This window comes from Misgurnus anguillicaudatus, chromosome 24 (genome assembly GCF_027580225.2).
Source record: "Misgurnus anguillicaudatus chromosome 24, ASM2758022v2, whole genome shotgun sequence".
Classification (NCBI taxonomy): Eukaryota; Metazoa; Chordata; class Actinopteri; order Cypriniformes; family Cobitidae; genus Misgurnus; species Misgurnus anguillicaudatus.
In genome coordinates, this window is record NC_073360.2 from 24,102,620 (window position 1) to 24,235,377 (window position 132,758).

General features: G+C 37.3%; 4 protein-coding genes across 10 annotated transcripts; 1 reads left to right on the forward strand and 3 right to left on the reverse strand.

Moving 5' to 3' along the window:
* Positions 1-7,135: 7,135 nt before the first annotated feature.
* On the reverse strand, positions 7,136-28,827 carry slc6a4a (solute carrier family 6 member 4a). 6 transcript variants are annotated; one of them, XM_055196714.2, is made up of 15 exons: positions 28,121-28,827; positions 27,822-27,886; positions 20,325-20,788; positions 19,638-19,772; positions 19,086-19,308; positions 16,701-16,839; positions 16,360-16,494; positions 16,075-16,178; positions 15,553-15,680; positions 15,359-15,471; positions 11,547-11,678; positions 11,228-11,327; positions 9,438-9,538; positions 9,087-9,254; positions 7,136-8,692 (listed from the first exon to the last, which is right to left on the reverse strand). In XM_055196714.2, the coding sequence occupies exons 3-15, from the start codon at positions 20,674-20,676 to the stop codon at positions 8,609-8,611; spliced, it is 1,914 nt and encodes a 637-aa protein (XP_055052689.1). In that variant the 5' UTR covers positions 20,677-20,788; positions 27,822-27,886; positions 28,121-28,827; the 3' UTR covers positions 7,136-8,608. The 6 variants fall into 6 exon arrangements, with proteins under 6 accessions (XP_055052689.1, XP_055052687.1, XP_073719381.1 ...); XM_055196712.2 differs by having other exon boundaries at positions 20,325-20,884; XM_073863280.1 differs by having other exon boundaries at positions 27,822-28,827.
* A 443-nt stretch (positions 28,828-29,270) lies between these two features.
* Positions 29,271-54,308, reverse strand: blmh (bleomycin hydrolase). Its single transcript, XM_073863281.1, has 12 exons — positions 54,128-54,308; positions 52,652-52,849; positions 50,620-50,729; positions 49,501-49,642; positions 46,273-46,361; positions 45,793-45,888; positions 37,557-37,709; positions 37,322-37,480; positions 35,934-36,001; positions 35,307-35,424; positions 33,932-34,001; positions 29,271-29,553 (listed from the first exon to the last, which is right to left on the reverse strand). The coding sequence occupies exons 1-12, from the start codon at positions 54,135-54,137 to the stop codon at positions 29,405-29,407; spliced, it is 1,362 nt and encodes a 453-aa protein (XP_073719382.1). The 5' UTR covers positions 54,138-54,308; the 3' UTR covers positions 29,271-29,404.
* A 4,111-nt stretch (positions 54,309-58,419) lies between these two features.
* Positions 58,420-110,064, forward strand: nova2 (NOVA alternative splicing regulator 2). 2 transcript variants are annotated; one of them, XM_055196716.2, is made up of 5 exons: positions 58,420-59,222; positions 63,015-63,077; positions 72,435-72,578; positions 95,601-95,767; positions 106,330-110,064. In XM_055196716.2, exons 1-5 carry the CDS (start codon positions 59,066-59,068, stop codon positions 107,350-107,352), a joined length of 1,554 nt encoding a protein of 517 aa, XP_055052691.1. In that variant the 5' UTR covers positions 58,420-59,065; the 3' UTR covers positions 107,353-110,064. The 2 variants fall into 2 exon arrangements, with proteins under 2 accessions (XP_055052691.1, XP_073719200.1); XM_073863099.1 differs by lacking the exon at positions 63,015-63,077 and having other exon boundaries at positions 58,423-59,222.
* Positions 110,065-128,208: 18,144 nt separating this feature from the next.
* On the reverse strand, positions 128,209-129,997 carry polr1g (RNA polymerase I subunit G). Its single transcript, XM_055196719.2, has 3 exons — positions 129,753-129,997; positions 129,525-129,651; positions 128,209-129,011 (listed from the first exon to the last, which is right to left on the reverse strand). The coding sequence occupies exons 1-3, from the start codon at positions 129,805-129,807 to the stop codon at positions 128,345-128,347; spliced, it is 849 nt and encodes a 282-aa protein (XP_055052694.2). The 5' UTR covers positions 129,808-129,997; the 3' UTR covers positions 128,209-128,344.
* Between the last annotated feature and the right edge of the window lie 2,761 nt (positions 129,998-132,758).

Genomic DNA, 132,758 nt, shown 5'->3' on the forward strand with positions numbered 1-132,758 from the left:
TAGCTTAGCATAATTCATTGAATCTGATTAGACCATTAGCATCGCGCTAAAAAAAAGAGTTTCGATATTTTTTCTATTTAAAACTTGACTCTTCTGTAGCAGGGGCGGAGCCAGACATTGTAGACATTGGGGGCTTAGCCCAAATCTAGGGGTTACAAAGCTTGGTCCCCTGTTGATATTTTTTCTCCATTTACGGCAGCTTTATAAACTATTTTTTAATCTAAGTGTTCTCTGTATTGTCCAGTGTTGGGTGTAACTAGTTACTAAGTAATTTGTTACTGTAATTTAATTACTTGAAAAAGTAATGTAAGGGATTACTCTTATTTTTCTTGTAATCGAATTACAGTTACTTCTGATGTAACTAAATACTGTCTATGGACTGTAGAAGAATTATGTATACTATAATAAATAGTGGATTTAACATGGTTTTAGTTTACAATTCTCACTATTAACTGGTTGATTATTAGCATTAATATTACTGAGATGTTGACTGTTTTTTAGTAGGCCTACTTAAATAGCACATATTAATGCCTGATTCTGCAAAACCTTATTCTAATCTACACCCTTAACCCTCCCCATTTCTACAAATACTTAAAATAAACAACTACTTTAGTATTAATAAGCAGTAGTTGGAGTATATTGAGGCAAAAGTAGTTAATAGTTAATTAATAGAGAGAAATGAACCCTAAAGTGGGACCAGAATAATTGATGTACTTTTATATATTGTTTCTTCGAGCCATTTCAAGCCTATCCTTGTATCATGTACTAAATAGGATTTAGAAAGTAATTAGTAATAATTAAATACTTTTTGGAGTAATTTGTAAAGTAATTTAATTACATGATTGAAGATGTAATTAGTGACTTTTAATTAATTACTTTTTTGAGTAACTTACCCAACACTGGTATTGTCATTTTGAAACTGCAACATAACAAATTTTGACAATGATACTTTAACTTCTCTTATCCAAAAATAGGCAAACATGTTTGCTGAAGGCTAATCCAGTAACTATAAAGCTACATAAGAATAAAAAATTTTGACTTAATTGACAGAACAATTTCTCACCTGCTTATGGAAGCGTTTCTCTCTCTTTCTCTCTTTCTGTCTATCTGTGATCTCTCTCCACCCTCCTATCTTCCTATTTGCACTGACAGTTATCACACATAAGGATATTTTAATGTAAGAGATTGGGGATTCACATTTTATAACTGTCTATCAATGTATTTCTGAGGTAAAATCATTGCGAATTTCAAATGCATATGGACAAAACATAAGCTACCTAACTAACTATATACTTTCTCACCTTATACTTCTGACGTCTTTAAAAATATAAATCGTATATCCATCTATAAAAAAGTATATATGCAACAATGAGCAAGTTTTTTCAAAGTTTTAATTCACTGTTATTAAATGTACTTTAAATACAACGTTACCAATGACCAATGAGGCAGACTAGACCAGAGCACCACAGTAAGTTAGACGTTAGCCATGCAGATAATATATCAGTTGACGCTATTTAACAGTATTTACATCACATAACTATAAATATACACTTACAGTAATAACGAAGGCACTGTAATAATAAAGACACTTTGAAAATGCGTTTACTGTGGGGAGATTCAGAATGTTATTTTGCATTCAACACGCATCTCTTATTCATTTTCAGTTGAGTGGGGGACCGGAGAGTTAAAGCTGAGTGCCGCCACCTAGCGTCCTGGATGAATTTATTTTACAGATCTGAAAAGATTTGGGGCTTTTGACAAAACATTCGGGGCTCAAGCCCCAAAAGCCACCCCCCCGCTCCGCCCCTGTTCTGTAGTTACATCGTGTACTAAGACCGACGGAAAATTAAAAGTTGCAATTTTCGAGGCAGATATGGCTAGGAACTATACTCTCATTCTGGTGTAATAATCAAGGACTTTGCTGCCGTAACATGGCTGCAGCAGGTGTAGTGATATTACGCACTGCCGCGAAAATAGCCCCCTTAGTATCTTTCAATAGCAGGGGATTATTTTCAGGAGATCGGCTGAATAGATTCCAAAACTGTAGAAATCAAATGTTTAACTCTAGGGGAGCTGGAAAATTAGCATATTTTCAAAAAAAGACTGTCCCTTTAAGGTGTACTGCCCCAGTGACAGCTAGGGACCATTTTTGAGAGTAATACACCTAATTTGTTGTTTAGTCATTACACCTTTATTGCCTCTTGAACACACGCTATAACTGCCTGCACCTTTTTTGAGTTATATAATCCAACGCACCTTCAGCTTTCATATTCTGCCAACCACCATAAGGGTCACTGAAACCCTAATCACATATGACAATTCTGCTTGTTTTGAATGCAACTTAAAATGAGTTCCTTAAGCTTCTTTTGATCTAACACTTGTGTACTGTCATTCCTCATTTCCAAGGTGGGTGTTTGCACTGGCGCTTCACTGAATTTCTAGTAAACAGATACAGAGTTTTGTCTTCTTGAGTACAACATGTAAGCCAGCAGCTGAGAACCACTGTTAAGACATGTTTAAATACTGTGTTTGACCCCCTTTCACCTTCAGAACTGCCTTAATTCTACATGGCATTGATTCAACATGGTGCTGCAAGCATTCTTTAGAAATGTTGGCCCATATTGATAGGATAGCATCTTGCAGTTGATGGAGATTTGTGGGATGCACATCCAGGGCACGAAGCTCCTGTTCCACCACATCCCAAAGATGCTCTATTGGGTTGAGATCTGGTGACTATGGGGGCCATTTTAGTACAGTGAACTTATTGTCACGTTCAAGAAACCAATTTTAAATGATTCGAGCTTTGTGACATGGTTCATAATCCTGCTGGAAGTAGCCATCAGAGGATGCGTACATGGTGGTCATAAAGGGATGGACACGGTCAGAAACAATGCTCAGGTCGGCCGTGGCATTTAACGATGCCCAATTGGCACTAAGGGGCCAAAAGTGTGCCAAGAAAACATTCCCCACATCATTATACCACCACCACCACCATAAGCCTGCACAGTGGTAACAAGGCATGATGGATCCGTGTTCTCATTCTGTTTACGCCAAATTCTGACTCTACCATCTGAATGTCTCAACAAGAATCAAGACTCATCAGACCAGGCAACATTTTTCCAGTCTTCAGCTGTCCAATTTTGGTGAGCTCGTAGCCTCTTTTTCCTATTTGTAGTGGAGAAGAGTGGTACCTGGTGGGGTCATCTGCTGTTCTTCTGTAGCCCATCCGCCTCAAGGTTGTGCGTGTTGTGGCTTCACAAATGCTTTGCTGCATACCTTGGTTGTAACGAGTGGTTATTTCAGTCAAAGTTGCTCTTCTATCAGCTTGAATCAGTCGCCCCATTTTCCTTTGACCTCTAGCATCAACGAGGCATTTTCGCCCACAGGACTGCCACATACTGGATGTTTTTCCCTTTTCACACCATTCTTTGTAAACCCTAGAAATGGTTGTGCGTGAAAATCCCAGTAACTGAGCAGATTATGAAATACTCAGACCGGCCCGACTGGCACCAACAATCATGCCACGCTCAAAATTGCTTAAATCACCTTTCTTTTCCATTCCGACATTCAGTTTGGAGTTCAGGAGATTGTCTTGACCAGGACCACACCCCTAAATGCATTGAAGCAACTGCCATGTGATTGGTTTGTTTAGATAATTGCATTAATGAGAAATTGAACAGGTGTTCCTAATAATCCTTTAGGTGAGTGTACATATACAAAAGAAATATGCCTATATCATCAGTGAACGGTTGGGTAAAATATGGATAAACCCAACTGTTGAGTTTAAATGAACCTATGCTATGGCTGGGTCAGATATGTACATTTTAGTTAACAGTATATCTTAGATGGACGGTGGTTGTAATATTCAAAGCTAATATCAGTATGAACGCGACAGTAAAATAAAGAAAAGAAGAGCCGAGTAAATGAGTGAGAACAGACGGGCAGATAAAGAGAGATGGTGTGATTGGTGCACAGAGAGACAAGGAGATGTGACAGTGTGTTTAATATAGATCCTTCAGTCTGATAAAACCGACAGGAGGTTCCCATCCCCACAGGAGCAGGGGCTTATAGGAAATTGCAAGAATGAAAAACAGAAAGCATTTATTTTTTCATTCTCTATAGAAGTATTCAAATATGGGTTATGTCCAAACAGGCTTTTGGTCAGGCTGTACAACTCAATCAGTGTAACATCCATTGCGGTTCACATTGTGTGAACACTGTAACTCAACACCGTGTGTATCTGAGTTCAGTTTGAGTGTTTGAACAGTCTCTAGATTCTGAGGCCCCGGGTTCACATACAATATATAGATTAGTCCCTGATGACAGAGACTCGACATCCCGCGGCTCTGTTTGCACGCACCAAAATATAAGAGACATGGTGAAAAGTGAGTTCTTGTCTAATATGATAAAGTGTTATCATTGCAGTTAATCCATCATTTACAAATGCTCGCAAAAGAAGAGATCCTTTCAGATCCTTCATAGTTAATAGGACAGTAATGATAACATTTGCAGTGAAGACAAAACATTTGAAAGATGAATATGAGGCAAAAGTACAGAACGTTCCATAATTATTTTTCAACACTTACATGCTTTACCAACAAAGAACAACAACCATTCATCCTGACTAAAACGTATTTATTATACAAATGTACTGAAAAACAAATGTGACATTCTGTACTTTTGTCTCACTTTCACCTTTTAAGTGCAGTTTTCCGGACAGGGTTTATCCTAATCCCAGACTAAAATGCATGTTTGAGCTGCCTTAATAAAAAAAAAAATCTTGTACTGACACATCTTAAAGGTGCAGTGTGTAAAGCTACGGTAGCCACCACCGGACAAACATGTCATTTTCAGAGACAACTTAGTAAAAAAGTTTGTCCATTAAGGGTTTCTGTAGAAACATAGTGGCACAAAATGGCGACTTCCATGTAAGGGGACCCTCGGTATGTAGATAAAAACGTCTCATTCTAAGGTAATAAAAACATAACGGTACATTATAAGAGGTCTTTATACACCCCTGATAATATAGACGGTTTCAGCAGTAACAACATAAACAAGCGGCTGTCGTGCATCCTCACGTAACTTCCGGTAAACTCAGCTAAGAATAAATAAAAACAAAGTTCTTTAAACGTAGTTTATTTATATAACAAGCACAAAAACAACACAGATTACCTAGGAAACCAAAACATTTGTTATTTTCGACAAGGCATTTTTTCAAGAGATAAGTTTAGCAACTAGTCAAAACAAAACCGGAAGTAAAGTTCGGATCCAGACGTGTATCGCGTCAGCGCACCTGCATCCGATGAAACCGTCCATAGTTTTGTATATTATTTTGCATTTCTGTCAAGAGATCCTTCTAAAAATTACACACTGCACCTTTAACATATATCAGACACTTCCGTAAAAAAAACGTTAAAGTGTCTTCTTTAAAACAAGATCAAAATTAGGCTTCTAGACCAAAAAAATGTCAGTTATATTAATTTGAAGGTGTACATCACCTTTTCACCACCCCCCACTCAAAAAGGGCTGCGCCAGTTAAAGGGTTAAGGAGGTCACTGTACCTTAAACCAGTCAGATATGCAACCTATACAATTTAAAGTATAATTTATTGTTAATAAAAGGCAAATGTCATTTACTTCACGTATAGGGAAGGATTATATTACTGTATATAAACTTTCGCCCCCGCTCTCCCTTAACCTAAAAAATGTTTGTATTTGATCCAAAATGCCTAGGTTAAATTACAACACAACGAGTTGGATTCATCCCTCCTGTCTAAGTTAATAAAACCCAGCATTTTTTGAGTGTATGCAATGCATATAAATCTACATAAAGTATCAAACCAGATCAATCATTATGGAGCATTTATGTATTTTTTAAGGTAGTTTCAGGTTTAACTGTGCATATTTCATTGGTGCATGATCAAAATACCTACCATTGTTTGTTATGTAATCTTTTAATGACTGTAATAACTTTCTCCACCTTGAAATCATTTTCCTTTTTATCATAAATGTTACAAAGCTCTCTCAGCTTCAACCATCTGGCTCCATTTTGATATGTATTTTTTTTTTTTACAAACTAATCAATTCCTGCTGGCCAAAAGTGAAGTGTCATGCTAATTTGTTTCTTGTAGTTTACTAGTCTCTTTAGGGAATAGTAAGAATGAACATGATTGACAGCACATGTTAATACAGTGAGGAGATTTTCTGTGATCCTCTAGAGCAGTGGTTCTCAATCTGGGGTCCGGGGCCCCCAGGGGGGCCGCGAGATGGTGCCAGGGAGGCCCCAGTTTTATGACATTTTATAAAATACATTAATTTATCATGAATTATGTTAAATTAAACCTAAAAAAAACAAGGCAGCACTAATTTGTATAATTTAATTTAATTTTAATTTTTGTTTAATTAAAATGTGAAGTTTTAGAACTGTTTTTGTTACATTTTCTTTGGGGGGCCGCAAAGTAATGCACCATACGCAAGGGGGGCCGCACGCTAAAAAAGTTTGAGAACCACTGCTCTAGAGAGCATCAGTGTCTCTAGTTCTCACATCTGTAAATAAGACCTTTATCTTTGGTCTGATAAGAGTCCTTTTGGGGGGAAATATTAAACAAATGAGATTTTTAAGGATGGGATAACATGAAAAAGCACAAATTAGCTTAGAAGACAGATAGAAATCAAATTGAATCAAATAATTTTTTTAAGGTTATTTGATTTTATGCAATGTCATAATTGTCATTTAGCTATTTACTAAATTATTTAAAAGGAATTTCAAAAATGTATGTAACCATGGTTAATACTGAAGTAAGTGGTCGCAATCAATTTATTTAAGCTACATTTAAACAAAAAAATTAGAAAAAAACTTGTTTAAATGTAGCTTAAATAAATAAAGTAAATTGAATGAATAATTTTTTCAGTGTATAGTACACATAAAAAATACCATATTTTTTACCATGCTAATGCTTTTTTTATGCTAATACCTTGGAGCACCATGTAAAAATCTTGGTATACAAGTTATTATATAATATAAAACTGGAGATACATTTGGCTTGGTGTAATGACTTAAGACATCAAATGTACCTGCAAATACATAATCACCCATATGAATATACGTACCAATGCCACATACCAGTAAAACACACTTTAATTATTAATACATATATGTTTATTTTATATCTCTAATAATTCATATATGACTTTGTACATATACATATTTTTTCCTAACAGTCTTAGAGACATACATCATAGTTAGACTTTATAAAGTACAATAGATTTTCAATACTTTGTTAGACAGAATCATACATTCTGTTAAGAAGTGAAAGTTTAGCACTGGACTGAAGCACTCACACACACAAACATACACACACACACACACGCACAATATAGACTGATGTCTACTGCATGCACGCGCACACACACGCACGGACGCACACACACACACAGAACTGACCATCGATGTACAACTCATACACGTCAGTTCAACGGAGAAACCAACGTTCTTACAACGTTCAACAAGTACAGAACGCCGGACCACATGAATAGCAAGACTCACAAACTACACATGCACATACCTAGATGTCCAGTCACACTTTTTCATCTCATGAAAAAACGTCTTGCGGGCTAAAGCATTTGTAGTATGCACACAATTATTTGGTTTCTGCTACGTTGTGTATAACCCACAAAAGAAATATGTAGAAATAAATGTTCATGATAGTCAAGGGGGCACACAGTTTTCAAATTTTCAGTGGTCAGTAAATTTGTATTTTTCAATTAGCAATTTTGGTTACATCCTTGTAAATGTTACATGTGGATAAAAAGGTCCATGTGTAAATAATAGTGATCTTCAAATAAATATAGTAGGCTAAAATGCTTGGCAAAGGGGGCTTAGTGGTCACAGACACTCACCAATGGACAACCAAAATTCAACTGATTTGGGCCCTTAAAAATATTTCTTTTTTTGCATTCCTCCTCCCTATTTCCACATCTGAACCATACAATGAACCAATTCTGTAAAACACATTCTTTTAAATGACACAAAAAGTGATGGATTCGGTTTGGAAACCACAAACAGCTTATTTAAGTCATACAAACTCCAGAGATTACAACACATGATTTTTGGCTTTAGAAGAGTGTGTACATGTAAAATACTGTATACCTGAAATTGGTCACTGATATAAAACAATAATATAACAATCTTTCAAGACAAAATGATCTATATAAAGTTTATAAACCAAACCATTTCTGTATGTATTCCCATTCTTAACCCGAGCTTCATGAAACAGATATACACACAGTCATGAATTCTTGCCATCATCATCTATATATTGGCTATATGGTGATCTAAAACTGACACAGAACGAACAAAACCACAAACTGGGTCATGTTTACGGCAAAGCCACTGCAGTCAGTAACTTATATAAGCAATATGACAGTGGTCACACGAAACAAATGGCATAAAAACAAAACAATTGCTGTATTCGGAGGCCTGGCCTCACCATAACGCAGTACTCAGACTCTCAGTCTGGGGTGAGGTGTGAAGTGAGGTCAGACGGGGCCCTTTATGAGGCCACGGGGGTTAATGCTACATGTCCAGCAGAGGGCGAAATGTCTTAGCGTCACACGGCGTTGGTAAAGACGATTGTGTCTGTGGGCGGGCCGCTGGTTCCTGAGGGTATAGGAGTGATGCTTTTTAGCAGACGCTGTAGGAAGAAAGAGAGTGTGGAAAGGTGAATATGCCTATTAATTAAAACTTCGATACAGTGCAGATGTTTTGCATTTACATCAAACAGCTCTCTAAAACTTGGCAATGGCATACTGGCTGTTGAATCAACATAATCAGGAAATATTAACCTTGCTCTGCCGTATCTTTCTTCAGCTGGCAAACAGAGCCGACACAGGCAGTGAAGCCACTTTATTGACTGACAGCCGTGTGGTCTGGCGACCTTTGATGTCCATCATCACGTCTCGATCAGGACGTGACCAGGCTCATGTATCGCAGAGTGTAATTTTGTTTGCGCTGGTATAACGCGTGTCATTAATACGCCTGTCTTGCTTATTAACCCTGCAGATTTTGTTTTTTTTGTTAAAGCTCACCTGTTTGAAGGTCCCTTTGGTGGTGAGCAGATAGTAGACCATGTAAGAAGGCACACAGATGAAGGAAGAACACCCGATACAGTAGCCCAGCACCGTGGTCCAGAAAGGGTACAGGTAGTCAAACAGTCTCACCTCTGGTGGGAATGCCAGGAAACTTCCGATAATGAACTATGTGTATGAAAACAACGGCAATTGAATTAATAAACCAGACTTGGGGGGGCTGGACAAAAGTGGCTCCGCAATAACCATTTTGTTTCTAAATTTGTGTTCATGCTTTTTAACCGTTTGGCTAAAGTAGAAGTTGGATCGAAATAGGTGTATAATGTACGTGAATGCATTTGCTAGACTGACCAACAGGAAGCAAGGACAGATGGCAACCCAGCAGACCCTCCAAAACAAGCCAGGAGAAAAACCAATCATCAGCTGCACATCATTGCAGAAGCGAGTCGTTCCTGCATGAATAAACAAAGCATTGCTTGAAGCATCGTGTCACATTTAAATAGGTCTAAGTTGGAGACTGTTGCGTTAAATATTCAAATACATAATAAAATGAACATTTGGATGCACCAGTGATATTTGGTCCATCATCGTTCCTAAACTTTACAGGTGGTGAGTCTCAAATTTTATATAGATATAAAATATGTATCCCAGGAGTCACTGGGGCAGCACCCTTAAAAATGTCCATTAGATACAGTAATAGATATGCTTACACTTGGTACCAATTAGAAATAAAACAGTAGGAAACTTTTATATCACGTTCATAGTAACCAAAATTATCAAAGCTAATAATATTTTTCATATTTTTTTAAACAATTAAAAAAGTAACAAAAAGTACTGATGCAAACCAAAATTTTAATTGATTTTAAGTGCACTTATAATTCACATAATCATCAAATAAATTAAATTCATTATGGCACATTTGGGGTCGTGAGATAAATATTTATCTAGTTCAGATAAAACACAAGTGAGTAATGTTGCATATGTTGTGAGAAATCGAGTGTACTTTCGGACCCATGAGTAGGCCTAAGCTGCGCAACACCTGCGCTCACGGCAATCGCGAAAGAAACCAAGTAAAAATTAACTTTAAACTTTTCAGATCACATCATGTCTTGGAAAATGTATAGAAAAGATAGGTCTGTCTAAATAAATATTAAAGGCGGGGTGCATGATTTTTGAAAAACACTTTGGAAAATGGAGTCGGGCCGACTACCAAAACACACTTGTAGCCGGCGTGTCTACTAATCGACATCGTTGCCTGGGTTGCGTATGTGTGGGGCGGGTCTATCAAAAGAAGATCCAGATTCTATTGGGGTAGGGGTGTGTTTGTTTAGGTGATTTCAAATGTCAATATTGGCTTTCTGAGATCATGCACCCCACCTTTAAGTAAACGTGTCAGTACAACTAGATCTTCCTAAATGTGAATTTTTTTGTATTTAAATTCAGTCAATGACACACTGTCATCATAAACACATGGGAGCATATGTAAATGAATGCGTTCGTCTCACACTATTGGTTGATGCTGGACAAGGGTTTTCGTGCCGTGACACTGGTATGTTAAAGAGTAATTAAAAAATGACGCTGTAATACTTTTTATCGCAGTTAATCATTAAACCGGTAATTTTTACATCTCTAGTACCAATATATACCTTTGAGGTTGTAATATTAACTCTTTAGGTCCAAAGGTGTACTTTATAAAAAGGGTACCGCTCCGGTGACAGCTGGTGTACATATATTTGACCATTTATTTTATCACTAATAAAATACATTATTACTCAATATTGCTAAACTGACATTTTGTTCATGCATAAGGGTTCACATTCCAGATGTAAGCAATATAAATGCTATATGCCAGAAGGTTCACTGCTAATGCAGAAGATGTTTCTGGAATTTTGAGAGACTTAAAAGGGACATTTGCAGTACACGAATACATATCAAAGCTCGTGGAGTAATAGTCTCGGGAAGTATTCCAAATCTTCTGGTTCCTGCCCAAATACCTTCAAGGGATGACCTTATTGTTTGTATACTTTGTTTTAGAAAAACATCCTTAAACCAACATGGATTTAGACTAACCGCATACTGATTTTGTCAAGCACGTGTAATTAAAGTTGTTTTGTATGATTAAGCAATAATTAAATACATACCATAGAACCAGGAAACAGCAATGACCTCGAGGAAGACTACAGTGATAACAGCGGGACCCGTGGCATACTCCTCAAAAAGTTTAACCACAAACGCCCCTCCCTAGAAACACATGACCTCACTGTTACAAGAAGTACATAGTCTATACACTACAAACCACAACATTTTTGAATGTTTTTCAAAATAAATGTATTTCACTGTTCCAGGTTTGATCTCTAAACAGAAAATCGCTCTTCTTAATCGGTATTCTTAACTTAGGACTAATGGAAAATGCTTCGAAATAAAACACAGACTTATTTTTAGAGGTACCGATACACTTACATATGTGAGAGTGGATAGAGCACCCAAATAACAGACACACACCAGGCCGAGCACAAACCATTCTCTCCTCTTGACCAACAGGTGGGGAAACTCATCCAACATGGCGGTAATAACACCTTCTAGACCTGCAAACTACAGTTCACAAAACATACAAAAGAGGCTGAGGATAACAGTAAAAGTGTGTAAAGGACCCATTAAACCCACGCAAGCATTATTCCTAATAATGGTGTGCTTATAGTAAATATAGCGTAGTGGCTTTTGACAGTAACAACAGAAATAAGCCACATATAGAGTGCTTGTTGTCTTTTGCCGAATGTAATAAGCCATGCCTTCTTATTGTGGGATCACTATAAGATCATATGTGATTGTTCTGAACAAAGACTATACTTTCATAGGTAAGGCAACTGAGGGGTTAACTATGAACAGACACTAAAGATATGAAGCACTAATGATGACATCATGTTATATTCAGAGCTGATAAGTTGAGTAAAAAAGGCCAAAACAACAAAAACAAGAATTTATTAAGAAAAAAGAAAGAAAGAAGGAAAGAAAAAAAAAGGAAAGAGTCACGTTGTCAACACCCGTCCTTTTGCTACCTCCTCTTTAAATTTGTCTGCATTCTCTTGTACCTCTTTCTCTTATTTTGCTGTTCATGACTCTCAGTCACTGTGCAATATGGTTTCAAAACTGAAAGTCTCAACTTCCAGAGTTGACCCAATACTATCTTGTCTTTTTGAATCATGTTTTGATTACCTCTCTCCTGTTGTTTTTGACAATCATCAATGATTCACTGTGCACTGGTGTTATGCCAGCAGCATTTAAAATTGCTGCTGTCACCCCTGTACCAAAGACTTATAACATGAACTTTGATAATCCAAATAATTTTCGTCCCATTTCTAATCTTCCATTCCTCGCCAAAATTTTAGAACAAACAGTGGCTTCCCAACTGCCAACTCATCTTTCCACTAGCAATCTTTTTGAGCCACTTCAGTCTGGATTCCACAATACAGAAACAGCGTTAGTTAAGGTCACTAATGACTTGTTAATGGCTTCTGATTCTGGCTGTTTATCTATTCTGATTCTACTCGATCTTAGTGCCGCTTTTGACACTATAGATCATTCTATTTTAATCACCCGGTTAGAGACTATATTTTGGCGTATATAAGTCCTACCTCTCTGATCGTAAGTAGTTTGTTGTGATGGGTGACTGCAAGTCTGAGGTCGGTATGGTGTAATCGGGTGTTCCTCAAGGATCAGTCTTGGGCCCATTGCTTTTTAGTATTTACATTTTTCCACTTGGCTAGCTTTTAAGATCACTTGGTCTCACCTATCACTTTTATGCCGATGATACTCAGATCTATATACATTCAAAACCAGATACCACTATGTCTGTGTCTTTTCTTTCTCAGTGTCTTATTGAGATTAAGAAATGGATGTCTGACAATTTTCTTTGTCTAAATAGTGATTGAAGTGATGCTTGTTGGTTCACCTCATCAGTTGCGCAAAGCAGAGTACATAACATTGTGTGGATGGCTCTGCTTTACAATTCCAAACTTAATAAAAAATTTGGGGGTGATTTTTAACACCAATTTAACGTTTGATTATCATGTTCGTAATACTGTCAAACATAGTTTTATCATCTCAGAAACATTGCCAAACTGCGTCCTATGCTGACTTACTCTGTGGCTGAAAAGTTAATCAACACTTTTGTTTTTTCACGTATTGATTATTGTAATGCCTTGCTGGCTGGAGTTCCTTAAGCTTCACTAAACAAACTAAAATACAAAATTCTGCTGCTAGAATTCTGACTAGGACCATTACAACATTACACCTATCCTGGAAAAATTGCACTGGCGTCCTGTCAGTTTTCGTATTGATTTAAAAATCCTTTTGCTCACTTATAAGGCCTTAAACAATTTGGCCCCTTAATATTTGTTTGAGCTTTTAACCCCCTACACTCCTACACGTGCTCTACTACATTTTATTGTAGCTTTTATGTGATTACTTTGTTTGTTGTTTATTGGCTTTTACCTTTGTATGTTTAGTTTTAATGCCTGTAATGTTATGTGCTCTTTTAATTTCCTCTTTTTATGTGAAGTGCTTTGAGATGCTGCTTTTAAAGGCGCTATACAAAATATTATTAAATATATTTTTATTATTATTATTATTATTAAAAAGGAAAGAAAGAATGAATGAAGGAAAGAAAGAAAGAAGGGAAAAAGAAAGAAAGAAAGAAGAAATAAAGAAAAAGCAAAGAAAGAAAGACAGAATGAAAGAAAGAAGGAAAGAAAGAAAAACAGAATGAAAGAAAGAAGGAAAGAAAGAAAGAAAGAAAAAAATGAAGGAAAGAAAGAAAGAAAGAAAGAAAGAAAGAAAGAAAGAAAGAAAGAAGGGAAAAAAGAAAAAAGAAGGGAAAAAAGAAAAAAGAATGAAAGAAGAAAGAAAGAAAAAAGAAAGACAGAATGAATGAAAAAAAGAAAAAAGGAAAGAAAGAATGAAAGAAGAAAGAATGAAAGAAAAAAGGAAAGAAAGAAAAAAGGAAAAAGAAAAAAGAAGGAAAGAAGAAAGAAAGAAAAAAGTAAAGAAAGAAAGAAAATAAATGAAGGAAAGAAAGAAAGAAAGAAAGAAAGAAAGAAGTGAAAAAAGAAGAAAGAAAAAATAAGGAAAGAAAGAAAGACAGAATGAAAAAGAAAAGGAAAGAAAGAATGAAAGAAGAAAGAATGAAAGAAAAAAGGAAAGTAAGAAAGAAAGAAAAGAAAGAAAAAACAAAAGAAAAAAATAAAGGAAAGAAAGAAAATAAAAAGAAAGAAAAAAATGAATGAAAGAAGGGAAAAAGAAAGAAAGAAGTAAAGAAGAAAGAAAGAAAAAGGAAAGAAAGAAAGAAGGAAGGAAAGAAAGAAAGAAAGAAAAAAGAAGGAAAGAAAGAAAGGAAGAAAAGGAAGGAAGGAAAGAAAGAAAAAGAAAGGAAAGGAAGAAAGAAGAAAGAAAGAAAGAAAAAATAAGGAAAGAAAGAATGAAAAAAAAAGAAAAAAGGAAAGAAAGAAGGAAGGAAAGAAATAAGTAAAGAAAGAAAGGAAAAAGAAAAAAAGAAAGAAAAAATAAGGAAAGAAAGAAAGAACGACAGAATGAAAAAAAGGAAAGAAAGAATGAAAGAAGAAAGAAAAGAAAAAAAAATAAAGGAAAGAAAGAAAATAAAAAGAAAGAAAAAAATTTATGAAAGAAGGGAAAAAAGAAAGAAGAAAAAAATGAAGGAAAGAAGGGAAAAAAGAAAGAAGAAAGAAAGAAAAAAGGAAAGAAAGAAAGAAGTAAAGAAGAAAGAAAGAAAAAGGAAAGAAGGAAGGAAAGAAGTAAAGAAAAAAGGAAAGAAAGAAAGAAAGAAGTAAAGAAGAAAGAAAGAAAAAGGAAAGAAAGAAGGAAAGAAGGAAAGAAAAAAGGAAAGAAAGAAAGAAAGACAGAATGAAAGAAAGAAGGAAGGAAGGAAAGAAAGAATTAAAGAAGGAAAGACAGAAAGAAAGAAGGAAATAAGGAAAGAAAGAAAGGAAAGAAAAAAGAAAGAAACCAAAAAAGAAGGAAGAAAAAAAGAAAGAATGAAGGGAAAAAGAAAACAAGAAAGAAAAAAGGGAAAAGAAGGAAAGAATGAAGGAAAGAAGAAAAGAAAGAAAGAAAGAAAGAAGGAAGGAAAGAAAGGAGGAAAGAAAGAAAAAATGAAGGGAAGAAGTAAATGAAAGAAAGAATGAAAGAAAGAAAAAGACAGAAGGAAAGACAGAAAAAAGAAAGGGAAGACGTAAAAGAAAGAAAGAAAGAAAACTGACCGTGCTGTCCAGCCCAAGCATAATTATCATGAGGAAGAATATGATGGCGAAGAAGGTGGCAGCCGGCATATTGGCGATAGCCTCAGCATAGATGATGAACAGCAGACTGGGCCCTTAAAACAAATGCATACAATCAGTACATGTCAATCAAATGACATCTCAATCTAAACACTACATAGAACTGTGCTACTCACCAGCATCCTTAGCTACAGTCTCCACACCCTGTTGACGCATCTCAGCCATGTAACCCAGAACTGTGAAGATCACAAAGCCTGACAAGAAACTGGTCAAACAGTTTACAGAGCTTGTGATCAATGCATCTCTGCAACATAAGGAGAGATAGAAAGAGATATATATATTTAAATGTACATATTAAGACCTAGTACAGTACCACAGTTACAGCAAGGGACCATTTTTAACCATTTTTTTCTGACAGTGTAAAGTGATTCCTAGGGGGTTGCTAAGTGGTTGCTAGGGTGTTCTTAAAGTGCCCAGTCTACTCACCCCTAAATCTTAGTAAAACCTTAGGAAGCACCACAAATAATGAAATGCTTCTGCTTGTTTTATTTATACATATACATGAAATGCATAGAAATGCATGCAAAAGATGAAAAGTTACGCAGTTTTGTAGGTCATATTTGAAGTTAAAGCCAGCGATTACAGAACATTACAGCAGTTTATAAATTCTAGGAGTTACAAATGTAATCCAGGTGTACTTGTAGCAGTTGTTATGAAAGGGATTGTAGCTGGCAAAGGCCAGGAGAACACCGAAGCCTGGACCCAGAGAGAAGAAGATCTGTGCAGCTGCATCAAGCCAAACCTGAAAAAACACAGATGGAGTGATAGTCGATATGAAGGATTTCATTGAACCTTATCATCATACAGTGCCGGGCAGAGTTCATTCATGCAATGAAGCCTGACAGATGCTGGGAAATCTTGAAAAATACCAAATCATTGTGCAATATCGGAGTATTGTGTTGGATATGTTGTTTTCAACTCACTGTAGTACTGAGAAGTTTATTCCAGTCAGGTTTCAGGTAGAAGACCACTCCTCTCCAGGCTCCTGGTAGGGTGGCTCCTCTTATTAACAGGACAAACAACACCAGGTAAGGAAAGGTAGCTGTTACCCAAACTACCTAAAGGAGACAGCAAGGATAAAATACGGTTATCTAGGACCCCAAACTCTCATCTACACACACATTTTTTTTTTGGAATAATATAATATTTTAAATTCCACACATTCAAACACTGTTTGACTATCAGTTTTACATTTGCCTTATTTTGGTGTTTTTAATTTGACTGGGGTAATCTTTTCTCCTATAAGGTTTGCTGTATATCTGACCTTGCCTGAAGTCTTGACCCCCTTCCAGATGCTGAAATATACGATGGTGAAGATAAAGAGCAGACAGAGGGCCAGCTGCCAGCTCACCCAGCCCAGCTGATGAAGACCAGGGGACCGATGTACCTGTAACACCTGCCGTATATAGAAGAGAGAGATAGAGAGAGAATGAAAGAAAGAGGTGGGGAAAAGAGATGTGAGGATTTTACAGATTTAAAGATTATAAATCTCATATACACCTTATGAAAAATATTTATGTGCATATTTAGGACTATGAAATTAAAGTTCCAAATACAACCAAACTCAGAAAAACGATACAAGAAAGTAAATAAGTTGTCACTGGGGCGATACCTTTTCAAAAACTTGCATAAAAGGTGCATATTGGTACCTCAAAGGCGGTGGCAGCCACCACTGCTCAAAGGAATATACAGTATATGTACCAAAATGGTACATATTAGGACCTTTTTAAAAGGTACTGTATCAGTTAAAACTTTTGTACCATTTTTCTAAGTGTACAGACAACTATTTTTATGTATTTCACAATAATAGCATGTATTCTGTATGTTTTTTAAGCTTCTTTATTTTATTCTTGTTATCCATGACAATGAGTACCAAATTATTTTTCAGCTTTTTTGAATAGTTATATTTTTTAATTATTTTAATAATAGCTTTGGACACCAAATGTACCCGCAATAACATACTCACCTATACGTCTATACTGCCCTTATTAATATTTATTAATGTTTTAATAATTATTTTATCAATAAGTAATATATATAGATACTATTATATTTATATATTATAATATATTTAAGCAATAAGGTAGGAGAGGTTGTGCTGTATCGTGAATAAGTAACAGCTGAAGGGCGTTGTTAGGCACGACGCGAAGCTTATTGCCTTATTGCTTTTATAAAACGGTTGCCACACAATATTAAAGTAAAAAAATATTAGTGCAACTTTCATGAAGTTAAATCAATAAAAGCATTCCTTCCGCTAGAAAAAATAGTCCCTGAATGCAAACAACAACATGGAAGCTCAAATAAAAACAACAAACTGCTCTCAGACTTTGTCTCATTATATGTTTATGTGTTGCTAAGGGCGCAGTGATATTAAATAGAACCGTTGGGTGAAGCGGTCATAGCAGTGCTTTATTGTGAATAAAGCACACCTATTGACCAATCAGAATCAAGGATTGGAACTAACCGTTTTATAATAATATTTATTATATATTTATTTATTACTTATTGATAAATTAATTATTAAAACATTAGTAAATATTAATAAAAAATACAATTATAAATTAATTATTAAAACATTAGTAAATATTAATAAAAATACAATTATAAATGTATTATTAAAACATTAGTAAATATTAATAAAAAATACAATTATAAACTTATTATTAAAACATTAGTAAATAATAATAAATAAAATTAATTGTACACTTAATATCTTGAATACTAAACTACATATTTAATATATTTTCTGTTTTTTTTGTATTTACCTTTTTTCCACATAAAGCTGCTTTGAAACAATGCAATGCAAAAAAAAAAATGCTATTTAAATAAATTACACTTGAAATGAATTTGAAGGTATCTACTTTAGAGCTGGTTTGCTACGATGCGATACTGCAAAAAGTGCTATACATATTAACTGCAATGTAAGAATAGAACAAGGACCCAACTGACAACCTAAACAAGCTGTTATTGGAAGAAAAAATACTAGTTTGAAAAGTAGTACAATGCAACAGGATGTTTTTATATTAACATTATATTGGTGAAATAGGAATGATGATAATCACATATAAGCAGAGGCGGACACTACTTGAGTACTTTGAGTAAATTTTCCAAGCATCTGTGCTTTAACAGAGTGTTTGTCTTGGGAAAAAATGTACTTTACTAAAAAATTTTCACTACATTCTAAAGCATAGAATCATACTGTGTATTCCTTCTATATTGCATATTAAAATTGATTTAATACCTAATTACATAAAAATGGTGTACTTTTACTTTTCTTGAGTACATAAAAATACTAGATGTTTAATGTACTTAAATATTAAATATAAACCAAAAACTTGAAATTATAAAATGTAGTGGAATAAAAATTAATTTTATATGCTTTTGAATGTATGTTAAAAAAGAATACTTAATGTACCTAAAGAAAGAGTTCATATTAGTACCTCAAAGGTACACATTGTTACCAAATGTATACATATCTGTACCTAGTAATGATACTGCCCGCCTGTGACAGCTTGGGTACATATTTTGTCCATTTGTTCTAAAAGTACAATCAGAAACAGATCCAATCCCTTCGCCATCTCTTAAGAGAAACCTTCACATACTTTCTAATTCAGCATGGATTTCATTACACACACTTACATGCACTTACATATAGAACTCCTCAGCAGGAGATATGGAGCTCTCGGTCCAGGAGACGTTTAAGTCCGTGGACAAGTATCGGGTACAGTTAGGAGTATTCCACCAATTGTTGCAGGTGGTCCAGGGTAACGTGGCACGAAAAGAGGACAGGAGGTAGTAGAGGGCCCAGGCCATTATGGTGTTATAGTAGAAGGCAATGTACAATGCGATGATGCAGATGGCAAAGCCAATACCTACACAAAAAGATAAACAGTCAACTCGTCTTGCGAATGTCTTGGTCTGCTTCAATTATCTAGTGGATGACATTTAGGACTAAGTTCCATTTACATACAATCGAGTTTCTTAAGCACTTGACATTTTAGGAACTAAATGTGACAATTTCCATAACAGAGTCCTGTTTGTACCGGCTATCTGCAAACAGATTGATACTGAGAGACGGACTGGTATGAAATTTAGACCGGGGTCAAAGGTGATCGTATGCTATCTGCTCAGCACAGGTCGGATTGCGCGACTATCCATCCCTTAACCCAAATCCTCAGAAGTCTAAGCAGACCAATCTTACCTTTGAAGATGGGGCAGATGTGTTTCCAAATGGAGATACACCCACTGCGGTGAAACTGGCCCAACGCCAGCTCCATGTAAAACAGCGGCACGCCACCGAACATGGCCATCAACATGTATGGCAGAAGAAAAGCGCCTGAATCAAACAAATTGAGATGAGAAAGTTGAACTTTACGCATGGTTTTCAGGCCATACATGAAGCTTTTGTAGCTATAAAAAATGCCAACGTACACAAAAAAGCTCCTGTTCAGACAAGCCCCGTCCTTGATTAAAGCTTTATATGTGAGCGTTTGACGTGAAAACTAAGATAACTGTTGATTGAGCCGAGATTATTAAACAATATGAGAAAGATTGAAGTCCCACCCATCAGAACCACAATTAATGGTGTTGGTTGCGGTGTGCATCTCTCTTCTATCTCTCATGCACTCCCCTTGCTTGGCGAAACAGGAAATTGCAAAGATTTTATTACTTTGAATTCAAAAGCCTGTTTGTACCGACAAAGCGAGCTGTATCGCACAATACGCGCCGACGGCAGCAGAATTCTCCTTTGTCTATTTGCTCTTTTTAAGCAAACAGTACATAGTTGATCTTGTCTCAAATCTTCCTATTACTGCATGGGACTCAACATAATATTTGTTTAACTCCCATATGCCATGTGTTTTAATGTTGCATAGTGCTTCATCCTTACCCCCTCCGTTTTGGTAGCAGATGTATGGAAAGCGCCACACGTTGCCCAGGTCCACTGCATACCCGATGACAGACAGTAGGAAGTCCACTTTTTTGCTCCAGGTCTCCCTTGGGGGATCCAAACTGGTCTGCTGGACCACCAGAGTCTTGAACGTTCCCCCCTCCGTCCCGGCACCAGCATCCTCCCTTGGGCTTTGTGGAGATGTGCTGGGGTAACCGTTGACCGACTTCTGCTCCTTCTCGGGAACACTGTCCGCAACCAGCCGGCCGTTCTCTTGCGACTCCTGCGAGTCTTGTTTCTCCTGCTTTTCTTCATACTCTCGGTTCATCGTCACGGGCTGTTTCATTTCCATGGCGAGGACTGCTGTTAGGGTTGAGACGGTGGTCCTCTTACAGTGGCTGATATGGCGCCCATGAGGGGATTGAGAGCCTGGAGAAGAGGGGTCCGGCGTGGAACGGAGCAGGCTGGGATGGAGAAAACAATAAGTGTGTAACCGTTCCTTAACCGGTATGTTTAGATAAGCTCTACCTGAAAACCAAAGAGAAACTGCTCAGGCCCAGCTGCAAAATAAAGAGACAGGGATTTACAAAGAGCTGGGGGCGATTTCACATGGGTTTAAGACCCATTCATTTATCATTCCTCCTAAAAAAAAATGACACATCCTCCTTGCTGGAAAAACACAAGCTGCATTGAAAGATATCTGTTGATGTCTATTAAATACGGGGTGAATGTGAGGTTAAAGTTTTTAAAAAGCAACTTAGTACATGCCACACCAACATTAAGCCTCAGGGAGCTGCCAAGACACACTTATTTTGATTTGCTTTGACGGCTGTTAGGGAATTTACAGGATTGACACAGATTTATTTGAATACAGTAAAGCTAGAATTTACACTTAAATAGGAAGAGATAAGATTATAAGTTACATAAAAGAAGAATAAATGCATTTTGAAATGTTTCACAATTTCATGTTAATGGAAACAAATCATTTTAATAAAAACTATTTAAATTTTATTTCAACGGCACACTATAAAGCGTGATACTAGTTTAGTACTGGTCAAATAGTGACCACAAAAAGTTATTCTGATTAACATTTAAACAAAATTAAACATTTTATTGTACAAAGCGTTTATCCAAAAATGACATCACATTCGGCTTTTCTTTCGTTAAAATCTGTTTTCCATTAATAGTTGGAGATGATTCCCTATCACAACATAATAATCTTAATTATGGAAGCAATAATGAAAAACTAATGCGACATTTTCCTTCCTTTTCATCTAATTATAAACAGCTAACACATTTTATTTCCTTTTCATCAGGGAAACTTTTTCTTCCAAAATGTTTGTTATTTATTCAAAGTGAATGATTTGTACCTATTAAACACATTTGGTGAAAAATTACAATATGCTTTTGTTACAGCCACGATAAGGTGGAAAATATTAAAAAAAAGACAAAAAGTTTAATCTTGATATGTTTAAGCCTATCCAGCATGTCAATTAAATTGCATGTAGATGCATTGTCAAATTTAAGTCTACACTGTAAAAAATGTGCTGTAGTTATGCGGCTGTTTGCAAGTAACTTAGTGTAGTTTTAAATTTAAACAGTTTGTTTAAAGTTAAATGAACATTTAGCATTAACAAGTCTTTGGTTTTACAGAATAAAACTATAAAATGACAGAGCCTCGTGCAAGCATTCTGGGAAGCAGAAATCCTCATCAACCTTTATCTGTTTTTCCTTCAGATTTTGGTTCCCAGAATGCTTTGTATGAGGCTGTTATTTTAGTTTTATTCTGTAAAGACAAACACTTGTTAATGTTTATTTAACTTTCAACAAACAGCTGCCAGTAATAGTGTAATTTCTAGACAAAAATTTTACAGTGTATGAAGAGGAAAATTATCCTAAACCTTTTTAATGTAGAACAAACGTCTCTGTTACTTAAAAGAATAGTGATAAGCTTTACACTATTATAATCATTATGTTTTAGAGCCATAAGCACAGATCTTTCTCATCTAAGCATGACAAAAAAAGAAAAGAGTAATATCACATAGGTTTAACTAGGATGGTTTACAGGTAATTATCTGTGTAAAGATAGTCTGATTGGTAAACTGTCTAAATGAGCTTATTAGATACTCACTTACACACGCACGCACAAGAAAACCGCAAATGATTTTCGCTTAAACACACATTATATTAAATTAAGTTCCTTGGCTCAATTTTGTATAGACAGATTTGTATAGATAACAGTGAGGTCAAGATTAACAACTTTGTTATGAAAGAAGTTTGACTAAGAGGTTCACCAAGGTCTGTGTCTAAAATAATCCCATCTTACACATGATTTATTATTACAGATAATGTGCACATAAATGTTAAGTGCAATATAATGACTATAGGCAGATATGAACAGTGCTTATACGGAGATAAAACACTTTTTTGCATTTCAAGAAGTTGCCGCAAAGTTGAACTCGTGCATCAGAACTAACAAATACAAACAAATATGAACTTTAAAAGTCTATTAAAGTACATCCTAAAGATCTGAGACAAGTTATTAGCACTATATTAAGCACAATTAATAAATCAATTGTTGACTTAGAATAAAGAATCAATGGCACATGAAACATTAAAAATGCCTCCTGTTACACATGCAGACACAAGCAATGACTTGCCAATTAAAAGCGTCCCATTAACACATCACACACAAAGCCACAAAAATCATGCGCGGTGCAACCCTACCGTGCTGCAGTTGAGCAGTTCTGTGGGGGTCTGTGTTAGGGTGGAGACCAACACCGTCCCTGAGAGCCTAGCGTTCAAGACACACCTCCTTCACACTTGCTCTCCCTCGCTTTCTCTCTCACTCACTCACTCACTCTCTCTATCTTTCTCTCCTTTTGGTCTACTTTACCCAACAAAAACTCTTTAAAAAAAAACTGACACTGTTTTCTTTACCAAGCAGACGTTTGATTGTTTAACATGTGAATAAAAACAGGTTTGACTGATCCGCTTCATTTCCTCTCTGGCCCCACTGATGCTCATAGAAGCTACACGTTTCCAGTTTGTAAAGTATCATAATAATTAATCTGTAATCTAATTGGTTAAATTGCTTTATGAGGGCAATTTCGAAAGTAGGTGACGCCCAAAGGCACTTCTGTATGCAACGCTCACCAATATCATTATTACGCCTACCACACACCTGTTCATGCAAACACAAGACATGGATGGAGAATTACACTACTTCATGCATCCGACTGTATCCGTGTCACTCGACATGCTCAAAATTATCAAGTTATTCTAGCAAAGCATCTTAAGGTTTAAGGACGACAATAGTTAGATAGAATTGTAATATACAATCTTAAAAATAAAGGTGTTTTATAATGCCTTGAGGGACCAAAAGATCTGTTGTAGTGTGAAATGTTTCTTTTTTTGATTATATAAATGTAAGAAAGAAATCGTTCTTCAAAAGGCTCAACTTTTTGAGTTTTAATAATTTTGTATTTTATAATAATGTGTGTTTGATGTACAAAATTATCCACAATCTAGCTCCACCTCCTCTTTAGGGATGCGTTGCCTATAACGGAGGTGTCGGTAGGACTAGAGCATCTGTTAGGGGAAATTTGGTAACGCAGTATAGAAAAACAGCCTTTGGTCGAAAAGCTTTTTCGGTTAGAGTAGTGGGGATGTGGAATTCCTTACCTATAAACATCCGAAGCCTTCATAGCTTTTCAAGTTTTAAAAATAAGCTTAAGTACTGGCTATTATCAGAACAAATTTGCAATCATGCTGTAAATTATGTGTTTTATCTACTGATTTTTACATTCCTGGACATAAGTATGTGATGTTTTATGTGGTGTATATGTATATGTTGTGTGTTATTTTATTTTATTTACCTGCCCAGGGACAGCAGATGTAAATTAGCTTTTAGCTAACTCTGGTGCAATTACATTTAATTGCACATTGTCCCTGTAAAAATAAACAATAAAATGAAAATGAAAATAACCTTTGACTGAATGGTTCTTTGTGGAACCAAACACTGCTGTGAGGAACCTTTTAAGTACCTTTATTTTTAAGCATGAACTAAATACACAGTGCCACTCATGTAGATATTTTAAGTAATGTTGCAGAATATTAAGAATAAAGAAAAACTAATAATAATTTAATAGATAAATCAATTTAATAATAAACACTCATATTGTATATCATATTATTATTAAATATTATTGTATGTTATCAAACTAATAATTGTTTTGTGAAAAATCAAGCAAAACATATACAATTAGGTGTAAACAATTATTTGACTGGGTAGCTCACTGCTCAAAAATATACAGAACGATTAAACTATTAAAAAGATATAATTGAAAAAAGGCCTTACATATTTGCAAAGACATCCAATTTCAAAAGCAAAAGTATACACACACAGCTGGAAGTCTTCTCGCAATACATATTATTTAGAAATACATTTAAACCATCCTTCTCGTTTTCGCTTGCACTGTAATCCCAAATAAGTAAGCAGAAGTCTTAAAATTTGAGGTAACTTGTTGTCATGAACTAAAAAAAAACCCTATTTCTATGGTTAAATATTGTTAGTACACTGTAAAAACCGACAATTTCAGATTACTAAAAACTTTTAAGTAAACCAACTTAAGTAATGTGTATAAATTATAATTAATCCCGGCCTTAACTTTATATTTCATTGTTTTTAATATTTAAATACATTATACTTAAAACTACTGCTTTACCTTAAGTAGTATTTACCATTTCATTTTGGTTCACAAGTCCACACAGTTATCGTTTTCATGATAACGCAACACACACTGTAAGCCCGGATAAGTTGAGTTTACTTAAAAAAGAACAATGAACTCGTTGCATTAAAAAATGTAAGTAATGATTACTTAAAAAATGTAAGTGAAGTTTACATAAACATATAAGTTGTTCTAACAATAATTTTAAGTTGAATAGACTTAATGTTTTAATTTCTTCCAATATTCCTGCACTCTTAACCCGGATTAGTTGACATTACTAGAAATTTGTGAGGAAACCCGTTGCATATAACTTATTTAGTTTTTATCACTTTATATTACTTTTGATGTTATAAATGGTATTATAACACAAAATTAATGACTGACTTTAAGACAATCATTGAATAAACGTTGAAAATGTGTTTTTGACATACATTGTCAGTACTGTGGAGAGAAATACAATAAAATGTTCTGAACAGGGTTCATGTACTGTTTACCTGAACGGTGACTTCACAAAATGATAATTTACAACAAAACAACTTTAATAATATAAGAGCTTAAACCTGTATGACATTTTATTAACAAATATTTGATAAGTAAAAGTTCTTATCAGTTTTTATTCTGTGAAAAAGCAGAAAATAATCAAAATATTCAGGCGCAAAGGATTATGGGTATTCCTCACAACATGAACTAATAATTTTAAGTTCATTGTACTTAAATGTTTTAGTTTAATGGATTTTGTAAGCTTAAAAGTTAAATCAACTAAACTTTTTAAGCTCTGGCTTCAAAACCGAAAATATTAAGTGATGTTTACTTGATTGTTTAAGTAAAGACAATATCTGGGTTAACAGTGCATATCTGACCTACAGCCTAAGCACAGGCACTACACTTCTGAACAACGGTAACCACAAAACTAAAAAAAACAGTAACTTTTCTAAATCTCCAACATAAATGAATGTTTAACACTATTGAGTCTTAACTAAAAAGCACAGAAAATATCACTTAATTTCATTTAAATTATTTGCAGTGTTTGTTAAAATAAGGCTGTTGCATTAAAATGACTCTGTTAGGAAGTTATAAAAAATATTTGAGTTCTTATTTTATTTGAGTTTGTGGAACTTATTGTGGTGAAATCGTCGAACAAACAGAAAACTTTTAAGTTGAATAAACATTTTCCCTGTTTGAGTACAGTTCACTCATTTAAAATGAGTACTGTTTGGGTTTACGTGTGGACATTAGACTGACATATTTAAATCTGAAGTGAATGACTAACTCAACCAGAAAATATTAATCTGTGAGATAATCCAAAACTAAGGTTAACGATCCCTACCTGTTAAATGAATGCCAAGTCTATTACAATGTCAATAACCCCACATCAAAGATTCATTGAAATTTGTTTACTTAAGTATAAGCCAACACCTCAAGGCTTTCCCATTGAAACACACACTAATGTTAGCTGATTTGCATTTCGGGACAGAGCAAGGTAGCAGGTTACAGGAAACTGGATGCAGTATGTAAAAACATACAGCTCACACTTCAAAGGAAAATGAAAAGCAGATGCTGATATTACTAATTAATACAATTATCCAATTTATATTAGAAAACAATGTTATGAGTGTGCCCGTTTCAGTGTCTATGCGTGTGCTGGGAAACTCAAAATTTCAGATGTAGCAACAAATGCAATGTGTGAAATTGTGATATTGTGAAATAAATAAATTGTGAAATAAACTTACATGTTATTTTGATAGTCCACTTTAGACATGCTACTAACTTTGCAACATGTCAACTAACTTTCAATAATTTGCAACCATACATCAACTAACTGTCATTAGAGTATTAGTAGACTGTAAGGGTTAGGGAAGAGGTTTGGGTTAGTGGAATAAGTTGACATGCACCTGCAAAGATACTTAGAAAGTTAAATGTCTGTTGAGATATCATCGCAATAAAGTGTTAGTAGATATTAAGCAGAAAGTTTATTAATTAAGATTGGTAGTTGCAAAGTTACTTATAATTAGTACAATTCTAAAGTGGACTATTGAAATAAAGTGTTACCAAATTTTAAATGAGAGCAAGGTTATATCGTGTTACCTTTTAAGATACATCGTTACAGTTCCCTTTCGAGGGAACTCACGCTGCGTCACTGCGGTGACACTTTGGGGACGCCTCCAGGGTTAAGTGCGTCTGAATGTGTATATCAAATTCAACCAATGATGAGGCTTAACCACAAAGACAGGGTGACGTGGGAGCCAGGAAGTATATCGCTATATGAAATTTTACCAAAGGATAAGATGGCAAGAGAGACGCAGCGTCTCGTTCCCTTCTCAGGGAACAACAGTTACATACGTAACCCGAGACGTTTTCATGTGCCAAACACAACTATGCAAAAAAGCATTTTGGTATGAATCAACATTCGCATACAGAAGATATAAGCATTTAAAGCGAACAGTTTAGCAAGTCTAGAATTTTATGATATTATCCTACACTCCACATGAAACAATGTGGATTTTTTTCCCCTGAAAACTTTTTGTACAAAATATATTCAAGCACTTTCAATGACCTGTATCTATGTATGTATATTTTCAAAAACTCCCCAGTGCCATGAATTTTAGAATACATATTATCCAGCATGTATTTAATCATCTTACCCCTTAAATCAATCACTATAATATTTTTCTATTTAAAATTGACCACAATGTTTCTATAACTACAAAGTATTAGAGTAGCACATTGTCCTGCTTCAAAAGAAAAGTTGAAGAAAGATGTGACGTACCTTACAGATGTCCACACGAGTACTGTAATTCATCTTTAACCAGTTAACGTTTTTCCAGCATCCCTCTATGGTGAGAGAGGACAATACAAAGTAAGTATGTCTTCCACTTTTCAAACTGCAGACACAAATACAGTTCAAGGTACCAACATTTTCAAAAGCAAGATCAGTGGTCGCTTTTCTCATCACAATCTGAAATTCTGATCAAATGTTTTCTCAGATACGTCTACAAGAGGCCGTCCGCTATTTTTATCCTAAACGTCTGCGTGTATTTAGAGTTAGACGTAATAGATGCTACAAACCTGTTTTGAATCCCCAAAGACAAACACATAATGGTAGATGAGACATCGCTGTTGTCGATTCCCCTGCACATGGACGCTCACAATAGTTGTTCTTGCCCTCACAATACTTTTGACTGTTCACACTTTTCTGCCAGACATACAGACACACGTACAGTATGGAGTGCCACACGTCTTTCCAATCTGTCTGAGCTAGTAGGTTAATCCGCAACAAGTCTAATGAACAGAGAGGGAGGGTTGAGAGGTCTAGACTAGGTGAAACAGGAAAAAATAAGCAACCACACTTTCATTTAACTTCTAATAAGTGGCATAACTGGATGATAAGAAAAGGCAAAAACATTAAAATTAAACTTTTTAGTAAACATGCCGACACCATACAGCAGAAGTTATGGGAATTACATTTTTAAACGAAGAGTCGGAGGCCTAATTATTTGATGGAACGGCCAACAAAAAGGTACCGGTCTTTCAAATCCTTATCCAAATGCTTTAATCTTGTGTAATGCCCTGGTATTTCCTTCCTTCGAGTTTCATCAGTTTAATGGGACAGTATTTGTCTCCGAGGCTATGGAAATCTAGAGTTGAATCCATGCAAAATAATCTGGTATAATTTTATAACAAGCTGGAGGTTGCTCGGTGTCTTAAAGGGATAGTTATACATACTAATAAATACATGTTTGAAATGAATGAAGACGCTTTGGATCTGCCAAATGCTATAAATGTAATGTAAAAAAAGGTCTAAATAATATAGCTGCTAGGTGATGTAATCTAGCGAAAGCCGAAAAACTAGTTTTTAGACCTTCACACTGTTTAATAATGAACAGATGTCTCCATTTTGGCTATGCTGGAAAACATGTGTTTGTGTGTCTATAAAATGTCTATGTTTCCAAACGTAATATCCTCTTTCCTTGATAACCACTAATATGTGGATGTAATTAAAGGGAATTACATTTTGTTAATTAGATTTAACACAGCAGGTTAAGTCAGCTCAATTTAACTTATCTTTGTTCAATAATAAATAGATTTTTTTAGTCACTTAAACCTGCCTGCTCCTACACTCACATTTAATTTGTAAGATGGCTTTAGGTCATTGTCAATTCTTATTCTAGGTAAACCCTTATTAAACACCGCTTTGAAATGACTTAACACTTAAGAGTCCAGTTATAATAAAACAGAAAAAAATCTTTATTTTTTATCTAAAACAAGATTTGGTGGGGAATGATGGGAGGGTTAAAATCAGTCAAGGTAGAGTCAATGAATAAGAGGCTGAGATCGAATTGGCTTCCATGGCTATGCGAGGGCTCCCATGGGGTCCCAGGCCGGGAGAACAATGGGGTCCTGATGCATGACCTCCAGCACTTCAGGAGCGATGAAACTCTTATCCACAACCACCTCGTACACGTACTCGGAGAACCACTCATCTGTCATGATCAGATATCCTGCAGGAAGAGAGAAAGAGAGAGGCAGAGATGAGCCTCGGACAAGATAAACGGCTGAAATGAGAGACGGAGAGATATTGGAATGGAGGGAGTTTCATTTGCTACGCGGGAAGCTCTTTTGAGACCTTGTCTATTCATTATCTACACCAAATGCATTCACTGATGCTGATCTTAGGGCACTTACGGCAGCCTCATGTATTCGGGACACTATAAACTGGAAGATACCTTGCGGTTGTGTGGTTTAGGCATGAAAATAATTTTCATTCATCCAGGATGTCACACTTTGTATTTAAGAATAAATAACGAATGATAATTTGACTAGGTTTTGTAACATCTGTTAGTATCAAAGTCTAGCCGTAAGAGATGTCCGATTTAGTGCCCGACTTATGACGGGATTTTCGTCACACGCTGAAAGCCGATTAGGCTCGTGAGTAAAACTTTAAACAGTGAACAGTGTTAAGAGCTGCCAAATCTGATGTTAAACTAGGCTGTGCTATAAACAATCCCGTTCCTCTCCTTCCAATAGCACTGAATGTTGTCCATTGTTCCCAAGGGAGGGAACAAGCTTCTCCCAGTCTAGGCCGCATATCTGTTCTCACCTCTTTACCTCAACATCTCATAACTAAACAAATTGTACTTATGAAAATACACTGTGCCATGTAACATTATTTTTTATTTAGGGTGCGTCCGGACATTGTGCCAAACTCTACATCCTGACACTCTCCTAATCGCTTCCAAAGGCCTTACATCAGGAGAGTTCACCCTAAAAGCGGGAAGTAGATGATGATAAGATGTACCAGAAGCATACCAATCATATCAAAACTCTTACCAAAAATCTTCCACCTCCTTACTAGAATGGCACTTCAAAGATGGACATTCAACTCGTGTGTTGTATCAGGATTTAGAACAATTGATTGTGCATCAATGAATGCCCACATTTTAACCTATAGGAGGTTCATACACGTTGCCATGGTTACATGCCTGTCCCAAAGCCAAAGGAAAAAAACCACAGTTTTTCAATACTTTACTATGTTCCCACATCAACCCAGACGAATCAACACATACCTACCTTTATTCAATGCGTGCACTTTTAATCCCTGTACAGCGCTTAAATGTGTCAGCATTTAGCATAGCCCCATTCATTCCTATGGCTCCAAACAAAAGTTTAATTTTGTGCCACCATACTTACTCGTGTAACTACTCATGTAACAGTCTTTAAATGGGGAAAACATGGAAGCATTTGGTGGCTACTAAATTCATCCCTGTTTGGAGCCATAGGAATGAATGGGGCTAGGCTAAATGCTAACACATTCACAAGGCGCTGTACAAAGATTAAGTGTACGCATTGAAAAAATATAGGTATGTATTAATTCGTCCAAGATGAGGTAAGAACATAGTAAAATATTGAAAAACGGTGGCGTTTTCCCTTAACTTCCAGTCTGGGTATGTTTATCGGTCTAGCCAGTGACCAAACTGACCTCTGGAACAAATATATTGTCGAAAATAAAAAGGCACGTCCCTCGGATTAGAAGTGGGAAAATTAGTGGCGGGAGTGCAGCGTTGACCTATCAGCCAGGTCAATGAACCAAAAACCCTCTACTGTGAAACAAAGCAGAACACATTTACATAAATAAAGCCGTATATGGTTGCCATGTTGGATATTTGGTTTTCCTCATCTGTACCTCAGTTTAATGCTTTTCTTATCAAAGTGTAGTATTTCAAAATGTACTACCCTCCTTAAACAATCCATTTAATGATGCAAACCCTAGAAACAAACTATTCTGATCTGAATAACACTGAGCTCTGCTCTAAAACATCACAAATATTTACACGAGTCCTAAAAGAAGACTTTAAATGAGTTTGTACTGAAATTCAGTCATTCCTTAGGGACAAGAAACGGCTGTATTTCTATTCATTTTCACAGTCCTAAAATTTACAAGCTACAATGGACACCACTTTACCATTTACAGCGTTATAAATATTTTGTCAGTTACACAATTCCCCCCAGTCTCTTATTTGTGACACAACATTAAAGTAGACAAAATTATCCAGGACTGAGGTAATAATAATTAATCTTAGAGGTCTAAAACATGTCTTTTCCAAGAAACCTTAACCTACCATATCTCATTACGGTCTAATCTCCAGGGGAAATGACTGTTATGAGAGCCATTAACCCGACCGACCTTAATAACACATTTTTTACTCTGTGATACACTGATAAATCTGCTCTATCCCCTCTTATAGCCGTCACACCAGTGTTGCTCCCAAACCGCAAAAGCACAGATTTATATGCAAGCTGTCATTTGTTTTGAACTGAAATTCAGCTGTGATTGGATGTGATAAGTTATTTCAATATAGAAAGAACATGATGAACTACCACAGCGCACGTTTCTCTTTTTTGCGCCATGTCTAACATGCACTACGAGATTCAGGAATAGTTTCAACCCAAATGCCACAAGACTGCTCATGTACATTAACGTGCATTACAAAACGGTCAGTTTGTAGCTGTTGTAACACCTAAATTAACCACACTTCTCATCACATTACATTAGTATACTACAACAGTATTATATAACGGACAATAATCTGTATCAGTCGATAAAATCAATTTTCACACTATACTTTAGCGTTGGCCGATATATCCTGCCAATCAAAAGAGAACAGGAAAATGCAATGAATTTGAGCTCTTAGTATAGACGGTTTCAGCAGTAACAACATAAACAAGCGGCTTTCGTGGTCATCACGTAACTTCCGGTAAACTCAGCTTAGAATAAATAACAACAAAGTCCTTTTAAAGTAGTTTATTTATATAACAAGCAAAATAAACACATAGGAACCCAAAACATTTGTTATTTTCGACAAGGTATTTGTTTATGAGTTCAGTTTCAGCAACTAGTCAGACCATTAAACAAACAGAAACCAGAAGTAAAGTTCGGACCAGATTTTTATTCGCTTAAACACATCGCCACGTTTTATTTTGTGCCACCATACTTACTTGTGTAACTACTCATGTAACAGTCTTTAAATGGGGAAAACCTAGAAGTGTTTGGTGGCTTCTAAATTCATCTCTGTTTGGATCCTAAGGAATGAATGGGGCTAGGCTAAATGCTAACACATTCACAACGTGCTGTACAAAGAACAAGTGCACGCATTGATAAAAGATAGGTATGTATTAATTTGTCTAAGTTGAGGTATCGGCAGATAACTGTCTGAATAATCGGCTATCAGTATCAGTGGAAAAATATTATATCGCTGCAAATAAAAAAAACCCCGCCCAATTGCTCAGAAAAGTAATAGCCCAATATAGCCCCAGTATAGCCCCAAATTTCCGTGAAATAGTCACGCATTACTTTGCTCAGTTTTGCGTGACATTGTCACGTATTTCCACCATTTTATGTGGCCCTGCCATGACTTTCTTTTCCGTGACAGTTTCACGTATTGGTTACTTAACTGTTTTTCCTACTTTTAAACAATTGTCGCTTCGGTTTGGGGTTAGATTTGCTGTTTGCGTTACGATGTCGCTTAAAGTATTGGTTTACACAATTTTTTCGTATGCTTTTTAAACCATTGTCGCCTGACATTAGGGTTCGAGTTGGGTTTGGGTAAGGATGTCATTTTACGATGTAACAGAAAGTTGTTTAAACACCAAAAGAAAATAGGAAAAACAGTTGAGTAACCAATATGTGAAACTATCATGGAAAAGAAAGTCGTGGCAGGGGCACGCAAAATGGTGGAAACTCGTGACAATATCACACAAAACTGAGCAAAATAATGCGTGACTATTTCACGTATTTTGTGAGATCAGGCTGAGTCTGTGTTAAATAAAAGATAAGTAAGTGTTTAACACACTACACCTTTAAAGCAAATCCTGAACTTTTCAATACAATGAGAAGGCAATCTGAAAGGAAACAGTTTCTGTGAAAGGCAAAATACATTTAATCTGCCAAGGAATGCAGCTCTAAGGAAGCAGAATGGCAAAAATGTGTGTATGTGTATATATACTGTATACTTACTATATATACACACACACTTTCTCTCCAGGCAGCCAAAGGTAATGAAATAACCCCTCAATGTAACGTCTGTTTTAAATAAGACACTGGACCAGCTGTGAACAGATCTACAGATGTGTCCGTATGACTAGAAAATACATCATGCCTGCTTTAAAACCTCAGAATCTGTAGGGGCTCAGCTCAGACCCCGTGCTAAATCAAATATCTGACTCTTGTTTTCTCAGACAAAAGTTAATTAAGTCACTGGAGAGTGGAGTCAGGAGGCCTCAGAGGTAATACTGCTACACACTGAATAATTCAATGTGAAAAGCCAAATATCTGTATACTATAAAGCGCGTGTGAGAGGCGGACCCGTTGAGATCTCTCACCTTTATTCCCACGATCGTCACCCCACGAGTTCTCCACACGCCACTTCTCATATCGGCCCTCCTTTCCATCCTAAACCAAAGAGACGGAGGTAAAGACAAAGGGAGAAAAATTAGTAAATCATTTATTAATTTAGACAATTATGTAATGCACTTAACTTGAAACAAATGTTGGACATTACTGGGCAGTTTCTCAAACACGATTTAGATTAATCCAGGACTGGGCCTTAGTTATTTGAGGATATTTGAGTAGTTTTTACAAGCATACCATCCAAAAAACATTACTGATGTGCATTATGAGACAAAACAATTCATTTATATTTATATATATATATATATATATATGTTAAGATATGTCAGTGCAAGATGTTTTTAAATTAAAGCATCTCAAACATGCATTTAAAACCATATGAAAAGCCACTGTTTTTCGAAAAGAATATCCTTATGTGTTGGTCAAGTGAGTCCCTTCAGAGTAACTCTATAAGAGTTTTAGACATTTAAAATGGAGAATATTAAAATGGGAGTAAAAGGAAACTGAACAGGGATGTGGTCACATGCGGAAATGGACAGTAATCTCTAAAGCTGCTGGTAATTAAACGGATGTCCGCAGAAAGAGAAAGAGATAAAAAACTCTAACCCGGTCAAAGTAACTGTGAGTGTCGTTAATGATCATATAGGGTCATGATTTATGAGTTCACAGCAGATTTGTAATGTACATACTGCAATACACTGACCGTCTAATCTGTTGCATATGGCACAACCTACTGTATCATCCAAACAGGATGGATGTCCGCAGAAAAAGAGAGAGAGATCAAAAAACTCTGACCCGGTCAAAGTATCTGTGAGTGTCATTAATGAGCTCATAGGGTCATGATTTAGGAGTTAACAGCAGATTTCTAATGTACATACTGCAACACAATGACCGTATAATCTGTACCGTATTTTCCTGACTATAAGCCGCGTTTTTTTTATAATTTGTCTACTGCTGCGTCTTATATTCAGGTGTGCCTTGTAAGTCAGTATGAATTAATTTTACATTTATGAGGCAAGAGACAACATAACTGTTTCCAGCCGAGAGAGTCCGCCATATTCCAATTGTGTATTTATGTAATTCAATGAATTCAGTGATATGGAATGACGAGCCTGCGAACTTCATGCTTGTTGACTTGTTTGGTTAATTTAGCCTATTCAGCCTCCCAGGTATGTTCTGTATGCTATTGTTTATTGTGTAAATAACGGATAATATTACTTTAACATACAGACATCTATTCAGCCTGCTGTTCTGTGTCTCTTAATGATGCACTGTTGAATGATGGGACTTATACTCCAGAGCGACTTCGGTATCACCTACTGTATTATCCAACCATGCTTACTGTACCTTGTCAGTGACGGCGGTGAGGATCATGGCGTGTGTCATCAGTGAGTCTCCATAAATCAATCTTTCAGCTTTAGATAAGTTTTTCACAGAGACGCCAAACACCAGCTCATGGTTAAACCTACATAAACATGCAAAGCTCTCTTAGTATCAGAAACACAACAGACGTCTTTAAAACAGCGTCTTTTAAAGGGGACATTTCACAAGACTTTTTAAAGGTGTCTCCAGCATACGCATGTTAAGTTCTAGCTCAAAATACCATATAGATGTTATTTTAGCATGTTAAAATTGCCACTTTGTAGGTGTGAGCAAAAATTTGCCATTTTGGGTGTGCTTTAAAATGCAAATGAGCTGATCTCTGCAATTAATGTCAGTGTCGTGGTTGGATAGTGCAGATTAAGGGGCGGTATAATCCCCCTCTGACATCATAAGGGGAGCCAAATTTCAATTACCCTTTTTTTTTCCACATTGTTGCCGAGAATGGTTTATCAAAACTAAGTTACTGGGTTGATCTTTTTCACATTTTCTAGGTTGAAAGAAGCACTGGGGACCAAATTATAGCACTTAAACATGGCAAAAGTCTGATTTTCATGATATGTCCCCTTTAAAAGTGTGAATGGCAGTACTCACACATTCATGTCGTTGATGCCCAGTTTGCCATGGAAATGCTTGCCTACGTCACAGCCGAACCACACAGCCTGATAATAGAACAACACAAATTAATATAATGTACTAAAACTATCATAACATTTATTATAGCAGCAATATCATAAATTAAATGATAAGTCCATTTTCAAAAAAAATGTAATCCAGATAATTTACTCACCAAGCCATCCAAAATGTTGATGTCTTTCTTTGTTCAGTCGAGAAGAAATTTTGTTTTTTTGAGGATAACATTCCAGGATTTTTCTCATTATATAGACTTTAATGGACCCCAACACTTAACAGTTTTAATGCAGTTTAACGAGGCATAAGGGTCTTATCTAGTGAAACATTGTCATTTTTGACAAGAAAAATAAAAAATATGCACTTTTAAACCACAACTTCTCATCTTCCTCCGGTCGTGTGATGCGCCAGCGCGACCTCACGCAATACGTCATCACGTCAAGAGGTCCTGGATGACGTATGCAAAACTCCGCCCCAGTGTTTACAAGTGTGGAGAAAGAGGACCGTTCCGACGTTGTTGTATGTCAAATGATAATAATCAATGTCTTTGTGTCAGTTTATTGTTTAAAATGGTCCGCAAATGTGCGTTTCATATATGTAACACGTGACCTTTACACAATTACGTGAGGTCGCGCTGGCACGTCACAGGACAGGAGATAGACGAGAAGTTGTGGTTTAAAAGTGCATATTTTTTGTTTTTCTTGTCAAGGGTGACAGTCGTTTCGCTGGATGGGACCCTTGTGCCTAGTTTGGGATCGTTTAGAGTCCTTTGAAACTGCAATTTTAAGCTACATCAAAACTGTTAAGCGCTGGGGCCCATCGAAGCCCATTAAAATGAGAAAAATCCTGGAATGTTTTCCTCAAAAAACATAATTTCTTCTCAACTGAACAAAGAAAGACATCAACATTTTAGATGACATGGTGGTGAGTAAATTATCTGGATTTAATCATTTCTGTATAGTGATGACCTCTCTGAACTTGAAAATCTCAATTTAAATGCACTATGCTTTACTCCAAGCAAATTTTTTTGTGTAGCACCCATACGTTGTTTTTTTGGGGCATACTGCCGATATATTGGCTGGATATAGGGCTGCACGATTATAACAAAAAACCATAACTGCCGATTATTCACCTTGATATTGTTATTGCGTTTATTACTGTAGATTAATAAATTTTACATTGAAGTTATAAAATGTTTTATAACTTTCTGTAAAGCAACTGCATGGTTAATTCTAAACATCCAAAACTAAATAATATAATGTAATTGTTTCAGTCGTAATTGCAATCCCGATTAGTTTTTCGATTAATTGTGCAGCCCTAGGTAGATACGACCCTAATCACATGGATATTACCTCTCCACTTTTGATAGAATCTGCAGCAGCTTTCTTCAGCAGCTCGATGGGCTGGTTGTTGTACAGTGTCTTACGGCCAGCCACCATGTTACTCAGGAACTCAACGCTGTACAGCTTCCCATATGAGTTCTGGGGGCGAGGGTCATTAACCAGACAAACCTGCATAGGACAGTTGTGAATAAGTGCTGGCACTGTGAGAAGACACTGATGAAAAAGTAATTAATGCTGCTCGTACCTTGTCCTTAAGATTGTAAAGGGGCTTGACGTGCTTTGTGTAAAACTCCAGAGGAGTCAGAGGGCCCAAGCGGTGGAAGTTCTTTTCTTTATCCCGGTATTCCCAACAGATGGTGTCTGGAGGACTTCCAAGACATACGCTAACCACTCGAAACACCATTGAATGAATAAAACAAAATACATGTATCCATCAAGGCAGATTTTCACAACATACATGCATTTTAGGATAAGCTCAGGCCGGGAAACCGACCGAGTATACATTTTAACCACTTGAATTCACCATTGAATGAATAAAACAAAATACATGTATCCATCAAGGCAGATTTGAATAAATCACCAATGCCTTAAACATAACGGGCATCCAAAATTCAAGCACGGTCCATTGAAAGCTTGCGGTTTGAACTCTGTGAAGCCAGATGACATATGGATGGTGATATCTCACATAAAAGCATGGACGACTAACCGCATTAGAGAAAGCGCTGGCTTTGACAGGGTGTAGCTGAGATGAGTGGTAGGAACACAAACACTGCGTCCAGGCTTTCCATGTTCGACCGGGATCTGGCGGTCTCTGTTACACCATTCAAACTGTTTTTAGTTCTCAGAACTTTGCCTTTGTAAGTCCAAAAGAGCAATCTCAGGCATTTCCTGCGCTCTCCTGACCGTGGCCTCAGCTTTAAATATTAGAACGCGGATTTCTGGCAGCCAAGATTAACTTGACCTTGATGATGCACGCTGGTCGATCCCAAACACGCACAGACGGGATGGCCAAAAAACTGAACAGATAAGATGCTTTGGTCCTTTTTTGGTTAGGCATGAACTGAGATAAAAGAAAAAAACTGAATATTTATGATTGATTACATTTTATTTTTATACTATCAGAAGATTTGGATGAATAACATCATACCATGTGAATACAGAAACAAATGACTAGATTATTCTCTGGTTTATTTAGCGTAGTTAAAGGGACATTCCACTTTTTTTGAAAATAGGACCATTTTCCAGCTCCCCTAGAGTTAAACATTTGATTCTTACTGTTTTGGAATCTATTCAGCTGATCTCCAGGTCTGGCGGCACCACTTTTAGCATAGCTAAGCATAATCCATTGAATCTGATTAGACCATTTAGCATTGTGCTCAAAAATGACCAAAGAGACTCGATATTTTCGTATTTAAAACTTGACTCTTCTGTAGTTACATCGTGTACTAAGACCGACAGAAAATTAAAAGTTGCGATTTTCTAGACAGATATGGCTAGGAACTATACTCTCATTCCGGTGTAATAATCAAGGACTTTGCTGCCGTACCATGGCTGCAAGCAGGCGCAATGATATTACGTAGTGTCCGAAAATAGTCCCCTTGGTAACCTTCAATACCAGGGGACTATTTTCGGGCACTGCGTAATATCTTGTGCCTGCTGCAGCCATGGTACGGCAAAATATTGAAACTCTTTGGTCATTTTTGAGCGCGATGCTAATGGTATAATCAGATTCAATGGATTATGCTAAGCTATGCTAAAAGTGGTACCGCCAGACCCGGAGATTGGCTGAATGGATTCCAAAATGGTAAAAATCAAATGTTTAACTGTAGGGGAGTTGGAAAAGTAGGCTATTTTCAAAAAAAGTGAAGTGTCTCTTTAAAATTATGTCATCACTGGAAGACCTTCAGCAAACAGTGGAGCCAATTCTGCTCTATTCATCCTAAGGCTTGTAATACCATGTACAAGCCACATCAATTACTTTTATGCTGCATTTGTGGTCTTATTTGGTACAAATTCAACTTTGGAAAAAAAAGAAAAGCTCAAACATTTGGCAAACATCTTTATGTAGAAAGTTTTGTAATGACAAGCAATGCACTGACCCTTCGTGACCATTTACAAATTTCACTTTATTCTCTCTGTCTTTATTCCAGGCTCATACCGGAAAGAGGACCATTCTGTGTTTCAGTTTGTTTTCTCTATTCAATCTCCCCAGAGGGAGAGTAAATACCAGCATCGCCCGGTCCGATTTCTTCCCCGCTGACCCAGAGTTGGACACGTATGCTGTACCCTCACAAACGGCCTCTGCATCGCACGCTCTCTCATCCTTGCAAGCCAGGTTAGGTAAACGCGCAGGACCGTGCATCTTTGCCCGCTGAAAAGTGCCACTCGGGCAAAACAATGGGCGAGACTCGGTGACGTCAGCGCGGAGCCAAAGAGTCAATATTGGAGCACCTGTCAGTGGCTGGGTGGCCGCAGGGAAACAGGAAGAGCCGAGAGGTTCAGCGCCACAGGAAGATGAACACACCACAGTGCAATGTAAATCCTTCACTTTAGTAAAACAATTGTGTCCTCCAAAAAACCCTAAATCTCAGCTCCTCCGGCTGTTCTGTCACGCCTTGACCCTGGATCGCACAGGATCGGTGACTTGCGTACGCAGCTCACTTAATAAGACCAAGGTGACTGTTGTTTGTTTCTGTGTAGCCCAGAGCTGAAGGCTTATTGTACAAATGAAACAACTGATGTTAGTAGAATTGCTTGACCGTGAACTGCACAATAGGCACTAGATCAGAAAAATTATTAATAAGCTCAAACAGACTACAATGAGGGTTTGTGAGCAGTTATAGTACATTTACATAACATTGATGCATTTTGCAGATGCTTTTATCTGAAACCACCTACAGTGCATTCAAGCTATACAATTTATCAGTATGCTTGTCCCCTGAAGATCAAACCCATGACCTTTATGATGTGCCCTATCATTGAGCTACAAAAAAAACGGGGCACAACTTAGCTTATGCACCAAGTGTGCCACCTCTTGTGGGGTCCTAAACAACTGCCTCTGGTTACTTTGTCTTCATGTGGACACAGTGTCCTGCAGATGCAAGTGTCGCGTACAGTAGATAATCGATAACAGTGCTATTCATACCCAAATAAAAAAGAAACACGAGCATGGGCAAACACCCATGAAGCTGGCTGGACATATGAAGCCACGGCACTAGTTCAGTGGTTTGTGTGAGGGTATGCAGGTGGCGACATACTCTTAAAGGAATAGTCCATTTTCTTAAAAAAATCCAGATAATTTACCCATCCCCATGTCATCCAAAATTTTGATGTCTTTCTTTGTTCAGTCGAGAAGAAATCATGTTTTTTGAGGAAAACATTCCAGGATTTTTCTCATTTTAATGGACTTTAATGGACCCCAACACTTAACACTTAAATCAACACTTAACAGTTTAGTGAAATGATTGTCATTTTTGGCAAGAAAAAAAAAAACTTTTAAACCCCAACTTCTCGTCTATCTCCGGTCCTGTGATGCGCCAGCGCGACCTCACGTAATACGTCATCACGTCAAGAGGTCACGGATGACGTATGCAAAACTACGCCCCAGTGTTTACAAGTGTTGAGAAAGAGGACCGTTCCGACGTTGTTGTATGTCGAATAATACTAATTAATGTCTTTGTGTCAGTTTATTGTTTAAAATGGTCCGCAAATGTGCGTTTCATATATGTAACACGTGACCTTTCTACATCACTACGCAATTACGTGCGGTCGTATTTTTGATTTTTCTTGTCAAAAATGACAATCGTTTCATTAGATAAGACCCTTATGCGTCATTTGAAATCATTTAGAGTCCTTTGAAACTCAGTTGAAAAAAAACTGTTAAGTGTTAAGTGTTGGGGTCCATTAAAGTCCATTAATATGAGAAAAATCCTGGAATGTTTTCCTCAAAAAACTAAATTTCTTCTTGAATGAACAAAGAAAGACATCAACATTTTGGATGACATGGTGGTGAGTAAATATCTGGATTGTTTTTAAGAAAATTGACTAATCCTTTAACCATAACAAACAGCAGTTACCGAGACCACAGCGTCTGATTCTAACATTTTTGTTTGTTTGCATCAGTTTCCCCAAACACAGCTTTACAAGGAAGGAAACAAAATAACAAAGTTGAACAGCAGACGTCATGTCAGTAACTTGCCAGACCGTTTGCCTTGCTGTTTTATGTGGGTGATAAAACACAAAGCCAAAATCAAATTTATATTATGATCACATAGCTTCAAGGGGGTTATGTACAGCTGACAAATGCATTTGATTAACTTCTGTAAATACTAAACACACGCACCCCTTATAGACAAATCTAATTTTTGCATAGCATTTTTATGTGAATTGGATAAAAAAACATTTACTGACAACTTAAGCTGCACAAACCCACTTTGTGATGTTGCAACAAGGTTTACAACAACACTTGGGCTGTTTTGTGTTCGATAAATGAAATCAGACACGTAAATTTGAGGTGAGAGGTTGGTTCTCCAGCCTTCATCTGTGCAGCATGAACCCATCACAGGAAGTTGATGTGTGTTTGCATTGCTTTCATGCATGCTCTTCAGCACACAGCCCTGTCAGATACAGTTCAGAGTGAAACTCTCCAGTCCAGGGCTGAATCAGGACAGCCATCCCAAAAACCAGCCCTGTTAAATAACGTCTTTGATCTTCCTGTGATTCTGAGAAAATGCACATACGCATGCAGACATATAGAGTGCGCATTACATATCACCCGTGTAACAAAAGACGGAAAGGCAAATGTTTATTGTGTATGAAACGAAAGCCTGATGCACAGGGTGATGAACCCATGCCTTATATTTGAGCACCACTTATGCTAGCATTGTGTAATTATTACATGAATAACTGAAACCAAAAGTCTGTAAATATGATTTTTGATACGATCAAAGGCAATGAGTGCTCCACGCCCCCCATAAATACACAAACACGCAAGCGTACACACACTCTGAACAACTCCTCTACTAGTGAAGTGTTGCAGAAAACAAACCAACCCCAGGTGGGCAAACAAACATCACATAAAAAAGGAGAACGTCAAGCATAAGCGAGTAAGAGAATACGTTTCATAACCAGATAAACGAGGAAGCAGAACGCGGTCTGTGTTTATCCTGGGAGAGCAACGGTGAGCGCAGGCTCCGAGCGATATTAACTTAGATGCGTGGACCCGAGTCCCTCTGCAGATGGTGGAGGTATAGTAATATTGCCAGTGAGATTGCCTTTGCCACTCAATGACAGACACGGGGAGATAATGATCATGTTTGTGGAACATTCTGTCATCAACTTCTGGAGGCGCTTGCTCTCCCTTACACACATATATACACAATACCTGGCGAATATATAAAAGATGTTTTCAAATATACACACATACATATTTTGAAAACCAGGGTACTTCTTATAAATACGCAGTTTGGTTCACAGGTGGTGGACAATGATGCTGTTCAGCTGGTCGATAAGTGCCTGTTTTATTATTAATGTGCGTGTTTCAACACAACAAGCAGTAATTATATATACAACATGTCAGAACATAGTAAAATATAATAAAAACTGTGAACACTACTGATCCGTGTTGATCTAGCATGCATAAGGATGTCTCAAAAAGCATCTTGAGTGCTTTAATGGACACAATGAATTTGACCTTACGTACAAAGCAGTTATCATGGCTTAGGGCTGCACGGTTTTGATTTAAAACTGTGATGTTTGATAACTTGCTATATAAAATGCGGTAATTTATGTGTGATATAATAATGCTTAGGTTTGCAAAACCAAAAAAAGTATTGTTTTATATATATATATGAAGAGTTTGGTTCCAAAACGGGATAAACTGCATTTTTGAAAAAAATGAGTTACTGCCAAAATCAGTATTATATCAGGTCAGTAGTTAAAAGTAAATTCTTAATTTTACGCAAAATCCAATATCCGCCGTGTTATTCTGTCATCTTTTCTCCCTTTTTTCCCAAAATGCGATAAACGCCACTCCCCCTTTTTTACAGAACGCAATAAATCCTACAGCGCACCATTCACGCAATGTAAACAAACAATGGCGGCGTGCTGAGTACATGGAGTCCTAGTTTTCCTCATCTACTTTGTACTTTGTGAGCAACAAACAAAACAAAATAATACTTTAATTGCATTGATAAACCTGTGATGGTTTTCTGTGATGGGAAAGAAACGTAAGCCATCAACATCTAATAATTTCCCTGAGAGGCACTCGGGAGATGGGTGCTTGTTCTCCCGACAACATCAAGCTTCTCATGCTAACACATTGACCCCAGAGGATCTTATGAAAAACTTTCCATAATTTTACTCAGTCAACAAAAATCGAGCAGGACCAAAAACATTTTACAGCTGATCGCTGTAAAAGACGTTAAGCGACGACGTCAAGTATAACCGCAATGACAGGGTTCTTAATATGACAACGTAAGTGTTTTAATTAATGACATTAATGTTTATATTTTTAATTAGTGTGTACAACTAGTCAACTAAATGAATATAACATGGCAAAGATGAATACACATTTATATAGGCTATTGATTCAATAGATTTATAGCATTTTGAATAAAAACTTGTCATGGATTTATTGCATTTTGTGGAAAAAATAATCCGTTTTTATAATAAATCTTTGAAAATCAACTTATGGATTTGAATGTTTTATGTTTTTATAACCTAAAGATGCTATGTGAAAGTTTATAACAGAAAATAGTTGTTTTCATCTTGTCACTTTCTTGGTATAGAAAACACGTTTTTACTGAAATTTGTCAAAATGGATTTATTGCGTTTTGGAACCAAACTCTTCACATATACATATATATATATATATATATATATATAAAACACTCACTTCTTCTTTATTTATATATTGTTCCACATAACAGAATAATAATAAACTCGTCCAAACTATGGCATAACACAAATGCAACTGTGGGAATTATGTTGGTGACTAAAAGCATCCAAAATAAATCAAAACTCTGTTATATTTTATCATCTGAAGTGCAGTCACCCTTTGCCTAAAAATTGCAAAAACATACTCATGTCATTTTATCAAGAAAAATTTTATTCAAGACTGAATTTTAAAGAATATTGAAGGACTTCACACTTAATCTGGGCTATTGTTGACAGCTTTTTCAGTAATATTCAGTGCAAGTCATCTATTTCAAAATAATATTTTAAAATCAAATTTTACTTTTCTAATAACAGAAATTAATCTGTTTGGCACAGGTAGAGTTTTTTCTACAAACGTAATTTCATGCATATAACCATACACCTTCAGATTAAAAATTTTTAAAATCATAGTTAACATTTTAGTCAAGTGTGTCCAAACTTTTGGCCCGTACTGTATATATATATATAATTTTTTTAGGGAAAAAGAAAGCATCACTTTTTTTGTCTTGCCAGTCTCTCTGCTATCTTCATCCACCTAAAACGTTGTCTATGTTTAACTTTTTATTTTAGTATTAAAATTATTCAGTTATTGCAAACCATTTCTGTATACATATTGTGATTTGCACGCTAGCAATATTTTTATAATTACAATTTATATTGTAGCCCTATCTTGGTTAATATTACAAATCTGATTCTATGTGATTCTAATTCTTTGATTTTATTTGTAATTTTACTAAATTGTACAACTTTAAGTTTATGGAGTGGTATCCCAGACAAGGATGATCTTAAAACAGGACTAAGCCTTAGTTTAATTAGGAAATATAACTAGTTTTAGAAAACATGCCTTACTAAAAACATTACCTGTGTGCATTTTGAGGCAAAACAAAGGGCACTGATGTATTTTAAGATATGTCAGTGCAAGTTGTTTTCAGTTTGGACAGCTCTTACATTTATTTTAGTCTAGAACTTGTCTAATCCCTGTCCGGGAAACCGCCCCTAAATTAGATTATGATTTCCAGATTATAAATGTGGTCTTAGACTTTTGGAAATGTATTTTATGCATGGTTTCATTTCCACTTTCTCACATCTACTCATAAACCTTTTTATGTGTTAAATCTATTTGAATAAAAAAAAATGAATTTGGCATTTATTTTATGAATTAAAATTGAAGGTGGCGATTGTGTTGTTGTGGTCTGTTTGTTGATTATGGAAACATTGTGAAAAGCTTTTATGCATCTCTCAAAGCTGATACGATGGGCATGATTTTTCAAAGCTGGCAATTGCTGATAAGGAACAGACAGTTGCAAATCCCATCATTATCAAAAGTGATGCTGGTGAAGTAAGCCTGAGCGTTTTACCTGATTATCATTTTCTCTGATTTTATGAAATTTGCAACCATACTGAAGTTGTAGAAAGGTTGTTACAGATAAGCTCAATATTTCCCTTTACTTGTGGTCTCAACAACAGTAATATACTGCCCCCATCTGGCTCAGGTGAGAACCGACAGAATATATGTTGGGTCACATTGGTCTAAAAACAAACCTCACCTCCTCAATCATGGTGTCTATAGCATCAGACAGCTCAGTTTTCGTGGACTCACTGGCCACCATGTTTCTTAGCCTTAGACAATACTCTCTTAACTGAAACACAAACAAAACACATGCAAATAAATTCAAGTGTGTTATGTAATAAAAAGGTAAAAAGGTAAATGACATATATCTCTATGAAATGTGTTGCATAATAACAAATCAATGTAAATGCAAACATGGCACTTTTTACTGGCCATAATATGAATGCGTCATATTCATTTTAGTTACTATTAAAGGTCAAGTGCACATGCTGAAACTGTTGTTAAGCTCAATTGAGACAAGGAAAGTCTTAATCATTTCATTTTCTGTTTGTTCACCCTGTGACTAAATTTACCACACTCATAGACAGCCAGTAAATCTGAAGTCGGTAAATGTCAACATAAAAGGTGAAAGGGATATATAGTGCCATGGCCTGACAGCAGCTTTCAAACCAACCTTGTGATTAAGGATATCGTTCATTCTACGGGACGCCTCCGAGCTGTGTGATTCAGGGAAACACTTCTTTGGAACGACACCGTATTTTTCTGGAAAAACAAGCTTGTCTTTTAAAAATATAAATGGATAGCTAAATTATGTGTTAATAGTTTACTGTGTTAAAAGCACTGTCGCAAAGGTAATTATGCCAAACAAGGTTTGATGTATATCCTTTGGATTGCTAAACAAACAAATGATGTGTCAAAAAATCAGTAAGCAGTTTATTAGACTTCTGTAAGCTATGATCCTAAAGCAATATCATCCATGTAATCCAATTTAAAGGATTATTTCACTAACATAAAAATTCTGATAATTTACTCACCCCCATGTCATCATCCAAGATGTTTATGTTTTTCTTTGTTCAGTCGAGAAGTAATTACGTTTTTGAGAAAAAACATTTTAAGATTTTCTGCATATAGTGGACCAGTTTACAGTTTCAATGCAGTTTCAAAGGACTCTAAACGATCCCAACCAAGGCATAAAGGTCTTATCTAGCAAAACAATGTCATTAGTAGTGATCGACCGATATATCGGCCGGCCGATACATCGGGCCGATTTTAGCAGGTTTTAGGTGTATCGGCATCGGCCGATTCGCGGCTTGCGTTCGCCGATAGCTTTTCCCCGGCCTTAATTACAGACAGGCGCCCACAGGCAGCTCTGTGTTCCTGGAGGCTGCCTGCAGCTCGTGCATTGCCCCTCCCCCCACGAGCAGAGCGGAGCGCTCCATGCCTGCTCTGGTAAGTTTTAAACTTCAAAGCATCTTTTAACTGTTTGACTGAAATATTGCCATATACTTTGAAAGTGTAAGCACGTTGCTCTATATGTGCGTGCAATCATAGCTAAGAAAGTTTGGTGGTCATAATGGAAAACGCGAATGCCTATAAAACTGCTTGCTATTGTATTAAGGGAGCTTCAAATAGTCTTTAGGCTAACCGTATGCATACGGCAGCTGTTACGAACACTTGTCATAGGATTAAATAATGCTGACGTTGTTCCGTGATTTCGTGGTATTTATAGGAGTTTTATTCAGCGACCACCAGTCTGACGTTTGGACGCGACGCGTGCTCATAATGCCGCAAGCGAACGCAGGTCATCAGCCGAACAGCTGATCATAGCTGGACATGCTGGGTTTTTAATTTTCATCTCCATAAATATATGTAGTAGTAAAAGGCTAAAAATTAATATCCATTGCTGATAGTTTCTCGTCATTGTGGAGAGCGCAGTTCATGGTTGCATACGTTTATGGTTGTTAACGCGGAGTTTCGCAGAATTTTCGTCAGTGAAAAAAAAAATAAGAAATTCGACCCAAAGCACTTCGTTCCAAACAGTTCCCACATTACTTTTATGTGACCGGAGAAGTGTTTTTTTGTAAGTTTTGTCAACATTTCTGTTCACTGGGAGCGCAAAGATACATGCACTCTCTCATCCATGTCTCACTGCACCTCTCCCACGTGCACGCGCTCTACTATCTGACCGAAGTCCGTACACAAATCCTCATGTATTTTTTCAGTTTTATGCGTTTTAAGCGAGCTGAGGGAAACTAACTATCCCTCGCATTTATTATAGGGCAAGAGGGTGTGTGAGGTACAGAAGTGGGGCAATTGGCATGTTATTCAGAATTCTTTTTAAGTTGTTTTTTGATCAGTATTGCTGTTTACATTTTCCTTGTCTTATTAAAGACATTTGCTCTACAAGAGATTAAGTTAAGTGCACTAAAACTTAGACCTAAGCATTAAATGGTTTGTAAATAGTTGGTTACTTTCATGGATAAAGTAAATTGTTATGCTGCTTGGTTGCTGCTACTGTGTGCAATGGTGTAATTATTATTTTATTTATGTATTTTAAGCAGCACTAAATTTTCTTACTTGTTCTACCTCACCTGTTTTTACTATTTGTTAAATATAGTTCAATAAATGTTCCTTTTTTAAATTAAGAGCTGTAACATTTGGTTTTATCGTTGTGTCATTTTTATGATATAAACTGAATGAGAAAAAGCAGTATCGGCTCCAAATATCGGCTAAAGAAAATCGGCAGCCTGTATCGGTCATCGGCTAAAGCTGATGGAAAAAGATCGGTATCGGCATCGGCACAAAAAAATCCATATCGGTCGATCCCTAGTCATTAGCATTAAAAAAAAAACGTTTAAACCACAACTTCTCGCCTTCATTAGACTTGTGATGTGCCAGCATAATCTCGTTCAGAGCCCTCTGAAGCTGCATTGAAACTGCAATTTTAAACTGCATTTAAACTGTTGAGGTCCATTATATGGAGACAAATCCTAGAATGTTTTCCTGAAAAAAATCTAATTTCTTCTTGACTGAACAAAGAAAGACATCAACATCTTGAAGTCATTGAAATTCATGGGGATGAGTAAATTATTGGGAATTTTTTAATGAAAGTGGAATATTCCTTTTAAATGGATAGTTCACCCAAAAATGAAAATAATGTCATTAATGACTCACCCTCATGTCGTCCCAAACTCGTAAGACCTCCGTTCATCTTCGGAACACAGTTTAAAATGTTTTATATTTAGTCAGAGAGCTTGTTGACCCTTCATTGAAAATCTATGCACGGTATACTTTCCATTTCCAGAAAGGTAATAAAAACATCATCAAAGTAGTCCATGTGACATCAGTGGGTCAGTTAGAATGTGTTGAAGCATCAAAAATAGATGCTAAAGACTAAACGACAAGATTAAAGTCATGTGATTGCAGATGACGTGTTATCCTCAGACATGTTTGCAAAGTTTATTTGTCTCCCTCAAAAAAAAAGCTCGGGTGCACAAAAAAAAAAAAAAAAAACTGGGGCGCACCAGATAACACATCAGCCACGCCTCACAACAAACGTGGAAGAGAACACAATGCTGAATAGGGTCGTAATTTTTGTTATTATTGAACTAAAATTTATTTTTGATGCTTCGACACGTACCTGGCTGGCCCACTGATGTCACATGGACTATTTTGATGATGTTTTTGTTGCCTTTCTGGACATGTACAGTCTACCGTACATAGATTTTCAATGAAGGGTCAACAAGCTCTCAGACTAAATCTAAAATATCTTAAACTGTGTTTCGAAGATGAACGGAGGTCTTACGAGTTTGGAACGACATGAGTCATTAATGACATTATTTTCATTTTTAGATGAACTATCCCTTTAAAGTATGGAGATTTAAAAGGGCTATATACTTACCAATAAGGTTAACCAACATATCCCACTGTCCACCATCATTGGTAGGATTTGATAGCAAAAACTGAACAAGTCTGCCATCTACTGGCTCCTTTCGCTGAGCTGTCTCGACACAGGCTTGCAAAAAGTAATAGCACCTCTCCACCTGAGGAGAACAATGTAGAGAAAAAGAGTGAATGAAAGAGAAAACAGTGGGGGAAGTGGGGGTGATGGTAGTGTCACAAAAGTGGGCCACAAACACAATACATCACAAACAAAAGAGGCTTTACTGCACATTTACTACTAAAACAATGACAGTGCCTAACAAGCTGCAAAACCAGCACACAGTGGAATGTATTATACAACACTGGAGCCTGTTGCAAAAACATTATGGTAACACTTTACATAAGGTTCATTAGTTAACATTAGTTAATGTATTAACTAACATGATCAAACCATGAGCAATACACTTTATTAATCTTGGTTAAAGGAATAGTCTACCCTTTTGCCATATTAAACTATGTTATTACCTCAACCTAGACGAATTAATACATACCTATCTTTTTTTAATGCGTGCACTGCACAGCGCGCCGTGAATGCGCCAGCACTTAGCATTCCTATGGTACCAAAAAAAAGTTTTATTTTGTGGCACCATACTTACTGGTATAACTCCTCATGTAACAGTCTTTAAATAGGGAAAACACGGAAGTGTTTGGTGGCTTCCCTGTTTGGTACCATAGGAATGAATGGGGCTAGGGCTAAATGCTAACACATTCACAATGCGCTGTACAGTTCACGCATTGAAAAAAGATAGATATGTATTAATTCGTCTAAGTTGAGGTAATAACATAGTTTAATATGGCAAAAGGGTAGACTATTCCTTTAATGTTAGTTAATAGAAATAAAGCTTTTAATTTTTTGTTCATGTTAGTTCACAGTGTATTAACTAACGTTAACAAGATTTTAATAAAGTATTATAAATTGTTGAAATTAACATTAACAAATATTAATAAATGCTGTATAAGTGCAGTTCATTATTAGTTCATGTTAACGAATGTTAACTAATGAACCTTATTGTAAAGTGTTACCAAGATTATAAAGCATTTGTGAAAACGCTAAAGGGGAGTGGCAATCCGGACTTACCTTATCCCAGAAAAAAAGATAAGACTGACTGAATTCAAACTCTTCAATGTTAAACTTCTTCATAAATGGAAGGCGCATGACATTGAGGCATGAGAATATCCAACATCTCCCTGACAGAAACAAAAAGAGCACAAACAGTTATACTGAAGAATTTTAATTGTGATATTTATAAAGGTTTCTTAATAAAGCAACAACAACAAGTCTTTTGTTTGTTTCTCTGCATAACGTATGTTTCTCTGCCTACTTGAATAGATCATGTTCCTGGCCATATCATCTATAATACAGACAACAATTGGCATAAACGCATGTATCAGTTTATCTTGTTTGTTACTAGTTACTCTATCGATTTAGAATATGCCTTCCCTAAACATGTGATAAAAACCAAGTAGCAATTACATGCAAATGTCACCTAAAGTTTTTAACTGTACTGATCTCTCATGTCAATTTTTTTGGCCTAAATACAAGGTCTATGTTTGAGTTTTTTTTTGTAATTTTTTCAATCATTTTCCATAGTTACGTAAAGTGCAGCTTTCAGCTTTTTTCACATCCAGAACTCATCTATATTTTCCTTATCTAAAATAGAAAACATGACTATACACTGATATAAATAGCGCTTTTCCATTGCATAGTACCCCACGGGTCAGGTAGTGTCAGCTCACCTTACTTTGGCTTAGTTAGCTTTCCTTTGAAATTAGTACCACTTCACAGTGGGAGGGATTATAGGCATGTCATTATGTTTGCGCTGCCTACTGCTGTGAGAGCGAGCATCGTTGGAATACAGTGTTTCCCATACATTCATTTATTTCAGTCCCCCACAAAATCAAAATTGACCACCACAAATAGATGTTTGCACATCGCGTTTATCACTACCTCTCTCTCACATGAAAGTTTCTGTACACCCGTGGCGTCAGTCGACACTCTCCGCTAAGTTGCAAAAATGCCGTCGCCACAAACTGCAAGGAAAACACTGGTATGGTGATCCTCAGCCTGTGGATGTTTTTCACCACAAAAAGGGAGTTTGGGGACTTTCAACAAAGCACAAATGACAAGAGGTTCGAGACAGTGCAAGCACGAAGGTAAAGCTAATAACGAAGATTTAGCGATGATGCGGGTAGAGACGATTCTCTTAGACCAATCAATGATCTACAGTGTTTTCACTTCACCTTTTAGTATCAGCTTGGAACCCCAACCGAGGTGGTACTAAAAAAAGCATCAGGACCTACATACTGCACCAAGTGGAAAAGCCCCCCAAAATAAGCTGACCCGACCCAAACTGCGGGGGAATATGCAATGAATAAACGCCATTAAACCGATGTCATTAGGGGTTAAGGAAAGAAGGAAATATGAGATATCATATTTTAATTTTTGAATAAAAAAATATCACATCCATAACGCTGGAATTGCTCAAGTCTGGTTGGGTCAGATGAACTTAAACCAGTCTAACTGTACAGGGCTTCTTTAATTTAGACTGGTTTAAATTAAGCAGACTGACAGACTAGATTAAATTTAAAAAAACATTTAAAGATTTAATCAATTCAAAACATATTTGTCAAAAGTACTAGTGATTGTATTATATATAAAACTGTGGAAATTACATTGTGCTTCTTTAAAGGTGCACTGTGTAGATTTTTAGCGGCATCTAGGGGTGAGGTTGTGAATTGCAACTAACAGCTCAGTCCAAAGCTTACCCCTCCTTTCAAAGCTCATAGTGAAGCTACACAGGACAAAGATGTCGTCGTCTGAGACAACATAGTAACAAAACGCGCTCTGTAGAGCAATTTGTAAAAACATGGCGCGAAAAAAAAACATGGCGACTTCCATGTAAGGGGACCCGTGGTGTATGTAGATAAAAACGGTCATTCAAAAGTAATAAAAACATAATGGTTTGTTATGTAAAACATAGTTATGTATATAATATTGCATTTCTGTCAATAGATCCTTCCGACCTAAAATGTACACATTGCACCTTTAAATTAAATACGTTGAAGTAAAATTATAGGGTCTTGACAGTGTTGTCCAGCAGGGTGGGTACCTGTGTTTTTCTGGTTGGTGACAGGCTTGCCTTCTGTTGGGATGCTGTGCTGGAAAACGTGCACTGTGTCCTGGACTGTCTGCCGGTGCAGGCACACCTCTAACGGGTCGATACAGGTCGAGACATTTTGGGCCAGCAAATATCGAGGTTCTGAGCGAAAACGCTTCATAAAACTAGATGTTTTTTCATGACTCAGGCCTGTCCAGCAAAGAAAGACACAAAACAAAGAGGATGAAATGTTGACATACTCTGTGTTATTGTTGATTTACATTCATTCACTTGCAAAGGTTTTTATACAAAGTGGTGAACGAAGCCATTCATACAAAGCAAATAATGACTTTCTTCCTTAGTATTTTTGTCTGGTTTTTAGTAAAAATATCTGGAAATTCTTAAATCAAAATGTATTTTCTTGATGAGCAAAATAAGTCTAGTTTTTAGACAAAAAAAATATACACAAATTAAGTGAATTTGTTCTTAAAACAAGCAAACAAATCTGCCAATGGGGTGAGAATTTTTTAAGAAATTAAGTGTTTAAGAAAAAAGTAAACTTATTTCAAGATGTTTTTTCTTAACCCACTGGCAGATATTTTTTGCTTGTTTTATGCACAATTTTTAATTAAATTGTATATTTTCTTGCTCATCTGGGAAATACATCTTAGTTTTTAGATATTTGTACTGAAAACAAGACAAAAATACTGAGTAATTTTTGCAGTGTATGGGGGTACATTGCTTTGTCATGTATATAGAGAAAATAGCTAGTTAAAGAATGGTTAAATCTGGGCTGTCTGAATACATCACACAACAAAAGTCACCTGACTACAAAGGGAATTTTTTAGCCACACACCCTAGCAGTTCCGTGCCAAAACATTACACAACATAATTTACATAACTTAAATAAAACAGTACTATAAAGTTTAGCAAAACATGCTTTTATTGTCTTAAATTCACTTTGAGGTTAAACATATACAGATGTCTGACGTAATAACAGTGAACACAAGTGAATCGTTGTGTTCAGAATCTCCGGTTCAAAGTCCTTAGCAAAAGATAATTGTACAATTATAGTCAATATCCTGATTTGGCAGCTTCGAAATGTCATTGATGGTTTTAATAAAATATTATTTATCACAAATGTGTGATTGACAATCACTGTGACATCAGCGTGAACCCATTCATTATTTTGGAGTTTGCCGACTTCGAGCCGGTGTTTAGCTATTTTTTTACTTTCCAAACATTTGTTTTTCAAACTATTACAGAAAACCCTCAGTTTTGACATACGCAAGTGTCACTCTGTGGATTTAACTCAAATGTCAGCGATCAAGTCGATCTCATACCTTTGCTTAGTCACTTTCAATACCGGTAAACAGCTCTAGCTAGTTTGCTAACGTACACATGCTAGTAGATTTAAATCAACCTCACCAAAGAAGTGAATTGTCAAGCCCCAATGATAAATGACCAACAATATTTACATATACAGACCTGTGTCCATGTTTCTAGGTAATGATGGAGGTGTTGAAGTCTGATTTGTAGGTCTTTGTTAATTTCATTCGCCGACAGCCAGTCAGTCCGTGCGGAATTCCGGAAACAGGAAATCCTCTAAAATCGCGTGTCTTTCACTCGAGGTTGCCATATCTGAGGTAAACTCCCCATTTCTGGGACCCTGCACCAAAGAGTATAGAAGCCCTCTTTGCCTGCACCTTGAAAAGAGTAAGATGGATGTCACCCATATCGTTTGTTTTTGTGTTTTAATGAGCTTTTTATCACAGTAAGTGATATAGTCCTTAAGCTATGGTACTTACCCAAACAAACATGACATTACGTAAAATATAACCAAATTATTGGTTAGAGCCAAAATATTCATCTTTAGTAATGATGACATGTTAAAATCAGTATACGGCAATGTGAAAATATCCTATTAACCCCCTCTTTGGACTTACATGCGTACAGACACACTATCTACATTTTGTGCAATATTATATACAGTATATTACAAATGTATTAAAATCATGCAACACATTAACTTACCAAATAACCTTAATTTCACAAATAATGAGGGAGTGTCTTTACATCACAAGTCTGAATACTTTAGGCAAGTCACAATTCAAGCCATTTGTAGAAATTTAAATCACATCCGTTCACTTACCGATCTTTGCATTTCAATTCAACACGTGTCTGTGGTGGTCGAGCTGGATTATGGGATTGATAAAGACGCTGAGAACGCGTGGGCGGATTTTTCCGCAGTAATGTAAAGGTAAGATTTTAGAAATTGCAATTTTTACATTTATAAACCCGTCCTTGACTTGGCCAATAGCTGTGTTTTATGTTTGATAACGTGAATATAACCGTCGCACCCAGCGATTCTGTGCATTGCTGCACGTGGGTGACGTCGTGCTGCGCGTTCTGATGCTGTGAACAGTCGGGCAAGGGACTATTTTTTCCAGCGAAAGGAAGGCTTTTACATATTTTTCGTCATAAAGTTGCTTTATTTTTTTCGAATATTTATATTGTGAGGGAACTGTTTTATAAAAACAATAGGGTACACGAGGCTACTGCAGTATATTTTATCATGACACGCGCCGTGCATAAAACGCGGTTCAACCGGGACACAGCACGGGCATAGTTTTATTGGTTGAGCACTTTAATATTATACAGTAATTTAAACTATTTAAATTAATTATATAGGTATTTCATGTCTACAAATGTAGACATTTAAGCCTTGTAATAAGCAGTATAATGCACAAGGGTCATTGATGCACAAGTATCAATGAGTATAACGCACAAGGGTCAATCTCGACATGGTGAACAGGACCCTTTTATTATAGGCCACATTATCTGTTACTTTTGTAACCAAAGGTAAAAACAAAGAGTAAGGTTAAAGTCCATAGTATAGCATTTACAACCAATAAGTTCTTAAATCATTAAACCAAGCTGTTTTAAAAATGACCAAAGTTATTTCAACTGACGTACGCTGCATAGTGCCCTAAATCCATAATTAGCAGAATAACAAGTAAAAAAACACAAGTAATGACTGGTTTTAAATTTCAGTATTGCAACCTAAAGTATTGAGAAAGAAGGAAATCAGCAATGAAAACTTCATTCATTACAGTTTATTGAATGTTAAACTGCTGCCCTCTGGTGGCATGTATTTTTATTGTCACTTAAAATGAAATGAAAATAAAATGCGACTTTAACATTTGCCACAAGAGGACAGTAACGTTGCAACCTCCACGGCTGCACTGCTTCAAATAATGAAAAATAAATGGTAAGCACACTTAACACGTTTATTAATCAAATATATTCATGATATTTTACTGATATGGAACAGTTAGTTTATTAGACTAATAATGTTTTTGTTTATATAGGTGATGCTTATCATAATGAGTTTTTTCCTAAAAAAAAGAGCTTTAAATAATGTAATGTAAAAATAAATAGGTAACCTGTAATTTGGATTGGAAACAAACTAAAATAAACTATAGCTTTTCTATAGTCTCTGCAATAAGCCTTTTATACAGGCTTTTAATTTTTGACAGTTTTAGAAACACTTTTAACCCTTTGACTGTTTCCACAATTCATCCACAAGATGGAGACTCTTGTTTATTTGTCTTTTGCATCTTGACTTTTGATTGTGTTGTTCTGATATTTTTAACACACACAAAAAGAAAGACATCCAAAAATTCACGCCAATGCATGTAAATAAAAATGAAAACAATTTGTGCAGCATTAACACTAGGGCATTTATTTATTAAATATCAATGATACCTTTAGAGAAATTCCCTATAAGAAGATAAAGAAATTACATATATATTATTGTAGTTAAGGCAAATGTAAAGAATATTTGGGGAAGCGTTGTCATTGTGTTCAATGCGTTTGTTACAACAACTTGATAATTATTCCAAACAAAGACCGAAATGAATCATCAAATACCTTAGGCTGCTTTTAAACTTGCACACTTCCATGTTGTTGCTCATAACTAAATGTGGAATTTAATGCCAGATGTTGCCTAGTCCTGCTAGTTCTTAAGGTTTTTCTCTGCGTGTTGCAGAAACAATAGTGCGGGTGCTCATATATAGAAAGGGGCAGATGGGGTCCCCTCTTCAAACAATGTGTGTATCGTGGGGGAGGGTGATCTGCATTGAAAGTCATCCACGACGAGATATCACCCTTTCATCAGTGTGACAGAGGGGGAAAAACTGCACGGGTTTATGTGAAAGCTCATAAACCCATATTGCAGTAATGGAGAGCTTTAGCTACAGCCATCTGTCCAAAATTTACATTCGGGGAGAATGCATCACCAGTAAACAGAATATATATTTGTGCTGTCTCTAAGCTTTTTTGTATATAAATGTGGGAAACTTACTTAGACTTTATTAACAACAAAAAGTAGTAATACTGCCAGGTGGACTTTTTCCTAAATGTGGGATTCAGAGGAAAATAAGCAAATTGTACTTGCTTTTACATGCAGTTCATGCTGCTCAAAATACCTTTTTAAAGTTTTTTTCTCCATGGCAACTACCTGCAGCTGGTTAAATGAGAGACAAATGAACCATAGAAACCATTCCCCTTTATAAATCTGCAGATTTCAGAAAATTGTTAACATGCTGGTAAATACTAGTCTGTTTATACCAATCTTCACAACCACAATCAGACATGCTAGACTGTGGACCAATCAAATGTGTGACCTGCCCCAACCAAAGACCACAACCTGGAATTTTTGATATAATAACAAAGTAACACTGATTTTGGCTGTTTTATATTGAACGCATTTCATGAATGGCTAGACTTAAATGAGCTGTTTTACGGTAACTCTTTTAGCTTTTTTCTCTCAGTAAATAAAAGCCAAATGTCTCAGTGCTGGTTTGGCAGATTGCACTGAGCAAGAGTCTATGTATTTCAGATGACACTGACTGACTGCTGAGGTTCTCCATAGAAATCTGAAATTGTGTGAGGTAGCTCTTTGTGTGCCGGATGTAAAAGGCAAAGCATCACCTTGATGCGAAACTGGAATAAAAATAAGAGAACCGCTTCCCTCTGGCGTTGTGTTGGCACAGTGTGTGTCAGTGTGTAGGTGACAGGTGGGGGGTTACTAAGAGCATTGGAGGAATATGACAGGATTCTGAATAGGTGATAGAACATTTTGTGACTATGTGGTTCTTGCAGCCCACATGAAAAAAATACTGTAGTATACTTTAGTTTTTACTGTAGTAAACTGTAATAAAAGTGTTTTAAAACCTTGCAATATTTAATAGGCTATTAAAGTACAAATAGCCTATATTTTACAGTTTATCAAATCATATGCTAGAATAGGCTATAGGCTACACAAAGTGACGTAATTAATACATATACATATAAACTATACAACAGTTTATTATAGTAAATACTAAGCATACTACAGTATTTTTCATGTAGGTGATGTCTTATACAAAGAAATAATTTTTGTTACAGTTGCATAAACTATATTATGCGATTATCATTGTGTCAATTTTCATGTTTTAACAAAAAAAAACATCAATATGCTAAAATATGATTTACCCTGATTAAATGCATTGTACATTTTACGAGATGCGCATTTTCACACTTTTATTTATGCATGCCTGCGCTTATTTTACGATGATGCTCTCGCATTTGTATCACAACCACCCCTTCTCCTGTATTGTCATGTGACACACAGGATTTATACTTCGCTTCGCCAGGAGAAAATCAAATGTCGTCCAATCACAGCTTGAGATGGGCGTGTCCGCCTTTTACATTTGACAGCCGTAGATTGGGCTCGGCATGACGTCACCCACCGCTCTGCGCTCCGGCAGTAACGCGCAAAGATGCTCTGAAAGCAAGACTGCAACATCACCGAGTCACAAAAAACATCGCATCTCCTTAAAGCGCTCGTCCAGTCATCTCTTCTCTGGACTCTATTCAACACCATTTACACTTTAAAACTGCAGGCTTTACCCACCACCTGTATGAAGGATCTGAGGATCACATTGAACGCTGTTTTTCGCCTCTTTATTATTTATTATTCGCGTAAGTTACACATGTTTAGTTCCGAGTCGTTTTAGTTTTGCTGGCCACTGAGGTCATATATTGTTTTCACGAGGAGCTAGCGCCATCAAAGAGCGCTGCTTGAAATTAAAAGGGAATTAAATCGTTTGAGCCACGAGTGAGGACGCGCGCCCACATCACTTGTTATTAATACAGGCTACGCGCATCCTAAATATAATCGAGCCACTGGATATCGATGTGTCTTTAATTTCCCATCTGCGAAACTGCGAAGACTTGGTGTGGTCTTACGGTGTTTTGACGGAGGATCGCAACCACATCGACGCACCTCAGACATATCATCTTGGTTTCATCTAGAAACGTCGTATCTGATCCGTATCGCGTATAGGAAAACGTGATAGCACTTAAAGCTTCTTCATAAAAATGATGGCCGGTGGGGCAGTGCAGCAAAACGGGATTTTCTCCAATCCACATCATCACAATCAACAGCCGCACATGGAGTCTGATCCCCCCGATTCCCGCAAAAGACCTCTGGAGACCCCGACGGAGGCCAGCAGCACCAAACGTACAAACACAGGAGGTAAGGCTGTCTTGAGCATCATCAAACGCAAATGCTACCTCAAATAGGCTACTATAAATAGGGAGCACACACGATAAATAAGGATGCGACTCTTCCCGAAGACAATTTTAAGGTTATAAAACAGTTAATGGTAAAACATAACGGCTGACTGCATGTGGTAGGTTCATTTTGCCTAACGCAGCATCTCATAACATTACCATGTTGATCTACGGGGTTAAATCGAAAGTGGCCTTGCTTTAGGCTACCATTAATGCGAATCTGAAAGATTGTTAAAATAAAAATAAAATATTATTTTTAACCAAAGTGGACCTATAATCATTATCTGCGACTGCGTTTATTGTTAGTACCACAGATAAAAAATAGTTACGTTTACTGAAATATAATGCTTTAGGATGCGATAAATGCGTCGTATTTTCCTAAATAATATAATACCGCCACAGACATCAGAAAACATGGCTCGTGCGTCGCATCCTTGTCATCACCGCCAATGACCTTGCGTTTGCCTCTTTTATTTTTAAATTCGACATTGGACATAAAGCTTAGAATAAAATACGCATATATATTTAATTTGACCAATATCTATAGTATTTAGGATTATTACAACACTTCCGTTATAATATTATATATAGGCTACTTAAGAATTGTTAAGCAGTATGGCCTAGACTGTTTTGTACACATTTGCATGCCTACTCCACAAATCACCTGTGTGTACACTATCAGCATCACACATTTTAGTGCACTGAATTAGTGAATATTTTAGTGTTTGTGTTGCTTGTTTACCACATTCCTTTAGATTCAATAAACATTTGCCTACTACTAAACTAGTTTTATTTACTAATTTGTTTTCTAAACATTTGTTTACTATTTAGCTGGATAACCAATAAAAATAAAACTTGCATCAATTCTTCCTATAAAAAGGCCCATGAATGAAGTAAAGCAGCGGATGTTTACATGTAAAAGAATCGATGCATAAAGCGTGCGTTATGAATTGTCAGAAGAAGGATGATGGACCCGTGGGAGCCATACCCTTCACATCATCCATTTGCTTAAATGAAAAGACATTGATTATAAAGATACTGTACTATCTAGCCTTCAATGGAATTTATTTGCCAAGATTCAAACATTACATTATTATTAAAAAAGGAGTGAAATGGGATATTTCTCATAAGTTCGTATAAATCACAGTTTAACTTTATTTTTATAAATATGAATATGGCGGTATAGCTATTTCAGTTCATATTTTTAAACAAAACCAAAAATTATAAATTATAATAGAGGGTTGTGAGAGTATTAATTGGGTCATTATATTACTTAAGCTTACGTCTATCAGTCAGATAGTTACACACGGGGTGAACGGTTTAAATAAGTAACTTACACTACTAAGTGTTTGTGCCATATATTTTGACAAATGCATTGGTTATAGGTTAATATGAATCTTAAACAATTTTCTTAGTACATACAGAACAAGACTAACACACCTAATCTTAAACAGAATGCAATATTTGTCTGATTGAAATGATTAATTTTGATTTGGTGTTTACACATTTGCAAGTTTAGTATGTTTATGCCACCTGCCCCCATTTGATGAAAGTCAGGATGTGAATGACAAATAGTGCATGCAAGTTTTGGAGATTTTGATGAAAGCCAGTTGGGTCAAAAACAAGAAACGTTTTCCTGCTAGTCGATCGTTAAGGCTGTACCCTATTTTAAGTTTTATGAAAGAGCCTTTCCACTTAGCTGTCTCATAAGATGTAATGTTTTAATTTTGTAAATGCATGGACTGGCACAGTACCACTCATCTATTTAAAGATTTTTTTTAGGGTTTTAGGAGATACAGATGTCTTAGCTGGATGGAGTGAAGAGGCTGTTACCATCCTAAGGCCATAAAAACTGTTGAAGGGTGCATGTGTAGTGAATTTTTGTACTATACAAAGAGATTTTTCGATGCATATAAGCTCTTACTATGAGAGAATAGGCTCAGGATCTGTCTTAGAAAGGGATGTTACATAAACATTATCTGCCAGCTGTGTTTGAAGATTCACCTCCATCCATCTTCTCAGACAGCAAATGGGGGACAAAATAACCGTTTCAAAGCTGTCACCCACCACCATCAGTTGCGTCCCACAATGCACCTCTCCCACCAGCTTTCATATTGAGCACACGGATTTTAGTAAAGCTGTTTTTGATAGGCTTATCGTATACATTCACAGCACTCTGCATTTTATTCAATCACCTCCCCCTCCCATTATTTGTTGTTTGTGCTTATAATCGTAGCTTTGGGTCGGGTGATCGTTTCTGCTCAACCCCCATTTCTGTTATCTATCATCAATAAAGGAAAGTCATTGATTATCCATTCATCTCATGTCTGCCTGCCGATTTCTGTCCGATCAGTTCAATACTGAGTTTAAAGCGCTGCGTCAAAGAAAAAAATCCCAGGCAGAATGGCGGGGATTTGGGAGGGCGTTGTGAAAGACAGCCCCACATTGGATAATTTGCTTGCCCGTCTCGTCTGCCATGGAATGGAGGATGGGACCTTCGATGAATATGGATGAGAGGAGTGAAAAAAAGCCTGAATAAGAAAAATCAAACCTCCTCATCAAGCCTTCACGCTTATTAGAACAAAGCACGCAGCGCAATGCTCACATGCAGCAGAAATCGCAAACTGAATCCAAGTACAATGTTTATATCGGAAGCCATTTTGGTCAGGCAGTTGCTTGGACAGCCGAGCGGAGAAAGTGGTCCTTTCATCACTTCACTAAAATTAGATGCTTGTTTGTTATGCCAAAGCACAAATGCTCTCTAAACAAATGATGAGTCTCAAATCAAATGCAGTACAAATCTGTTGTGCAAAGTTATTACGAGAGTGTAGATCAATAAAAATGAAACAAAAGACTTTTTCCTCACACACTCTTATCCGGCTTAAGAGTGCTATATTTGCCTTTATTGCTTTTTGGCTATAGTCTGGTGGCTTGTTCGTCTATAACACCCCCAACAAAAGCTCTCAGGATTTGAGCCTTCAATCCTCAGGCTGATGCTGCTTTTTCTGGACCTCTGCTCTCATGGGAGCCTCTAGCAACCAATTTATGTTTACACCCACTGGTTTATTATGAGTAATACCCATTTGGGCTTTTTTATTAATTTTTTTCTGATTTACCATGCACACGTATAATACATACATACTCGTATACGCCAGACAAGGCTTAAGCGGTCGGTTTAATGTCTTGGAAATACAACATGTTCTTGTTTTGTTCCCTGTATAGCTCAATGGGAGTGGTAGGTTGGGCTCATTTCCCTTTAAAGGCACTGTTACGGATACACATGTAGTGTTATTCAAAGATTTTCTCAGCCAGGGCTTTGTGTTGACAGTGACAGGAAAAGACTCGACCCAACTTGGGCTTTAGATATGTAGCGCTTATTTGCTTATTTCTCCTTAAACTATCTGGATTCATTTTTGGCTTACTATTGAACAAACAGTACACTAGTAAGTCCCTTAAATGTGTAACACTATCAACAGGCCATGTTAAAATAAAAATAATAGTGGAAAAAAAGTGTTGTTACTAGAAAGTTTATTAAAAGTAGCCTTTATTATTTCACTACAGCTTTGGTTCAACCAAATATATGATGTCAAACAAAGCTGGTCAGCATTTACAAATATGTTCTTCATTAAAGCAGGAAGTTGAATGGTGGACTCTGTAATTGTTCTGTTGCAGGCGTGAGCTGTACTTCACTTTGTTTTGTTTATATTCCTGACTTTTTCCACAAGGATTAATTTTGTCATTCACATTCTTTTAGAGAGATGCAACCAAGCGGCCATCCATGATCCACCATTTTCATCAGATTTTGTCGGATTTCACGGTAATTTGTTTCATTCTATGCCAAATCACATAAAGATTATCACCAAACAAGAGTCTACCTTTAACTCTTGATCTTTCATTCTTTCTTTTTTTTGAAAGTTGTTTTGACTCATGAAACAGCCATACTGCATAACACCTCTGTGTAACACAAAAAGATTTGTAATTTCACACAATGGTTTGTTTCTGTAGCTCCACTGGTAGAGGATTGCATCAGGTTCTGGTTTTATTCACAACATACAGTATACTGATAAAATGTATACCTTAATATGTATTGTACTATATTGCAATGACAAATTCATACATAAACAGTACATGTAAAGCGCAACTGTGCTGCTCATAATTAACTATTTAAAATGTGTAACCTAAATAGGTGGATGAAAATGTGATGCTTGACAAAATATGTCATTGGCGCAATTAGCATTATTTTCTAAATGTTGCCAAAAGACTATTGCAGAATGACGCCGTTTTCATTAATCAATGATATGACACTGAAACATAGTTTTTCCTCTCGCGATAAGTCATTCCATACATCACATCGACTGATGTTGGTAGGTTTACTAATATCACATCCACTGCACTAGGCATTCGTTTAAACCGAAGGAGAGTATTATCCAAACATTAATGCCAAGGAAAGCCCCTTATACTCAAGAGCCGCAACGTATAGGTGTTTCTTTGAGATGATAGTACATTATTTTCAATCAAAAGAGATGTGGGAATGTTATCCAAAAATAATTAGCAAGGAAAGCCTCTTATGCTACGTTCACACCAACCGCGGTAGAGGCGTCAAGCGCAAGTGATTTTAATGTTAAGTCAATGTAAAGCTGCGTTGACACGAGTCTGAAGGGTTCGCGACGCGAATGAGGTATTTAGTGCGGCGCGGTAGAGTAGACGCGATTCCGCCTGACGCGCGAATGGCGTGAATTGAACGTTGCCGCGGCAAACGCGTGAGTTGAAAAATGTAAACTTTGGCGGAAAAACGCGCTGCGTTAACCAATCAGAACCTTGCTCTTGTAGTGACGTGATTACAGAAAGCGAGCGGAGTCGCAGAAGCCCCACCCATGACGCGAATTTCCGCGTGAATGTCTCGATGACTAGAATTTCATGCACGGCTTTCACACGCGAATGAAGCGAGTAAATTCAAACTGTTCAAGCAACAAACTAGGTGCGGTAGATGCGACTTTGATGCCTCAAACGCGGCTGGTGTGAACCCACGGTTATGTTGCGTTCACACCAGCCGCAGTAGAGGCGTCAAGTGCAAGTGATTTCAATGTTAAGTCAATGTAAAGATGCGTTGAAGCGCGTCTGGAGGTCTCGCAGAGCGAATGAGGCGTGTAGGTGCATCTAGTTCTCACGAATGACGCGAATTGAGCGTTGCCGCGGGAAATGTGCAAGGTGAAAAATCGAAACTTTGGTGGAAAGATGCGCCGTGTTAACCAATCAGGAGCTTGCTCTAGTAGTGACGTGATTACAGGAAGTGAGCGGAGTCGCAGAAGCCCCTTCCATGACGCGGATTTCAGCGTGAATATCTAGATGACTTTCACGCACAAATGAAGCGAGTACACTCAAAATGTTCAAGCGTCTAACTACGCACGGTAGACGCGAATTTGACGCCTCAAACATGTCTGGTGTGAACACACAGTTATACTTAGGAGCAGACATGTATTGAGGTGTTTCTGGGAAGTTTTAGTACATATCGCGTCATCTTATAAAAAATAAATATTATAAGACTTACTTTCATCAGGTGTCCTGAAAATGCGAATAAACTGTTACCATTATAGTTTTGCGAAATACCTTTTCCGAATTGCCTGAAAAACCACCTAATGCAAGCTTAAAAACTTTTCAGCGATATATGGGAGTTTTTACAAAATTGACTTGTTTCCATTGGCCGTATTTTCAATTCGCAATGTCAATTTAAAGGGTAATGGAAACGCAGCTACTGTGCAAGTACAAAAATCTTGTGTTGTGTCATCCCCTCATCCAATTTACGTCCAATTTTTGTTAGATGCTTTTGAAGAGAGAATACTTAGATATGCATGATACACATTATTTATGAACATGCTCCATATTAATCAAGGTTAAAATTAGACTCATCCGAATCAAAAGCAGGACAGTCTTAGCTACGAGAGAAATCTGGGTCATTGCAGAAAGGCATGTATCTGTAGTATAAACTATATGTATAATAAAATATAAACTGTTTATAATGTGTGAAAACAATAGCGGTTATTAGCATGTGTGTGAAATCATCAGGATCCGTCATTTAGGTGAATCCAAATTCGGAATCCTTTTATTTATATCACAATCGTTTCATTCTAGTCTCTCGTGTGTGAATTGCATAAACCGGGTGACATCTAATCAAACTGGCATGCCTGGAAATGATCTGCTTCGCTACACTTCCAGATCAACTGCCCTGCAATTCTAATGAGATTACCACAAGAAGATTGGCTAGTTAAACCCTGTTAAACTCATCCCAAAGCCAACTGTTAACCGGTAATTAATCTGCAGTATTGATACTCGGCGAGCAGCATGCATTATAATTGGGGGAGATATTTTCCCCAATTTCTAAGGGTCACCCTTCAACACACCTTTTATTATAACAACTTCAAGCAAGTCAGATGCAAAGCCAATTAAAGTGTAACTACAATAATCCTACCATGCCAAGTGCCTACAGTAGTACTAAGAATTTAGTCATGCCCATTTGTTTGAACTATAACCTAATCACCTAATTAATATTCATGAGTCAAACCAATCATTTTCCTACATCATTTTATTACTTACTCTCTCCTTGATTTCTCTGCGATGGCCATCTTGTTAACATTACACTGACACTATTCTTACTTTGGCTCACATGTAACAATATACATGTCATTACTTTGTCAATGATACAGTTAAGCCGAGCCTTCAACCAAATCATGCCATACCTCCTCGCTGTCATTGCCGTTGTTGGCTCTGTGTTGTTTTTTCAGCTGCTCTCTATAATTAATACTCCATGCTGCATTGCTTTCATTTCATCGTATCTCTTTTTACAGTACCGTCGGTATTAGACTGCAGCCGCATGTAGCTTAGCCTGACAAGATAAACTGCTCCTCCAGAATAACAATCTAATCTAAAGCGCCCATCTTCTGGGAACCGACACAGATTAATTGTGCTGGAATATTACCGCGTACCCAAGCGGCACAGGGAGAGGGATACAATGTCATGTTAAAGTCGTGGTGCAGGGGCCGTGAGCACTGTGCTTCTGTTGACCTGGATATGCACCAGCCAGGTACAGCCCGACTACAGATAAAGCATTTACTGCCCCACTGCTGCTCCACTTTTAGGAAAACCTTTGTTGACCTTCCTCAGGAGGGACATTAAATCAGTCGTGTACTATATATATATATAATATATGCACAGTTATATATCTGTATATTAAAATAACCAATTCACTACATTACATTAAAATGGTGTTTTATAATATGTCTTTTCAACATTCTGGAACTTGCACTATACTTTGATTGACATCTTTAAGAAAATGTACCCTCCTCCTTGACCTTTTCCTGCTTGCATAACTAACAATTTTCTGTTCTCACTTACATACGCTATAGTTTTTGTATTGCCCTTGATTGTTCTCAGCTCTATTTAACTTCAGTTGTAATGCTGTTCTTGTGGTTCAGCATTAATTATTACTTGGTAAATGAATTGATCTTATTTAAGTGAAATTGTGGTTCTTTGCTGTTGTGTCTTTAGGCACTTGTGCTCTAGCACTGGCCTGTATTTATAGCTGCCTTTACTGATTGCCAATTACTTAAGATAGTATATGTGCACTTACAGTATATGTGTTTTTGGCAATACAGTGGCTACCACATTATATACATCCATGAGATCTTGACGTGAGTTAATAATGAAGCCTTTGCCTTTATTGCCTCCAAACTGAGAATTGTAGGATATTTTTTATTAAAATCTCAAGTAGTTCTGCTAAGAGTTATTTAGACTGATAATGTACACATGGAATATATAAATACACAGAAAAATGCTATAGGTTATTTTCAGACCAACATTGAGGCTGTTTACACTTGGCATTAACATGTGTTTTCGTCGATCGGATCACAAGTGGACGACGTTAATGCCAGGTGTAAACGGTGTTCAAAACGTTTTGAGCTCGTCCACTTTCGACCACTTTCAACCACATCCAGAGGTGGTTGAAACCACTTTCGATCAGATCGCTTTGAAGTTGCGGAACGCACATGTGGTTGAATGCGTTCGAACAGCCACACGCGACCGCCTTCTCTTCGCCCATTTATCTAATCTCATCTAATCTGAGGTATTAAACACAAGTTTTACGTCTTTTTTGACTTCTGGCGTGAACATTCGCTGAACAGCGCTATTTTTAGCCTTTCATTGATAAAACTAAGCGGCTGATCTCCGTAGTTTCGTTTTGAAAGCGTGTGAAAGTTGCGCGATCCTATAGGGCTTGGGCGCCGCGTTGCATTCTGGGACGTCGCGGCCATGTTGGTGGCCTCGCGAATGTAAACATACAGCAAGTTGAACGAGGAGAAGTGGCGGAGTTGGGAGAATTAAAAGAAAGAAAAAAGATGTTAAAATCCGGAAAAGGATGTGGAATTTACTGGGATACGTTAAACAGGGAAGCAGGGACCGGTATGTGGACAAAATTGGAACTATTAACGGTTAGGATCCATATGAAAAAAGAGTAAATAAAGAGCCTTTTAAGATAACAGCGTGGTTGTTGTGAGAGCACGATTTCACGCCAATCTGTAAGCAAAGTCACGTATGACCTAGCTTCACAAGTAGCTTAGTTAATGCAGCAGTTTTTGCTGTTAGCAGAGGAATAGCAACAGAAATATGAATGTTGAAATGTTCCCGTATTTTGGGCGAGTAAACCGGGACAGTTCCCTTATGTTCAATGTTGACTTAAGCTATATAAATTAATATTCAGATGTTATACTTCACTGTCGTATATATAAATGTCATTTATATGTCATGTATACACATTACTGAGGGGTTGAGGTTAATGTTTGGTTTCCAATATTGAATAAAACATAATGAAGTTTTCTGTAATCTGTCATTTTTAATGTAAATTACTTTTAATGTGTTACTTTATTATTAATACAGCAACGATTTACCATGGTTGAAAAAATAACGACAGATTAATTAAATTAAGACACACAATTGAGAGAAAGTATGTCTATAAACAGAGCGCAGCATGGAGCGCAGCAGTAAAGGAGGCAACCAACATGGCCGCCACGACAAGTAATGACGTCACGACGCCCAAGCCCTATTTCATGAATTGCGCTGAAAATTCAAAGAAAGCTCTTACATACTCATGTACAAAACACTGTGCAGCATGTTTACTTGCTAAACAAGCAGTGCACTCCGACATAATATTAGTTTGCATCCATATAAACTCATAATTACTCCCGCTCGGGTTTGAATGACAGCAGAGAGACTCGCCCACCGTCTCACAGACCACCCCCTCATAGTATTCAGCACAGAAGCGGTCGAAAGTGGACAAAAGAGACGGATTTAAATACCAGGTGTAAACGTAATGTGTCTCTCTCGTCCACTTGTGATCCGATCGATGAAAACACATCTTAATACCAAGTGTAAACAGCCTCATTGGGTCAAAAAGGGACAAACCCAACCCGATGGGTTAAAGGATTACTACATTTTCTTAAAAAAAAAAATCCCAATAATTTACTCACCCCCATGTCATCCATAATGTTGATGTCATTCTTTGTTCAGTCAAAAATAAATATATATTTTTAACAAAAATATTTCTGTTTAAATCCAGTTTAAAATTGCAGTTTTAAGGCAGATACAAAGGGCTCTAAACGACCCCAAACGAGGTATAAGGGTCTTGTATAGCAAAACAATTGTCATTTTCTGCACGAAAAATAAAAATATGCACTTTTAATCAACAACTTCTCATCTTGCACCAGCTGTGTGATGCGCATGCCGTTAGGGGTGTGCGATATGACGATATTTGATCGTAACGATTAAAATGTCTCCACGATCCACTTTTTTGGAAACGTTGTTGTATCGTGATTCGTGCCTACAAGTACGCGACAAGGTGTGCGCTACATGAAGGTGAGGTAAGGGCCGGGTATATTTTTTTCCACGTCCGCATTCTACTCGCGCGCACACGTCCGCGGAGCTTTCAAAGCATACCCATCACAGCTACGCGCGGACGGCCGTGTTCAACACATACGCAATACAACTGATTTCTTATTCAAATTATTCCTCTACCAGGCCGTCAGAGCAGCACTGATTAGCAACATTTACGTAAGCAATAAGGTACGAGAGGCTGTGCTGTATCGTGAATGTATCGCTTCGCGTCGTGCCTAACAACGCCCTTCAGCCGTTACTTATTCACGATACAGCACTTGCCACGGTTACCACACAATATTAAAGTAAAAAAAATATTAGTGCAACTTTCATGAAGTTAAATCAATAAAAGCATTCCTTCCGCTAGAAAAAATAGTCCCTGACTGCGAACAACAACATGAAAGCTCAAATAAAAACAACAAACTGTTCTCAGACTTGTCTAATTATATGTTTATGTGTTGCTAAGGGTGTTGCTAAGGGCGCAGTGATATTAAATAGAACCGTTGGGTGAAGCGGTCATAGCAGTGTTTTATCGTGAATAAAGCACACCTATTGACCAATCAGAATCAAAGATTGGAACTAACCGTTTTATAAAGTACATTAAAACATTTAGGATAAGTACAGAAAAGTAGCCATTGCAAACGAAGTTTAGAACAAACATCAAGAAAATTAAAAACATGAATCAAACATTATGGTCATGAAAATGCTCCACAACTTTCTGTTCTCGAAAGAAGTTAAAATAAAAGAAAACGATAGTGTGTGCAGATGCTGTTTATTTTCTTTGTGTAATTGTTTGTAGTAAAGTGTCCTGTCTCAATATTTTCTCATGCATGCGCTGTTGAACGCGTACTGTCCGTGCACTTTCCACACATATATTTGTTACCTTGTAGGACCGCATTTTTAAATGGGGGCATTAGTATGGCTTTATTAATGCTCAGTAAGGGCAAAATAGTCTTTAAAAAGGAAAAACAGAAAAAAGTATCGTGATAAAATTGTGATATCGTGATTTTGCCTAAACCAACCGTGATATGATATTTTCTCCATATCGCCCACCCCTACATGACGTATGCGAAACTACTGCCCCAGTGTTTACAAATGTGGCGAACGGGGACCGTTCCGACGTTGTTGTATGTGGAACAGTGGCGGCTGGTGACTTCTTTTTTTGAAGCGCACGATGCGAAGTTCGTCACAACATGTATGTAGCTTGTCATGTATGTGGTTCGTCATTTCAAAATATGCGTTCTGCGCTTTGAGAGATTGTGTGTGCATCACGTGTCATGCCAAAATAAGTGTCTGCTGCCTTGAACTTGAAAGGAGACGCTCGCGTGTGCCAGATATTCGCACAATCTCATGCATAATCAGAGTTTACTGTTAAGGGAGTGTCTTGCGTGTATTTAGGGAACGTGAGCGTCTCTTTTATAATAAATGGTTTTGACGTGTCTCCTGCAGGAACTTATTTTGACAAAACACGTGATGCACACAGGATCTCTCCACACGCATGACACATATTTTGGAAAAGGGAACCACACACGTGAAAATCCGAACACTTATTTTAAATTAGCGCATCCTCGGAAGAGCAGTCACGAGCCGCCACTGATGTGGAATAATACTAATTAATGTCTTTGTGTCAGTTTATTGTTAAAAATGGTCCGCAAATGTGCATTTTACATATGCAACGCGTGACCTTTCAACGTGCTTACACAATTATGTGAAGTTGCGCTGGCGCGTCACACGGCTGGTGCAAGACGAGAAGTTGTGGTTTAAGTGCATATTTTTTATTTTTCTTGCCAAAAATGACAATCGTTTTGCTATATTCTAGGGCTGGGTATTGTTAGGAATTTCACAATTCGATTCGATTTCGATTCTTGATGCTTTGGTTCAATTCGATTCGCTTCGATATTGATTTACTTGCTTCGGTATCGATTCAATAATAAGTAAATACACAAGCATTTAAGTACCTGAGTATATTTTTAAATAATGTTTGTAGTATTACTAATGTTTGATCACGTTGATGGTGCAGGCTTGAAAGAAGTGGTGCTGTTTGCCATCTTTGATCTTTCTGTTTTGATAAAGCGCGTCTTTAACAACGCTGAACGCTCTCACTAGAGTGTTGCCCACAGCGCCGCCACTGGCCGGGGGGCTGAATCGATTCATAGGATTTGATGAATCGATATTGAATTGAGAAACAAAAAATTGCAATGCATTGATGAAGCGATATTGTTACCCAGCCCTACTATATTCTTATGCCTTTTTTAGAGCCCTTTAAAGTTGCGCTAAAATAGCAATTTTAAACTGTAAACTGTTGGGGTCTATTAAATTGAGAAAAATCCTGGAATGTTTTCCTCAAAAAAACTAATTTCTTCCTGACTGAACAAAGAAAGACATCAACAATTTGGATGACATGGGGTGAGTAAACTATCGGGATTTGACCCAACAATGGGTTAAAACAACCCAGCCTAGGCTAAATTTCAACCCAAAGGGCTTGGGTTTGCCCCTTTTTGACTCAATGCTTAGTTTTAAATAACCCAGCATATTTAGAGTCTGAACCTATACTCCTTTAAAAGTCAAAGATGCTCATTCTTTATTATCTCTTCTGCTTTACAGAATAATGTTAATATTTAGAATAATGTTCTGCATTAAAGATTTTTGATAGTAAAAAAAACTTAAAGCTGTAAGATATGGAAAGAAGTATGGAAAGTTTGACTTACATTTTAGATTGTTTAGAGTTGCCTGGATTACAGCTCAGCACACACTGGGCATTCTATCAACAAGCTCCCAAGGTGCCACCTTGAATGTTTTCTTGAAGGAGTTCCCATGTTTGCTGGACACTTATTGGTTGTTTTGCCTTGACTCTCTGGCCTACTTATTTATAAAAAGTTAAATGTTTTTTGTAAAGAAAATAATTTGTTTCCAAAACCATTCAGGATCAAGCATTCGTTTGAAAGGTTAAGGTCAGAAAACATTGTTTCAGTCATGTGTCCAGACCTTTGTCTGCCAGTCTGTATGTATTATATAAGATTTAAAGATTAATTTAATTTGGACTATTATTATTAAATTTCCGAGTCACAAAATTGATTGTATAAATGTACTGTTTACTTATTTTTATTTTTTTTCTGTACACGCTTGTATGTATTAATACCCTGCTCACCTATGCAAGATGACAGGTGACTGCTAAAAGTAAATCAATCACCAGATATAATGCTGTAAATCCTGTTTAAGTTGGTTTTGTTTAAAAATCCCTTTTTTCTATCTCCAGAGGAAGGCGAATATTTCTTAAAGGTGCTGATCCCAAGCTACGCCGCGGGCTCCATTATTGGCAAAGGTGGTCAGACCATTGTCCAGCTACAGAAAGAAACAGGGGCCACTATCAAGCTGTCCAAATCCAAAGACTTCTACCCAGGTAAGTCTCCTCTAATTCCAGCAGCCTTACATGGGAACCCTCATCAACCTCTTCTTGTTTATTGCAAAGCTCTACCATCTACAGTCCTTGAGGTCACAGTCAAACAGCACACAATGAAAAGCACATGGGTAACTTTGTTACATGATTCAACTCTGTATTTGGTCCTCATTAATACATTAGCAAATGTACCGCTTTTCCCAAAGTCACTGTGATGTGTTTTTAATTAGAATCATATGGGAAGCTGTCACCTTTGGGCCGGCGGCCACACCATATGGGCTTTATCAGAGCTCAGGTTGCACGGCGTGGCAGATCAACAGAGTAAAATTGGAGCAGAGACGCGAGCATGTAGCTCAAAGAGCATGGCAATTGCAATGTCAAAGTCACGTTTCTCAGTTCATGCAAAAACGATGATGACATTTATACCTTTAATGTAATGTAAATCACTCCGGACAGAAGCGTCTGAGTTCAGAGCCGACGATATTGATATAATCTTAGTTAGATGCTTAAAAACACCCTTTTAGTTTAGCCTTTGTGGGACATGGAGATAAATTCTGTGTGCTGTGTGTTGGAATTCATTCAAATGATTTTAGGGACGGGGTAAGAGGGAGGAAGCGAGCATGGGACTTCTGGGCTCTTACTTAAAAGGGCTTTGTGCGATTTGCTCATCCTCCTATGGTTGGCACGTCCAACAAGGCACCTCGTCCCTTTCCGCCCGGGACACGGAGCATAGAGCGATGAACAGCCATTGCAGATGCCAAATGCAAGACACCTCCTACCCACCCCCTTTCATTGGTTTCATTGGGAACTTTGTGTGTCTAGAGCCCGCTTGAGAAAGCTACTAAATTAAGGGGAACAGTGAGAGTGAGAGCTTACACACAGGAGGATTTTGGGGGAAGGCAATAGTTGCCGGTGGTTTAGTAGGTTGTATGGGCGCTTAATAGGGGGTTCTTCCTCTTCAGTCAAGGGGGCATCTGTATGGAAATTAGCTTGGGCTTTTTATAGGGTGCAAGTCAAAAGATCCACCTGCCGTGCTTCTCACAGTATGGAATAGGGGAGTTTTTAAGTGTCTGGTATGTCTAAACGTCCATATCATGACTGTCCCTGTTTTATATGAGATATAAACCATACTGGCTTTTAATTCTGGACAAAGCAGAAGTGGTCCGAAACAGACCAGCATCCATTATTTCAGCAGAAAGGATTTATTGGTTGTCTTTGCTCCAGAAATAGCTCCTGCAGCATTTATTGGGAAGCAGCCATATATACGACCTTGAATCTGTGGAGTACATTGCTTCATCTTAAAGACACCAAAAAGTGTTAAGCGCATAGGTATGGAGTTGTAAGAGTATAAGTGTAGAAATGAGATTCGGTAGGGGTTTGCTGATACAATGCTCTATTAATATTTGGGTCAGCGTGCAATAATACTGTAGGCTTGGTGTGTTAGTTAATGATGTCTTGTGTTATTTTTGTTTGTCTGTTAGCAGTTACTGTAAATTTTAGCTTGTTTCAGATTTTGGTCAAATCAAAATAATTTAAGTATAGTTTTGTTGACCAAATTCTACAATTAGCCTTTTAACAAATTTGTTGTGAATGTTGAGAACTTTCTTTTGCCATAAATATACATGTGAATATATAAACTGAAAAAAATGAATTCTTTATTTATGCAAAACATTAGTATAATTAAAATATTATTAATATTATAGTAAATTATTAGTCTTCTGTTGCTATATTCAGGGTGATAATCTGTATTAGTAACATTAGTATTTTGTAATGTCCACGGTTTCATTCACATACACCAAGGAGCAATTCATCATCTCTAATTCACCTAATCACTTTCATTTTATTTCAGACTTCTGATCCAAAAAGTGATTTGCAAGTTCTAACAGCGCCAGTCACTTTAAATGCATTTTTCCAAAATCTGAGTGATTTTCATAAATCCTAATTTTTCTTTGTAAATTAGCCAGCACTCTTTCTTTCAGGTTCCCTGTACTTTCTGACATTTCCCTGTCCAAGTCACTGATCCTCATCCAACCTCCTTGTTACTGTGAGCAGAATGTAGCACAATATGAAAGCTTTTTTTAATCCTGCACCATGATTGCAGTTTTTTAGTGTTTAATACCCAGAGAGACATGCCTACCCCCCCCCCCCACACACACACACACACACACATTATCAACATTAGTGATTTCTCTGCTGTGTAATCTGCTTATGGCTTAAGCTTTTCTGGCCCCAAGATGAAAAGTCACAATATTACATATCTAACCGAGGGGTAAAATGGTTTCCTGTGAGTTTTTTTTGTCTCATATTGCATTTGCGCTCTCATTTAGGTTCACATAATTTTTTTATTATTGGCGATAAAAATATTAACATTGCTTGTGTTGTTTAGCTGAATTCACATTATCAGCTACTTGTTGGCTAAGCTTCACCGTTAGCTTCATAATTAAATTAAATTAAAATTGTAAATATCTAACAACTTTATTTTCTGACAGAAACATGCATTTTATATAAAGCAGCTTTGAAAGAATACTGTATACATTGTGAAAAGCGTCATACAAATACATACATTTGACTATTATTGTGATGTATTGTTAAGTGTATGTGTGTTAATGTGATAGCACCTGTGCAAACCAAATTTCTCAAGGGATAACTAAACTGAACTGATGTTTTGGTAGGAACACTTTATTGACGTAACTAACAACTACCACCATTGTATTATTGTGTTTTTTGGACATGATACCATGTTCACTTGGATAAGTAGTGAAAAAATAGGATTTTAAAGAGAACGTTTCACAAGACTTTTTTAAGATGTCAAATAAAACTTTGGTGTCCCCAGACTACATATGTGAAGTTTTAGCTCAAAATACCCCACAGATTATTTATTATAGCATGTTGAAATTGCCACTTTGTAGGTGTGAGCAAAAATGTGCTGTTTATGCATGTGTCCTTTTAAATGCAAATGAGCTGATATCTGCAATAAATGACAGTGCTGTGGTTGGTTATTGCAGATTAAGGCGCTGTATTATCCCCTTCTGACATCACAAGGGGCGCTAAATTTCAATTAGCTATTTTTCACATGCTTGCAGAGAATGGTTTACCAAAACTAAGTTACTGGGTTGCTCTTTTTCACATTTTTTATGATTATAGACTATACACTGGGGACCCAATTATAGTACTTAAACATAGAAAAAGTCAGATTTTCATGATATGTCCCCTTTAAAACAATTGAAATATTTTAACCAACAATACTGTGTTGATATTCTGTTTTTTTAAGGAAATTAATTCTTTTTTTTTAGAGAAAAGGATTTACCACCATTCAAAGCAAGTCTGTAGGAAGGCAAAAATAATGCCCCCAAATTTAAAATGAGCTATAATACTGTGTCTATCTAATACATTAATGGCAATCCCATGGGATTCTTTAAACCAGGTAAATTTCATCTTACATGAATATTACCATTTGATATCATCGTCGTACTATGGTACCACCCCGTTACTTTATAAGTAAGAAAACTTCAGGATGTCAACAATTCTAGGGATTTTGAATTTTATTACATTTAGAAATGATACATTTAATCTATTTCCCATAATGTGTTTGTCACTTGGCTTGTGAGAGTGTTTAAAGAGCGCACAAAAGATTCACACTAAAGAAGTGTTATGTACAGAAAGTGAAGGTTGTTGATTTTCCAATGACGATTGAAATAGTCTGCTAGAGCGTTCAAATTAATGATGTTGCACACATTTCACTTCTTGTTAATAGATTTGTCTGTGAACTCCATTAATAAAGCGCTATGCATAGCATGCATGCTAACTCCTCTAGTATGTAAAAGCTCCATTGTCACGGTCTGCATCTGGGTGGTGGATAAGCGACTGGCGATGGGGTCGCTGGAGAAGAGACGAGGTACCCTTAATCCCCATGGCTTTGTTTTTTTTTTCAGGCATGTGACATCATCCTCCGTGGCTGATGACGCTCAGTGCCAGCCAGTGCTGGACTGTCACACAAACATGTCATACAAAAGAACCTTGCTTTCCACAACGACTTTGACCCGAGTTGCATCATAGACAGCGTTATAGAGAGAATCACTTGTGTGAGGGGGATGATGGGGCGGTGATCTCGAAAATGATGAAGATGATGCTAGTACATTTGTGATATAATTAGCATGTTGCCCACTTGGACTGCTGACGCAGACGCTTCCGTTTATACGTGACTGAACCTTTCTACTAATCATCTTTAAAACCTTCATTGTATCTTTATCTGGGCTTTCTCTTTGTCGCTGTCTCCTATTAACTCCCCCCTCGTTCTTCCTGCCTCTCGGGTGTTGTACTTTCGCTGCCATAATGCGTGGCTTTTTCGTTAGCTGTAATGAAAAGCCTCAGAGGGACCAACCATTAATAGAACACTGCCAATTTATTCCAGGGATCAATTTTGGACCATAGGAGTGGTGCTTCGTCCTTTACACCCCCCCTCGGCCGACCACCATCTCAAATAGATCCTACAAGGCTTCAGAGCAAACACTATTGATCAGTCATGCCACTGCACAGAGAGCTCGCTTCTTTAATCGAACACTGGATAAAATGCAGCACGATTGCAGACGGCACATAAATGAGCCAGAAAGACCAAAATAGCCGGCGGACTCTTTCACCCCCTTGTGTTTAGCATAGGACGAGCGCTGAAATATTTCTTATCATGCAATATGTTTGGATTGTTTTTATTAGTTTCTAATAGAAACCTTGAAAACAATTCAACTGATGTAAGCTTTTAGAATTGTAGCCAGTTATGAGAATATTCCCTAACGGTAAACAGTTTGGTAGATGTGCGAGCCTTTAATCCCGCATTCCTGTAGAGCAGCTCTATCTGTCTGTCATCCGTAAGACTTTGCATTATTACATCAGGCACCAAGTGGGCGAGTGCTTATGGGCAAAGGGCTTAGGACCTCAATAACCATGCTATGTTTGACTGATGGGTGCATAGAGGATTTAGATAAGGATGGTCTTGGATTTGAGAGCTAAAAATATCCTATTTCACCCATCTGGGTCCTTTCTCAGGTTTATATAAACACCTCCGCAGAACCTAGAGTCTACCAACTCATACCACTTTCATCACCCATATTACACTGTGAATTGTGGGTGTTTATCTTTGTCTATTACCCTATTCGCACAGCACTTTGGTCCCAGAAAATATCTCAATGTAAAATTGGCAGAGAGTTTTTTGTGTGAACACAAACACGTTCCGTAAATGTTTTGGGATCGCTCCAATAAAGAGGACCTTGTAACATTGTTGTAACATTTACAGAACACATCCTGTGTGAACAAGACGCAGAAACAATGCGGTAAGGGGTGTGCCATCGCAACAAAAAGTTATGGTTTAGCTTTTTGACAGGGATTTAAAGGGACACTCCACTTTTTTTGAAAATATGCTCATTTTCCAGCTCCCCTAGAGCTTAGCATAATCCATTGAATCTGATTAGACCATTCGCATCGCGCTCAAAAATAACCAAAGAGTTTCAATATTTTCCTATTTAAAACGTGACTCTTCTGTAGTTACATCGTGTATTATGACCGACAGAAAATTAAAAGTTGTGATTTTCTAGGCAGATATGGCTAGGAACTATACTCTCATTCTGGCGTAATAATCAAGGACTGTAACATGGCTGCAGCAGGCGTAGTGATTATACACACTGCGCGAAAATAGTCCCCTGCCATTGAAAGTTACTAAGGGGGCTATTTTCGGCTTTTGCGTAATATCATTGCGTCTCCTGCAGCCATGTTACAGCAGCAAAGTCCTTGATTATTAAGCCAGAATGAGAGTATAGTTCCTAGCCATATCTGACCAGAAAATCACAACTTTTAATTTTCTGTCGGTCTGTACACGATGTATGTAAGTACAAAAGAGTCAAATTTTTAAATAGGAAAAATATCTAAACTCTTTAGTTATTTTTTAGCGCGATGCTAATGGTCTAATCAGATTCAATGGATTATGCTAAACTATGCTAAAAGTAGTAGCGCCAGACCCGGAGATCAGCTGAATGGTTTCCAAAACTGTAAAAATCAAATGTTTAAAACTAGGGGAGTAGTTTTCAAAAAAGTGGAATGTCCCTTTAAACGCAGATCAAAATTCACAACGAGAAATATCGGTAAACTGGACTGAAGCACAGATGCAGGGAGCTTTTCACTGTCCGCGCTATGATCTTTTCATAAACAAAAATGCACGCGTGTGGTTTCTCAAAAGAGAAATCATAGATAATTAGCAAACTTCAGATGCTGTAAAAATCGTACCAAGTCCAGGACTTTAAGTCTTGTATCTTTAAGGGATCTTTACGGCATGTTTGTGAATACATGCACAGATTCCGGAAAATAATTGGCGGAAATGAACCAAAAATCTAACGATCCGACACATCTGACACTTTTTCTGTGTATTTGCAGTAATTTCTGTGTGAAAATGGCTTATGTATATCAGTGCAGTTATGGCTGTTTCCTCTCTTACAACTCCACACTGGTTTGTATTGGTTTACAGTTGGTCTAGCTGATGCATAGCTTTGCTATGTTGTTCACCCGCATGGACGTTTTGATCAAACCACCAGCATGCTGATGACCAGTATCTTAAACACAATATATACAAGTGACCAGTACATTCACAAGCATTTGAACAATAACATGTAGAAAGAGAGGTTAGTAGGACGAAGAGGGGGAATCGTTGAGTATATGGGGGAGGAGTGATTACATGTCCAGTTGTTTGAATGGCCAATGATAGGTCTCAACTGTCTGGGACAATGAAAAGTGGTGGGCCACTCTTAATGACAATAGAAGCTTTTGACATTGTTGATGGCACAGCTTCTCAAGAGTGGGGGGAGGTTCAGACAGGCTGCTCTCCCATCTGCCTAAGGAGGTGTTGTGCGTGTGTGTGTGTGTGTGTGTGTGTGTGTGTGTGGAAGAGGACAAAAAACAAGAGTGAAAGATAATGGAGAGTAGTGAAAGTAAGAGTGCACCTTGTAAATCCAAATTGGTTTCACATTACAGTATGTACCCATGTGATAATTTTGGGGTTTGATATCAAACGGCGCACAATGTATTTAACTACGACCGAAGTGAGCTGTTCCAATAGGTGATTAGTTAAAGTGATAGTTTACCCCAAAAATTAAAATTCTGTCATCATTTTCTCATCCTCATGTTGTTATAAACCTGTATAAATTTCTTTGTTCTGTTGAACACAAAAGAAGATATTTTGATAAATGATAAGCACACACTTTGTAACCATTGACTTCCATAGTAGGAAAAACAAATATGATGGAATTCACCATCATTTATCAAAATATCTTCTTCTCCATTTATCACAATACTTTCATAATATTTGTTTTTCTACTATGGAAGTCAATGGTTACAATTAGGGATGCATAACAATTAATCACAAATAATCTTGCAGAATAAAGGTTTTTGTTTACATCATGTATTTGTGTGAACTGTGTATAATAATTATGTATATATAAATATGCACACATGTATAATTTTAATAAAAATATATATTTGTATATTACGTATTTATATTTATATATAATATAAATTATACATAAATATACAAATGTATATACACATGTAAACATTTCTTAAATATATACATGCATGCATGTGTGTGCATTTATATACACAAAGTTATTAAACACAGTTCACACACACACATATATGATGTAAACAAAAACTTTTATTCTGCTATAGATTAATTGCGATTAATCGTTATGCATCCCTTGTTACAATCAACTGCGTGCTTACCATCCTTTATCCATATATCTTATTTTGTGTTCATCAGAAAAAGAAATTCATACAGAACAACACGAGGATGAGAAAATGATGACAGAATATTTCATTTTTGGGTGAACTATCCTTTTAATCCACACAGTAATATTTTTTGTTAAAAGATACATGAACAATTTCTGCATGTGGCAACATTAATTTCAACTGGTTGTATTAAAGTAAAGATTATTGTATATTAAAGTAAGTAGTTAAAAGAAAAGTAACATTTTGTTTTTCCTTGAATAAAATGTTAATTTACACTATTTGTCAAAAGTTAAAGGGTCGTTTACTAATTTTTCTTATAGAAGGACTGAGAGTGGTAGACAGAGGCGGACAGTACTTAACTCTTTTTACTTTCTACATAAAAGTAAATTTTATTCATATTTTATCTGGGTTTTTTTGGGGGAAAACATACATTCCAAAGCATATTATCATAATTTTCACTCCACTAAATGTCACAATTTCAAGTTTCTGGTTTATATTTAATATTTAAGTACATTAAACATCTAGTATTTTTTTTACTTTTTTCCCAAGACAAACACTCCTCTGGTGGTAGAGCACTGTGTTAGCAAAAGGTCATGGGTTTGAACCTAGGGAACACACATACTGATAAAATGTGTACCTTGTAAAGTCGTTTTGGATAAAATTTAGGCATACACTTCAGTATGTTCAAGTGTTTTTGAGATCATAAAAAACATTTTAGTCAAATGACTCTAAACCTTTGTGTTGTATATGTGTCTGTACATACTGTATCCTATTATATCAGGACATAGACATGCATCTCTCTACACAGCGCCATCACCTCTGAGTGAATCTCTAGTGCTAAAGCTATAAAATTAGAATTATAGTGCTTTTCATATAAAGGTGTCCGGGACACAGAGGGGGAGAGAGTGTTGATATGTTACATAAGCGAGCTTGTCTCTGAGCCTTTGTCTGTGTCTGTCAGTGGGGTAGAGATGATGAATGTGTCAGTGGGAGACAGCCATTCTCATCTCTTACTGCGTTCACTGTCATCTGCTGCACATCTTATGATGAGCTCATCAATAACAACCCCCCCCCCCCTCACTTTTTGGTATAAGCTCAGCAATTCAGGGAGCTTGACAGATTTTATTTATTGTATAGATGTTGATGAAGTTAAAGCAGGAGAACTGATCTAAAATGAGTCGCATTTTGCTCAATAAATAATGTGCGTATTTTGTGTGGTCCCAGTTATATTCACCTTCTTCAAGAGTTAAATTCTGTTATATTTGCCAACCAATTGATTTTATTGTCCTATTGCTCTACGTTTTCGTAGTCGCAAGGTGAGCAGGATCCGTCCTACAAAGGTGGAGCCTCTCCTGGGGTTTGGCGCAAAGCTGATGGGGCGACACCCCCACCACCCGCTTTCTCCCAGACACGCCCTCCTGTCTATGCTTTCTCACTCCCCCCTTTGAGACAAAGCATGCTTTGTTAGTCTCTACACTCGGTTGCCCCAGAGATGGGAATTAAAGTGACGGCTCCAGAGGCAAGAGGTTTCCCCTTCACCACCATCATCATCATAACAGTGGTCTTTTTTCTACGGATTCACTAGACAGGTAGACAGGCGACAAAGATGTCTCTCGCCTCCGTGTTGATGTCTGCCGCTGTTTTTTGAGCGAGACAGACGCTTGGTTTAAGAGGTAGAGTTAGCCGCAGTGAGGATGTATACTCTTGTAGTCCAGTCACGTAGAGGAGCCACAGCCAATCGCAAAGCAGCAGCTCTGCCTCCATTTTGAAGTTCCCGCGGAGGGGAAAAAGCAGCACCAAATGTCCTGCTCCTGATGTTGTCGCTTTATTAAGGAGCGCAAATGTAAACAGTAGCTAGAAAATAATCATATAAACAATGAACAAGTACTAGTTTGCTGTAGGAATACGATTTTTATAAATCAACGATTTATTGTTGTTGTTTAATATTTATTAGCAACACAAAAGGGATTCCCACATGTTTAAATGATTAGATCTATAGCTTTAATGCACTGTAAGTGGCTTAAATGTAAATGTAATAAAATTTCTGCAAAAAATTGAATATTAATAACAATATAATATTAGAAAATATTTTTTGTAATGTAAATTAATTATGCAATAGCCATCTTTAATAGATCAAATATCATCATTTGTTTGATAACCATTTTCAAGCACAACCACAGGACATAAAGGCCTCAATCACATTTCAGTGATCGTTGAATTATCATAATAATGACACCTGGGCGGTTTGCACTGGCGATCCCTCCCATTGCATAAAGAGGTTATAAGTGCAAAATCATTTAATGTCCTGAATTGGGGCAATTTAGCATTTGCATTAGACATTTGGGGCTTAAATTTGAAAAGCTCCTTGCATAAGATTGGACAATGGAGAGCTGCATTGTGTGGGCACCTTTCCTCTAAGACGGAAGGTAGTTAGAGATGACAAAGAAGAATATTCAGATGGCGGTGGGTTTCCTTTTGGAGAGGATCCAGCCTCCTTGCAGAAGGGACAAAGCTCCCCCTCTGAGCCTCAGTGGAGCCTCTAAAGGCACCGAGTTCCACAGCTGCCTCCAGCTCCACCCATTTGCCTTCCATAATCCTTACTGAATGACCCCCGAACCCCTATTTCACTCTCCGTCCCACTCACGGTACACCACCTTGAGCCCACCAGGCTCTCGTGATTCATTTCGCTTTAAGTCTACAAAGCCGTCAGCTGTCAAAACGTCCCCTTCAACACACCGGCTGTAGGCTCATATTAATTGCAACAGATCGGCTACGGCTAATTATCTGTGACCTCTTTAGCCATGTAGGAGTAGGATGTCAATGTGCGGGCTCTGGGTTTTGAAAGAACATACATTTGGGAATATACGTGCAGAAATATCCAGAAACAAGATGGATATTTGATACTTGTACAGTAGATGTGTAAAAAATTATTATAGTGTGTCTTTGCTAATCTCTCCTTGGAACTAGGAGTGGTGGAGCTATGTGTAGATTAGCATTAGAGCCGGGCCAAACAGTTGCCCTCAAGTCTACATTGGGGACCTCCAGATTTGGTCATGTGACCGTGGCCTTCTAGAATTATGTAGGATAATGATGGGGGGATGGCTGGGCATGGTCCAATGACCTTTACCAATTGTCTCTTTGGTACTCATTGTTCTTGAAGATACAGCAGTACTGTACAGCTGTTTTATATAAATCATGTAACGTCATACAGTAGCAGCAGGCAAAATATTAAGTGCCAGAGAGAATGTTTAATAAACAGCGTTCCCACACCTTAGTTAACTTCAAATTCAAGGACCTTTCAAGGACTTTCCAGGTCAAATACCCTCAAATTCATGGAATAAAAGTGGGGACACATTTCAAGTGAGAGCAAAGTTACATCGTGTTACTTTTAAGATACATTGTTACAGTTCCTTTTCGAGGGAACTCGTGCTGCGTCACTGTGGTGACACTTTGGGGGACGCCTCCAGGGGTGCATCTGAATGTGTATATCAAATTCAACCAATGGTGAGGCTTAACGACAAGACAGGGTGACGCGGGAGCCAGAAGGTATATCCCTATATGAAATATTGCCAAAAAAACGGCGTTACAGGGACGCAGGAAGTATGGCAAGGGAGACATAGCGTCTCGTTCCCTTCTCAGGGAACAACAGTTATATACGTAACCCGAGACGTTTTCATGTGTCAAACACAACTATGCAAAAAAGCATTTTGGTATGAATCAACATTCGCATACAGTAGATATGAGCATTTAAAGCGAATAGTTTAGCATGTGTGCTTAAAAAAGTCTAGAATTTTTATGATATTTTTCTACACTACACAGGGAATTATATGGATTTTTATCCAGAAAACTTCATGCATGTAATAGATTCAAGCTCTTTCAATGACCTGTATCTATGTGTGTATATTTCCTTTCCCCCCAGATTCACAAACTTTCATGGATTTCAAGGACCCGTGGGAACCCTGAATAAATTCATCCTTTACGTACCATGAAAGATTTAAAATATGATAATCATCTAGTGCAACATTACATTTACACAATTTTGTTTGGAAGACACTTCCTCAGTATGTGTATTTCCTGGTATCAAATCCATGACCTTTGTATTGGTAATGCAATGCTCTACCCATTAAGCGACACAAACGCATATGATCACTATGGTACTGCCACAATTCTTCTTTGTAAGGATTAACATTTAGCACTTTTAAGAACATCTTTGTGGGAGTTTTAAGTCTTTTTTTGTTGTAGCCAGACTGTATGATGTTGCCCTTTCAGTCACATGAAACCTTCAACCGCCGACACAAAGAAGATTGCTAATTGCTATTTTGCTGATTACTAATTGCTGTTTGCTTTTCAGCTATCGCCAAGGCCAAATGTTCCCAAAAACGTTTAGCTGATACACAATTTGGGCAAAAGAAAGAGGACGTTTGTGTGGAACCAAAAGAAAAACCTTAAAGAGACTGATCTTCCTGCCATTACTGCCTCTTATAATTACTAACCCCTCAGTCTTCATGCTAAATTTTGAAGCGGAAGGGGTGAAATAAGCAGGCCGCACGTGCGCTAAAGACTTCACAATCACTGCTTTCAACATTCGTTCCCACCTCGGCCCACGCAGGGCAGGTGCAGTCAGAACGGGCAGAGTTTCAGGAGCTTCTTTGTAGTAGAACGTTAGCACTTTACTGCACACGGGCTGGCTGGCGAGCAATGTGAGCCTAATGCGGGATTTTAGGAAAACGTACATTACATTTCATTAGATTTATGCATTGGTAGTACAAAAGCCAAGTCGATTGTGAAAACCCCCACACCCATGAACTGCAGCAGTCTTCTGTATTCCCAGTGGCGTTGGGTAACTCCTTCAGCAGACCTGGATAATGTCTACAGTTGTATGCATTTTGGCAGCTGATGCAGACTGAGAGATGCTGCTGATTGTGTCTTTTCAGACATCAGATGTGTGTTTACTTAAGGCTGCCAAAAGGGACTTGGAGCTGGACCCTATTAGTAAAACTAGTCTCTGATGTGTCTGTATATGCATGTATGATTCCTGTAGTTATTGTTCATGTGCAGTATCTCTACCACAACCCAAGTGACTGATGTAGTTAAAACAAGAGTGCAGTCGTAGAACAGCCAGTACTCCGTTACACACAAACGCAATGTGTCTGCGGACTCCAAACATCTGCATGGAGTGCACGCGCAAAACACGCTCACATGTGGGTAATTGTATACAATACATGTTCCTTTCAAACACTCTGTATTTCTTTGAGCTTGACAGTATGTTCTCCTGGTGTTGAGAGCCTTAAAAGGGGGGTGTCTCATTTTCAGGTTGAGTTCTTCGGCCTTGCTTGGCTCCTCAGCCCCATTGCCTCATTCAAATTCCAGCTGTACGAAATGGGGAACAGATTGTGTGCATGATGTAAAACGGCAGGCATTCTCCCGTTGCCATGGATAAGGTCATCTGTTGAGTAAACTCCGAGCAGATTAATACACATTATGAAAACTAGAAATCTGAAAAAATAACAGCACCCGCAAGGGAGAAGTGATAAAAACATGTTTTGCCTAAAAAAGAAACTTTTCCGGTGGTCCCCGCCTGCCATAGAAGAAGAGTGGAAAAATGAAAGCGATAAGGAGTGGGCTGGATATTGCAACTTGGCTCTGCAATACGAGGATCTGGAAGGTTGTGATAAAGAACCAGAGCAAATAGCTGGCCCTGAATCCACAGGCCTGGACACCTCGGCCAACTCAGTTTAGATGACTCACTGGCCAGCGGAGGAGGCCCAGTCTGGAGAGGACTCTTAGCAATTAGCAGTGCCTGGAAATGATGGAGCGTTTAGGAAAGTGGCAGCAAGTTCGGATGGTCTTGTGGGGCGTGTGGGGTAGGGTTTAGGGCAGCTGTGCCAGCTGACTCAATCTCCCTACGTTTCAAACCGGCAATGTTTAGACGTCTTTGACGGACAGCAGGCTAACAGAGACAGGTGTGTGTTGGACTCCGAGCACTTGTGGGGAACTCAATACCTCCAGAGGGAGATGCTCTCAACGAGTTGAGGACAGGCAATATGTGAATGGGGAAAAGTATTTAGATGGGAGAGAAATGTTTTAAGGTCGTAGCTGTTACGTGAGCTTTGTGCTACTGAAACAATTACTTAGCGTTTCTTCATGTGCTTCCAATCACAGTACTTAATGCTTTTAAATATACTTAATGTACCTTCAAATGATTTTTATAGCACCTGAGCTAAAGTTGAAATGTGAGACTCAGAAGCTAAGCTAATGTTTTACTTTACATAACAACTCCTTCCTCTATTTGTGTTTCTATCGCTACTTCATTAATAATACTAATAAATGACTAAAGGAAATGGATGGTGGAGGAGGATCTCTATTTGGTCATCCTACCAATAGACGCATGGTGTTATGTGGACCAGTGGGATATTCCCCTATTCTCCATAGCCTAATGTAGATGACCATCATTCACTGTTAGAATCGTTTGTGCTGGCAAGGAATTCACACCAGCTCCGATTACCAACACAAGGCTTTGGAGATTGCAATCACACTATGAGGGGTACACAAAAAGTGTGTGCATGTGTGTGTTCAAGTGTGATAGAAGTTCTGCCCTTGTGGCATAATGCAAGCATGTTTAAAAGTGAATTGATACATGGGGAATTAAAAAGGACTAAGTCTCTGTGTTGGTGTGCAAATAGCACATGCTTCACGTTGGCGCATGTATATGTAGAAACATTGTGTTGAGTAAGGGTGCATTTTGTGTTATTCAAGTGTCCAAAAGCTCAGTCTGAAACACTTTCGGCAATAAATTCATCAGCTATAAAGCAGGGTCATCTCTAACAAGGAGTCAATGCTAAAGCATCTATGGATTTTACACCTTCTCTCCTAAGGCAATGGCAACTGTATTTAAACGATAGCAGTCGTACATCATGGACCGTAACTCCTTCAAATAAAGATTAGCTGAAAATACCTTTTGATGTTTTTATTACAAGAGATAACTCACACAGCTAGCGCACAGAGGTACAAACGCCAAAGTCAAAAGCGTTATGTGAAGTGCTAGTCAGGCTAACATGTTGTCTCTCGATTTGTGGATTCGCTTTGTCAATGTGAATTAATTCTCCAGGAATATCATCACATCTTTGCTCGACTTACAAGTTTGTATGTAGCAGATTTAGGACCGTAAATAACAGAATGGCTGGTTGTGATCTTCGGTGCTTATGAAATGTGAATTTAAGAACTGAGTCACATGGGATTACAGACTCAGATGTGTCTTTGTAGCATCTCATATTGGCAGCAAGTCTTGCTTTCTTTGTTTCTATCTCTTGAGATTCGCAAATGCAGTTCTCTCTTCTGAAATCTGCACTGCACACCCGTTGAGTTGGACCCAGCTGACTTATGAGTCATTTCCTCATCAAAGTCAATCCGTGTTCAAGCTCTTGGACCCCATCTTTTATGCCGTTCATGCTGATGTGAAAATTACTAAATATAATGACATCATTTTGGTTCAAGAGATAGCAAAATGTAAGAAATAATTTTAATCAAAAAATAAAAATTTATCACTATTACCCTTTTATGTTATATTGAAAGAAAAGTCTGGATTCGGAGTAAACGATGACAGAAGTTAAATTTTTTTGTAAACTATTCCTTTAAGGCAAAGTGGGGAAAATGTTTCTGCAAACACAGCTCCCATGAGCCCTTAAAACTGTGTTATGCACCTGGCAGGCAAGTTTAGATCCCCTCCCTCCCTCCTCCAATTCATCATCTTTCTTTTGAAGAGTTTAGTTTCTCTGTGAGTAATGTCAAACCCTCCTTTCTCCTTCTACTGCTGGTTTGGCTATTTGAAATAAAGAATCTATTTTCTCACTCTCTCTCTCTTTCTCGCTTACTGCCTGTTTGTGTCTCTCGCCCTCTTTTTGTCCCTCTGTGAGGTCTTCGAGGGGCGCACAGGAAGGTCTTGAGAGGGTGAGAGAGAACATGAAGGAGAAGTTGTGGACAGATTCCCGGTCCAGGCATCCCTTCAGCTGTTTGCACGCCATGAGCACCGTAACCATGGCAGTGTCACTATAGATGTGGGGGGATGAGGGCGGCTTAGGTCGAACTGAGGAAAAGGGGTGGTCAAACTTTCAATAGGAGTGACATCACTCAAGAGGAATTCACTCTTTCTTCCAGATCCTTTTGTTATTCTTTGGAGACTCTTCTATTCCTTTACACGGTTGTTTTCAAAAGCTTGCACTGCGGAGGCAAAGCTGAGATTGTTACCCCCTTCCAAAAGTTACTAGAAATGCTTTTTTTATGACATCTACCCTTGTGACTGCTTACAGGGGTTAGATCGGGTCTTTGGAGGAGCATCTGGATTTAGAGTTTCCAGTCAGTCAGATGTACTTGATCAGTATTTCCAACCTTTCCTTCAGTCCTAGCCCCCTCCAGTCCCATCAGTAAGGCCCAAATAATCATTCATTAATGTCAAACCAGACATGTGTTTCTTTTTACTCATCGATTATCACTTATATTATTAATGTCACTTGAAACATTGAATAAGGTTGGTGCAAACATACTCTGCTATGAGTGTTTAGACACAAAATCACAAGATTAATTATTAATCATGTTATTTTATTCTACTTTATTTCTGTTTTATACGTTTACCAAAGCAAATCTTTCCAAGTTCACTTTGGATATACACACAAATCATTGGAAATCATTGTTCTAGGCTATAAAATACAGAAACTGTCTCCAAATTTCTATCCCAGTCGCTCCCCTTTCACTTCACTGTTAATCGTTACATAAGCACTCACAACACCCCGCCATTTCCTTTTTGTTTTAAAATAAAAACACATGACATCATCATCAACTGCCCCAAAATATTTGCAGTGTCCGTCAGTTGCTGTGGCAATGTCTTATGTCATGTGCCTGAAGTGGCCCCCTTCCAAACATTCACGTACGCTAGAAATAATATCACTGATGGACACCAGCAGGACCCAGGTGTTCCCTGCTTTAAATTTGCCTTCCCCACAGTCCACACTTGATCTCATAGTGGGTGCTCCATGTTGAAAGAATGACCCATGTGGGACTCAAAAGTAATCAAAAGTCCTTTGATGGGCGGACAGGAAAATACGAGTCAGTGGAAGGAAGAGTCCTGATTTTTATTCCACCCCCCAAAATCATTCTCTCTCTCTTTCTCTATCTTCCTCCTATAGGTCTCCCGCCCTATTTTCACTTTCTCCCAACACTAAAGCCAGGAAACATCTGTAACCTCGTCTACATGGCCTGTACATTTCAGAAAATCTTTTGGACTCTGTGGATAAACACAATCAGGAAACTCAGATTTTTAGATTAGGATACACTGTCGGATAACTTTTTTGGAGAAGCCTGTGTGGATTGTCTTTTAAAAGACTGTCCACGTGTCCAAAAGAAACACTGGTTTTTCTGTTATGCAGTGTGCAGCTGTGTAATGGGTTATTGAGTTTGCTGTGGTCATTTCTATAGTTTAAGAACCCTGTCAATCAATAGGTCAATCCATCTCTCTACTCTGGTCTGATGGGACTTGTGATCAGCATTTGTGATATACATGACACTGCAGTAGTCTACCCCCACAGGGAAAGCAACAGGCATCCGGTAACAAGAAAGCATGTTTGTGTTTTATTTTCACTTGATTGTGATGCACACTTGTAGGATGGACAATAATTACATTGCTACACTAGAAAATACACTTAACTGCCTACTTTGCCTTTTTAATGAGCCAACATTACGTTAAATCCTAATGTTTCAGCCATGCTTGTGCCCTAAACCCCTCTGATACTGTTACACCCATCAGATTCCAGAGCTTTTATAAAAAAAGATTGGCATAGTCAAATTATTTAAAATATTCAAAAAGATGCAATACCCTTGTAATAAAAATTGTCTTCTTAGTATAGCTAAATCACTAAAGAGACGCACGATAGAGCAACAAGCAGAACATGACTCATCTACTTTATAACTGTACAAAAACTATTTAGTACAACAGAGCCAAGGTGGCATTCTCTTGCCAACTATATAAAACACCTCCGCACTCCCTTTTTTGTTTTAGCATGGACACACTTGTATTGCTTAAAGCATATGCTGATATCTGAAGTCTATAGAATAATCTGTAACACTGTGTATTTGTTAACATTTGTTTATCCTAACATGAACTAACAATCTACCCAGTCTTACAAAATTATCTACCTATAGTCACATAATTTTCTGATTCTTTTTCGTGATACTGTCACGAATTTTCACGTTTTTTCGTGATCGTATCACGATTTCTGTGTCATTGTCACGTATTGGTTACTCAACTGCTTTTTCCTATTTTCGGCTTGGGGTTAGATTTGGTGTTTGCATTAGGATGTCACTTTAAGTATTGGTTTATACTATCTTTCCGGATAATTTTTTAAAATATTTTCTAAATTTTAAAACATGTAATTTTATGTAAATCTAATCCTAAACCAAAGTGAAAATGGTTAGAAAATAGGAAAAAACAGTTCAGTAACCAATATGTGACAATGACACATACACAGATTTTTTTTTTTTTGATGAACACAAAATAAGATATTTTGATAAATGATGGTAAGTACGCAGCAGATAGAGACCACTGATTTCCATAGTAGGAAAAACTAATATTATGGAAGTATTGTGATAAATGATGAAGAAGATATTTTGATATGATGGTAAGCACACGCACAGTTGACGGTACCCATTAAATTCCATTGTATTTGTTTTTCCTACTATGGAAATCAATGGTTACAATCAACTGTGTGCTTTCCATCATTTATCAGAATATCTTCTTGTGTTCTTTAGAAAAAAATCACAAAGGATTAGAAAAACATGAGGATGAGAATTTTAATTTTGGGTGAACTATCCCTTTAATCTTGGTTCATGATAATGTTTTAGGACATACACTGTAAAAAAGTGCAGCATTTTTGTCAAATGAACATATATTTTTTAATGTTACTTTAGCTTAAAAAAAATCAACTTGTTTTTTTAAGTTATGTCAACTTATCACAAGTTAAAATAGTAGCTTGAATTGGCTCGCAAAAATTATTTTTTTTACTTCATGCTGCATTTTTTTACAATGTAGCATTTACTAATACATTATTAAAATCAAAAATTGTAACTCTTAACATTAGTATATGCACAATTAACTAGCATTAACACTTGTATTAACTAGGGGTAGGCAATAAGACCAGAATGTAATTTCACGATCGGATTCATTTTATATCATGATAACGATATGCATCACGGTAGAGTTTTTTATCTTTCAATAAGGTTTTTATGTTATTAAAATATTTAATGCCATAGAATTTTCATAATTCTCACAAAACTTATACATGCAAGAAGATAAAAACAAACAAAATTCAAGCTCACTAAAATATAAACAGTCAGTGATGATGTACATTATATATCATATTAAAGGTAGAAAAGTATTTCAGCTGTTTACTTTCCCTAATTTGTTGTGTTTATGAGGATACTTGCAAAGACGGGAATTTTGACGCATATAAGACAAATAAAGCATCAAAAATGCTCACAAGCTTAATATGCAGTGGATGCACATGCGCGACTTGCGTGCTCCTCTCTGCGTGCATATAGCACTGTTGTTTGTGTTTCAATGGCTTAAAATCACTTGATTAAAACTGCGGTGCTTAAATACATGTACAAACGTGACCACGCGCACTGCAACGTGACGTGGGCGCGTAACCTCGATAGAGACGATAGTCCAAAATCTGGTTGACAAATTTCTACCGGTTTATCATATCTGCCGGTTTATCGCCCACACCTAGTATTAACTAACATTAACAAAGATTAATAAATGCTCAATAAATATTATATATTATATTATATATATTGCTCATTGTTAGTTCATTTTAGCTAAGGCATTTTTTACCAAATGCAATGTTTACAAATACAACCTTATTGTGAAGTGTTACCATGATATTTAGTGCTTTGTAATTTGTATCAGACCAATATAACGACATAAAAAAGACATTTTAAAGTTTGTACAAAGCACAGGGATGTTGTAAATGAATTGGTGAATCAGTGCTTTGAAAATAAATAAATGCATTGAAATTAATCAATCTCTATCTGCATTTTTGCCTCAAGTTGGAGATAAAATATTTTTATCTTAACACTGTTACAATCACAGCAAAAGATAGGGTACAAAAAAGGATTCTGCCACAGTCTTTAGGAAACACAATGGCCAACTACAAAGCATATTAAATCTATTGTGATGTTCACAATGTTGCATACTTCACAAGGCAACTGAGCTGGATTTCCCTTCCTCCTGTGTGTGTGCCGAGGGTGTTTATGTATTTCGATGGGTGGTACAGCAAACTGCCCATCTCAATAAGCTTTATGAGCAGAAACTTAAACATGTGTCTGCATGTTTTTCTGGTAGCTCAGTTGGTAAAGCATAGCAGTGCAAAAGGTCATGGGTTTTTATACCTAGGAGACAGTCAAACTAATAAATAGCTTGAATGCACTGTAAATCACTTTGGATAAAAGCGTCTGCCAAATGCGTAAAAGTAATATAATGTACGACACACACAATTGACAGTTGTAAGGCTGGTGTTTCTGCCGCCACCCCATCTCCATTCCAAAACAATGGTGATCTCTGCTCAACTAATCTACCACCCGGATTGGTCCGTCACAGATTACTGTTGGGCCGCCAGCTGTTGGGAGCTTAGCAAAGCTTTGCTATTTTGTAAGAGACTATCCATGATGTTCTTCAATTTGACTGTATTAACAGACCGTCGTGTAACTGTCTGGGACTGAAGCCAATTATTTTCATGCTAGTAAACAATAGAAGGTTAGAGGAAACCGGAAAACCCTACTGCTCCATGGCGATAAGGCACGATTTGCTTCCCAACCTCTCGGGAGACAAGAGATCATGGCTTTGGATCAGTTCGGTTGTGTTTTTCTCTTCCCCATCTAGGTTAAGCTTTTACGGATTTCGTTGATGTATTTCTGAATACAAAAGCCTACGCTTGACTGCCACACTGTGGTGTGCTGTTATTTATTTTTGGGGGCTTCTGTCACAGAAGTCTCCTTTCATGTTATAGTGTAGAAAGATTTATTAACCAATCAGAGCACAGAAGTCAGTTCATTCCTTTTGAGCTTGCACTAAACACAATAGCAATTGTGAGCGTGGCCTATTCATATACTGCAGGAGCGACAGTAAAATTTAAGCCGAAACATCAATATCGCATCAAAATTAATTGAAAGTAGAGACTTCTTGGCGTCTTATGAAAAGCTTGCTGTGAATAGACTGACAAAAATAGTAGCATTGCCAGGCGACTGTTATTGCAGCTGCTCCCATAACTTTAGCCTGCATATACACAGATCATGGTATTTACATGGGCAGATGCTCTAATGCCAGTCTTCCAACACAATATCTGTAGCCTTTGGTGTAATGTGATTGATAGCCAAATGATTGATGGATTTACTCATTGTTAACACATGCGATAGTATCATCTTTTTTATGTGCTGTCATACAAACAATGCGCTGTAGTATTGTTTGACTCAGTTGAGTAAAAACAGATAATAGGCCTTTGATATCAGCGATTTGTACTGTTGTCAGCTGATGATATTTTATGTTGCTTGCATGTAAGACAAAAGCATTCCTACACCTGTTTTAGTTTCAAACACCATCAATCGTAAGACTGCGTACAGTACCCATAGCAGTAGTAAAACACAGCATTAGGTTTAATGCTGGTTCATGTGAAATATAGAAATGTTGTTATTATTAGCATTTAGATGACAAATATAATGAAGTGAGAAGTTGTAATGTCCCTACTGAAAAGAGAAGCATATGTTTTGTTTTGGATAGGGATGCTCCGATCAATCGTCTGCAGATTGCTATTGGTCGAACATCAAATCAAACAGTACCCGATATCACAAACCAATATTTTTATTTACCATATATATATATATATATATATATATATATATATATATATTGCAGACATATTGCAAAAGTTTTATTATTTGCATACATTTTCAATTGTATTCATTATAATTATTACTTTTATTAACATTTGCTATGCCCATACGGGCACATTTACAGTTGAGACAAAATGAATAGGGGCTTAAGGCCCCCTCGCTCCCCCTGGCAAAGCCACTTTACATAATTTATTTCAAATAATATAACAAACAATGTTGGCCGGTAACTTGTTTTTTCAGTGTGCTTGATGTGAATTTCATCACATCATGTATGTAGCCCGTCATGTGTGTGCTTCGTAATTTCAAAGTATGTTTTCTGCGCATCAAGTGATGCTATGTGCATAAATAAGTGCCTGCTGCAGATGCGTCTAAAGGGTTTATGATTAAAGAGACCCTTGTGTTTGCCAGATACACGCATAATCTCATGCGTAATCAGAGTTTACTGTTAAGTGAGTGTCTTGCGTGTATTTTGTGAACGTGAGCATTTCTTTAACTTAAACGGTTTTGACGCATGTGCAGCAGGCACCTATTTTGACAAAACACGTGATGCACATAGCATCACTCGGCACGCAGAACATATATTTTGAAAACACAAGCAACACACATGACACTCCGAACACTTATTTTGAATTTGCGCACCTCGGATGAGCAGTCACGAGCCGCCACAGATAACAAAGGCAACATATGTGGTGTTACTTTATCTGAAATAAATGTTAACAGTAACAGCTACCAAAAAGCTTTCATCACAGCTTGAAGATTCGGAATCTGTATTGGTATTGGCTGATCATGATGACAAGAAATCGGTACTCCATATGGATACCTAGTTGGATACCAGACTTTTTAACTAGCTTAACCAGCAAGTCTTTCTTATTTGACTAGTTTTATTAGAAAGGATATGATGGTTTCCCAAACTAGGATTGCTGTCTTAAATGTTTTGTTTAATCAACTCAGATTTACAAGTCATTTCAACTTACTATGATTTATCTTGACTAGAGATGAGTTGTTATAACTTATAAAATATAGTTGAATATGTCAGCAAAGATTTTTTTACAGTATAGCTATGCTGGTCTTTTAGCAAAATTTGCACAAACCAGCCTAGACCAGTGTGGCAGCTGATGCTGTTCCAACCAACAGTGTTTGTCAGGTTTGTCAGAATTCACTTTATCAGAAGGGATATTTTCTTGGAAACTTTTTTTATTATATTATCCTAAAAATTTCACCCAGCTGCTCTTTACAATTCTGTGTTTGTCAGCATGCTTGGGACAACATCTACAGTATGATTGTTACAGATGTTAAACCGTGGTTTTCTTTGTGTCATTCCTTTAGGAACAACAGAGCGGGTATGCTTGATTCAGGGCACCGTAGAGGCGCTCAACAGCGTCCACGACTTCATCGCGGAGAAGGTACGAGAGATGCCACAGAGCGCTCAAAAAACAGAGCCGGTCAGCATACTTCAACCACAGACCACCGTCAACCCTGACCGTGTCAAACAGGTGAGACCCCATTTCCCCTGTCCTGCCTTATTTCCTGATTCTTTCCTTTCCTGTTTCCATCATTGCAGAGTTAGAACACATGAAAGAAAATGTAAATAGTTTTCATTTACGCAAAGCATTTACAGATTAAATAAAACATCTACGCTGAGTAGGACTGTCACCGTTATAAAAGTTGTCTGACGGTTAATTATTTAATAAATTTGACATTTAATTCTCATAAATTTTTTGTTTATGAAATAATTTTCACAGATTGTTGTGATTATTTAAATGAAATCTTTTGCAAGGTTTATCTGTCAGTAAATATTTATACACATAACACATTTTCCAAAGTAATCTGATACTGTCTAGTTTATACAGGCGCTGCAGCTCCCCCTTGTGTTTTTTAGAGAGATGTGCAATCATCGCGGTGATCTGAAATGAGGTCAAACAATTATAATGAGACGATTATTTAATCATTGTGACAGCCCTAATGCTGAGCATAAACTTTGGTATCAATACTGCCTCATTTTCATCCGTGGATGTAGCGCAATTAAAGGTGAAAAATGCCCAAAACATTAAAATAAAAAAATACTGCCTCATTTTCAGTTATTTTCTATCTAATACTCATCGAATAAGTTGCCATAAGCAGCTCCAGCTCGAGTACTCGAGTTTAAAGCCACAGGACGAAATAAACTGTTGGGAGAGATATTTTGATGGTATCATCCTTTGTTAACTCAAAGACTGCATGATTTGGCATTTGCGTTAGGAGCAAACAAACTACAATTTCGAGTGTGTTCGATTAGACAAGCCATTGATTGCCTACTGGCTATCTGTTTAAGAGATAATCGCCACCGGTCACTCCATTACTATGGTCCATTGATCCGCCAGGTCCCTGCAATGTTGTCATCCACAGCACTGATTCTTCTCCTCTATTTATTCCTTACTTAATTCAATCACCTTTAGGAGAAAGAAGAGAGTAGGCTTGTATTCATTAATAATTTACAACATGCAGCCTTTATCTGTTCTTTAATTTTTAGTTAAGCTTGTCCATTAAGAAAGCATCCTTTTTGTGCTTATTGAGCGGTCTCTGTGAAGAAGGGGCCATAACCTGAATTTCTGGGACATAAGTCCGCGGCATTGACCCCTGCAGAGATGCTGACCTAATTATTTATGCATGTAATTATAGGGCTTATCAGCACAACAACACTACTTCAGTCTACACTATTGTTTCGGCTGAAACAACGGCACTGCAAGCCCTTTCTGCATTCTGCTGCAGTGTGAGATTTGACAATCAATACGGCGTGCAGTGATGCTGAAAGACTGGAATATGAAAGAAAATATTGAATTATTTTAAATGAGCCAACACTAACTTTTTTAAAATAAAGTGCAATCCATACAGATAAAGATTAGACTGTGCTTCACCAAGATGTAAGGTGATTTTTCATTCATTTTGAATCGGTCCAAAGTGATGATGATTGTAGTCATGTGATCTTGGCTTGCCTTAGCCATACTTTGCAATTGTCAACACAAGTGCAGCTGTTATGGCATGTATCTCAATGCATTACACATCTGAGAACAGACAGAGCGCAAGATATATAGTGGAAGATTTTGAGTAATATTATGCAGCAGCTGCTGATCTTGGGTACGACAACCGCTAAGCCCGCAACCAAATGGTCAATCCAAAATCTACCCACCCAGAAGACAGGAAAGCTGATCATCTGTATGGTTCATTGTTATGGATATCTCATTGTTTAAGGCAGTGTTTAACTGAACTGATTTTTTTAAGTGCCAGCCTGCAGTGGCTTCCTTTAGTCAGCAAAGGTTTCCTCTGATCTTTTCCTCTGAGCATTACTGCCTGCTTCCCATATCCTGTTTTTTCCCTATTGACACAGGAAACTGTCTATTAATGCACAGGAAGGCAAGAGTGCTAATTTTGTCTATAGGTGGATTACCATCGTGAGTTTTGGAAGTTTAGCTAAAGGAATAGCAGATGTATGTGCACAATCAAAGCACTTTGGAATATAACCATACAAATCAATTTCAATTTAATTTATTCAACTGAAAATCAATCGTACGGCCCATGGCAATTACAATAGCGAAAAGAAAGTGCCTCAGCTTGAAACAATTTATGATGCAAGTTTTTTAATAGGATAATCGTATATTCACGATTATATGATTATGTGGATTGATCACAGAAACAACGCTTCGATTATGTCTGTAAAAAGTGAAACATTTTCCTGTTATCTTTATTCTTCAACATTATAAAGAAGAGATTGATTTTCTCTATGCATCACTGGTCTTTCCTGTAATAACCAACAGCTTTACTTCTAATAAATTGATGAGTTGGATTGCCTTAAGTGGCCGTGCTGTTTCAAACCAACCTTTCCCTTCACGACACCACCAAAGCCAGCCTATTTAATTATCCTCCATCGTGAATCTAATAAAAGTTCTCACTGGAGCACTACGCACGCTCGCGCACACACAAAAACAGCCAAGCGAAACGCTGCTGTGTTCTCGGTTCGTCTTCTAAATTAAAAGCGACATCAGGAAAATTGCTATAACGTCTGAAATTGGAAAAAACCCAATAGCCCAGCCTTACTCTGCCCTCTCCTGCCTGGTCTCTGGAGAGATGGCGATCGGCTAAAATATTTTATGCCTTTTTTAACCTTCAAATCCATCAGCCGGCGAGAAAAGGTCACAGTCTCTCCACGGAGTATTGATCGAATTTCCCGAAGAGCCAATAGAGAAGCGGCTTACACCATATTGGTTGTTGGACAAGGAAGTACATCTTTTAATGCCAAGCTTAAAACTCTTTGGGAGAAAGATAGGACAGATGCAGTTTGTGTGGGTTCAGTATTTGCAGGTTGTTTTGTTTATACAGTCGTGCCATATTTGTAGAGATTCTATTTGTCCAGTTGTTCTGCACACCTTTGTTTAGTTGAATTATGACTATATACACTAGTCAACACTTGAAGTGGATCATAGCCTTTCTTAAACGTCTTAAAACTAATACCCAATACCCGTTCTTGTCTTAGGACAATTTTTTATTAATACATTTTTTGATCCACTTTAAATTTTGACTAGTATATTCCAGTCCCTGTCTTATCATTTCCAGGACTTTCTGTTTATGTAAAGAAAATTAATATGGTTTTCACTTTATATGAAACACAAAGCATTGAAATCTCCAGTGGATGATACAAGAGGATATAAATATATCAGAATGTTGAGCATTATTATCAGGGATTATATTGAGCATTTCAGAAGAATTGACATGTCTATATCAAGTCTCATAGTCAATGTCATTTATTAAAGCAACTTGTCCCATTGATATTGGACTCTTGTGATCTCATTTTGTCTGTGTGAGAGGATGTACCCTATCCAAAGCTCGCACATCTCTAATCCTGAACCGGACCCCTGGAGATATGAGTTGTAACATTCTTTGATGGATGCGGGACTCGAGCTGTCTAAAATGGCATAAAAATCAATAATAAATCAGACCTTTATTAAATATGTATAAGATGCATACTTTATTTGGTGTTGCTTTGCGTTTGGTTTCTGGAGGGATCTGTGATGTCAAGACTATCAGTTCAAGTCTTGAGTTGTTTAGATATTACGTTGAGATTTATATTTTTAAGGCTGTCAATTAATCATGTTGATTTCAGACTTCGTAATCGTATATAAAAATTCATAATCGTATACAAAATAAAGTGTTAAAAAAGTACACTGCCTGACTTGTTAGTGACTTACATAAGGGAGTTCTGGAATCTTTATGAAAATAGTCCCCTTGGTAACTTACTTTCAATAGCTGGGGACTATTTTCGGGCAGTGCGTAATATCATTGCGCCTCCTGCAGCCATGTTATGGCAGCAGAATCCTTGATTATTACATCAGAATGAGAGTGTAGTTCCTAGCCATATCTGCCAAGAAAATCGCAACTTTTAATTTATCGTCAGTCTTAGTACACGATGTAACTACAGAAGAGTCAAGTTTTAAATAGGAAAAATACCAAAGCCCTTTGGTTATTTTTGAGTGCAATGCTAATGGTCTAATCAGATTCAATGGATTATGCTAAGCTATGCTAAAAGTGGTACCGCTAGACACGGAGATCGGCTGATTGGATTCCAAAGCGGTAAAAATCAAATGTTTAACTCTAGGGGAGCTGGAAAATGAGTCTATTTTTTTTTAAAGTGGAGTGCCCCTCTAAAGGAGCAATTGAAAATTAATGTACCATTTTTATGTTTTCGCATCTGCAATTAAAAAAGGCACATTTTTTAAAGTTGCACTGGGCGTTACTTGACACTCTCACTTAACATACCAGAGATGTCCATCAGCATGTGTACACAGACCACCAATAAAAAAATAGCACAGACAGAATTCAAGAACACATCCCATGAGGACAGCCCTGAAGTCAACCTAGAACAGACTTAAAATGAATTGCTGTGGGCTTTTGTTCAGTGATATGGGTCAACAATATATTTATTTTTGATGGCACATTTTGTCTTTTTTTTTTAATAATGCTGTTCTCGTCGACTGTTCTGTGTAATGTTTTCCCCGTATCGATATATGTGATATACATATGTATTTAATTCATACAAAAATGACAGGCCTAATATTTTCTAATGTGATGTTATGTCATCTAGATAAAGATGATTTCAGATCTCTATTCATACAGCTCAATGTTATGAGCTTGGCTACATCACAGAATGTTTATGCCTCAGTGTGTAAATGCTTGCAAATTAGCATGACTATCAGACTCTCAAATCAAATATGCATTGTTGGAAAGTGCCACATGGCCATTATACACAACCGTAAGGTGGTCTGGCTATTAGGAAGACCTTATTTTGGAAATGCTATGGGCTCCGTCATTACAGGACAGACTATTTTTGGGTGCATCACCACTTGTGATAGTGCTCAGGGTTATTAAATGCAATCTAGAACACTGACCGTTAAGATTGTTGTGTATGTAAGCAGGGGAATATTGTAAGTGTCTTTAGTGAACAGTGGTCTCTTGCATGATGCAAGATGCATATATTATTTTGAGGAATATCTTGTTGTTTGCATCAGCTGTTAGCGAGCCACATGCATGATTTTTCACTTTCTTTCAGAAGGTGTTAGCTAAAGCTGAAACATTTCTCTTTTGTGCATCATCACGTAAGTGGGTGAAAACTAAGTTTGGTATGAAATTAAATACAGGGATTTCATGTGGTCATTGTGTACATGCTCAAAGATGAAACTACAGCCATCACTTAGCTTAGCGCATCTGTGCTCAGAATAAAATGCAGCGATGAAAATCAGCAGCGATCCGCATGACGAACTTGAATCCTGCGTTTGATTCTGACAAGAAATTACACAGGGTGAGAATTGAGACTTCATCATCTGCGACCTTTTGCATAGGCCCTTGCTTTCAAACAGCAACCTCTCACGACAGTCATAAGACCAAGGTGAGGAGATGGAGGAGGACAAGGCGTTATTTTTAACTCATGTGGAGTTGTCAATGCCAGCAGCCAGCGCACACAGGCAGATGCTGTGTAGAGATGTGCGGCTAAGCCTGGGATCAGGAGACAAGCGATTAACCCAAAGGCAAGCGCTTAAGACTTCAAAGTACAAACAGCTACGGTGCTAAAGTCAGGCACTGTTTTGGGGACAGGGGTGGCGAGGGGTGTAACAGTTGCTGTGTGCCCTAGAAGGGATGCACCAGGGGTCACTGTTTGGGCCACTACTGCACTGGCTGGAGAAGAACCACAATGGTGTTTCAGTCTTTTTAGTTCATTAAAATTGGTGTAAATAGAATATTGAACTCTTATTTTGTGTGGCAGGAAGCTTTTAATAACAGAGTACAGTTGGATTTGCTGCTACAAGGACTCAGGGGGGCTCATCTGCCTGTTTGGCAAAACCCACGCAAAAAAATCATTTGAATCATTTGTGTGAGTCTCAGATGCTTCTCTTATTATTTTCTTTTTTTGTAGCTGTTAGATTGATGATTCCATTTACATAAAGAATACATACATATGTCCTTCACGGCTGACCAATTCCTTTATTGCCCATTACCCACAACCCCCTGCAGCATCCTCTTGACAATTCATCAAAGACTTTTAGTCCCAGATAACTGGTGGCGCAGCAGAAGGCGTCTCTCTCTGTCTTCATCTCTTGCTTGCACTTCACTGTCTTATCCTCCCTCTTTCTTTCACTCTTTATAGAGACATCCACCTCCTCTAGCTCAGCACTTGGATGCATTCAGTGAAATTAACCTGCATATATGTCGACGTTGCTCAATTCTTACCCAAGCGTCTCGGTTCTATCAGCACTTCTCTTGCCAAATGCTGTCATCAAAAATTATAGTGTCATAAAGTTAGAGGCGAAGAAGAAATGGAAGAAGCTGATGCTGATAGGCTTTTTGTGCTAATTTTCTGTTAATAATTAGTCCTGTTGTTTGTTTACATTTATACATTTCGCAGACAGTTTTATCCAAAGCGGCTTACAGTGCATTACAAGGTATGCATTTATATCGGTATACTCTGGGTTCAAAACTATGACCTTTTTCACTGCTTATGCAATGCTCTATCATTAAGCTATATAAGAATCTATGATTTATTTTTATTAATATATTTAATGTAACCATGTTGATAACGTTTCACACATTGATAGGCTTACAATCATGCACACTTGGCCTATAGTGTTGGGCGATATTCCTCAGTTTGAGATCGTCCTATCATCAGCCTGTGAGATCGCCGATACACGATAGTATTGGGGGGGGGGTTGCGGCAGTAGTTTGCAAGTTTATTTATTTGGTAATTTTTTACTTATTTATCACAAGTCACTTGATTGGTGGACAAAAAAGAAGCAAGGTCAACACTCTCATGACCACAACCTTCTTAAAACTGATGCCATTAATTCAGTCCAGGCGCTGTGTGCCAGGGAGTGGGAACAACAAACTCGCTGGTTTTTAACCCTCTGTGGGCATAACAACCTGCAAGGAAATGTCAAAGCCACACGAATTACAAGTTCAGGTGCTAGAAGGAGTTCACACGGCGCGCATTCAGGTCCGAGCAAGAGTCCAAAATGCACACATTGAGTCCACGAGCGTGCGGGAAGGAATCTGTGTGAATTACACGATACTATCATCTATCGGCACAACCCTAAGTTGGCCATTGATTTACATTGGCTTTCTTTAACAAGGTGCAAAACTCTTTTGGTCTCTTTTTGTGCATAGTGCACAATATTTAAATATTTTTGAGAGAAGTTGCAATAAAATGATGAAATCATTAAACTTGTATCACATTTAAATTTGTTTATTTATTTTATTATATTTTTATATTTTTTATTTGTATATTGAGAACTGAGAATTAACAGGATGTCTTACAAGACAGAAATAATATAAATGTAACCATTAGTTTGTGTAGGATTAAAGGATTAGTCCATTTTCTTAAAAAAAAATCCAGATAATTTACTCACCACCATGTCATCCAAAATGTTGATGTCTTTCTTTGTTCAGTTTGTTGTGTTTTTTGATGAAACCATTCCAGGATTTTTCTCATTTTAATGGACTTTAATGGACCCCAACACGTAACAGTTTTAATGCAGTTTAAAATTGCAGTTTCAAAGGACTCTAAATGATCCCAAACGAAGCATAAGGGTCTTATGTACAGAAACGATTGTAATTTTTGACAAGAAAAATAAAAAATATGCACTCTTGAACCACAACTTTCCGTCTATCTCCGGTTATGTGACGCGCCAGCGTGACCTTACGCAATACGTCATCAAGTCAAGAGGTCACGAATGGCGTATCGCAAACTACCGTTCTGATGTCGAATTATACTAATTAATGTCTTTGTGTCAGTTTACTGTTTAAAATGTTCTGCAAATGTGCGTTTTTATATATGTATAAAATATATGACCTTTCCACGGCATTACGCAATTACGTGAGGCCGCGCTGGCGCATCACAGGACCGGAGATAGACGAGAAGTTGTGGTTTAAAAGTGCATATTTTTATTTTTCTTGTCAAAAATGACAATCGTTTCGCTAGAAAATACCCTTATGCCTTGTTTGGGATCGTTTAGAGTCCTTTGAAACTCAGTTGAAACTGCAATTTTAAACTGCGTTAAAACTGTTACATGTTGTTGTCCATTAAAGTCCATTAAAATGAGAAAAATCCTGAAATGTTTTCCTCAAAAAACATAATTTCTTCTCAACTGAAAAAAGAAAGACATCAACATTTTGGATGACATGGTGGTGAGTAAATTATCTGGATTTTTTTTTTTAAAGAAAATGGACTAATCCTTTAAGAGAAGGTTTACATGAATGTGTGAACTTGAATTTTATCATTTTTTATCTTATCTTATTATTATTGTACAGTTATCCAACAAGCCATAATGATTTACTTTCCATGTCAAACTTTCCATTGCATTAAAATATAGCTTTAAAGAATACATTTATAAATGTTTATAAATGTTACATTAAAGCATTTTTCTATTTATTTACCAAGATAAAAAGTTAATGTAGGAGTCTATTATATTTTTTCATTTCTATCCTAATTCAGTTAAGTTGAATAAGAGTTGGAGTTACAGTGGCAAGGCTAAGCAGCCTCTTTAAAGACATGTTTGTAGGCAGCAAGCTACAGCCTTGAGGGAAAGAAAGAAAAGAACGTAACAGCTTACAAAAGAAACAAACGTAAGGCTGAGGCGATCAGCACGCCCCCCAACCTCTCGCTCTGCTTTTCTCTGCTCTCCATCGCTTTGTTCGCACACACCCGTACAAACACACACCCCCACAGACACACACCTCTTGCTTCACTGTACACACACCTACCCACTCGTCTCCCCTCTTCACCGTTTTCATCTCTCTATCCGTCATTTTGACAGTGCAATATTCAGTATGTAGCATTGTCAAAGCACTCTTGGAGGGCTGGAGGTTTTCATTATACGGAGTAATTAACTGTCCAACCACAACGCATATGCAGTGCTCTTACAAAGCGCAGATCCATCCGACAATGATCTAAGAGATCAAGCTCCAATTTGCTAACTTATTAATGGTCAAACATTTCAAGTAACATGGATGAAATGAATCGAATCTTTATCTGTCCTTCAAAAGTGATATTTGTCCGTGTTATGTTTGTAAAGGTGTGTCTGTGTAGACAGCAGCATAATAACTAAATGGTGTATTTAAGTGAATGGTTGAGAGCATATGAGGTGGGGGGTGGTGGGGTGGTTGGTTGGTTGCTATGCATCATTTCGACTCTCTTTCAGTCCCCCTTGAATGCTGGAGTTGAGTTTCCATGGAAACACTGACCCCTGGGAGTCGATGCTTTTCAGGAGGAGCCTATTTTACCTTGTGATTCACAGCTCAGAAAGTACAAGAACAAAACACACAAGCATCTTTATCTTTCTGTGCTTAATTTTCTTTTCATTAGCTGTATATACCTCTTTTAATAATATATAATTTTATTTTTTGTACTTTTTTTGCTTTGTGTAACTATTTTCGCCATTTCAGCTTCACAAAAACTAATTAAAATAATCATATTGTAAATGTAGGTTTACTGAAGTGAATAGGAAAATGGCAAAGCAATAACACTCTTATGGGGATAGTTCGCCCAAAAATGAAAATTCTGTCATCATGTACTTCTAAACCTGTATGAATTTCTTTGTTCTGATAAACACAAAGGAAGATATTTAAAAAAAAATGTAAACCGATAAGAAGCCCCATTCACATCCATAGTATTCTTTTTTCCTACTATGGATGTGAATTGGCCTTCTGATTGGTTTGTTTACAAACATTTTTCAAAATATCTTCCTTTGTGTTCATCAGAACAAAGAAATTCATACAAGTTTGTATCAATGTAAATGATGACAGAATTGTTATTTTTGGGTGAACTATCACTAAAAATTAAAGTTCCTAAAATGAAGGTTCCTAAAAGGTTTCAGGGTTAAAATATATACTTTCACGTAATCAGTATACATAATTTCAACCTAAAATTTAGATGTTGACAGAAGTTCACAAACATTAATACATGAAAGAAACTTTAAGTTAATGAATGCGCATAATATTTTAAAAGTGCTTTTAGCAACATTGTAACAAGCTCAGTATGTTCTGTGTAAAGCTTTGGTCAAAAGTATCTGCGTGAATCATTGTGCTTCATCAGACAGCAATCCTTTCTAAGTTAGAGAAGAAACCATAGTAACGGCTGTTTACACTTAATCCTTCTTACAGAAGGATATTGTTGGTTTGGATATTTTGCAGACGCTGTCTAAAAACTACTCGCTGAGAACATTATGTAGTTGTTATTCCAGATTAAATGACCAGATTAAACACATCGGTCATCTTGACGTTCAACTAGAATTATGCTTTAATGATACAACAACTTAAAAGTAATTACGTTAAAGACTAGGAGCCATGAAAGTCTTGAAAACATATGGTTGCTGCAATTTTTTGCCATTGTGCTGGCTTTTATAAGCTTCCAAGTGGCTGAATTCACACATTCTACTTTTAAGTCCTAAAACTGAAACTAAACTAGAATAAGCAATTGTATGGTTGTTTCAGAATGACTCATTAACAGATGCCTGATTTGATTTGTTCATGTTCTCTTTAGGCCAAGCTGATAGTACCCAACAGCACGGCAGGACTGATCATTGGCAAGGGCGGGGCCACAGTCAAGGCTGTCATGGAGCAGTCTGGTGCCTGGGTGCAGCTCTCACAGAAACCAGAAGGCATCAACCTGCAGGAGCGTGTGGTGACCATCAGCGGAGAACCTGAGCAGAACCGTAAAGCGGTGGAGATCATCGTGCAGAAGATCCAGGAGGATCCACAGAGCAGCAGCTGTCTGAACATCAGTTACTCCAACATCTCTGGCCCAGTGGCCAACTCCAACCCCACCGGTTCCCCATATGCCAACTCGGCCGAGGTGATGCCAGCCGCTGCCGCTGCGGCGGCAGCCACAGCCTCCAGTCTCCTGGGGCAGGCCAGTCTGGCTGGAGTGGGTGCTTTCCCTACCACCATGTCCAGCTTCTCAGGGAATGACCTGCTGGCTATCACGTCCGCACTGAATACGTTAGCCAGCTACGGATACAATACCAACTCCCTGGGTCTGGGGCTCAACCCTGCGGCCGCCTCAGGGGTTCTTGCCGCTGTGGCTGCTAGTGCTAACCCAGCTGCAGCTGCAGCCGCCAACCTGCTAGCCTCCTACGCTAATGACGCATCCACCAGCGCTGGCCACCCAGCAGCCAGTCTAGGAGGCTTCACGTTAGGATCGCTAGCCGCTGCCACTGGAGCCACCAATGGCTATCTGAGTGCTGCTTCCCCACTGGTTGCAAGCTCTCTCTTGGCCACTGAGAAGCTAACCGAAGGGGCCAAAGATGTTGTGGAAATTGCAGTGCCAGAGAACTTGGTGGGTGCCATTTTGGGGAAGGGAGGCAAAACGCTTGTGGAGTACCAAGAACTGACAGGAGCCCGCATTCAGATCTCCAAAAAGGGAGAGTTTGTTCCCGGCACCAGAAACCGTAAAGTTACCATAACCGGATCGCCAGCCGCCACACAGGCAGCACAATATCTTATCAGCCAGCGAATTACATACGAGCAGGGTGTGAGGGCCACCAATCCGCAGAAGGTGGGCTAAAACAGGGAGTATAAAAAAGGAGAGAAAGAGTGGGGGATGGGGAAGATACAGAGAAAGAGATGGAGGGCATGAATAATGAAGAAAATCAACCACAGGCTTTGTGGAAATCTCAGTATTAAAAAAAAATAATTGAAGAAATTCAAGAAAAAATTTGTAAAATGTAAATATGGGTTTATTTCTTAAGTTTGAATCTTTTGGGATTTTTTTTGTTATTTTTTGTTTGTTTGTTTTGTTTTGTTCCGTTTTGTTTTATTTTTGTCCATTTTCCGGACAGCAGTGAATGGCATTTCAACCTGGCATGCTGCCGCGCTGCAGTTCTCAGCAGGTGGGCAAGGTGGTAGGATGGGGAGAATGGGGTGGAGCAATCGGAGATCCAAACTCCCAGGAATCAGCCCTTTCCCCACCCCCATCCCCTCCTAGCTGACAGATTTTTGTTCTTTACTTTTAGCCCTAAGATTAATTCTCAAACCTTTGGCCCATGCCCCCTTTCTATGAGGGTCTGGGACTGAAATCACCCCTACCCAATTCTGTGACACCCCATAACCCACCCTTGCCCCAGCCCTCCCAATTCCAGCCAGCCCAACCCTGCCTTGAAAGATGGGGCAGGATAGGGCAAGGGATGCGAGGCTGCTCTAGGGTCCCTCAGCGCCACTAGACATTGACCTGGGGTACCAGTTTGACCAGGCGCATGCCACGCGATGCTACTTGCTACTACAGAGTTAGCATAAGGGAAGCTTGTAGATGATGTTGCGGACATAGACCAGGATGCAAATTGCACCTGCTTTGGTCAGAATCTATAGTACCAGAGCTCCTTCAGATTGAGGCATTTTCTCTATGGGATTTGAAGTCTAGTGTTTATACAGATACTATCTTATCATTATTCTTACTACTACTATTATTATTATTATTATTACAAATTATCATCACCATCAGCGTTATTTATTAATATGATTTCACCCATAAGGACTGAGGTATCTTTTTTGTTTTTCTTAATCTGTAAATTCAGGTTGACATGAATGTAAAGACAATTTTTTGGATTTCGTTTTTTATTTAAGTAGATTGAATCGTGTGTCCATGTAATATATGTCTTATTTAACGTCCAGTGATAACTGCACCGTCGGCACCAATACAGTTAAAAACCTCACACATACAGTACACTCTAAGCAAACGATTACCACTTAAAGTGCAACTAAACATAAGCAGACTTGAAATCACAATGGGACTAGATGATTTATTCACATATCCAGTAAATGAGAATGTAGGTCTTTGCACAAGTCCAAAGGAGTTACTAAATAACATTATATTGAATATCATTTTTGCCCCAGACACCCCTTCCTTTGTAGTTTATGTCCCTTTCTCTTCAAATTTGCTGTTGTGCAGCTAGAGCCACTGCAGTTAAATGTCTGCACAGTTATTGGAAAATTTGCATAGATTATGAACGCATACTACTGAACAACTACAGCCACGAACAAATTCATGCTCTGATCGGCACAGGCTAGTTAGTAATATGTTATGCCCTGGAAATCCTCTTTTTGGTTGCAGCACCAGTTATCCAGGTTGTCTGCTTTATTGTGGCTAATATGAATCACAATGACTGATTTCTTAGAAACTGAGCAGGCGCCCCATGTGGAAAAACTTCCTGTGCAGATCAGAACTATCCATGTGCGACGTATGTGCTGCTAATAAGATCATACTTTGTTTTGTGTTGTTTTTTTCTGAGTACACTGAATTTTGTCTTAATGCACTGTGAAGTGTGGAGGCCGTGACGGAGGGCCAAACTAAGTCAGGGTTTTGTATTATCGCATATCGCATGTATCACAATGATGGAATGTACTCATGTGGAACTTCTCATATTTATATCAACGTCCATGGAGTCAATGCATTGCTTTTTGTAGGTTAGAAGGGATCAGAGAATCGGGACTGAATGGTTGGTAGGCTGAGGTCAGAGATTTGGGTTCTTCTGGACGTCATATTGCAGTATCCGATATTACGTTTCTAGGTGTGCGCACACCCAATTATGGCAAGCTGAGTGTCTATTTATTGCAAAGGGGCAGAGGATGGTAAATTCTCTAACTTTGTGTCCTCCAAATAATTTTGTCTAAAAGACAAATATATAAAGAATACATTTTTAATTACCCCAAACGTTTTAAGACCATTCAGAATTTCAAAACAGATTGGATGCCTACATTATAATTTAGACAGCGCTGTGCTCTCTCTCCCCTCACTAAAGTTATGACTCTTTCCTCTCCTTTGCTTTTGGAGCACCAGGGAGAGTAAATCTGAACCGATTGGTAAGGAGGCTTCTTTATTTTCATCAAAAAACCATCACCTCCTCTCACCTCTTCTCAACCCCCTTTTTACCTTTGTGCACCCCCATTCTGACACATCAACCCAGAGACCTTTCTCTCACATCTCTCCATGGGTGGCAATGTCTGGTGTAACAGTGCATGTGTGCTTGCCCTTTCACAATGATACAAAAGAGAAGATGTGACTACAGAGTAGAAAGTAGACAACCACATCACACCTGAGTCTGTCATATATCTGGGCCTCTTTAAAGGGGATTTTGCACAAAGCCATCAATGTGTTTGTATGGTGAGTGTGTGTATGTGTGTATAGCTTGCAGTCTTGAGTTAGGATAGAAATGGATGTGTCCAGGCAGATATGGGAACTATGCGATGTTGTGTCCAAGGTGAGGTGGTCTAACAAGCGAAGTTAAGAAAGAAAGAACAATGACTCCAGATATTATTAAGCAAGCAAGGCGAGCTATACAGATCAAGATGGCAATCGAGTGCCTCCGCATTTTAGAGTGCATCTTTGCGTTCGTTTTTTACCCATAATGCAGTACTTCAGATCATGAAGAGAGGAAGCAGTCAGATTTCAATACATAAGTTACTCATATAAACACACACAAACAAAAAAGTACTTTTGTAAAACAAGGTTAACATCACATTTAAGTTTGATTAACACTAAAGAACAAGATATTACTGTGACAATTCAATGTGAAAACTAAAAAGGTGCCAACGTAGTGTCAAGGAGCAGCTTTCTGTTTCTGTTTGGGTTTTGTATTCAGTACTAAAAGTACATATTGGGGGGGTCTCTGTTTTTTATTTGTTAGTAACTGGAAAAAAATAGATCAAATGTGATGAGTACTGAAAGCAATATACGTAGTAGCATGTCGTCATGTCTTGTCATTTCGTTCTGTCCGTGTAGGAGCTTTGGATTTACCTAGATGTTGAGTAGATTTGCATATACTATTTTTTAAGTTGTGAAGATGCTGCTATTGAATAAGTGATGTACTAAAATTTAAGATATTAAACATATCTGGTCAGTCATTTAGCAGGACGTGGTAGAGGTGTAACTAAATGCTACATTGGTAAGAAAATAATTGTTTTATCACTGGATTAAATAAACCTGTGCCAAAATAGATCTTTACGGATGTAAATGTGATTTAAATACCATTAGTTATAAGCAGACATACTTTTGTAACGAAAAAAATGTGAAAAGTGCCAAACAAGTTGGGTTATAACTAGGGGGGTAAAAGTAACTTGCAAAAGCAAAAAATAGACATTAGCACTATAAGCTTGAGAGTTTTCTGCCCCCTAATAACTAGTCCTCGTGAAAAAGAATAGGGAGGGATTCATATGTTAGGCCAAACAAAAGCAGGGTGCCATGTGGCCAATAACACACACATCCCTGGGGCTAGAAGACTGCCGAGTTAGCTTAGCATGGTTAAACTTTTATAAGTTATCAGCATTCTTAAGTCAGCCTTTTATAGTTCTGAAAATGTATTTTGTGAAGATAGATGTTATCTTTTTTGCACGTTGATATTGCATGACACCAAGTGAAGCGTGGATTTAAATAATGAAGCTACAAAAAACTTACAAAAAGAACAAAAAAATAAACAATTAGGCAATGTGCATTCATTTTTAAGGACAAATCTTTGCATGTCAACAACAGTTAGAGCTATTAAATTAGCTTTTGGACATTTTTAACTTTTTTAGTTTTGCTAAGACCAAGCTGGAAGATTTCGTTGCTAGGCCACAGAAACCAACGTCATTCAGAATCATAATCATATTCAGCGTCATATTTACGATACTCATTTTGTACAATTTATCAACATATTGTGATATTTTTGTTATAAAGGGAAGCTGGGAATAAAAGGTTCATTTATAGGAGAATCGGCGAACATTACAACAGTTCATGCTCGTGAATGTACTCACCGCTACATAAGTTTGCATATCACTCTGTCGAGGCTCGTGTTTGCTGTATATTGTGTGTCAATACTAACATCATTAGGCTACTGTATATTACACCCTTCTGTTGTTTAGCTTGTTCTGCCATCTCTGCACATTAAGCTTGATTCATTCTTGTGATAATATGCACTTTATACTTTTATTTCATGCCACCCCAGTAAAACAGCCCTATTTCCAAATGAGAGCAATGCAGTGGCACTGCTTAACCACTTGAATCCTTTACCTCATATCTCCACCAATAAAGAAATAGCAGAACTATTACAATAGGCAGAGATAAGGCACTACAAATAAATCGCTGGGTTTCTTTATTTGCATAATGGCCAGATTATCGGTGCTGACCAAAAATAGCAGAATAGTTTTATGAGCTGCAAAATTTGGAAATGTTATTTTGTTAGTGTTTTTATTGCTAATAATAACAAGTGCCAAAATAGGCATTTTCTTTAGGGCCATGCTGAGATATCAACAGCAAAATTTGCTTTTTAACTATATCAGGCATATTTTTGTGCATAAAAAGGTGACTTAGCTCTGTTGCTCAGTTGAAATAAGGGATATTTGTGTTTTTTGTGCATGCTTTGGGGAGTTTTTTTGTGTTTGTGACATGCTGTGTAACTCATGTCAGTGCGCCCATACAAGCACGGCTGATATTTTCTTTCCCAGATAACTGGGTTCAGCAGCTTGTCACATGCAGTCGAGTCAAAAAAACCCGCAAACTTATGGTTTTGCTGATGTTTAGAAGGTCATTGCTTTCAGGTGGGCACATGGCTAGAGCTTCTTGCTCTTGTAAAACCCCACACACCCCTAGTCCAACCCCAACCCCACCATCAGAAGAAAAATACCGGGGTCTTTTTAAGCTTGTACCCATCGAAGCACCAGCAATGTTAGAATACATTTGTCATATCACTGTTTTGTTCTCTCTTTTTTATTTTCCTGTTTTTATTTGTATGACACTCTAACCTAGACCAAGTATAACAAATGTCATTCATATGTATCCTGTTTACTCTCCCTTTTTCTCCCTTTTGCACTTTTCACTGCTCCCCTTTTTTCCAACCACTCCCCACTCTTCTGCCGACCTCCCCCTCACACCCTCCCAGACTTTCTCCTGAGTGCCAAACAAAAACAGTACCATTCCAAACTTTTTGAGTTCTCTTGTATGTTGGACATCCATCGGAAGCACCCATGAAGCCAGCATGTTTCTCCATAACATGATGTCAGTCATGACGCCTCAACATTACCCAAAAAGCAAGCAGTAAAAGCGAGACCTGGATTAACACGGTAAAAAGGCTGGCTACCTCTCATAAACTGCTTTTCCTAATTCTCTGTCATCTCTTCAACCTCCAGGACATCACTGATTATGTGCCATAATGTCGGGGGGACTGTCACTCTCCTCACCCCCCCAAGTCTCTTCATTTGATTTTTCGATGGAAAACATTAAACGCAAAGAATGAAAAATCCATTTAAATGGCAGGTTTTGTTTCTTTAACATAAAAACATGCTGAGGAGTGTAAACGTCAGCTGTGCAGCCATCTTCTGTCTTCTGAACTTTGAACTTCTCACCCCTCATGAACTTTATTGACCTTCTTCCTACCCTTCTATGTTCATCAACCGTTTGGACTTAAAATCTCCATTCCATCTCCAAACCTTTTTGAGACTGTGCAATTCTAGTTGAGATGATTGGATTTATTTCATTTTTTTTAAGTCATCATTGGGGACGATTCTCAGAGATTAAAAAAAAGAAAATAAAAAACAAACAAAAAATATCAATAAGATCCAAACTGTTTCTCCACAATTTCATTATTTTCTCTCATTGTAAATATTTGTCAGATTTTGTTGAACTGTAACCAGAAACGTGTTCAACACAATGGGGCTGGCAGCATAAAATCGGTTTTGTGGAGTGCCCAATGCGAGCCAGTGACGGGCATTTGGATTTTGGGGAGCCTACATCTTTAAGCCAAACTAAAGCGGCTCCTTTTAGGGGTTCTTTAGTATATGAAACAATGCACAAAAGTCAATCGATAGAAATGGGCGTCAATGCAGCACAATTTGTTGTTACACTGGAAGAGATTGATTTAGAAATAAGTAATGTGTTCCTGCATATGTAAAATGAAATCTGGTTAAAGATGCATCACGGAGCCACATACAAAGTATTGCGATTGTCAGGTGATCACGAGGAATGTTAATTCCCATCAAACCATTTACGGCCATCAAAATACATAATCACTACTAACCATTAAGATAGACGATTAGAGTAGGTTTCATACCTGAACTGATGGTAGTTGCTAATCTCATTGTACATATCAGATGTGTCGAGTGTAAATTGTGATACGTGTCGACTAGATGTCTTGATCATTGCATCTGTTCATAAGATCATAGATGAAAATGTTTCTCTGTGATTAAGAAAGATCGATCATTCTCATACGTCTCAACCATGCTTTGAGCTCCACATCTAATGTTTCTATGCTGCCAGCTTTATTTTCTGATAACCCTTCATGAGCTTATTTATTTTCAAACTACTATACACTATTAATAAATGGCATCAAGAACTAGAAAAAGGGATTGACTGGAAAGATGAAATACTGTTTTGTTTTTAGTATTTTAGTGGTTTCTTTTAACGTCATCCATTAACTGACTTAAAAAGTATTAAATATTTAATGTAACTGTAGCATTGTGTTTGTAAAAAAATAGTGAGTTGTGTTTCTTGACTTGTGGATTACCAGTGAAGTCAGCAATTTAGTGCTAATATCTATTAAGTCATTTATTTCCTTTTCTTTTTTATTTAAGGGTTATTATTTTTTCCGACAGCAACAGCAGTCATTATAAATGTTCATTTTACCATCACCTGTCTTCTGTTGTCTTATTCTTCACCTCCCACTACACTCAGTTTCATCAAATAACACATTGCAAGTTCGTGCCTGAAATCATGTGCTCGGTCTTGGGGAGGGGCCATGCTGGGTGAGTGATGCGTGTGTGATGCGAACGAATGAATGCGACTGCCGAGACAAGCTTGGGCGGTTGGGTGTTATGTCCTCTGTCCACCAAAGCTAAAACCTGTCCTGTTTCCATTTACCAATGGAACCTGCTGATGTTATAGTTCAAACCCATCATGTAAGCCTAGTTGATGGTCCATAACTTCCCCTCGTTCCCAACCACTTTTCACCACTACCTCCCCTTCCCCTTATGAGCCATTCCTTCGCCACGCACCCCCACACCATTGAATGTTTTTCATAATAACATACTACTTGACCAGACCCACATTAACTCTGTTGTCATGCCTGCAGAGGAGGCAGTTGCCAGTCAACTCACCCTCCGCTCATGATTCGCCACCATCCCTTACGTACTGGCTGCCGGGGCCACGCCCACTCTAAATATGAATAATTTTTACAAAAAACTGAAAAGAGTAAAAAACATTCAAGTGACTCTCAGGGTGTTTACGTAATCTACCTTATTCTGTGACTTCACAGAGCCGTGATCCAGCTCTCCCTCCTCAAGCTATTTAATAAGCCCAAAGACATTTTACCATGTACGATTACTTATCAAGTCTTCGAAAAACAAAGAATGATATGCACCCAATTATAGAACCAAGCAAAATGCTGTAATGTTTACAACTTTAATGAGACCAACGCTGTTGAAAGAATGTGTAGGAGTTGAAAGACAAATCTTTAATAATGCGTAATTTCACACTGAGTTCATTTTTTAATGGTAATTTCTATGTGACATGAAGTTATGTGTTAATGAGGCATTTTTGAAACATTGCATGTTACTATTTTTTGCAATGATTTACCTTTTTTTTAAATGTCAGTATGGCTGGTACAGTGTAAAATTCGAACTACATTTGGTTGCTAATAATAAAAATACATTGATGTCAGTGTTCATCACACGTATCTTGGAGAAAGGTACCGGACTCCAGTCCGCAAAAAAAAATGTTATTGCGTTATTTGTTCATATTTGTATATGGTGACAGTGAAAATAAAGGATGTACTGGAAGAATCAGGGAGACGTTGGTAGAGTTTGAAGGGTCAGGGTCTCAACTTCAACACCAACAGTAAAAGCCGACAAGAAATTACAGTCAGTCAAACAGAACACAGCCTGTGACTTTAACCGCACATGAGGTAAGTTACATGAGAGCAAAACTATGATTTCCATTATGTACTATGAATTAAGGATTTTTATGACCTCACACATTACTCTATTATAAAAATATGATAATGTGTCTTAGTGGTTTAAAAAACCATAAAATGAGGCACAATCCAATAGTGGTTGAAATGAAATTGGTCTCGAAGAATCAACAAATCTTCCATTTTCTTTCTTAACATACAGGAGAAATGGCAGCAAGAAACATAATTTAACATTTTAAAGAGTGGATCGATGAAAAAAGATGAAAGACTGACGATATTTGAATTGGAGTCTCAAGTGTGACTGATATGCAAATGCAGTATGTGTGATGTAACAAACTGTAATTTGCCATTATATAGTCACCAGCTTCTTCAGAACGCATCAATTGATAGTTTCTTCTGGATTAACTGAACTCAAAGATGTATTTCAATGACATTACGAAGTCTTTCTCTCAATCATTGTCATCCACCCACTTTCTCTGTGCACTAATTCATCCAACCTGCAAAACCACCTTCACATCCACAACACCAGCTACAAGCACTGTGAAGAATACCATTACAGCCATTGGTCAGTGGGCTTGACCGGTTTTTATGTTGGCTTCCTGCACATTGATCTGTGGTGAAGACCCCAGGGAAATTAACATTCACCGCATGATTTAAAACCTGTCTCACCAAACCAACTATAAAGAAGCATCTCCAGAGTTCAGAACAAACATCTCCACTTACAATAATTGTTTTTCTAAAAGGTAGACTCCTGTTTAATTTGACACCTAGTGTGCAATTCTAATAAGATGTGTTTGGTTTTGAGAACTTGCAGGCAGCATCTAAATGTCTTGAAAAAATAAACAAAGCTGTTCTGGTAAAAATCAAACGTAGGAATTGGACACCGCCAGACAGCATGGATTTCCCAACATAGCTGCAATCCAGTAATCCAGCTGCAATCTATATTTGCATTTATTAACCAGACCCAAAGGTCCAAGTTCTCTTTCAAACAGGAATAATTAGGACTTTTGACCGGATTCATCACTGGCTATCTATCTCTACTGGGATTGGTGAGCTAGTTTAGCGAAGGAAAGTTGGAGCTCCATCATTTCAAATGTATCCAATCTCGCTTACTGCACCTTTAAAGCCTTGGGCCACAATTGATTTTCTCCTCCCCTGCTCTGGTACCACTCATCACATGAGTTCTCATCCAAAACCCAACAGGCATTTTCTCCTTTTAGGCCAGCTGTTGAAGAAAGCAAGCCTAACTGTTTCAGTCCTCTTTTCTAGGAGGGATTGTAAAAAAAGTAAGAGTGCAAGAAACAGACAAGAATATGCTCTCAGCGCTCATAACTCCCTGTTGGAAAGCAGACCTATTGAACATGTGCAAAGATCTCCAGTCCTTAGTCCGAAACTTTTAGAGGGGGAACATACATACTTGGTTCTGACAAAGCATCTGCTACTGTTAGGACTTACTGTATTAGCTGTACTACCCCCCAAGTTTACAGACATTTTAGTCATTCTTAAAAAGATGTCTAAATGTCATTGCATTAGATAACAAAACATCACATCAAATGACTTTAAATCAGAATTATCTGCACTTTTTAAAGAAATTTGTTTACTTATGTAGTTCCCCTAAAGACCAAACAGTAGACACATATTTTATTCACATTAACTATCTAAAAGCTTCGTTTTTTAGCTATCATGTTTTATTATTTACAACCTAACAACTTCCTGTTGTGAAGTGGTATGCCTGGAAATTTTATTGTATTCTCTTTCCATACAATAATATATTTTGATATCTAATGCAACGATATTCATACATTTTAAGTGTGGCCTAATGCTCAACTACAGAACACAGCATCAGTATAAAATGCAACTGGAAAATGAAGGACTTGGGAAAAATAGGAAACCCGTCACGAGAGATCTGCCTGTGTAAATGATTAAGTTTTCCTCTGCAACATTGTGTGCAACATTTTGTGCAAAACAGCATGAATTCAGCATGAAATTTGTACATATACTTGAGCTGACTCTTTAAAAATAGCTAGGATACAAAATCACTCAGTGAGACGCAGTCTAATCGATTTAAAGCAAGTGCATCTCACAGCTACACGAGGGGTTTTGCTGATACAGAAAGTATCTGTCACATCAAAGCGAGGTACAACCTGGTCCTTTGGAAAAAAATCAAAGTTAGCAAACTGATCTTTGAAGTAAAAATCACTTTGTTCTTGTTTTTTAGTTTTCAAAATTGTTTTTTGCACATGTGAATCTACTAACAAGATATACATTTTTGTCTAGTGTTAGTCTTTAATGTACAAATTAAATTGACCTTACTGTTTCTAAGACAAGCCAAATCAGGTAGTATTAAACTAAAGGTGGTCCAAAAGAATATGCCCTTTAATCAGCAATAATGTTCAAAACTTTATAAGCTATATACAGAGTATCTTTTTATGGCACTGATGTATTTATTTGAATTTTGCAATGTTACAAACAAAATATAACCACCGTTTTCTGACAAAACAGTACAAAGTGATAAATCAAAAGGTTAATCACTCTTAGATATTAATGCAGTTTTTTAAAGACATTTATTTGATTGTTTTTTTCTGCCAAAGTGCAATTTTACCAGCAACTGTAATATGCTATAGCAAGATAATGCTATCTCTATCTACTGTGATCATAACATGCTTCCAATAAGACATTTAGTCCCAAGTATTAAGTAAGTGTTAAATGCACTTTCTTTTTTAAAAGTGTATAAAATGTTCTTAGATGGGAATGGATACATTATGAAAACCTAGTTGGTTCCATTTCATTCAATTAAAACTCAGATTGCATCGATCACTACTGAAAATGATTGTAATAATTTTCTATATTTTTGTTCCTGCTGTTGTAATTTCTAACAAATGATCCGAGAAATAATTAATAATATAATGAATAACTTTTAACCTCAGTGTTTTATGCGTATATGTACATAAGATAAAGAAAGATAAATTAAGAAAGTTGCAATGCAAAGCTGTGATTTTAAAGCACTGTAGCGTGTACAGTGATATGTTTTTTATCAATTTTATGGTACATATGATATGTTCTGCATTTCTGCAGTTGTTGTTGTTTTACTTTTTGTTCATGAGCATATGCTTTAATAAATATGTTTTATAGAAATTTGTAAGGCGTAACCCCTTATTGAAAATCTGTTCTTACTAAACTGACAAATTAGAATATGGTATCAAATGGAAACTGCATGTAGGTCATGCTTTCGACTGTGCTTGTTTTAATTATCCTCACTCAGGACTCACGATAAAGCCAAATATTCATTCTTCTGTCTGTTTAAAGCCTTGGTGCTGTACATAGAAATCAATCTGAAAAGACTGCTGAAAATGCTGTTGCTAGGGTAATGAGGTAAATGCCCTTGAATCTCTGTAGAAATTACAGTATCACTAGCAGCTGTTTGCCAGTAACTTACTGTAGATTTAAATGTATATTATTTACTGGCAACAGTTTGTTTTAAAGTTAAATGAACATTAAACATTAACAAGTATTTGTCTTTACAGAATAAAACTAAAATAACAGCCTAATGCAAAGCATTCTGGGAACCAAAATCTGAAGGAAAAAACTGAAAAAGGTTGATGAGGATTTCTGCTTCCCAGAATGCTTTGCATGAGGCTGTTATTTAATAGGCCTACTTTTATTCTGTAAAAAGACTTGTTAATGTGTAATGTTTCTTTGACTTTGAACGGGCTGTTGCCGGTGAATGACATACATTTGGATTTGCAGCGGGTTACTGGAAAACAGCTGCATAGCTGCACTGTGAGAGGATTCTGTAGAAATTGCAGCTGGGTTGCCGGTACTTTGCCGTGGATTTAAATGTGTGTTTTTTACTGGCAACATTTTGTTCAAAATTAAATGAACATTAAACATGTACAAGTCTTTATCTTTACAGAGTAAAACTAAAAAAACAGCATCAAGCTAAATATTCTGGGAAACAAATTCTGAAGAAAAAAAAACAGAAAAAGGTTGATGATGATTTCTGGTTCCCAGAATGCTTTGCATGAGGTTGTTATTGTATAGTTTTATTCTGTAAAGATAAAGACTTGTTAATATTTAAAATTTATTTAACTTTGAACAGACTCTTGTCAGTAAATAACATAAATGTGACCCGTCACGGAAACCAGGGACACAAGTCGGCAGCACAAGTTTCGAGAAAATGAGAAACAAAGTTTTTTTTTTCAAAATTTGTGATTTTCGTTTTATTGCAGAATCTGTTAGTTGAGATCACGAAGAAGCCTCTCCATGTTTGAGATAGCAGTTTATGTATATTTAAAAGCGTACATTTTGCGGTTAAAATAGGCTTGTTTTCCGGAGATTCTAGCGTGCAGCGGGGGGCGTCATTGTCTGTGTGTATATTTACATACTGTATAAGCTTGTGTTTTCGCCTCCGCCCCCAAAGGGAACAGCGTGACTACTGAATAAGGATAGTTCGCCCAAAACTGAAAATAATGTCATTAATGACTTACCATTATGTCGTTCTAAACTCGGAAGACCTCCGTTCATCTTCGGAACACAGTTTAAGATGTTTTAACATTAGATTTAGTCCGAGAGCTTTCTGTCTCCTCCATTGAAAATCTATGTACGGTTTCCATGTCCAGAAAGGTAATAAAAACATTATCAAAGTCGTCCATGTGACATCAGTGGGTCAGTAAAATTGTGTTAAAGCTTCGAAAATACAGTTTGGTCCAAAAATAGCAAGAATTACGACTTTATTCAGCATTGTCTTCTCTTCCGGCTAGAGCGTGAAGTCACGTGACTGTAGTGACGTGGCTGCTCTGTCCCTTAGACATGTTTGCTGAGTTTTATTTATTTTTTTCAAACTTATAGCGTGCGTCTCCCCAGACTGTAAATGAAGCTCGGGCGCACAAAACAAAAGAAATATAAAAGAAGCTGGGGCGGAACAAATAACAGTCAACCGCATATACGTCAGCCGCGTCACTGACTTTATGGGGCGCCGCAGTCGGATGACGTCAAAGTACCGCGAGAGCTCTTTAAGAAATCTTACGGAGTAGTTTAATTTCGACTCGCTCTCGCGGTACTCTGACGTCATCCGACTGCGGCGCCCCATAAAGTAAGTGATGCGGCAGACTCTTATTTGTCCAAACACACAGAAGTTACACAGAGATCGTTGTATTCTTTATATAATTGGCTACATGTTTTGTCTATCAATATTTTCCATTAAGTCAATGGCTGATGGAGGAACGAGCGAGCGATTGGTAAAATCTCTTAAGGACTTCACGTTTTCGACGGTGCTGTTTTTGGATTATCTATTTTAAATACAAACTTTGAAGGCGGGTTCATGTGTTTAACGGAACGTAAATACCGGAGTGTAATCTGATATACCCTTACATGTTACGATGTAAATAGTCCTCAGATTGTATATTATATTGTATTACCAGAAGTTCATGCGAAATAGACTATATATCTATATTTCACGGATTATACGCATTTGTGGACAAAAATCATTGGATGATTCACACATCTGAAACAGACTGGATTCGACTTGTGATCCCCGCAAAGGTAACGTTAAAAGTCCTGTTTATTTTTGCATTTTGTCATTCGGACTTCTGTAATAAAATACTACATATGATGGTAGAACCTCTGTATCTCAAAACGGCTTTACAGGGGGTATGGCTTAGCTAAATGAGATGTAAATGGGCCCTATTGTCTCTCCAGCCAGGGAAAAGGGAAAGTGTTAACTTTTTTCTTTCTCAAATTTCTCAGCATTCTCTTTCTTGAATGTGTTACATTCAAAAGGCCACAACTTCTCCAAATCTTATCAGATTTCCATGTGTTACACATCGTTGGAAAGCTTAGAATCTGCACTTTCAGAATCTATGAATAACTCAAAATGCCCCAGATCCGACTTGTGTCCCTACTTTCCGTGACTGGTCACAAATGTTAATCTACGGTAAATTACCGGCAACCCAGCTGCAATACCATTGTAATTTCTACTGAATTTTTTTTACAGTGTATAGTAAACAGCATGCGTGATCTGCAACCTCGTACTACTGCTATAGTCGAGGGTCTAAATTGGATGACGGGTTGCCACAGATATGAGTAGGGTACAGTGAAGACAACAATAATGCTCACAAGACACAAGATAAAAATAAAATGTAGGTTTCCATTCATGTCTTTAGACTTTACGTGTAGGTTGACAGTGTGAGACACACTGGATGCATGCCATGGATACAGTAAACGGTACAAGTCTGTGATAAAAGGTCTTTGTCATATAAGTTTGCATGAATATACTAGATCGTACACTGAAATATACATCAAAGGATATGGTCAATACTAAAAAAGAGATTATAAAAAGGATGAATTTATATATAAATAGATGGAATACTATTCCATGTAAATAATAGACAATTATAAGTGAGCTAGCTAGGTCTTCTGCCAAAAAACTGTGCCTCTGTTACACTAAAAACTTTATTATGCTATAAAGAATACAATGTGATTTGTATGAGACTCAACTTAAAAAGCTGCAAAACCAAGAAAAACTATGTAACAAATACAAAGTGCATGTGAATAGAGCCAGGGAGCAACAAGATTTAATGCATCACAAACACAACGTTTTTAATCACCATAAAAACAGGTTGACCTTTTCTGAATGAGCACAATGTGTGCTGATGACAAATTTTAATTGTTGACACTCAAGTCTCTGGTATGAAGACTATACGGTTTAACCAAGAACCATAAAAGTCAATTTAAATAAACGTAGTTATTGTGCTCATTAACACCTAATTTAAATAGCTTTAAAGTAATCTTGAACAATTAAGCATATGGTAACACTGTGAGGCTGTCGACTTTGGTCCCCCGTCCTCCTCCTTTTGTCCCTATACGTACTCGTACTCTCATTTCACATTATATTATGTGGGTTTGAAGGGCCGTAATACGTTGGCGTAATTCATAAGCAATAATAACTGCATCTAGCCTACTACATTAGCTTACACAGGGAAACGTAACTATTTCTCGGAGTGATGATATTATATGAATTTGTGTACGAAAACATACGGTTTTCTCAAAGTCGATAGCACGAAAGCAATTTAGCCAATTCGCTAAAACAGTTCAATTACCACGAGATTGTTTTGGGTAACCACTAAATAGGAGAAGAAGCCAGTTATTTAAACATTTCGCAGAAAGGACAAGATGTGGGTTCAAAATATGTCTGGTCTGTTTTAATCTAAATTACTGATATAGGCCTAATTGTTTTTTAAAGACACATAGGCGTACACTTACACATATTATATCATTACTTTACAGTAGGCCTAGTTACTGATATTTTACATTTTAAAAGTTATTGATGTCTGATAAACCGATATTTATTATAGTGGAAGTGTCTTACCTCAGAAATCCTGACCTCCTGTGAGTCCTGTCCCTCGCGCGATTTTAGTCAGTTTAACGGTTTTTGCGCGAGTGACAAATGCCTCGTGCACCAACTCAAAACTCACATTTGTATATAAGCTCTAATTAAAAATACTATGACAAATGACAATTTATCTAAGTGAAATATGGAGCAGCTATAGTAAATTCCCCATCCTGCACATATTTTCAGCCTGTTTGGTTTTTACAAAAATAATTTTTCTCAAGTGATATAGCATTAAAGACAAAAACCGATACTAAAATGGAAATCAAATTAAAGGCAACGTTTAAACTTTTTTTTTGAGTGGGAGGGGAATAATTAATCTATTTTAACATTAAACGACATTACCTAATTGCAAACAAAATGCAACGTTGTAAAATGCTGTAAAATGTATTCACTTGCTGGGTTGTCTCTTTATTTGCTACACTGCAAACAAAGATTTTCAAGAAAAAAAAATCTTAGTATTTTTGTCTTGTTTTCAGTAAAAATATCTAAAAATTCTTAAATTAAGATTTCTTGATGAGCAAAATGACCCAAGAAAATAACTCTAGTTTTTAGACCAAAAATATCAAATTTAAGTGATTTTGTGCAGAAAACAAGCAAAACATCTGGGTAGGCCAATGGGGTAAGCAAAAAATATTTTTTCTTAAACACTAAAATCAAGAAATATTCACTTAATCTTAATCACTTAAATTTGATATTTTTGGTCTAAAAACTATACTTATTTTCTTGGGTCATTTTGCTCATCAAGAAAAAGCATCTTCATTTAAGAATTTTTAGATATTTTTACTGAAAACAAGACAAAAATACAAAGACATTTTTTTCTGGAAAATAACTTTTTGCAGTGAACTGATGCATTGGAAGAATTGTTAAATCTAAACTGCAACAATTAAGGTATACCAAAGCAAATGTAAAGCGCTATAAAAAAAACTCCAGCCATCCAGCAGACATTCAGCTGTCAAGGAGGCTGAAGACAGGACAAATGCCAAGGTCATTTATCTTTTTTACTTAGCCACAAGGGGAAGAAACATCTTTTGACCTTTCTAAGCAACTCATCAAAGCACTCTGCAGGGCCATACAAATTTTGTTGCAAGTTGAAAGAAAATCTCTAGCGGTATCTAAGAGCAACTTTGAATTGAATATGTGTGTGCATTCCTTTAAGTTTAAAGATTTTAATATATTAAGCAGAGATGCATCCATAAGACATTTTTTCCACAGATAGCCGGTTATTCAGACTGATATCTGCCAATACTTATAGTTTGGTGGTTTTATTAACTTTCATTAATTAAATAAATTCTGAAGCTTAAATTTTCAGAATGTTTTACATTCATATAATTACCATTAATGTTGAACATTAAACTAGTGATGTTTTTTTACATTTTTTATACACAGAGCTTAAATTCATAGCATTTTCCTGTTGTTATTTGATTGACAAGATATATCAGCCATGACAATTGTCTGTTTTTAAACTATCGACCGATACTGCTGCTTATTGGCCGATATACTGGTGCATCTATTAAAGGGATACTTCACCGATTTAGCATTCAGCTTTGTATCTGTAGAAACCTGGCAGTATTACTGAATGACCATGTTTCCCTCCCTCATTTCCCCCTGAGAGGAGAGATATCTGCATTTTGGTTCTGCAAAAAAGTCCTCCGATGATGCAAAAATCGTCATATTACATCATCGGAGGACTTTTTTGCAGAACCAAAATGCAGATATCTCTCCTCTCAGGGGGAAATGAGGGAGGGAAACATGGTCATTCAGTAATACTGCCGGGTTTCTACAGATACAAAGCTGAATGCTAAATCGGTGAAGTATCCCTTTAAGTGTCTGAGTATCACTGCAGAAATCCTATAACACAGTAATATCACACTTTTCTAACTAAAGTTTCATGCATAGCCTAACTTACACTACAAAAATTACTTTAGTATGTTTGTCTTGTTTTCAATATATAAATATCAAAAAATTCTTAAATCAAGATGTATTATCTTGATGAGCAAAATGACCTAAGAAAATAAGTCTAGTTTTTAGACAAAAATATACAACTTAAGTGAATTTGGGCATAAAACAAGCAAAAATATCTGCTAATGGGGTGAGAAAATTTTGCTTGAATTAAGTGTTTAAGAAAAAAGAGAACTTATTTCAAGATTTTTTTCTCACTCCATTGGCCGATATTTTGGCTTGTTTTAAACACAAATTCACTTAAATTATGTTTTTGTCTGAGGACTGGACTTATTTTCTTGGGTCATTTTGCTTATCAGGAGAAGGCATCTTAATTTAAGAATTTTTAGATATTTATACTGAAAACAAGACAAAAAAATTCTAAGTAAGAAAGTCATTTTTGCAGTGTAACCTTTACATGTAAACATAGTACATGGTTGACTATTCCACCAAAAATGTTTCTCTTCAACAGTCCTTAAAATGCACTAACCGTCTCCATCTGAATCGACCTCCTTTGCAGATGATAGATTGTGGTGGCTATTGGTTAATCTCAAGAGACACCACAACAAATCTTTAACAGCACTAACATATAAGCAAAAAGACCTGCAATTTCAAAAGCATCGGTAGCTAATATAGTCGTTGTTACCATTACTGGTAATGACAGAACTTAAGCAACCATAGTTGCTTTTTGGAAACACACCCCAGATTAGTTTTAGCAATAAATCTTTAGAAAGAAAAAAACCTTCCTAAACTTAATTTAAATCAAAGAGGACTCCAATTAACCCATTTACCAAAATCTTCCACTCCTTTTTGCACAGTTTTAGCAACAGTATCTAACACCTGAAGGTTAAATCTAACAACAATTCCATGCGGTTATAAAAAGCTCTAGTGACCCAGTTTCCATCTGCACTCCCCTTTTATCTCTACAAGCCATGAAAAGAGGCAGAAACGGAGAGTTCGGTGTTATGCAAAAGGAAATATGCATTTGGCATTGACAGGAAGCAAGTGACCCTCGGACAGATGGAAGCCCAGCACGCCTGGCAGAGATAGTGTCGGTCTACCCCAATGGGTCATGCAGTCTAACTCTGTCATCATGAACCCTGGCCCCAAACTAACTGGCCAGAATTCAGGGGGCAGAGAGGGGACTGTATATTTTTTATTTTTAAACAAAAATGCTATAATATAATAAAAGAGAAAACTAACTCAAGGGATTAGATACACAAACTGTTCTACATACCACATGCAACCAATTTTAAGCAATGCATTTCAGATTGGAAATAAAAATACATAAACATTTTAATCAAGTAACATCATGGTGCTGAAATATGTATTTGTAGAGCCGTTAAAGCATTGGCATCTGCTGAGTTTGGCTAGCCTCCACTTGTTTTTAATACAGCCAAAAGAAGTTGTTTTTTTAATAGGCACCTATAACAATGTTTACAAGTACAGTTCTCGGCCAGTAACAGGAGCCCTTACCCTTAGGCTTTCTCAAAATACAATCACATTCAGAGGTGCGTAACAAAGAGGAAAAATGGCATTGCGGTTGCCGTGGCAACCAGCTGAAAGACCTACTGCTTTTATAACACATGTCAGACTTGATTTGTGTGTGCGCATAGCAACAGTAGGATCAGGATTATTTTTCATGCGACGCACGAGTCGAATCATCCATCCTTTCAGACCTGATAGAAAATAAATTACACAATAGATGAAAAGAAATAATCCTCTATTTCCTCATGCTGAAATGGACACGCGGTTCAGGGCCGCCCAGATTTTTTTTTGTGCAGAGGAGGCTCAGTGCCATCTTGTGAAATAAATGTTTTTGAGCATGATACGTCAATGCATTAGTATGCAATACAACTTTCTGGTGAAGCAATTCAATCTGATCAACTAAACATTGTGGAATATAAAAAAAGCAATAAATATAGAAAAAAAGACACGGTGGCATGTCTTGGTGGATATTAGTACTCTTTCTTTGTCTCTCATGGAGAAGGATAGGACCAATCGATGTGTGCTGCACCCCATTCTAAACGGCGTCCAGCTCCATAGTCCTTGGTAAGTCTATGTTGCCATGGTAACCCCCAACCTCCCCCCAATGCTGCAGGCCGCAAGGAGCACGCTGAAGAGGGAACGAACGTGTGAGAGATCACCACAGTGGGGAAAGGCAAGAATTGCTGCAGTGAAAGGGGGAGGGTGGGCCCAATCGAGATTGGCTCGAAAAATACATTACTCCCCCCTCCAAACCTTATCGTTTGCATCAGTTTAGGGTGCACAGGGCCCATGGCTGCTTTGCAGTCTGGGCACGTTGCTCGCAAACTTCAGACTGAATTCAATTATTTATCTGCCTCACCAGTCACCCAACACTGTTCAAGCATCTCATAACGCCCGTGGCATACCGTCGTGAAAAAAACATTATTGATAAGTTCGGATGGATAAGTAAAAACAATGCAAGCAGGTTGTACGAGTTTTCGTCTCGGTGGTTTCACGGTGATTAGAGTCCCCGCCTCTGTGATAGAAATCACAGGTGGTGGCAAATCACTTGAGGTTTCTAGGACTCAAATAGAAATTATATGCAAAAAGATGTACCATGCATGCACATCCACAGAGTGATTGATGGCTTAGGTAACATTTGGGAAGTTTCCTATATGCATACAACATAAAAACTGGAAAATCATTGCCATACGCACAGCCACAGTATGTGGGTTTCAGTGCATTACAATTATGCAATGTAATATATATATATATATATATATATATGCATATAACACAATGTATAAAAATTAGTTTGTTGTTATTTGTATAAGCAGCAGCAGCAGATATTCCTAAAACACCTGATCAAAAGTATCATCAAATTGCAATAAATAGCCTATGTAAAATTCCCCATCTGATCCCATTGGACTCTGGGATGCTGAGCGTTACCTGCATGTGCGCAGTGGGAGGGGCACAAAAACCGAATTTGCAGGCGACAGACGTGCCGGGTGCTCATTAGAAAACATGACCATACCTCAGTGCAGAACAAGCAGAAGACCATCAATGCAACTGCTGGCCAGGGGAGATCTATCGCCACCTATCTGTGAACATTAAACACTGCAGAACTGTAATATTCTGCATTACAACCATTATCAAGAGTTTTCCAATGTATGGCAGTAGAAAAAAGAAGCAAGAATTTGATTTAAGGTCAATTTTTTAGTTAATATTCCATATTGTACAAGATGTTTGAATTATATTAGTGGACATTCAAAGATGTCCACATAAGCATTGTGAACATGTCAATGTATTTGATAATGCAAGCTAATGACAGTCTACTCATTTCTTGATTTCTTTTTCTTTTTAGTTTTTTCAGGAGTATCAATATCTACAAAAGAAGGATGCACTGGCTCAGTTTTAAGTAATAAGCTAGAATCAATTGTCTCTTCACTTCGTTCTTTTTCCTTCTTCATCTTTTTCTTTTTCCTCCTCTCCTCTTTCGACTCTTGCTCCACATGATCAGGTAGTTGTGTCTGATGGCACTCAATTTGCATCTCTTCTTGCTTGATAAAAACATCTTGATTAGTTTTGTCACCGTCACGCTTGTCTTTCTTTTTCTTCTTCTTTTGTCTTCTTTCCTCACTAACATCTGGATCCAACCTGGTTCTTTTGGGTGATGTAGGAGAACCGCCAACGTGAGTCGCAGAACTACCAAAAGGCTGAAAACGTTGCTTGAGGCCGGGTGGGATGCATGGAGCCGGAGCGGTCGGGATGGGTATCAGGGTTTGGTTCTCACTGCTGTTGCCATAACTCTCCGAGATGTTGAGGACACCACTGAAACCAGAGGCATAGAGGGAAGGGGTCTTGTTTGTCCCATCGGCAATGAGCAAATGAAGATCTGAGGGTGCCTTCCTGCTACTTCGGACACTGTAGGTATGAGGCGCTGTGCCTATTGACCTGACCATTTCAAGTCCTGATAAAGGCACTTTGAGGTTTGCAAAGCTGCGGAGGACAACGAAACAAAAATTACTGATCAATCACATTTAAAAAGCCCTTAAGAAGTAAAATAATGCCCACATGACCAATACATTTTCTTGATTCTTGAGGCTTTGTGACTATTGGATGAGAAATTAATCTGATTTGTCTTCCATGCAGTTAAGATGACTTTGCTAAAAATAATTGAGACTTAACAGATTTTTATTTGTCAGGTCCCAATTCTTGTAATAAATACATTTAAACCATTAAAGCAGAACAAATTTAGTACTAAATCAAACAGTTAAGTTACTAAATGTAGTATTATTCACTGCTTTTAAAAATAACACAGGTTTATAATGCAGGCTGATCCTATTTTTTTTTCACTTGACTTGACACATAAGCTTTACAAATAAACTATAACGTTATCTAGCTGATATATAACTTGAAAAAAAACCTATTTGTACATTTGTTTTGCACGACTTTGGAAGCACTATCAATAAAGTCAATTCAACAGATACCTCATTAAAATGTATATTTTACCATTTTGGATCAAAACGAGCTGGAGCTTTGATGAGCCATAACTCCTTTTCATCACTGTCCAATAATGCAGATGTTGAGGGATCATACGAAAAAGGCACAAAATCTTCCGGACACTTATAGTTGAGACCTGCGGGCAACGAGAAAATAAAGTAAGTAGTGATTTTGACATAACGTTACATTTTTTCAGTAGATAAACACAGTAAACGATATAATCTATAAAGCGCCCACCTCGTTCCTGTGTTATTAAAGTCCGTTCCTGAGGTTCATCTTCACTGGACGACATATCTGAAGACTATAACTTAAAAAAAGGCATTCAAAAGCCAGCTAACGTAGTATCCCACAGAAATGTATATGTAAACACGTGAATCACATGTGGATGGAAGGAAACCAAACTTTGACCCGGAAATACTTTAACGCTGCTGTAGTGGGGCTAGAAGGGATACGGCTATGACAAAATGTCGAAAAACAAATATCGCCGAAAGAGCGCTGTTGTCATTCTAATCCTGCCCTTAAACCTAACCCAAACCCAACATTCCACGGGAATTGGGCAGTAGCGGTGTCCTATCTAACCAGAACCACTGTTTTTATCCTAATCCTAGCCCCAAACCCAACCATAAATCCAACATCTCGCGATATTTGGTCGTAGCTGTATCTTCTCTAGCCAGAACTTGAAAGAGCGCGTGTTTGTTTCATGCGACAGCAGAGGGCGCACTTATAAAGCTTTCTGTGTATCATTTAACTAGTTTGACAGGAGTGATAAGGTAAAGAAGTTAGACCTAAACTTACGATATGAGGTTTGTCTTTATTTAGATTTTTGTGTTTTGTCTTATTTAAACTTTTTCTTGAGTGAATTGTGTTTTACTAATGTTTTATTGCAATAATATTAATTTTGTACGGTTGATAAAAGCAAATAATTCCTGTATCTCAATCAGTAAAGCATTGCATTATCAGGGCACACATACCTGTACTAATATAGGTAAGCCTTGAATGCACTATAAGTTGCTTTGGCTAAAGCATCTGCCAAATGCATACATTTGAATGTTAAAGGGCACCTATTATGGACTTTTACAATATGTAATATAAGTCTCAGGTGTGCCCAGAATGTGTCTGTGAAGTTTCATCTCAAAATACCCCACAGATAATTTATTATAGCATGTCCAAAATGCCCCTTTTTGGCGGGTGCAAAAACGTTTCAATGTCTGTATCTTTAAATGCAAATGAGGTAAAGCTCCTCACTTCTTTACAAACAGACAGTGAGCACTTTTCAGTTCAAATAGATCTGATTAATACAGTCTGAGACAATAGTGTCTAGTGGACAGAGTACAACTAACTGAGGGTGGAAACTATGGCAATGCAGGATTGTAAGTGGGTGGGCCTTTATCAATGTGACCTCACATAAATAAGAGAATCAGAACGGCATGTCTAATGAGACTAATTTGTTTTAATGGAAATTAAAAACGAGGAGCGGGTGGATTTTTTTCATCATAGGGCAAATTTTTTTCATCATTATGTCCAAACATCTTGTAAAAGTGGATTTTGCATAATAGGTTTCTTTTAATAATTATCTTTTTAATAGCGAATTTTCGTAAACTCAAATTAGCCATATATATAAAACATGCCTGCTATTATAAACTGTATCTATTTTGTTTTTTATACATTTACATTTCAGAGTTAGTATGAAGATTCGGTTGCATCCCTTAGTTAAAACCAAAAAACCATGGTTCTGTATATGTTAACCACAAAATAACCATGGTTCTGACAATGATGGTTTTCAAAAACCATAGTTAAACCATGGTTAATTTAGTAATAGTAATCAGGGGCGTTGCACAAGATCTCGGGCCCTATGCATAGGCAGTCCTAATGGGCCCCCATGCCCCACCCCATAATATATTTTAGACTTTCAAGGGCCCTCTCTTCCTATGGGGCCCTGGTAATCAGTACTGGTTTTACCCCCAGTCCGACGCCCCTGATAGTAATCAACACATCAAAAAAACATGGTTACTACACTTTTACCACAATAAAACCATGGTTAATTTTCGTAAGGGATGGTGTGAATTAGATGACATCAGTGAAATGACAATCTGTTTTGTAGGAAGGCAAAGGCTTGGTATTCTCTCACTCCACTTATTTTCCCAAGTTCATCTCTGGTTCAATGCTGTGGGAAAGCTTCTCGGTGTAGTAGAGTACAGGAGATGCGGGTTGTAACTAGAGATGCTCCTCATGAAGACTCAAAGCCTCTTCCAGTGAGAGCCATTGTACGAAAACAATATCATATATAGTAGTTCACTGAGCAGGTCATAGTGACCTCAAGAGCATGTTGTCCTTGTTTAATTTCGAGAAGTGAACAAAGACGTCAAAAAACGTCAATGTAACTGTAGCTGTGCATTGGAGAAGTCACTATCCATATTTGTTTAAAATGAAAACTTTTTATAGCATCCAATTGCTCTTTATGCTTAATAAGAGAAATTATTTAGTAAACACAAGCAAGTTTAAGATTTACCAGCACAAAATGTATATGAATAAAATTATAATATAATACATTAAAATATCATCCTGTATTATTTTTAAGTTAGACATTAGATTAGATTTGAAGGTATACTACCTTGTGCTTACTATTTCTTATATTACTATATTTTCTATAAATCATACGTTCTGGTAAGCTAATATAATCCAGACCTGTATCAGTAAGATTTTGAATCACATAAATAGACACAAACCAGATGAAAAGGTGCTGTGACATTTCTTCCCATTAGCACTAGCACATCTTGTTTGTTCCCTCATTTTGGGTGTTGCGATTACAAGGGGTTATTTACTAAGGAGATGGGAACATGGGAAATTTGACCACATCCCGCATTGCTTTCCTGTGCTTCTGAACTCAGAGATCTTGTAAACTGGGACCACGTCATTCCATTGACCCTCTGTCTTGTACTGGACGGTCTCTAGCAACCCTGCGGCAGCTACCCTACACCGCCAAAAATACTGTGTGAGGTGGTCATAATTTAAAGTTCTTAGTATCCTAGACATTCAGTCAAATATTAATTCAAAGGCTCATTGGTTTTAAAGATTATGTACACGTATGTTAACCTGTTTCACTGTTAGGTCACACTAAGTTTAGACCAGACAAAACAGATTTGAAGGTTGACACAAGGTCACATGGTTGAACTATGACACAAGGTCCCAAATGATCATGTTAACCATTGTTCAAAGTGCTGTGAAACATAGTTTCATTATGGT

Excerpts from the sequence above, each read along its gene's own strand:
- polr1g (XM_055196719.2), bottom strand. The coding sequence starts at position 129,807 with ATGTCGTCCAGTGAAGATGAACCTCAGGAACGGACTTTAATAACACAG. Across the intron at positions 129,652-129,752 it reads TTTAATAACACAGGAACGAG|GTCTCAACTATAAGTGTCCG; the intron begins GTGGGCGCTTTA and ends CGTTGCCCGCAG. Across the intron at positions 129,012-129,524 it reads GCTCGTTTTGATCCAAAATG|CTTTGCAAACCTCAAAGTGC; the intron begins GTAAAATATACA and ends TGTCCTCCGCAG.
- blmh (XM_073863281.1), bottom strand. Across the intron at positions 37,481-37,556 it reads TTTACAATCTTAAGGACAAG|GTTTGTCTGGTTAATGACCC; the intron begins GTACGAGCAGCA and ends TGTCCTATGCAG. Across the intron at positions 34,002-35,306 it reads TCACCGCCGTCACTGACAAG|GATGGAAAGGAGGGCCGATA; the intron begins GTACAGTAAGCA and ends TCTTTGGTTTAG.
- nova2 (XM_055196716.2), top strand. The coding sequence starts at position 59,066 with ATGATGGCCGGTGGGGCAGTGCAGCAAAACGGGATTTTCTCCAATCCA. Across the intron at positions 63,078-72,434 it reads AGATTTTGTCGGATTTCACG|AGGAAGGCGAATATTTCTTA; the intron begins GTAATTTGTTTC and ends TTCTATCTCCAG. Across the intron at positions 95,768-106,329 it reads ACCCTGACCGTGTCAAACAG|GCCAAGCTGATAGTACCCAA; the intron begins GTGAGACCCCAT and ends TGTTCTCTTTAG.
- slc6a4a (XM_055196714.2), bottom strand. The coding sequence starts at position 20,676 with ATGGAAATGAAACAGCCCGTGACGATGAACCGAGAGTATGAAGAAAAG. Across the intron at positions 19,309-19,637 it reads CATCTGCCCCATCTTCAAAG|GTATTGGCTTTGCCATCTGC; the intron begins GTAAGATTGGTC and ends CTTTTTGTGTAG. Across the intron at positions 15,472-15,552 it reads GACTGTAGCTAAGGATGCTG|GGCCCAGTCTGCTGTTCATC; the intron begins GTGAGTAGCACA and ends ATTTGTTTTAAG.